At 38.7% G+C, this 144,179-nt stretch overlaps 1 protein-coding gene across 1 annotated transcript; it reads right to left on the reverse strand.

The window, feature by feature from the left end:
* Positions 1-33,915: 33,915 nt before the first annotated feature.
* On the reverse strand, positions 33,916-110,469 carry LOC140847351 (uncharacterized). The gene is made up of 3 exons (XM_073227509.1): positions 110,315-110,469; positions 108,921-110,239; positions 33,916-34,254 (listed from the first exon to the last, which is right to left on the reverse strand). Exons 2-3 carry the CDS (start codon positions 109,986-109,988, stop codon positions 33,916-33,918), a joined length of 1,407 nt encoding a protein of 468 aa, XP_073083610.1. The 5' UTR covers positions 109,989-110,239; positions 110,315-110,469.
* Positions 110,470-144,179: the final 33,710 nt, after the last annotated feature.

A 144,179-nucleotide genomic window follows, 5' to 3' on the forward strand; every position in this document is an offset into this window, starting at 1 on the left:
TATGGCCTTTATTATGTTGAAGTACTTGCACTCTATACCCATTTTGTTGAGAATTTTTATCATGAATGGATGTTGAATTTTGTCAAATTCTTTTTCAGCATCTATGGAGATGATCATGTAATTTTTGTCCTTCGTTTTATTGAAGTGATGTACGATGTTGATGGATTTTCAGATGTTGTACCATACTTGCATCCCTAGAATAAATTCCACTTGATCATGATGGATGATCTTTTTGAAGTATTTTTGAATTTGGTTTGCTAATATTTTGTTCTATATTTTTGCTTCCATGTTCATCAGAGATATTGGCCTGTAATTTTCTTTTTTTATGGTGTCTTTGCCTGGATTTGGTATGAATGATGCTGGATCCATAGAATGAGTTCATCTTCACTTAGTTTTATTAACTCATTACCATGGCTGTTTCCTGAAATTTATTGTACAGAATTATGTTTGTTTTGAATCTTAAATTCCTAAATCTCATTCTTTGACTATGGTGATCTCTTAAAATTCTGGACCTGGAAATCTGAAGGACCACTATATCAGCTCCTGATCTCCAATTATTCATGGTATAATTTTATGATGAATTTCATTAAAGCATTCAATAAATGTTTATTAATTACCTAATATGTTCTATGCACTGTGTGTGGCACTATGGATATATCAATAAGGTATGTACACATTGTCTCTGATACCATGGAATTACAATCTACTTGGAAAAACAAAGATTATTTAACAGAATAATCACACAAGTGTAAAATTGCAAACTTAAATAAGTGTTATGATGTAAAAAATATAAGTCCTATAAAACCGTATAACTAGAGATATCTGACCTCTTCTGGGAGGGAGTATCAGCAAAGATCCCCTGAGGAAGTGACCTTTAAGCTGAGATCTGAAAAGTAAGTAAGGGTTGGCTAAGGGAGATGGTTGGAAGGAAGAACACCTAAAGCAGAGAGAACAGCATGGAGAAAGGCTGTGAACAAAAGAATCCATGGCATGGTTGAATAACTTAAAGACAGCATAGCTTGAGTGCAGAAAGAAGGTGGCAAGAGGAACAGAAGACTCTGGAAAAGAGGCAGGATCAAAGCAATGCAGGGTCTTTGACACTGTGGTGTGGGTGACACTAAGGGGTAGAAGCAAGTGGGTGGATATAATGTTTGTGTTTCAGAAAACTCTTTGGCTGTAGTTTGAAGGGGACAAGAGTAGATGCAGAGGGATGACAGCAATTTCAAGTTGCCTATGACATCACTTATTCTCCTATTCTTTTTTAGTAACAAAATCCTAACATCTTAGATAAGCATCCCACCTCTCTGAAGAAAAGATATCTTTCAGTTTCTTGATTGCTCTGAACAGTTCTGTGACTAAATTCTGCCCAATAAGACTATGGAAAATGCATAGGTTTTCCAAGAAGCCTCCTTAAATGGGAGGAAGTCCATGATTCTTGTCTTTTTTTGCCTGCTTATTGCCTAGAATGCAGACATAGAATGCATACCATCTGGAAATATGCAATGAAAGTACCCTGTTGGGAAGAAAGGAGCTGGTGCAGTTATTTGGAACCATTTATGTAGCATTTTGTAGCATGCAGAAATGTGCTACATATGGAGAGCAATTGGTAGATAAAGCCTGGGCATTTCATGACCATGGAAAAAGCATACCAGTACCAGAGGGCCTACCTCTGTACTTCTTTTATGAAATAAAGAAATAAACTTCATAAGGAGCCATATCATATTTCATTGTTCCCAGGTATAACAGGCACAAGCTACTCTCTGATAGTCCATTAACTCAATTAGGAAATATAATGTGAGAAAAGATTCAATTTATAAAGCAACCAAAGAGATAAAATATCCAGGAAATAACTAAAAAAGTAATGTGAAGGAATCATATGAGAAAACCTTAAAGCCCTATTTATATAAAAAGAAAATTTAAAGAAATGAAAAGTGGCACATTGTTCTTGGGCAACACTATGGTAGTAATCAATGCGATATGTAAGTGTATGAAATCAATACTTTGCTTACCTTAAATTTACACAATGCTGGGAAAGAAGTAAGAAAAGATGGTGGAGTAGGAAGGCAAGGCAGAAACCTCCTCCCACACAAACACACCAAAGAAGCAACTATAGCAAATACAAGTAACCCTGAAAATGACCTGAAGACAGCAGAACAGACCACCTACACCTGGTGAAGAAGAAAAGACCACACAGAGAGGAGTAAAGTGGCAGAGCCATGATCAGTAGGGACCTCAGCCCTTCTCTATCCCACCCACAAACAGAAGGAAGAGGAAAGGAGAGGGGAGGGGAAAAGTGCTTAGGCACTCTCACAACTCACCCTGCAGATCTGCTCTGGGAACACAAGTCCAAATTGCACTGGGCTTTTGTGATTAGCATGGCTGGACATCAGGGAGAGTTGGAACACTCTGGAAGGCTGAGACTCCTGTCACACATGGAGAGCAGGTATGCTCCGTTCATCCCACTGAGACCCAAAACAGAGGAAGAAGTTTGAAAGATTTACATGCAACAGGAAGGGTGCCAGAGAGGCGAGGTTTGGACGGAACTCACTGAAGGAGAAAGGAAGGTGGACAATATTTCTCCAGTCCTTCCTCAGCATAATAGGTTGGACACTTGCCAGAGCCCCAAATATTCCATACCCCTCGCTGGCAGCTCAGCCCTGAGTCATTTCCCTGCACACCCACACACCTGCCCAGCCCTTACAGCACAGCAGCATCAGACTTTGCTGCCTGGCAGTCAGAGGGAGACTTTGCTGCCTGGAAGGCAGAGACAGGTGTTCCCTCTTTCTTGGCCCTATCTCAGCCCAACCTGGGAAAAACCTACTGGAGACAGCTCTGAGCATTCCTTCTTCCTCGTAGATGGCCCAGCCAGGTGCTGCACAGCTGCATGCCCTGATGCTGCATGCCTGTCACAGAACCTTGCCACTGCCCCACCCACCCAGTCTGCTCAGCAGCGCTGCCATCACTGCAGGGCAGACAGAAAGCAGCCCTGCCTAACATGAGAAGTGTTGATGCTCAGATAACAAAGGGCCTGCACAGGTGAACTGCCACCCATGGACTGAGAGAGATGACTGCAAGCAGAAAGACAGCCCTACCCATAGTGCACCAACAGCAACTGGGGCTCCAACACAATGGAGAACCAGCTTCTGGAGCGTAAAGAGCCTTGAGCTTCTGCACACCACAAATACCTTCTTCATAAAGCCACTACTCTTTAGACCAGGAAGCATAGTGATCCACTTAATACAAAGGAAGAAACACAGAAACCCTGACAAAGTGAAGAGGCAGAGGATGATGTTCCAAACAAAACTACAGGATAAGACACCAGAAAAAGGGCTAAATGAAACATAGATCACCAATCTTCTTGACAAAGGTTTCAAAGAAGTCATAAATATGCTCACTGATATGCAGAAAAGTATTGAAGATTTCATGGAGAACTTCAACAAAGAGATATAAGAGCTGAAAAACCACCACTCAGAGCTGAAAAATACAGTAGCTGAAATGAAATATACAATGGAAGGAATGAAGAGATTAAAAACTTCCTAGATAGATGAAGGTTAAATGAATTTACTACCACTGAACTGTCATTACAGCATATGCTAAAGGAATTTCTACAGATGGAAATGTTCTTAAGCCTAAATAGTTTTCATCATTGCAAATAAACCCACGGTAAAGGTAGTAGACCAATTACTTATCAAGCAAGTACAAAATTAAAGCAAGTAGTAAAACTAACTATACACAAAATCAGTAAAGGGATACACAATCTATGTATCTATACAGAATATGACATCTAATACATAAAGTGTCAAAGAAGAAAAATAATTAAAAAGAAGTACTTTTAGATTGCACTTGAAATAGAGAAATCATCAACTTAATATTGACTGTTATATAGCTAGGAAACTATCCATAAACATTATGGTAACCACAAACCTAAAGCCTGTTATAGATACACAAAAAATTCTAAAAAAGAAATTCAATCACAACACTAAAGAAAACCATCAAATACTATGAGCATGAGAGAGAAGAAAGAAGAGAGAGGAAATAAAAAGCAACCAGAAAATAATTAAATGGCAATAAGTACCTACCTATCAATAATTACCTTAAATGTAAATGGACCGAATGCACCAATCAAAAGGCATAGAGTGGCAGAAGAGATAAAGAAACAAGACTCATCTGTATGCTACTGATAACAGATTCAATTCAGATCCAAAGACATACATAGACTGAAAGTGAAGGAATGGAAAAAAGACATTTCATGCAAATAATATAGAAAAAAAGCAGGAGTAGCAGTACTTATATCAGACAAAATAGATTTCAAAACAAAGGAAATAACAAAAGACAAGAAAGACATTACATAAAAGGAATCAGTCCAACATGAGGATATAACAATTGTACATAATCTATACACCCAACATAGGAGCACCTAAGACTGTAAAACAAATACTAACAGCATTAAAGGGGGAAATAGACTGCAACTCATTCATATTAGGGGACTTTAACACACCATTTACATCAATGGACACATCAACCAGGCAGAAAATAAATAAGGACACTGAGGAACTGAACAACACATTAGATCTGATGGACTTAACAGATATATACAGAACATTCCACCCAAAAGCAGCAGAATTTGTATTTTTCTCAAGTGTACATGGAACGTTTTCCAGAATAGATCACATATTAGACTTCATAAAGAGTCTCAATAAATTCAAAAGGAAGGAAATGTGTCAAGCAAGTTTTCAGATAACAACAGTATGAAACTAGAAATAAATTACATGAAGGCTAAAAAACATGCTTCCAAATAATCAGTGGAACAATAAAGAAATCAAAGAAGAAATCAAGCAATATATGGAGACAAATCAAACAAAAATCGAACAGTTAAAATATGTCGAAAGTTGCAAAAGGTTCTAAGAAGAAAGTACATAGCAATACAGGCCTACCTCAAAAAACAAAAACAATCCCAAATAAACAGTCTAAACTCACAACTAACGAAACTAGAAAAAGAAGAACAAATGAAACACAACGATAGTAGAGGGAGGGACATAACAAAAATCAGAGCAGAAATAAACAAAATAGAGAAGAATAAAACAACAGAAAAAAATTAGTAAAACCATGAGCTGATTGTATGGTAAAATAAACAAAATAGATAAACCCTTAACCAGACTAATCAAGAAAAAAAAGAGAGTACACAAATAAAACCAGGAAAAAAAAGGAATAGTCACAACAGATACCACAGAAATACAATGAATTATTAGAAAATACTATAAAAATTATATGCCAATAAATTGGACAACTACGAAAATGCCTAGAAAAATACAACCTCCCTAAATTGACCTAGGAAGAAACAGAAAATCTGAACAGACCAATTACTAGTAATGAAATTGAATTGGTAATCAAAGAACTCCCAAGAAACAAAAATCCTATACCAGATGGCTTCACAGGTAAATTCTACCAAACATTTAAAGAAGAGCTAATACCCATCTTTGTCAAAGTATTCCAAAAAGTAGAAGACAGAATACTTGCAAACTCATTCTATGAGGCCAGTATCACTCTAATAACAATACCAGTCAAAGACAGTACAAAAAAAGAAAATTATAGATCAATACCCCTGATGAACATAGATACAAAATCCTCAACAAAATATTAGCAAACCAAATTATAAGTACATGAAAAGGATCATCTATCATCACCAAGTGGGATTTACTCCAGGTATGCAAGGATGGTATAATATTCATAAATCAGTCAATGTGATGTTCCATATTACAAAAATGTTAAAAACCACATGATCACCTCAACAGATGCTGAGGAAGCATTTGACAAAATTCAACATCCATTCATGATAAAAACTTTCAAAAAATGGGCATAGAGGTTACATAACTCACATAATAAAGGCCATATATAACTAACCCACAATGAACATCATACTTAATAGCAAAAAGCTAAAAGCTTTTCCTCTAAGATCAGAAACAAGGCAAGGATGTCCACTCTCACCACTTTTATTCAACATAGTACTATATGTCCTACCCACAGCAATCAGACAACAGAAAGAAATAAAAGGCATCCAAATTGGTAAGGAAAAAGTTAAACTGTCATTATTGGCAGATGACATGATATTAAACATAGAAAATCCTAAAGACTCCACCAAAAAACTGTAAGAACTAATAACTGGATTCAGTAAACTTGTGGGATAAAAAAATTAATGCACAGATACTTTTTCATTCTTATATACTAACAATGAAGTAACAGAAAGTGAAATCAGGATAACAACTCCATTTACAATGGCATCAAAAAGAATAAAATACCTAGGAATAATACAAACCAAGGAGGTAAAATACCTGTACTCTGAAAAGTATAAGACACTCATGGGAGAAATTAAAGAAGACACAAATAAATGAAAATCTATCCTGTGCTCACAGGTAGGAAGAATTAATATTGTCAAAATGGCCATCCTCCCCAAAGCTGTTTACAGATTCAATGCAATCCCTATCAAAATACTCTCTAAATATTAACAGCATTTTTAAATGAACTGGAACAAATAGCTCTATGATTCATACGGAATCTCAAAAGACACTGAATAGCCAAAGCAAACCTGAGAAAGAAGAACAAAGCTGGGGCATATTATGCTCCCTGACTTCAAGCTCTACTACAAAGCTACAGTAATCAAAACAGTGTTGTCTGGCAGGAGAACAGACCCATAGATCAATGGAGCAGAATAGAGAATCCAGACATAAACCTCTGCATATATGGTAAATTAAAATATGATAAAGGGTCCACAAATACACAATGAGGAAAAGACAGTCTCTTCAGCAACTGGTGTTTGGAAAACTGGACAGCTACGTGTAAGATAATGAAGCTGGATTATTATCTAACTCCATATACAAAAGTAAACTCAAAATGGATCAAAGACCTGAATGTAAGTCATGAAACCATAAAACTCTTAAAATACAACATAGGCAAAAATCTGTTGAATATAAACATGAGCAACTTTTTCCTGAACGCATCTCCTCAGGCAAAGGAAACAAATTAAAAAATGAACAATGGGACTACATCAAACTAAAAAGCTCTGTACAACAAAAGACACCATCCACAGAACAAAAAGGCAACCTAAAGTATAGGAGAATATATTCATAAATAATTTACCTGATAATTGACATATATTTGACATGTAGAGCATGATGGTTTTGTTTATATATATTGTGAAATGGTTACCACAAGTGTTTCAGTTAGCATCCATTATCTTATATTGATACAACAACAAGAAAAAATAAAAGAATTTTTCTTCTTGTGATGTGAACTCTTAGTATTTACTCTTAATAACATTCCTATGTATCATAGAACAGTGTTAGCTATAACCACCATGTGGTACATTACATCCCTAGTACTTATTTATCTTATACCTGAAAGTTTTTACACTTTGATGACTTTCCTCTAATTCTGCCTCCTTACAACTCCACCTCTCATAACCATGAATCTGATCTCTTTTTCTATGAAGTTGTTTTTCAAGATCCCACATATAAATGACATCATACAGTATTTATTTGTCCTTCTCTTTCAGACTACTTCATATAACATAATGTATTCAAAGACATCCGTGTTGTCACAAGTGGTAGTATTTCCTAATTTTCATGACTTAATAATATTCCATTGTATATATAGGCATAACTCATTTGATTGCACTTAGTGGCACTTTGTAGATATGTGTTTTTTACAAATTGGAGGTTTATGGCTACCTTGCATCAAGCAAGACTGTCAGTGCCATTTTTCTAAAAGGATTTGCTCACTTCATTTTTCTGTGTCACATTTTGGTAATTCTCACAATATTTTGAACTTTTTCATTATTATTGTATTTGTTATGGTGATCTGTGTAATCAGTGATCTTTGATACTGTTATTGAAATTGTTTTAATGCACCATGAACCATGCTCATATAAGACAGCAAACTTAATTGATAAGTTGAGTATGTTCTAACTGCTCCATGGACTAACTGTTTGACTATCTCTCTCTCTTCAGGTCTCTCTACTACCTGAGACACAATTCTGAAATTAGACCAATTAGTAACCTACAATGGCCTCTAAGAGTTCAAGTGAAAGGAAGAGTCACATGTCTCTTACATTAAATCAAAAGCTACAAATAATTAAGCTTAGTGAGGGAGACATGATGGAAGCCAAAGTAAGACAAAAGCTAAGCCTCTTGCATGGCACTGTTAGCCAAGTTATGAAAGCAAAGGAAAAGTTCTTGAAGGAAATGACAAGTGCTACTCCAGTGAACACATGACTGAGAAGACAGCAAAACAGACTTATTGATGATATGGAGAAAATATTACTGATCTGAATGAAAAATCTAACCAGCCACAACATTACCTTAAGCCAAAGCCTATTCTGGAGCAATTCTCTTCAATTCTACAAAGGCTGAGTGTAACTCCAGGGGGAAAATCTTGGGCAAATAACTTTAAAACCAAAATCTGTCAAGGGGAGAAATCAAATTTATTTCTTACAAGCAGTTGTCCATTTCTGCTCCCCCATGTCTCTCCTAACCAAGCTGCAGAAGAGCCCCCCATCCAACCTCTCTGGTCCAGATAAGCCCTCACTTACCCTTGTAAATTACCCATTCATATGGAGATGGACTACTTCTCTCCACCCCCTGGAAACACCTGTTGTACAGAGATGCACTAAAGCCAGGCAAGAGATTCTGGAAATATTACATCTTTACCCAAAGGCCACCCCTCCAGAAATCTCTTCTCACAGTCTACTCATTCCCCATCTTCCACAATGGTCCCTGTGTGAGAAAACTGGAGCATTGCAACCAGAGTAATAACATGAAATCATGATAATCCTCAAGCTGGAGGATTCAGCTACTTAAAAGTCCTATGCAGATTAAGTCCATAGCTCACCCATTCCACAGGCAGTCAATAGCTGAACAGGTAGGGAGTTCAGAGCAATTATAACATGGTAGCTGCAGAAATGGGACACATCCAAGCCACACAAGGACTATACAAGAAAATAAACTTAACTCAGCTCATGGCGATAAGATACATGTTTTAATGACACCAGCATAGGAAAATTTTTCCATCAGGTAGGACGCATGTGAGAGAGAGGTCCTGTGATAGGACAATGGCAGGAATGGGATCTCATCCTGGTCTAATATACCATGCTTTCACCCCGCTTCCTGTGGGAGTTAAAGATGAGTCCACATATAGGGCTATGGGAGGTACGTTCACTGGCCATAAAGATAAAACAAAATTCCCCATAAGATGCTCTTATCTCCTGGACATTTTGGGTACACTACTGGTACACTACTATGATTTTTGGGGACCACTCTGCTGTTACTCCAAAAACATACAGGAGACCAGCTTCCAGGCCTTGTCCCCAAGGTGCCAGAAGGGCCAGCCATCACTGGTCCATGTATTGAAATGTCCAGAGCCACATCCACTCAACAGTGTCTCCAGGGTTTAATGCAGTAGGGGCCGGCAGCAGGATGTTGCTCTGCTAGTCATTTCCTGGCTTCAATAACTCCTCTTTGGTTTGCATATACTGTTATATAGGAGAGGCAACAATGTGTGTTAGCATATCCACAGGGCTCAAGGCTTCTTTTCAAGGCTTCTCATTCAAACGCCATAGCACTGTCCATAAGTGAACTAATCAGCCCTGTAAACTGTTGATGTCCTACTTCAGGCCAGATTTCAACAAACCATTGGATCTTTCTATTATTCCTGCCCCAGTAAGGTTTTGTGGAACATGAAACTTTCACTTTATTCCTAATTGCTGCACCTATTCTTGTAATGAATGTCCAGTAAAGTGGGTGCCTTGATTGCTCTCGATCACGTGCGGCCAGTCACAGGCTGCAAAGAGACACTCCAGGCCCCTTTTGATGGTTTGCTGATCTGCACAACATGCAGAAAAAGCAAACAATAGTCCAGTATCTGTGTCCACACGAATCATGGCATACTGATATACTTCTGATCTGGGCATAGGCCCAATATAGTCCATCTGCCACATGACAAGGGGTATTGGCTCCCTTATTATTGTCCCATGTTGCTGCAGAACTCAGTGTAAGTCCCTTTTAGAGCACACAAGTCACTCCTTCTGGCTCTGCTGACTTCTTCAAAGGTCAACAGCAAGCCCTACCGATAAGCTACAGCCCACATTGTCTTTTGCCCTGCGTGCAACAAACACTGATGTAACCACTGGGCTACATCAGAGGCAGGCTTTCCTTCTAGCCAGCACACCTGGGCCAATGTGTCTGCTTTTATCATTCCCTGGTGATGCCAAAGGCAAATGGCCAATCACATGATATATGGTAACTCTCTTAGTCTGACCAGAAGCCCATAGGTATTGCCACAACTCTTGCCCCAAAGGGGCTGATGACCAACCATCCAGTTGGCATGGTACCATGACAGTAGCCACAGGGTCAAGTCCTGATAGACGGCCCAGCTGTCAATGCAGACAACTATAGGGGAGGGCTCCTGGCTGATCACAAGCTATACTGCCCACAACTCAGTTCATTGGCTGCTCTTCCCCTCTCTATCCTCCGTCCATATTGTCTCAATCTTAGAATGGAAAGCCACAGCCCTCCACTTCTGGGGCTGCTCATGACTGGAGCAGTCTATATACCAAGCATATTCAGGTATAGGGGCTTTTTCTTCCTGATAAGGACTCTCGGCTACCACTCGCTCAAAAGCAAATTCTTCCTGCTTTCCACTGGTATACATCACTGGCCCCAATAAGCATTGGAGTTTTCCACTTAAGGGGCTAGTAGACAGGGTGCTATGCTACAGTAAGTATGCATCCTATTTGGCCAGTGTAGGCATCTGTGCCATGCCACCCTGTGACCTTTGGGTCCAGGCTTGCACTCACCCCATGATGGGATGGGTGGTTATTACCTCGGTTGGAGCTATTCTGGTGATGGGCTCTGTAGCCAGTAAGGTGTGGTACAGAGCATCCAGTTGCTTCTCTATCAAGGTGTACCAGACTTCTGCTCCTCTATCATAGTTGTGATGAGAATCCAATAGGTTGGCATGTCCATTCAAGCCACTGCCAAAGACCCCATCCATAACCCTCTTTGGTTATATGAACATCTAGCTTACAGGGTCTTGATGAGTCCATTACACTAAAGGCCTGTATGGCCTTGACTTCTCATTTTGCAGCAGTAAAAGCACATGCACATGTCTCACCCCAGTCCCACCCGATGCCCTTTCATAACAACCAGTATAAGGGCTTCAGAATTTGTGCCAAGTGCAGGGTAAACACTCTCCAGTAGCCCAAAAGATCCCAAAACTCTTGTAATACTGCCACAGTAGTAGGGGTAGGGAAAGCCTGGTCCTTATCTATGACTGCTTCTGGGATACCTGACCAGACAACTGCAAAGAACGTTACTGACAAACCAGGTACCTGAACCTTGGTGCTGTTCAAAACCCACCCTTTCTCCTGTAGATGATACAACAGTCTAGGAACTGCCCTTCCAAATCTTCAAGAGAATCAGACATGAGCATAATATCATCAATGTAGCGATACAGCCACACCATTTGCAGTTTCTTCCATGTGGCAAGTCCTGGGCTACAAGTCCATGACACATGGTGGGACTGTGGAGGTATCCCTGTGGAAGGTCATTGAATGTCCACTGCTGGCCTTCCCACATGAAGACAAACTGTTCCTAACTTTCCTGTGCTATGTCACTAGGGAAGAAAGCATTAGCAAGGTCCACAACATAATGATACATCCCTAATTCATGACTGAGTGTGTCCATAAGGACTGCTATAGAGGGGACAGCAGCATGTAAAGGGGGTGTAACTTTATTTAATTCCCAGTAGTCCATGGTTATATGCCAAGAGCCCTCTGGCTTTTACACTGGCCACACTGGAGAATTAAAAGGACTATGAGTGCGCTTTATGATGCCCACATTCTCCAACTCTATATAGAGTTTCTCCAATTTCCTGTGTCCCCCAGGCAATTTATAGTCCTTGATATTTGTCACTTGCATAGGTACAGGCAGAGCTACAGATGGGTACTTAGCATGTCCCCTCAGTACTGCCTTTACCACATGTACCTTCAGTCTAAGCTCATCTGCAGTGGTCTGTAACACCCGGCCATACAGGATATCTACCCCCAAAATATATTCAGGGATGGGAAAAATGTACACAGTATACCCCTTTGGGGGTAAGTGACCTATTCTCAATGGGACTTGGGCTTTCTGCACTCTAATTACCTTACTGTCATAGCCATCTATCACAGAAGGGGTCCCCGAAAAATGCTGTGTTGCCATAAATCATAGAACATTCAGCTCCTGTGCCCCACCAGTGCCAGGACACATTGTACATTCACAGGAGAACATTGAATTGCTAATTCTACATGTGGCCTCTGGTTCCCACCACATCCCCCAAGGTGGGGACCTTGAACCCCCCTCAACCAACCACGATTCCCAATTGCCCTGTAGGGATGAGGGCCCAGGCAGGACCTGAGTACTGTCCCCAAGAAAGTCTTCCAGGGACACAGGCCATATTGTCTTAGTCTTAGGATGGAAAGCCACAGCCCTCCACTTCAGGGGCTGCCCACAACTGGAGCTATCTGTATACCAAACATATGGCTTGAACTGCTGCTCTGGCTTTAATTGGTGTCACAGTTCTAACAAGTTCCTACTGGGATGTACATCAAGTTTTTCTTTCACTACCCCAGCCTTTATCAAATCAACCCACATTTGAGTCCTTGAGACCCTCACGGGGCCCTTTGCACCTCTCCTTTCAGTCATAGCCCATACTTCCTTTGGTGCTCTTATTGTTTCAACCTCCTCCAGATCTGCTAAAGTGCGAGTAGCCTCACTTATGGGTTGCCCTATGTAGGCGGCAAGAATAGTGACTAAGGACCCAAAGAGAGATGGGGGAGCTGTATGGAGCATCAGGTTTCTTATTCCTATGGTAAATAACTCATCATCAGGGCCCTGGGGGTCCATAATATAGATGGTATTTTTCATACCCAATTCCCATAATACCTGCTGGAGCTCTGCATATGTTTTCCAACTACTGGGTAAATGTGGTAAATCACCCTGACTAGGCCAAACTACCCTGATGGCAGCTGTCAGCCATTCTAGAAGTGTCTGATTCCCTGAGGCATGTAGGAATTTTGTAACCTCTGCCAGAGGGAATGGTGAGTCATCAGGGAAGCCATTCTACTCATCTCAGTACCTGACATAACAATGTTTTCTACTCCCACATCCCAGAGATGTAAAAGCCATGTAGGCAGAGATTCCAGTGGCTTCTACCTATACCAGATGCTCATGTCCACCAGCTCATAGTAGGTATAGGGACGGAGCATGAAGTGCTACACAACCTGGAGAGGGGGTGGCTCCTCCCCCTGAGGAGCCCTCGGTTGTTGCATTTTTATTCTTTTAATTACAACCAGGGGGCCTTTAATATAAGAGAAGCTGGTGCCTCGGGTGGTGGCCTCCACAACAGTTCGGCCCTCAGCCACACTCCCTCATCCTGTCCTGACGTCTCCTCTACCATCTCTGGAACTGAAAGCACCACACTTTCCTCCCCCTCCCCCACAGCCTCCTGCAACGTGGATTCTCTGGCTGCGTCCCCCCTCACTGCTGCTAAGGAATCTTCCAGGAGCATGACCCGTCTTCTCAATAACTGTCTCCCTTCCTTAAGGGCATCCCATAGGTCATCCCCCAGCTCCTCCAAGCGATGTCGAAGTGTGTCTCTCTCCTGCCAAAGTCTCTCTCTCTCCCTTCTTGATAACACTTTCCACTATCTAGAAGAAAATAGATCCTACAATCCTGGCTGCTACATGGCCACTCAGGGCCTCTAAGCAGTCTTCTGTCTCATGGAGGGTTAATTCCACAACTTCCAATGTCTCCACCCTTCCCCAATACTGGAGAAGGCTCTAACCCTCTAGGAGATGCTTTACCCTTGACCAATTCCCCACTAGGGGCTCCCCAATTGAAAGGCCCACAGATAGGGAGCTCCCAGGCAAAGCTGTACCCTCTACTGCTGCAGTCACTGCCCCTCCCACCATCCACAGGGGGGTTCTGGGCATCTCCCCACCATCTCTAGGGGCAACCTGCCCAAGGGTCACACCCATGTAGACATATTTCAGGTTCAGAGGTTCTGCCAACTACCTCTAGGTGTAGATCTGGAGGGAATATCCTGGGCAAATACCTCTGAAACTGAAATCAGTCAAATGGAGAAATAAAGTTTATTTCTTACAAGCAGTCATCCACTTCTGCTCCCCCGTGTCTCTCGTAACCAGGCTACAGAAGAAGAGCCCCCAATCCAACCTCTCTGGTTGGATAAGCCCTTGCTTGCCCTTGTGAATTACCTGTTCATAAAGAGATGGACTACTTTTTTCAATCCCCTAGAAACACTTATTTTATGGAGATGGACTTAAGCCAGGCAAGAGGTCCTGGAAATATTGCAATATTACCCACACTGAAAAAGGCGAGGAAGCTGCAGAAGAAAAGATGAAAGTTAGCAAGAAATTTGGCTCACAAAGTTTAAGAAAAGAGGCTGTCTCTGTAACATCAAACTGCATGGTGAAGCAGCAAGTGTTGATGTAGAAGCTGAAGCACATTATCCAGAAGATCCAACTAAGATAATTAATGAAGGTGGCTACATTAAATAACAGATTTTCAGTGTAGACAGAACAGCCTTATATTGGAATATGTCACGTAGGACTTTCACAGCTAGATAAAGTCAATGCCTGGCTTCAAAGCTTCAAAGGACAGCTGACATACTTGTTAAGGACTAATGCCAGTGTTCACTTACCATTCCAAAAGCCCTAGGGCCCTTAAGAATTATGCTAATTCTATTCTACCAGTGCTCTAGAACTGGAACAACAAAACCTGGATGACAACACACCTGTTTATGATACAGCTGATTGAATAATTTAATTGCACCATTGAGACCTACTGCTCAGAATAAAAGATTCCTTTCAAAATATGACAGTTAATTGACAATTCTACTGGTCATCCAATGGCTCTGACAGGGATGGACAATGAGATTAATGTTTTTTCTGCCTGCTAACACAACCATTCTGTAGCCCATGATCAAACAGTCATTTCAATGTTCAAGTCTTATTATTGAAGAAATACATTTCATAAGACCATAGCTGCCTTAGACAGTGATTCTTCTGATGGATCTGTGCAAAGTCAGTTGAAAACCTGGAAAAGATTTGCCATTCTAGATGCCATTGAGAGCATTTGTGATTCATGGGAAAAGGTCAAAAGATCAACATTAACAGGAGTTTTGAAGAAGTTGATTTCAGCTCTCATGGATAACTTTGAGGAGTTCAAGACTTCAGTGGAGGAAGTAACTGCAGATGTGGACAAAGCAGGAGAACTAGTAGTGGAGCTGAAGATGTAACTGATTTGCTGCAGTCTCATGTTCATCTCAAATGGGTGTGGGAGCCATAGTGAATGAGGCTATGTCTCTGCTACCTTGACTGATTAGGCAAGGGAGGGGCTGTTCCAGGCAAGTATCAATTTCTGAAACAGGCTTCCAGTTGGGAGCAGACAGGTGCTACCCTCAGCCTTGGCTGTGAATTAATCCTCCTGCCTGTTCACTGCAAAAGAACTCTCCGTGACTGTTAGTGGCTTTGCTCTGGGTACAATCAGCTCTGCCCACGTGCCTCTTGGCTTGAGCCTGTTGCACAGCTTCACATCTTGTAGGTGTTCCTGCCAGCCCCACCCATTCCCCCTCAGATGTAGCTGAAAGACACTGTCCCCAGTGGGTGGGGCTGTGACTCAGTTCCTTGACTGCACATGAGCAAACCAGCCCTAGCACTGGAAAAATTCATTTGAGGATTGAAATCAGGCAGATCTGCACCCCACCAAGTGTCCTGTTCAGAGTGTGCCACCAAATTGTTTCTGCTGATGAACAAAGTTGCTGGTTGGGATTACTACTGGGATGCTGCAGGTATAAACTCAATTAACCAAGATCTGAATGCTGGTTGTTGCATGCCCCTTCCTCCTTCTCCATCACAGTCTGATTCCTAGTGTAGAGTCCCACAGATTCCCCTGCATCCCTGTGGGGCCAAATCAGGACAGGGGCTCCCACAAAGCGACCCACAATGCTGGAAGGTACTGGTTGTTCCCTCTGGGTTCTCTTTTTCTACTGGATGAGCCCAAGACTCACGGAAAACCTCTCTGCAGGATACTGTGCTGGCATGGGGGAAAGGCAACATGGTCAATGCATAGTTGCTTCCCATACCCTAATGCAGTCTGTCTTCATCTCTGTGGAGCATGGAAGTGTTTCAGCCTCACCCCTGTGTTCTAGAATTTTCTCGATGATGTCTTATTCTTGAATAATTGTTAGCTGTTTTTCTTGTGAGAGGGAATGAAGTCAGGAACAACCTATGTCACTATCTTGGTGACATTATTCACCTTAAATTTGCATGTCTTGCTCTATGAAATGATGTTCTGACCTCAAATGGGTACAAATTATTTCTATTTTAATGGCCCATCATCTTTAGTATGCTCTCTTCATCCACATAGTCCAAAATGACCCATCCTAATTTGCATTCCATCTAGTACCTGTTTGAAGGGGGTAAAAAAAAAAAAGGAAAAGCATACCGTTTCTCTTTAGAGACACCACCATGAATTTGCATGCATCACTTCTGCTCACATCCCATTAATCAGAACAGAGTCAATGGCCTTACCTAATTGCAAAGAAAATTAGGAAATGTAGCTTTATTCTCAGTATCCATGTGACTAGCTAAAGTCATGGGTTCTATTATTATAAAAATTATTATGCCAGAGACCGCTAGAGGTCACCAGAGAGCCACTAATTTACAACTGTGGATGATGTGTGCCATTCACTCTTAGGAACAGGGATTCAGTGAAAAAGTTGCAAAACCATGCTTATTATGTGCATTGGTCTCAGCTAGGCTTTTGCGGCTGATTACCAATCCCTCTAAGTATCTTTAATAACTCTCTATGGTCTTTTCCATTGTGATTAGTCCAAGCTGTCTTGATTTTCTTTAAAGTACACAACCCCACCTTCTTACTCTCTTCTTGCCTCTATTTTTGAAAAAAAAAAGAATAGATTTCCAGTATGAAATCTCTCTCAATTTTCTATCCATCTTAAAAATTACTTTGTACCCATTTTCTTTTTTTTCTGTCTTTAATGTATCTCCCTTTGCCAAAGCTATTGTCAAAGCTTTATATATTCATGTCCTGATTCTATCCCTACCTCCATCCTCTATACTTTGTTCCAACAATGAGTTATTGATTCTCAAAGTTGATCTTCAATCTCTGTTTCTCTTCTGCTTGAAAACATTCTTAGATTTCTCCCTATCCCAAAACATACTTCCTGGACTCAGTAATTCTTTCAAGTTACCATCATCCTCTTTTCTCTAATGTCAATTTTTAAAAAAACATTTCTTCTGATCATTTTCTCTAAACACATCTTGTGTTTGTCATCTCCTTGCAAATTATCCCACATTTATTGGTAGAAATCTTGCCCATTCTTTAAATCCCATCTCAAATGCTACCTTCCTTATCTTGTAACTAAATACAAATTATCTACCTTCTGAACTATTGTCCAACTATATGTCCAAAGCAGCAATCATCACTGAGTCTGTTATCTGGCAGGGATGTCATGTTCATTATTCTTTCAATCTTTACAAAAGGAATATATGACCTTTGTAATATGTATAAAAAGGGAAACATAAACAATACACAATGGTTTTCCCAGACTCCTCTCCAGGTACACTCTACTGAGATAACCAATGTACTCAGTCTGGTATGTGCTTTTCCATACCCTTCTCTTATAAATGTGGGATCATACTACACACATTACTTGTTAAATTGTACTTGCACTCAATAAAATATCTTGAGCATCCTCCAGGTCAAGTTATACAGATATAATGTACACTTTTTACTAGAATAACAAAAATCCATAGTTTGGATGCATCACAATACATTCCTTATTGATGGTCATTCATATGTCACTTCCAATTTTTGAACTACTAAGTCAAGCTGCATACAACATCTTAATATATGTGTCCTTATGTAATGGTACATTTCCTGATTGTAGCAATAACAAGTCTGTAATATTTAAGTTTATTGAGTTCTACTCATAATATGAAAGTGACTTTCCTTAGGATTGAACTAAATGAGTTTTAAAATTTATATGGAAGAGTAAGTGTCTGGGAACAACCAGTTTCCTTATCTGTAAATGGAGGGTAATAAGGAAAAATGATATTCTTACCTCATAAGGCTATCAGAAAAATTAGATATTATAATAATGCAGTCACATTTATTGATCACTTGCTTTCTGCCTCTAATAACATATACAAAATAGCCCCTTTCTTCTAGGAGCTTTCAACAAAATAATTTTTTTTGTACCTCATCTTGGTTCTTTGCCTGCTTCATCTTCATAGCCTGGTCCATGTGGGTCTAAAGTATAGCGATTTTAGAAGACTGATACTAGTAAGAAAATGGAACTTTATAGAAGATTTTCACCTAAAAAGATAATAGGGTCCTAGAAGCAAGAAGAAATAGGATCAATTTATTTGAAATTGAAAGAGAGAAGACATTCTATATATCTTAATACAAAATTATTGAATTACATTAATTTGGAATAACAAATTTAGCTAAATGTCAAATTCAGATGCCTATATAATAATCTAAATATTTTTATTTTAGATTTGTTGATTTGTGATCACTATAGGATCTTTTTTGTTCTAACAATGTCCTGAAAAATTTCTCCATATTTCTGAGTGTATTCAAGCCCTGAAGAATCTCACATCACAATAATCTTGAAATGGTATGTTCAGGCCAGGCTGCATTGAAATCATTTATTTTTTCATTTAAAAAATGTGTTCAAATTAAAGGTACAATTGAGACATTTTTACCGAAGTCATACATGGCATAAAGTGAAGCGCTCTTGAATAATCTTTGCTTCCAAAATAATCAAATACATATATTTTCTCACACATGTCATGACATGATTACAATTCCTACTTTGAAATCAATAAAAGAGGAGTTCACTAGAAATACCTATAAGTTCATATATTTACACTGGAGGTTAATTTAGACAGTTTTATTTAACACTTATCCTGTAAAGTATAAGAGAGTTATCTTCTGATTTGTTCAAAGTGGTACCCACATCTGAATATCAATACAGTAATGGTTCCTAAGGAGACAGCCTTTCCAAAGGTAACTGTCAAATAAAGAATGAGTCCTTTTATGCATTTTGGTATAGATTTAAATAGACATATAGAGTGTAGCTTCATGCCTGTGTGAGCTGTAGAATGAACATATGTCCCTGCCATTCTCTGGATACTTAAAATAGTACCCTGTCTTTTAAAAAGACACAGCACAGCAGTTAGACAAAATTGAAAAAAAGTGAAATCTTAAACCTACATTTTTTAACCTGGCTCCTAGTGTGCTATCCTGGGAGGTTCAGAGATATGGATTCTTAATGGTGAAAATTCAGGTGATTCATTCTGAGAAATGAAACTCACTGGTATATTATTTGCATGCTGCCAAGTGATTCATTGAGACCAAAAATTTGCTCTTTTCAATATTATTCCCATTTCCAGAACACGGGATGCAGGGACCTAATTTTTCTTGGTTAGCATAAGATCTTATTATCCCCTGCTACAATGACATAGTGAAGAAAAAAATGGGTTACTTCTGATCTTTCTGGGATGTGCCAACTTTGGAGCTTATAAACTCTGGCTGCCAACAGTGTGAGGCTAATGGGCTTCCTCTAAAACTTGGTGGGACATATGCCAGTGTGTCTCCAGTCCATACTACTAGAGACGAGAAAAATTCATAGGCCTCCAAAGCTACCAAAGACCATTAGAGCCCTGAATGATTTGGGACCTTGGAGACCCACACTAAGAAACCCTCCAGGAGCCATTCAGAGACTCTGAAGAAGTGCTGAAAATGTCTGTTGCATTTTTTTCCAAAGACTTAGAACCTTAGTATTCTCATCTTACAATGAACTACATGATCTCTATTATCCCTTCCAGTGCTAATAACATCATAACTATATGTGTATGTGACTGCCTTAAAAGTTTTGGTCAGCATCGTCCTTATTAAAAGCATTTGTGTAATATACTGTTTGGGAGCTAATTCTAAACATATAAGAAAAGAGAAGATCAATTAATGTACAGAAGAAAATACACACATAAATATATAGATATTTATTCTAGGAGTTTTGATTCTTTGTAACCATGTTAGTTTTCTATTGCTCCTGCAACAAGTTCTACTTAGCGGTAGAAAACAACCAAATTAATTATCTTATAGTTTTATAGATCAGAAGTCTAACATGGGTCTCACAGCTAAGGTCAAGGAGTTGTCAGGACTGCATTCCCATCTGGAAGCTCTATGAAAGTCTCCAAGTCCTTGCCTTTACATCTTCTACAGGCACTGCGCACTCCTTTGCTGGTGGCCCCTTCCTCCATATTTAAAATCAAGAATAATGGCTGAGTCCTTCTCACATCACATTACTCTGACTTCTCTCCTGCCTTCCCCTTGACTTTTAAGGGCCCTTCTGATTACATTGGACCTGTTCAGACAGTCCAAAATAATCTCCCTACATTAGGTCAACAGATTAGTAAACTTAATTCCATCTACAATTTAATTCCCCCTTTACCATATAACATAATATATTCACAGGTTCAGGAGATTAGGACATCATCTTTGGGGGCATTATTCTACCTACAACAGTCAGCTTTCTTTTAAAGGTAATGTGCATTTCCAACCTAATATATGCATAATTATTAATAAGAGACATAAAAAAGGCCCATATTTTTGTGGGTTTTTTATGGGTTCTAACTTCTATTTCTAAATAATATACTATTTTTAAAGCTTCCATTTCAACAACTGTTGATTTCCTATTATGATAGATGAACTTTAGCTTTCTTTCAACACACACACACACACATACACTTGCCTTACCAACACCATTCCAATACTGCTATATTACATTTTCAAGAAACCAATAGCCAGTGTTCACATTATTATGACTATATAAGCAGTATCTATGGAGCCAAGTAATGTACTATGATTAAGTTCCCAGTCTTTTATCCCATTCTAGATACATTAATTGCTCAGTATTTTACTTGTTAGGTGATCAGTGTATATACTGTTAATTATTTATCATTCTATGTCAGGTCTGTTACACATTCATATAGTTTTCTGAGTGGTCAAATACATTATGAAATACACTGGTCACCTCCATAAAAAAAGACAACCATTATTGTGATTTCTTTTTTTTATTGAGTATCACTGATATACAATCTTATATTGATATCAATATGCAATACAGTGGTTCAACAGATACCCATATTATTAAATCCTCACCCCTCTAGTGCAGTTACTATCGACCCACCCCAGTCCCTCCTCATGGTAACTACTAGTTGCTACTCAATGTCTGTAAGTTTACTATGGTTTTCTTTATTGAAGTATTGTTGATATACAATCTTATGTTGGTTTCAAATGTATAAAACAGTGGTTCAACAGTTACACATATTATTAACTACTCACCCCCTCAGTGTAGTTATTATCTATCAATTCAGAAAGGTGTTACAGAATCATTGACTACTTTCTCCATTCTGTACTACTGCCTCTGTGACCAGCTTATATTGTGATTGTGAATTATTATGCCCCTTTATCCCCCTCACCATCCCCTACCACCTACTCCAACCTCTCCCCCTTGGTAAGCACTAGCCACTTCTCAGTGTCTATGAGTCTAATGCTGCTTTGTTCCATCGGTTTTGCTTTGTTTTTATACTCCACAAATATGTGGAATCATATGGTATTTGTCTTTCTCTTCTTGGCTTATTTCACTAAGCATAATGCCCTCTAGATCCATCCATATGTTGTGAATGGCAGGATGTTTTCTCTCTTTATGGCTGAATAATATTCCATTGTATATATGTACCACATCTTCTTTATCTATTCATCTACTGATGGACACAGGTTGCTTCCATATCTTGGCTATTGCAAATAGTGCAGCAATGAACATAGGGGTGCATATATCTTTTTGAATCAGGGGTTTTGTTTTCTTCAGGTAAATTCCTAGTAGAGGAATTACTGATTGGATGGTATTTCTACTTTTAGTTTTCTGGGGAACCTCCATAATGCTTTCCACAGCAGTTGCACCAATTTACATTCCAACCAATGGTGTAGGAGGGTTCCCATTTCTCTGCATCCTCGCCACATTTTTAATTTCTTGTCTTTTGGGTAATGGGCATTTTACCTGGTCTGAGGTGATATCTCATTGTGGTTTTAATTTGCATTTCCCTGATTAGTGATGTGGAGCATCTTTTCGTGTGTCTGTTAGCCATTTGTATTTCTTCTTAGGAGCAACGTCTGTTCAGGACCTCTGCCCATTTTTTATCAGGTTATTTGTTTTTTGGATGTTGAGTCATATGAGTTCTTTATGTATTTTAGATGATAACCCCTTATCAGATTAGTCATTTATGAATATATTCTCCCATACTGTAGGATGCCTTTTTGTTCTACTGATGTCCTTGGCTGTACAGAAGCTTTTTAGTTTGATATAGTCCCACTTACTCATTTTTGCTTTTATTTCCTTTGCCTGAGGACATATGTTCATGAAAAGTTACTCATGTTTATATTCAAGAGATTTTTGCCTATGTTTTCTTTTAAGAATTTTATGGTTTCATGACTTACATTCAGGTCTTTGATCCATTTTGAGTTTATGGAGTTTTGTGTATGGAGTTAGACAATAATTCAGTTTCATTATTTTACATATAGCTGTCCAGTTTTCCCACCAACAGTTGTTGAAGGGGCTCTCTTTTCCCCATTGTATAGTCATGGTTCCTTTATCATATATTAATCGACCATATATGTGTGGACTTATATCTGGACTCTCTATTCTGTTCCATTGATCTATGGGTCTGTTCTCCTTACAGACCATACTGTTTTGATTACTGCAGCTTTGTAGTAGAGCTTGAAGTCAGGGAACATAATTCCCCCAGTATTGTTCCTCCTCAGGATTGTTTTGGCTATTAAGGGTCTTTTAAGGTTCCATATGTATTTCAGAACTATTTGGTCCAGTTTATTTAAAAATGCTGTTGGCATTTTGATAGGGATTGTATTGAATCTGTAAACTGCCTTGGGCAGGATGTCCATTTTGACAATATTAATTCTAGCTACTCATGAGCACAGGATAGGTCTCCATTTATTTGTGTCTTCTTTAATTTCTCTCATGATGTTTTATACTTTTCAGAGTACAGGTATTTTACCTCCTTGGTTTGTATTATTCCTAGGTATTTTATTCTTTTTGATGCCATTGTAAATGGAGTTATTATCCTGATTTCAGTTTCTGCTACTTCATTGTTAGTGTATAAAAATGAAGAAGTATGTGCATTAATATTTTATCCCACAAGTTTACTGAATCCAGTTATTAGTTCTTATAGTTTTTTGGTGGAGTCTTTAGGATTTTCTATGTTTAATATCATGTCATCTGCCAATAGTGACAGTTTAACTTCTTCCTTACCAATTTGGATGCCTTTTATTTCTTTCTGTTGTCTGATTGCTGTGGGTAGGACATATAGTACTATGTTGAATAAAAGTGGTGAGAGTGGACATCTTTGTCTTGTTCCTGATCTTAGAGGAAAAGCTTTCAGCTTCTTGCTATTAAGTATGATATTAGCTATGGGTTTGTTGTATATGGCCTTCATTATATTGAGATATGTACCCTTTATACCCATTTTGTTGAGAATTTTTATCATGAATGGATGCTGAATTAGGTGAAATGCTTCTTCAGCAGCTATGGAGTTGATCATGTGATTTTTATACTTTTTTCTTAATGTGGCATATCACATTGATCGACTTATGAATATTATACCATCCTTGCATCCCTGGAGTAGCTCCCACTTGGTCATGATAGATTTTCCTTTCAATGTATTTTTTAATTTGGTTTGCTAATATTTTGTTGAGGATTTTTGCATCTGTTTGCTAATATTTTGTTGAGGATTTTTGCATCTATGTTCATCAGGGATATTGGTCTGTAATTTTTTTGTGGTGTCTTTGGCTTTTGTATTAGAGTGGTGTTGGCCTCATAGAATGAGTTTGCAAGTATTCCGTCCTTTTCTATATTTTGAAATACTTTAACAAGGATGCATATTAGCTCTTCTTTAAGTGTTTGGTAGAATTTACCTGTGAAGCCATCTGGTACAGAACATTTGTTTGGCAGAAGTTTTTTACCAATTAAATTTCATTTCTAGTAATTGTTCTGTTCAGATCTTCTGCTTCTTCCTGGGTCAGTCTTAGAAGGTTGTGTTTTTCTATGCATTTTTCTATTTCTTCTAGGTTGTCCAACTTATTGGTATAATAGTGTTTTTTCTGTGGTATCAGTTGTGATTATTCCTTCTTCATTTCTGATTTTGTTTATATGTGTACACTTTTTTTCTTGATAAATATGGCTAGGGGTTTATCTATTTTGTTTATTTTCTCAAAGAACCAGCTTCTGGTTTCATTGCTTTTTTTCTATTTTTTTCTTCTTCATTTTATTTCTGCTCTGACCTTTATTATGTCCCTCCTTCTACTAACTTTGGGATTCATTTGTTCTTTTTCTAGTTCCATTAATTGTGAGTTTAGACTGTTTATTTGGGATTTATCTGGTTTCTTGAGGTAGGCCTTGCTATGTGCTACCTTCTTAAAGCCGCTTTCACAATGTCTCACAGGTGTTGGGCTGTTGAGTTGTTGTTTTCATTTGTCTCCATGTATTTCTTGATTTCTGTTTTAATGTGTACATTGATCCATTAATTATTTGGAAGCATGTTGTATAGCCTCCATGTGTTTGTAGGCTTTTTGTTTTCATTGTGTAATTTATTTCTAGTTTCATATGACTGTGGCATGAGAAGCTATTTGATACAATTTCAATCTTTTTTTATTTATTGAGGATCTTATTGTGTCCTAATAAGTGATTTATTCTGGAAAGCGTTCTATTTGAACTTTAGAAAAATGTGTATCCTGTTGTTTTGGGGTGGAATTTTCTGTAGATATCAATTTAAGTTCATCTGAACTAATGTATTATTCTTTGTCTCTGTTTCCTTATTTATTTCCTGGTTGGTTGATCTATCTATTGAAGTTAGTGGTGTGTTAAGGGCTACTAAAATGAAGGTGTTGGCATCTTTTTCCACCTTCAATTCTGTTAGTTATTTGTTTTATGTACTTAAGTGGTCCTATGTTGGGTACATGGATATTTATAATGGTTATATCCTCCTGTTGGACTGACCCCTTTATCATTATGTAATGTTCTTCTTTGTCACTTGTTACTTTCTTTGTCTTGAAGTCTATTTTCTCTGATATACGTACTGCTACTCTTACTTTTTTCTCCCTATTATTTGCATGAAATATCTTTTTCTATCCCTTTACTTTCAGTCTTTGTATGTCTTTGTATCTGAAATGAGTCTTCTGTAGACAGCATATAGATGGGTCTTATTTCTTTATTGATTCTGCCACTCTATGTCTTTTGATTGGTGCATTCACTTTATTTACATTTAAGGTAATTTTTGATAGTCATGTACTTATTGCCATTTTATTAATTATTTTCTGGTTGTTTTTAAAGTTAGTCTCTTTTGTTTTCTTCCTCTCTTATACTCTTTCCTTGTTATTTGATGGTGTTATTTACTGTTATGATTAGATTCCATTTTTTAATTTTTTGTGTACTTACTTTGGGTTTTAGTTTTGTGGTTGCCAGAAGGTTCAAGGATAGCTTCCTGACTGTATAATAGTCTATAATAAGTTGATGATCACTCTATTTCTAACACAATCTAAAAGTACTTCTTTTTAATTCTTCCTCCTCCATACTTTATTAGATTTCATAATTTGCATTTTTGTGTATCCCTTGATTGATTTTGCACATAATTGGTTTAACTACTTTTGTTTTGTTTTAATTTCATACTTGCTTGGTAATTAATTTTTCTACTACATTTATTGTGAGCTTATTTTCACTAATTAAACTATTTAGCTTTAGGAACATTTCCATCTACAGCAGTCTCTTAACATATCCTGTAAGGCTGGATTAGTGGTGGTGAATTCCATCAACCTATGTTTATCTGGAAATTGCTTAATCCCTGCTTCAAATGTGAGTGATAATGATAATCTTGCTGGGTAGAGAATTCTTGGTTGAAGTTCTTCCTCTTTCAATACATTAAATATTTCATGCCACTTCTTTCTGCCACTCCACAAGTGGCTGGAGTCTCAGCCTCCCAGGATGTTCCAACTGTCTTTGGTGTCCAGCCCTACTAATCAGAAACCAGTGCAATACAAACATGTGCTCCCTGAACAGATATCCAGGGCCAGGAATACAGAGTTCCTGGGTGATTATCCCTTCCCTGCCTTGTTCCTCTTCCTCCTGCCTGTGGGCTAAGTTAGGGGAAGAGCTTGGGTCACACTTGATTGCAGCTCTTTCTTACATGTAAAATTTCTGCTGAGAAGTCTGCTGATAGCCTGATGGGGTTTCCTTTATAAGTAATCTTTTTTCTCTTGCTGGTTGCTTTCAGTGCTCTCTCCTTATCCTTATTCTTTGTCATTTTAATTATATGTCTTCATGTTGTCTTCTTGGGGTTCCTTTTGTTAGGGGTTCTCTGAGCTTTTATGACCTGAGTGTCTATTTCCCTTCCCAGATTGGGGAAGTTGTCAACAATTATTTATTTAGAGACATTCTATCCATTTGTCTCTCTCTTCTTTTTCTGCCACAATTATTATTATTAATATTGTTCATTTGGATTGGTCACACAGCTATCATCATTCTTTCTTCCTAGAAATTCCTTTTTTGTCTGTTCCTCCTTCATTGTGTGCATATTCTCTTATCCCCATCTCATTGATTGTCTCCTCTACTTGCTGCAATCTATTATTCATTCCCTCCACTGTATGTTTCATTTCACATACTGTATTCATTAGTTCTGAGTGGGTCTTTTTCAGCTCTTCTGTGTCTTTGTTGAAGTCCTTCCTGAGATCTTGAATTTTTTCTGTAAAGCCATGAGCATGTATATGACTTTTACTTTGAAATCTTTATCAAGAAGATTGGTAATCTCCATTTCATTTAGCCATCTTTCTGGTGTCTTATTCCATAGCTTTCTTTGAAACAATTTTCTCTGCCTCTTCATTTGGTCAGGATTTCTGTGTTCTTTTGTACTAGGTGGATCTGCTATGCTTCTTGTTCTAGAGAGTAATGATTTTATGAAGAAGGAGTCCTGTGGTGCCCAGAAGCTCAAGAATCTTTATTGTGCAGTGCCTGGTTTTCTTTTGTAGTGGAACCCCATTTGCTGTTATTGGTGGGCAGTAAGCAGGGCTGTCTTTCTTTCTGCTGGTAATGGTCTCAGTCCACTGTGGCCAGCAGTTTGCCTCGGCCAACCTTTTGTGTTCAGAGCAGCAGTTTTTCTGGGAACATTGTTGTGGGGCTACCCAGTGCCTGTCCTGTAGTGATGGCAGGGTTGCCCTGCAGAAAGGGTGGGGTGCTTGCATGGCTCTGGGGCATGATTGGCAGGGGCATGATTGGCAAGTCACAAGCTGGCAGGGCATGCTGCTGCAACAAGTTGCAAGGGGAACCCACTGGAAGCAGCAAGGTTTGAAGTACATGGCTTGGCCACCTTCAGGGAGGAAGGAGCTCTCAGAGCTGGCTCCTGCAAGAGCCTCCCAAGTTGGGCTGAGACAGGGACAAGAAAGGTGGGAGAGATTCTCTCTGCCTGCCAAGGAGCAAAGTCTGATGCTGCTGGGTTGACTGGGCTGGCACAGTGGCTGAGCACAGGGAAGCAATTCAGGGATAAGACACCAGTGAGGAGGATGGAGCTTCTGGTGCTCCTGAGAGTGCCTAACCAGTTGGGCAAAGCGAGGGTTGGGGAGGATGCCCACCTGAACTTTATCCTGAAGAGAGAACTCTGTCCAACATTTGCCTCTCTGTCACCCCTCTCACTGCTGGCAAGTTTTTCAAACTGCTGCCTTTGCTTTGCATCTCAGTGGGACTGGTGGAGCATGCCTGATCTCCACAAGTGGCTGGAGTCTCAGCCTCTCAGAATGTTCCAACTGTCTCTGGTGTCCAGCCCTACTAATCAGCAGAAACCAGTGCAATACAGACATGAGCTCCCTGGACATCCAGGGCCAGGAATACAGAGTTCCTGGGTGATTATCCCTTCCCTGCCCTGTTCCTCTTCCTCCTGCCTGTGGGCTGAATTAGGGGTAGGGCTTGGGTCCTGCTTGATTGTAGCTCTGCCACTTTACCCTATTTGTGAGGTCTTCCTCCTCAGGTAAAGGTGTAGTCTTCAGGTCATTTTCAGGCTTAGCTGTATTTGCTGTAGTTGCCTTCTTGATGTGTGTGTGGGAGGTTTCCCCTTTGCCCTTCTACTCTGCCATCTTTATTCCATCTTTCCTCCAAAGTCCCATTATTGTGATTTCTATCATGATAGATTTGTGTTGCCTGTTCTAGTGTTTATATAAATGTCATCATAGAGCATATGTTCTTTTATTTCTGGATTTTTTGCTCAAGGTATTTTTGAAATTTATCCATGCCATTAGTCATCCTTTTTATTGTTAAGTAATATTTGATTTTATGAACATAGCAATTTGTTTATCGACCTCTTATTGGTGCACATTTGAGTTGCTTTTATTCTGGGACACTAAATAAATCTGCTATAAACAGTCTTGTGCAAGCATTTTATGAAAAATTGACATTTGTACAATACTGTTAACTAGAATCCTTAGTCAGATTTCATTTGTTTTTATATGCACTCATTTGCAGTTCTATATAAACTTTGGTATTAGCTTACCCATTTCTGATTAAAAATCCAACTTATAAATATAAATTGTTATATGTAAGCCTCATGGTAACCACAAAGCAAAAACCTATAGTAAATACAGAAATGATAATGAAAAAAGAATCTAATAATATCCCTAAAGAAAGTCATAAAACTACAAAGGAAAAGAGTAAGAAAAGAAAACCACAGAGGAACTACAAAACATCCAGAAAATAATGAACAAAATGGCAATAAGTACATACATATAAAAATTAATTAAACTGTGAATGGACTTAATTCTACATTGAAAGACAAAAGTGGATGAAAGGATAAGGAAAAAAAGACCTGTATATAAGCTGCCTATGAGAGACTCACTTCAAATGTAAGGACACATGCAGACTGAAAGTGAAAGGATGGAAAAATGCATTCTATGCTAATGGTAAAGAAAAGAAAGCTTGGGTAGCTATATTTATATCAGGCATAAGAGATTATTGTTTTAATTATTTATTGTTTGAAGTATAGTTAATATACAATGTTATACTGGTTTCAGGTGTACAACATAGTAATTCAGCAATTGCATCAATTGTGAAATGCTCACCATGATAACTGTAGTTATCAACTGTCACCATATGGAGATATTACAATATTATTGACTGTATTCTCTATGCTGTATTTTTCATCCCAATGACATTTACTTTATAGTTGGAAGTTTGTCCCTTTTTATCCCTTTCACCTATTTTCTATATTCCTCCACCCCTGTAATAAAAGACAAAGAATAACATTATGTAATGATGAAGGGTCAATTCAACAAGAGGATATAACATTTGTGAATATTTATATACCCTACTAGGAGCACCTAACTATATAAAGCAAATATTAACAGACAAAAGGAGATATAGACATCAATACAACAATAGCAGAAGATTTTAATATCCAACTTTCATTAATGGACAGATCGAGACAGAAAATCAATAACGTATTGGCCTTAAAAGACACATTAGACCAAATGGATTTAACTGATATACACAGAATATTCTATGCATAACAACGGAATACATTCTTCTCAAGTACATAAGTAACTTTAACCAGTGTAAGTCATGTGTTAGACCATAAAATATGTCTTAACAAACTTAGGAAGGTTGAAATCATATCAAATATCTTTTTTTTTCTTTTTTCTTTTTTTTTTTTTTGATAGGGCATCTCTCATAGTTATTGATCAAATGGTTGTTAACAACAATAAAATTCTGTATAGGGGAGTCAATGCTCAATGCACAATCATTAATCCATCTCAAGCCTAATTGTCATCAGTCTCCAATCTTCTGAAGCATAATGAACAAGTTGTTACAAGGAGAAGAAATTCTTACATAGTGAATAAGTTCTTACATGGTGAACAGTACAAGGGCATTCATCACAGAAACTTTCGGTTTTGATCACACATTATGAACTATAAACAATCAGGTCAAATATGAATATTCATTTGATTTTTATACTTTATTTATATGTGGATCCCACATTTCTTCCTTTATTATTATTATTTTTTTATTTTTAATAAAATGCTGAAGTGGTAGGTAGATGCAAGATAAAGGTAGAAAACATAGTTTAGTGTTGTAAGACAGCAATTGTAGATGATCAGGTGTGTGCCTGTAGACTATGTGTTAATCCAAGCTAGACAAGGGCAATAAAACATCCACGGATGCAGAAGATTTCTCTCAAAACAGGGGGGGTGAGGTTCTAAGCTTCAACACTGTTGATCCCCAATTTCTGACCTGATGGCCCCCCTGCGACTGTGCCTGTCTTAGGTTGTTCCTCCCTTGAGGAATCTTACCCGTCTCTGGCTAACCAGTCATCTTCCAGGGCCACACAGGGAGATGTAAAGTTGGTAAGTGAGAGAGAAGCCTTATTGTTTGAAAAGGTTAGCTTTTTACTTTGCAGATTTATGCCCTGTGGTTTCTATGCCCAGCATTTGTCTTGAGGTATCTTTACCACTTGGAGGAATTATGATACTCAGTAAATTCGATATGAGGCACGAATTCTATTTAAGGGTTGTAATTAGGAAGGAAGAAGAAAAGCTATAGAGGTAGCAGATGGAAGAAAACATGGAAGGATTGATTATTTCTTTGACATATCTTCTTGTAGAGTAACTTAAGCATGTATAGATTTTAAACTACCAACTAAATTGTGCACACACATTAACATAATAGGAATACATTTACATAAACAAAGCAGATCTATAATTACCAGCCATCTCTAGTGAAGCCAAGAAAACCAGTTAGGCACCCTAGGCGTTTGTGAAAATTTGTCTATGATATGATGGATATTGTCCAACTGTACTTGAACAGTCTGAGAGAAATCAGACAAATTAAAGCAACCCATTTCTGGGAACTGTTCACATCCCATATGTTCTTTTAACCGTAGATTGTCTGTAGTCATAAGATTTTGGAGTGCTACAAGTTGCACTTCTCCTAATTCTTGGTTGAGTTCCAACAGTATAGATCCAGTCAAATTTGTTGTTTTACTGTATGCACAGGCAGGCTTAGATATCTCCTTCTTCATTCCAATGGCAAGTCCAGGAAATGGTGGGATGGATGCAGCTACAACTGCAGCATCGCCTGGATCTTTGTGGAGGTTTTTTGATGATCATCTTCTGGTATGAGTCTTCCAGAGAGTGCTGATATTGGAAGTTCTTCTTCATATCGTATCTTAGTTCATTTCCTGGGTAGCCAAATTAGGCTTTGATCTTCTGTAAAAACAAACAGACCCTTTGCCCACACTTTGATATGCCCTTTATACCATTGTGTAGAACTCAATGGAGGTCACCACACAAGAACTGCTTTTTTTTCTTTTTTATTAAGAGAAACAAATATTATCAGAAAAGTGTACCTCCATAGCCAATCATCTGACACCCTTTAAGTGATCAAAAGTAAGGATATTTAAAGCATGCGTTAATCTTTGATTTACCATTAGTTTTATCCTATCAAGGAGTAATCCCCCTTTCCCCCCCTTTTATTTCTTTATTATTTTTTTTAATCTTTAATCTACACTTACATGAAGAATATTATGTTTACTAGGCTCTCCCCTATACCAGGTAACCCTTATAAACCACATTACAGTCACTGTCCATCAGCATAGCAAAATGTTGTAGAATCGCTACTTGTCTTCTCTGTGTTGTACAGCCCTCCCCTTTCTCCCTCCCCCCTATGCATGCTAATCTTAATACCCCCTTTCTTCATCCCCCCCCTTATCCCTTCCTACCCACCCATCCTCCCCAGTCCCTTTCCCTTTGGTATGTAACTCCATTTTTGGGTACTGTAATTCCGCTGCTGTTTTGTTCCTTCAGTTTTTCCTTTGTTCTTATACTCCACAGATGAGTGAAATCATTTGGTATTTCTCTTTCTCCACTTAGCTTATTTTGCTGAGCATAATACCCTCCAGCTCCATCAATGTTGCTGCAAATGGTAGGATTTGTCCTTTTCTTATGGCTGAGTAGTATTCCATTGTGTATATGTATCACATCTTCTTTATCCATTCATCTACCAATGGATATATAGGCTGCTTCCAAATCTTGGTTATTGCAAATAGTGCCGCGATAAACATAGGGGTGCATCTGTCTTTTTAAAACTGGAGTGCGGCATCCTTAGTGGAATTCCTGGTTCAGATGGTACGTCTGTTTTGAGCATTTTGATGAACCTCCATACTGCTTTCCACAATGGTTGAACTAATTTACATTCCCACCAGCAGTGTAGGAGGGTTCCCCTTTCTCCACAACCTCGACAACATTTGTTGTTGTTTGTCTTTTGGATGGCAGCCATACTTACTGGTGTGAGGTGATATCTCATTGTAGTTTTAATTTGCATTTCTCTGATAATTAGTGATGTGGAGCATCTTTTCATGTGTCTGTTGACCATCTGTATTTCTTTCTTGGAGAACTGTCTGTTCATATCCTCTGCCCATTTTTTATTGGATTATTTGTTTTTTGTTTGTTGAGGCATGTGAGCTCTTTATATATTTTGGACGTCAAGCCTTTATCGGATCTGTCATTTACAAATATATTCTCCCATACTGTAGGGTTCCTTTTGTTCTATTGATGGTGTCTTTTGCTGTACAGAAGCTTTTCGGCTTAATATAGTCCCACTTGTCCATTTTTTCTGTTGTTTTCCTTGCCTGGGGAGAGATGTTCAAGAAGAGGTCACTCATGTTTATGTCTAAGAGGTTTTTGCCTACTGTTTTATTCTAAGAGTTTTATGGTTTCATGACTTACATTCAGGTCTTTGATCCATTTTGAATTTACTTTTGTGTATGGGGTTAGACAATGGTCCAGTTTCATTCTCCTACATGTAGCTGTCCAGTTTGCCAGCACCATCTGTTGAAGAGACTGTCATTTTGCCATTGTATGTCCATGGCTCCTTTATCAAATATTAATTGACCATATATGTTTGGGTTAATTTCTGGAGTCTCTAATCTGTTCCACTGGTCTGTGGCTCTGTTCTTGTGCCAGTACCAAATTGTCTTGATTACTATGGCTTTGTAGTAGAGCTTGAAGTTGGGGAGTGAGATCCCCCCTCCTTTATTCTTCTTTTTCAGGATTGCTTTGGCTATTCGGGGTCTTTGGTGTTTCCATATGAATTCTTGAATTATTTGCTCCAGTTCATTGAAGAATGTTGCTGGTAATTTGAGAGGGATTGCATCAAATCTGTATATTGCTTTGGGCAGGATGGCCATTTTGATGATATTAATCCTCTTAGCCATGAGTGAGGAGATGAGTTTCCATTTGTTAGTCTCCCCTTTAATTTCTCTTAAGAGTGACTTGCAGTTTTCAGGGTATAGGTATTTCACTTTGTTGGTTAGGTTTATTCCTAGGTATTTTATTTTTTTTGATGCAATTGTGAATGGAATTGTTTTCCTGATTTCTCTTTCTATTGGTTCATTGTTGGTGTATAGGAAAGCTACAGATTTCTGTGTGTTAATTTCGTATCCTGCAACTAGGCTATATTCCAATATCAGTTCTAGTAGTTTTGGAGTGGAGTCCTTAGGGTTTTTTATGTACTATATCATATCATCTGCAAATAGTGACAGTTTAACTTCTTCTTTACCAATCTGGATTCCTTGTATTTCTTTGTTTTGTCTGATTGCTGTGGCTAGGACCTCCAGTACTATGTTAAATAACAGTGGGGAGAGTGGGCATCCCTGTCTAGTTCCCAATTGCCACACTAACTCCAGTGGAGTCTGTGCAGCATGGAATTCAAAGAGCTTGAATGGCTGCCAGTCCCGAGGTTCACGCCAAGAGCGGCTAGATCTCCTGGAGGTCCCTGGCAGATGCTCATAAAAAGATATCTCAGAAGCATGCTTTCCAGTTCAGGTATATTGTGCATGGGGGCTGGAATGTGCCTTGTATTATTGATATTTGGCATAACAGTCTGCAGCACTTCCCCTGCTTCAGTGAATCGAGATGTGCCATTAGATAATCCAGGAACTGAGGAACCACAAGTTCCGGTCCAGCAGACAGTGAACTCACTGTTCTTGAGCATGGCAACCTCAGACCCATCCTCCTTCCCCCAGATAGAAAAACACATAGAGAATAAATTGCATAAGCTTGCTTTGCTTGTTACCTTGCCAGATGATTGTTCCCCTATAGCATATCTTTTACTGCAAATGCTGAAAATCCCAAAGAACACATTTGGGGATATTTTGATGAGTTACAAAAGTTAGAGTTGAAGATTCAAAGAACTTCTAGGAAAAGAAAGGACCTTCCAGAAGATAAATTGGAGGCAGAAAAGCAGAAGCTGCTTACCATGGGGTTTGTAGTCAAGATTAGAAATAATAACATAGAATATCTTATAAACAACAGATGGTGGCAACCCCCTAGATATAGAGGTCCATATAGACCTAGGCCTACCGATGCCCCAACCCCATGGACAGGAGTATATGACAGTAATTTAGACAGATGGGTAAATAATACGGGAAGAGAATAAAGTATCAAGATCTTTCCCGGTGGGAAAGCATAAAAAGAGCACGTGCTCCATGATGCACATTGACAGTAGAACAACAATGGCAATTGAGATGGCAAGTGTTTATATTTCTGGCTAATTATGGAAAAACTACTCATCCTATAAAATATAATGTTTATGGTCATCCTAGAACTATGAGAGAAATTTTACAAGTTTTAGAAAACAATCTAAACTGGCTTTGAGAATGCACATCATAATGTATTAACCACAATGTCTAGCATGGTAACCGCAAATAGTAAAAATATCCCTTTCCTGTACAATTTGAAACTGAGAAGGTCCTGTTAAAATGCTTATCGCTAAGATTGCAATCCTCTGAACTTTTGCCAAAAAAAAAAAACTTATGTTCCCTGTTCCGCAAAAAGGAACGATATATATCTTAGTGTTTGAATAATAAATTTTGCAGCTTGAAACCTCCCTTGCGTTTGGGCTCTGTCTGTCATCCCCCGAATCCGTGCCTGATCTGTTCGTCTAAGTCTGGGTCGTCTCCATTCTCCCCCTGCAGCAGCCTGCTGCACCCGATCTCAGAGGAAATGCTTTCAGCTTCTCGCTGTTCAGTATAATGTTGGCTGTGGGTTTATCATATATGGCCTTTATTATGTTGAGGTACTTGCCCTCTATTCTCATTTTGCTGAGAGTTTTTATCATGAATGGATGTTGAATTTTGTCAAATGTTTTTCAGCATCTATGGAGATGATCATGTGGTTTTTGTCTTTCTTTTTGTTGATGTGGTGGATGATGTTGATGGATTTTCGAATGTTGTACCATCCTTGCATCCCTGGGATGAATCCCACTTGCTCATGGTGTATGATCCTTTTGATATACTGTTGAATTCAGTTTGCTAATATTTTGTTGAGTATTTTTGCACCTATGTTCATCAGGGATATTGGTCTGTAATTTTCTTTTTTGGTGGGGTCTTTGCCTGGTTTTGGTATTAGGGTGATGTTGGCTTCATAGAATGAGTTTGGGAGTATTCCCTCCATTTCTATTTTTTGGAAAACTTTAAGGAGAATGGGTATTATATCTTCTCTGTATATCTGATAAAATTCTGAGGTAAATCCATCCAGCCCCGGGGTTTTGTTCTTGGGTAGTTTTTGATTACTGTTTCAATTTCTTTGCTCGTAATTGGTTTGTTTAACTTTTGTGTTTCTTCCTTGGTCAGTCTTGGAAGGTTGTATTTTTCTAGGAAGTTGTCCAATTCTTCTAGGTTTTCCAGCTTGTTGGCATATAGGTTTTCATAGTAGTCCTTAATAATTCTTTGTATTTCTGTGGAGTCTGTTGTGATTATTCCGTTCTCATTTCTGATTCTGTTGACGTGTGTTGATTCTCTTTTTCTCTTAATAAGTTTGGCTAGAGGCTTATCTATTTTGTTTATTTTCTCAAAGAATGAGCTCTTGGTTTCGTTGATTTTTGCTATTGTTTTATTCTTCTCAATTTTGTTTATTTCTTCTCTGATCTTTATTATGTCTCTCCTTCTGCTGACTTGAGGCCTCATTTGTTCTTCTTTTTCCAGTTTCGATAATTGTGATGTTGGACTATTCATTTGGGATTGTTCTTCCTTCTTCAAGTGTGCCTGGATCGTTATATACTTTCCTCTTAAGAATGCTTTTGCTGCATCCCACAGAAGTTGGGGCTTTGTGTTGTTGTTGTCATTTGTTTCTATATATTCCTTGTTCTCTATTTTGATTTGTTCATTGAACCATTGATTATTTAGAAGCATGTTGTTAAGCCTCCATGTGTTTGTAAGCCTTTTTGTTTTCTTTGTAGAATTTATTTCTACTTTTATACCTTTGTGGTCTGAAAATTTGGTTGGTAGAATTACAATATTTTGGAATTTGCTGAGGCTCTTTTTTTGAGCTAGTATGTGGTCTATTCTGGAGAATGTTCCATGTGCACTTGAGAAGAATGTATATCCTGTTTCTTTTGGATGTAGAGTTCTATAGAAGTCTATTAGGTCCACCTGTTCTAGTGTGTTGTTCAGTACCTGCGTGTCCTTACTTATTTTCTGCCCGGTGGATCTGTCCTTTGGGGTGAGTGGTGTGTTGAAGTCTCCTAAGATGAATGCATTGCAGTCTATTTTCCTCTTTAGTTCTGTTAGTATTTGTTTCACATATGCTGGTGCTCCTGTGTTGGGTGCATATATATTTAGAATGGTAATATCCTCTTGTTGGACTGAGCCCTTTATCATTATGTAGTGTCCTTCTTTATCTCTTGTTATTTTCTTTGTTTTGAAGTCTATTTTGTCTGATATTAGTACTGCAACCTCTGCTTTCTTCTCACTGTGGTTTGCCTGAAATATGTTTTTCCATCCCTTGACTTTTAGTCTGTATATGTCTTTGGGTTTGAGGTGAATTTCTTGTAAGCAGCATATAGACGAGTCTTGCTTTTTTATCCATTCTATTACTCTGTGTCTTTTGATTGGTGCATTAAGTCCATTTACATTTAGGGTGACTATTGAGAGATATGTACTTATTGCCATTGCAGGCTTTAGATTCGTGGTTACCAAATGTTCAATGATAGCGTCTTTAGTATCTTACTGCCTAACTTAGCTCGCTTATTGAGCTGTTATAGACACTGTCTGGAGATTCTTTTCTTCTCTCCCTTCTTATTCCTCCTCCTCCATTGTTCATATGTTGTGTGTTTTGTTCTGTGCTCTTTTTAGGAGTGCTCCCATCTAGAGCAGTCCCTGTAAGATGCCCTGTAGAGGTGGTTTGTGGGAAGCAAATTCCCTTAGCTTTTGCTTGTCTGGGAATTGTTTAATCCCTCCTTCATATTTAAATGATAGTCATGCTGGATACAGTATCGTTGGTTCAAGGCCCTTCTGTTTCATTGCATTAAATATATCATGCCATTCTCTTCTGGCCTGTAGGTTTTCTGTCGAGAAGTCTGATGTTAGCCTGATGGGTTTTCCTTTATAGGTGACCTTTTTCTCTCTAGCTGCCTTTAAAACTCTTTCCTTGTCCTTGATCCTTGCCATTTTAATTATTATGTGTCTTGGTGTTGTCCTCCTTGGATCCTCTCTGTTGGGGATTCTGTGTATTTCTGTGGTCTGTTCGATTATTTCCTCCCCCAGTTTGGGGAAGTTTTCAGCAATTATTTCTTCAAAGACACTTTCTATCCCTTTTTCTCTTTCTTCTTCTTCTGGTACCCCTATAATATGAATATTGTTCCTTTTGGATTGGTCACATAGTTCTCTTAGTATTGTTTCATTCCTGGAGATCCTTTTATCTCTCTCTATGTCAGCTTCTATACGTTCCTGTTCTCTGGTTTCTATTCCTTCAATGGCCTCTTGCATGTTATCCATTCTGCTTATAAATCCTTCCAGGGTTTGTTTCACTTCTGTGATCTCCTTCCTGACATCTGTGATCTCCCTCCGGACTTCATCCTATTGCTCTTGCATTTTTCTCTGCATCTCATCCCATTGCTCTCGCATTTTTCTCTGCATCTCTGTCAGCATGTTCATGATTTTTATTTTGAATTCTTTTTCAGGAAGACTGGTTAGGTCTGTCTCCTCAGGTGTTGACTCTGTGATCTTTGTCTGTAGTTTTGCCTTTTCATGGTGATAGAGATAGTTTGCAGAGCTGGTAAGAGTGACAGCTGGAAGAGCTTTCCTTCTTGTTGGTTTGTGGCCTTCCTCTGCTGGGAGAATAGCGACCTCTAATGGCTTGTGCTTGGCAGCTGTGAGCGGACAGGGCGTCTGCTTCCTGCCCGGTTGCTATGGAGTTTATCTCCGCTGTTGCAGTGGGCGTGGCCTGGCTTGGGCTGCTGCTCCAAAATGGTGGAGCCCCGTTGGAGGGAGAGCGCCCAGGAGGCTATTTATCTCTGTAAGGGGCCTCTGTGCTCCCTGCTGCCCAGGTGGTTAGAGTGCCCAGAGATCCCCAGATTCCCTGCCTCTGGGCTAAGTGTCCTGCCCTGCCCCTTTAAGACTTCCAAAAACCACTCTCCAAACCAAAACAACAACAGCAACAACAAAAGAAAAATAAATAAATTAAATAAACAATTTTTTTAAAAAAAAGGAAAAATGCATGATTTTCTTTGTCCTCAGGTGCCAGTCTCAGGCACCCACTCACTGGTCTTGCTTCCTTGTTTCCCTAGTATTAGGGTCCCTGTCCCTTTAAGGCTTCCAAAAAGCACTCACCAAAAAAAAAAAGAAAAAAAGCCGCTTCCATTTCTTTGTTGTCTGTTTTCGGCCTCAGGCACCTGCTCACCAGTCCTGCCACCCTGTTTCCCTAGTATCCAGGACCCCACGCATGCACTGTGTCTGTGCTCTGGTCCGGATGGCTGGGGCTGTGTGTTCAGCAGTCCTGGGTTCCTTCTCCCTCCCTGCTGACTCCTCTCCACCTGCTGGGAGCTGGTGGGGAGGGGCACTCGGGTCCCACCGGGCCAGGGCTTGTATCTTACCCCCTTCACGAGGCACAGGTGTGGATGTGGTCTGGATGTTGTCCTGTGTCCTCTGGTCTCTATTTTAGGAAGAGTTGTCTTTCTTATATTTTCATAGATAAATGTGGTTTTGGGAGGAGATTTCTGCTGCTCTACTCACACTGCCATCTTGGCTCCCTATCACATCAAATATCTTTTACAACTACAATGGTATTAAACTAGAAATCAGTTACATGAAGAAAAAACTAGAAAATTTACAAAAATGTGGAGATTAAACAACAGTCTATTGAAAAACTAATGGGTCATCTAAAAAAGCAATGGAGAAAGCAAAAAACACATTGAGACAAATGAAAATGGGAATGTAACATACCAAAACTTATGGGATGCAACAAAGGCAGTTCAAATAGGGAAGTTCATAGCAATAAATGCCTGCCTCAAGAAATAAGAAAAATCTAAGATACATAACTTAACTTTATACCTCAAGGAACTAGAAAAAGAAGAATAAGCAAAGCCCAAAGTTCATAGAAGGAAGGAAAGAACAAAAATCACAGCAGAAATATATCAAATAGAGATTAAAAACAGTAGAGATTAGTGAAACCAAGAGCTAAGTCTTTGAAAATGTAAACAAAATTGACAACCCTTTAGATAAACATACCAAGAGAAAAAGAGAGGACTCAATGAAAATCTTAAGTGAAAGAAGAGGCATTACAACTGATACCACAGAAATACAAAGTATCATAAGAGACTACTACAATCAATTATACAACAACAAATTGGACAACCTAGAAGACATGGATAAATTCCTAGAAACATATATCACTTGAAGACTGAGTGATGAAGAGATAGAAAATCTGAAAGATAACTAATAAGGAGATTGAATCAGTAATCAAATAACTCTCCCCCCAGATCCAGAACCAGATGGCTTCACTGGTGACTTCTACCAAATATTTAAAAAATTAATATGAGTCCTCCTCAAACTCTTCCAAAAAACAGGAAGAGGAAACACTTTCAAATTCCTTTCACAAAACCAGAATTACCCTGATAATAATTTCAAAACCAGACAAGGACACCAGAAGAAAGGAAAATTGCAGGCTAATTTTCTTACCCTAGATGAGCATACATGCAAAATTCTTCAACAAAATATTAGCAAACCAAACTGAATAATCACTAAAAGGATCATACACCATGATCAAATGGGATTTATTCTAGGATGCCTGGATGCTTCAATATCTGAAAGTCAATCAATGTGATACACCAAAATTACAATATGAAGGACAAAAAAAATCAAATGATCGCCTCAATAGAGGCTGAAAAAGCAATTGACAAAATCTGATATCCACTTATGATAAAAACTCTCAAGAAAGTGGGTATAGAGGGAATGGACCTCACCATAATAAAGGTCACACTGTTCCAAAGAAGACATCCAAATTGTCAACAGCTATGTATGTATGTGTATATACCACATTTTCTTTATCCATTCATCCATCTATGGATACTTAAGTTGCTTCCATATCTTGACTATTGTGAAGAATACTGCAGTGAACATGAGGATGTATCTTTTCAAGTGAGTGTTTTCATTTTCTTTGAATAAATACCAGCTACTGAGTCATTTTCTTTAGAAAAAGGAAGTAGAATTGCTGGATCTCATGGTAGTTATATTTTCAATTTTTTGAGGAACCTCTGTACTGATTTCCATAGCTGCACCAATTTACATTCCCAGCAGCACTGCACCACGGTTCTCTTTCTCTACATCCTCACCATCATTTATCTTTTCCTTTTTTGATAATGGTCTTTCTAACAGGTGTGAGGTGATACCTCATTGTGGTTTTCAATTGCATTTCTCTGATAATTAGTGATGTTGAGCACCTTTTCATGTAACTGTTGACCATTTGTATGTTTTCTCTGGAATAATGTGATGTTTTTATAGATTCTAATTATCTGATGGACTTTCCTGTATTTTCATCCATTTTGTCCATCTTTTTACCTATATTCTTTAATCTGTTAATTATGAATATTTTACATTACTTGTCAGCTAACTCTAGTATTTGGATGATCTATACTTATGCTATTGTTTATTTCTTCTCATGATTTATGCTGTATTTTCTTGTCTCTGTCTAGTAAAGTTTTATTATAAGCCAGACATTGTGTATAGAAGAACTGTAGAAGATTCAGATGATATTACTCATCAGAGGAGTTTTTTCATTGGCAGATAAGGTAGGAGGCTAATCACATAAATGCAGTAAGAGATTGATGTGAGTGGTATGTATGCTACAGTTTTAGTAAGATTCAGTTAATGTCTGGATAATCCCTATTCCTTAGGAGTTGCTCTTGTCTTCTGAATGAAAATCTTGCAAGGCTGTCCCTCCTTAGCTCTAAAAGACTGACAGAGATCAGTTTTGCATATTGGAGGCTTTGACTTTGGCCATTTTCTCATCTGTACCACACAGTTTCAAAAACTGTCAAATGTCTTGAAAGGGAGAGTGGCTATGTTTGTAGCAGGCAGCTGACAAAGAGGAAGTTATCTTTTAAGCAACATGAGACATCAGGAAATTTTTCTCTTTTAGAAGATTCCAGCCCATCCCCCAAGACATCCACACTGTCCGAACCTTAGGAAATTCCTCTTGGTAAAACAAGCCATACCTTTAGAGCTTCTCCAGTTTCCAATTTTCATACAGCATTGCACAAACCACTATAGACTTTTCTAGTTTCTCTTTATCCAGTAAAGTCCCTCTGCCTAGGCCAAGGTCAGTCCTCATATCACACCCAGAATTAGCTGGTGATCATCAGCTCTCTTAGGAAGAGCTCTTCCTTCTGTGGAATTTCAGTTTATCTATTCTTTGCTGCTCAAATTGCTCTTCCATGTCTGCTAACTATGCAAACAATATTGTATTAAAAGACATGATTTACCCAGAATCCTATTACTTAACAAAATCACAGCAGAAATACCATGTTCATTCTTCCATGGTACTTTTCAGTTTTTGTTCATATGCTCACATTAAATTCTATGATTGTAATTCTGACTTTTGAAGTTTTATTTAAATAGCTATAGTTCATATCACAAGGTCTCACTTCTTACACTCATATCCTATGCTCGTTTCTTCATCAACACCTGTGGTATGGTTACATCACAGAATTCAAAAGGGACAGGGCATAAAGGAAGTGCTGTAGTCTGGCACTTCAGTAGGTGAGGATCTAGAAAAAAATGACAGCAGCTGGTATTCAGGAATATGGGAATAATATTCTAAATTATAAGCTCTATAATGATGAAAACAAGTGACTGGCCTTTTCACTAGTGTATACTCTCCCATATTTTAAAATGTGGTTTAAAATTTTATCTTTTTTTCTCTACTTCCTTGTGTTTGCTCTTGGCACTTGTGTATTATGACTCACTACATCTTACATAGAACCAATAATCTCTTGGTTTGTTCTACATTTTTGGTGGAATAGATCCTCAAGTAGGTCTCTAGAGAAGGCATAATAGGAGATAGTTTTTATGAGTCCTTCATATCTGAAAATATATTTTCTTTTTCTAAATTTCTTAAAGTATCACTGATAAACAATCCCATGTTGGTTTCACATACACAAAACAATGGTTCATCATTCACCCATATTATCACATCCTCACCCACTCCCTTGTGGTCAGTCTATCAACATAGTAAGATGTTATAGAGTCATTAATTGTATTCTTTCTGCTGTACTACCATCCCAGTGACCTACCTATGTTGTGATTGAGGAGTAGAAAATATATTTTTCACACGCTCACATTTGATTGAGTCGTTATAAAATTCTAGGTTGAAAAACCTTTTGCCTCAGATTATAAGTATTATAGTCATTGCACTATTGTATTTTAGCTTTCAGTGTTGGTACTCAAAATTTTGATACTATTTTTATTATAAATCTTCTGTATGCGGCCTATTTTGGGGGTGAGGTTAACGAGCATGGAGGAGAGCTTTTAGACTCACTGCTTGGCTTTTCATTGGCATCTGGGCCGACTTGGTGTTGGACACCTCATTTCCAGCAACCAAGGCCAGGTAGGAATGTGTGGCAGTTGATGTAAGAAGCTTTGGTAAAACACAGTTCTTCTGTCCTCCAGGTCATCTCCACACACTATCTGCATACTCTGGCTGTTAAGGCCCAGGAGTAATATTCCAAACAGGTGAAACACATCTATATAGGGCAGGTCTTCCCACTGAAAACTATCTTTTGTCTGCAGAAATGTGGATTAGGGCAGTATTTCTCAAAGTATGGTATAGGAACTCCTGCAATAGAGTTATGATACGTGTTTGTAAAAATTCAGATTCCTGGGCCCTGCCCCAAAAGTATTTATTCAGAATACCTTAGTATTGTTATAGAAATCTGTACTTGACAAACTCCCCAAGAGATTCTTAACCACATTACAATCTGAGACACACAGGCTTAGGGGAAATTTCCCTATTTACTATCTGAGTAACCCTGAGAAGTCTCTCATTCCCTTTGAGGCAATTTCCTTATCTGAAAATTGAAAATAGTATTTATCTTGCATAGTTTTACAAAGGATTAAATGATAAAAAGTGTTTAGGAAATGACTGGCACAGAGCAGGTACTCAACCAACATTAATTTTTTCTCTGTCCTGATTCTATTCAGTACTTTATTACATTGAAAATCTCTTTTTAAACCCAATTTGCCCCAATTCAAAAATCAAGATATGTTGTGAAGACTTCAAGGCAACTAAAAATATCTGTGATAAAAAATACCATTCTCTTTCTTCATTCCCTGAAAACCAAGGACATTGCAATTTCACAAAGGAAAAAAAAGGTAGAAGAAATATTTTCCATAAATCCAGATATATTTTCCTATGTCTTCATATTAAATCAAACATGATAACTTTCATGGACACAGTAAATTATGAATACAATATTTCTAGGTTTCTGTACTAAGAATGATTTCATTCATAAAGAATGTTACAAAATATATAATTTTGTGTATATGTTCCTCTGATACTCCCACTCTCCTGAAAAGCACTTGTGTTTTTTCATTATTTTAATATTTTCAGAAAATTTTTATCAACACTGAGGCATCACCTCAAAAATATTAAGCACTCTATTTAGCAACTTAATTGTGTGACAGCAAACAATGGTTTATTTATTTAGCACTTTTGAATTGTTGATGTTTCCAGCAGTTAATTAGAATTGGGAGATCTGAGCCAAGGGAATTGGATGAGTTAATGAAGTATTCTTAGTCTCCTCTGGTACTGACAATGTCCTCAAAGTCTCCAATAAAGTTACTCCCTAGCGCTGGTTAGGTAGTAATATTGCCTATTACTTATAGAGCTTTAAATGCTCACCATCAAATGGTTTGTATGTTAGGTTGGGTGAAACTTAACATTCATTGTATAAGCAAAAGCATTATACCTCATTGGCAATCCCTTGAGAGCCTTAATGCCACTCTCAAGTTAATGATAATGTTTTTGGAGAGCTGTATTTTTTTTAAAAAAATAGAAACTGGCTACAAAACTTATTTTTAGATGAGAAGTAAGAAACTGAAGATAAATGAACATCAAATCATCCTATCAAACATAAGAAAATAACAAAGATTCAGTTATATTGGAAGGCATTCATACCTGAAGCCAAGAAAACATTATTCCAAATTCTGCCTAAATATGTATGTATGTATACATATGTGTATATGTATATATATATACATATATATATACACACACACACTCACACACATACATGCATAGACTTCAGTAAGTAGAAATTAATGACAATGTCAAAATGTTAGCAGTGGCCATTTGGGTAATATAATTACAGAGAACTGTTTCATACGAGCAAACAGCCAAGGTATAAGAGCAGAAATTTTCCCTTTAGAAGAATAGTCCCTTTAGTTTGCTTGCTGGAACTCTACATCATTTCTAAGTGTTGAAAGACCTAAACTTCTCCATACATAGGGTTATGAAGCACTACTTAAATCCTCCCAAGATGGAGTAAGGAATGACTGTTCCCATGACCATGAGACTAGAGTTAGAACTATGGGAGAAGGAAGAGGATTAAAAAATAAGGAGGGAGAAAGACCAAAGGGAAAGAGAATTCCCAGATGCCCGAATGAGGTGACTCTGAATCAGTTGAAAGGCAACTCAAAAAATTAATGTTTTGTACCTTTCTTTGAACTTCAGGTATATTCATGACCTGCTGAGCAGGGTCATCTTCCAGATGTGTCAAGACATAAAGGAAGGGTTATACTTATGCCATGTATGGATAGCACCCACATACTTTGTCTTAACTGTGAGAGTATGACCTGAAACCTGGTAAATGAGTATCATGAACAGATTTTTTTTTCCCTTAAAAAGAAACTTCCTTAATGTATATCTAATTAAAATATTATTGATATACAACCTTATGTTGTTTTCACATAAACAAAACAGTGGTTCAACATTCACCCATATTATCAAGACCTCACCCCCTTCACTGAGATCACTGTCTATCAGCATAGTAAGATGTTATTGAGTCATTAATTGTATTCTCTGTGCTATACTACCATCCTGGTGACCTACCTATGTTGTGTTTGTGAATTATAGTGCCCCTTAGTTCACTTCTCTATCCCCACTCACTCTCCCCAACCCTTCTTCCCTTTGGTAACCACTAGTCCCTTCTTGGTGTCTATGAGTCTACCGTTTTTGCTTGTTCCTCTGTTTTGCTTTGTTGCTATACTCCACAAATGAGTGAAATCATTTGGTACTTGTCTTTCTCTACCTGACTTATTTTACTGAGCATAATACCCTCTAGCTCCATCCATGTTGCTGCAAATGGTAGGATTTGTTTTCTTCTTATTGCGGAATAGTATTCCACTGTGTATATGTACCACCTCTTCTTTATCCATTCATCTACAGATGGACACTTAGGTTACTTCCATATATTGGCTATTGTAAATAGTGCTGCAATAAACATAGGGTGCCTATGCCTTTTGAATGTGAGATCTTGCTTTCTTTGGGTAAATTCCTAGGAGTGGAATTTCTGGGTCAAATGGTATTTCTATTTTGAGTTTTTTTAGGAACCTCTATATTGCTTTCCACAAGGGTTGAACTAATTTACATTCCCACCTGCAGTCTGGGAGGGTTCCCCTTTCTCCTCATCCTCACCAGCATTTGTTGCTCCTTGTCTTTTCAATGTTGGCCATCCTAACTGCTGTGAGGTGATATCTCATTGTGGTTTTAATTTGCATTTCCCTGATAATTAGCAAAGTGTAGTATCTTTTCATGTGCCTGTTGGCCATCTGAATTTCTTCTTTGTAGAAGGGTCTGTTCATATCCTACACCCACTTTTTAATTGGATTATTGGCTTTTTGGGTAATTAGGCATGTGAGTTCTCTATGTATTTTGGATGTTAAACCCTTGCCAGATATGTCACTTACAAACATATTCTCCCAATCTGTAGGATGTCTTTTTGTTCTGTTGATGGTGTCCTTTGATGTACAGAAGCTTTTAGTTTGATGTAGTCCCATTTGTTCATTATTGCTTTTGTTTCCCTTGCCCAAGGAAATGCATTCAGGAAAAAGTTGCTCATGTTTATATTCAAGAGATTTTTGCCTGTTTTCTCCTAAGAGTTTTATGGTTTACATTCAGGTCGTTAATCCATTTCGAATTTACTTTTCTGTATAGAGTTAGGCAATAATACAGTTTCATTCTCTTGCATGTAGCTTTACAGTTTTACCAACACCAGTTGTTCAGGAGGCTGCCATTTCCCCACTGTATGTCCAAGGTCCTTTATTGTATATTAATTGACCATATATCTTTGAGTTTATATCTGGGCTCTCTAGTCTGTTCCATTGGTCTATGGGTCTGTTCTTGTGCCAGTACTAAATTGTCTTGATTACTGTGGCTTTGTAGTAGAGCTTGAAGTCAGGGAGCATAATCCCCCCAGCTTTATTCTTCAGTCTCAGGTTGCCTTGGCTATTTGCAGTCTTTTGTATTTCCATATTAATTTTACAACTATTTGGTCTAGCTCATTGAAGAGTGCTGTTGCTATTTTGATAAGGATTGTATTAAATCTGTATATTGCCTTAGGAAGGATAACCATTTTGACAATATTAATTCTTCCTATCCATGAGCACGGGATGTATTTCCATTTATTAGTATGTTCTTTAATTTCTCTCATGAGTGTGTTGAAGTTTTAAGGGTAGAGGTATTTTACTTCCTTGGTTAGGTTTATTCCTAGGTATTTTATTCTTTTTGATGCAATTGTGTATGGAATAGTTTTCCAGATTTCTCTTTCTGCTGGTTCACCATTAGTGTATAGGAATGCAACAGATTTCTGTGTACTAACTTTGTATCTTGTAATTTTGCTGAATTCAGATATTAGATCTAGTAGGTTTTGAGTTAATGCTTCAGGCTTTTTATGTACAATATCATTTCATCTGCAAACAGTGACAGTTTAAATTCTTCCTTACCAATCTGGATGGCTTTTATTTCTTTGTGTTTTCTGATTGCTGTGGTGAGGATCTTCCAAACTGTGTTGAATAAAAGTGGAGAGAGTGTGCATCTTTGTCTTGTTCCCTTTCTTAAAGGAAAAGCTTTCAGCATCTCACTGTTAAGCATGATGTTAGCTGTGTGTTTCTCATATATGACCTTTATTATGCTGAGGTACTTGCCCTCTGTACCCATTTCATTGAGAGTTTTTATCATGAATGGATGTTGAATTTTGTTGAATGCTTTTTCAGCATCTATGGAGATGATCATATGGTTTTTGTCCTTTTTGTTGATGTGGTGGATGATGTTGATGGATTTTCAAATGTTGTACCATCCTTGCATCCCTGAGGTGAATCCCACTTGGTCATAGTGTATGATCCTTTTGATGTATTTTTGAATTCGGTTTGTGAATATTTTGTTGAGTATTTTTGCATCTATGTTCATGAGGGAGATTTCAAATCTATTTTTTCTGATACAAGGACTGCAACTCCTGCTTTTTTTCTCCCTGTTGTTTGCATGAAATACCTCTTTCCATCCCTTCACTTTTAGTCTGTGTATGTCTTTGTGTTTGAAGTGAGTCTCTTGTAGACAGCATATCGATGGATTTTCTCGAAGAATCAGCTCCTGCTTTCATGGATTCTTTCTATTGTTTTATTTTTTTGATGGTGCCTTTGCCTGATTTTGGTATTAGAGTGACGCTGACCTCATAGAATGAGTTTGGAAGAATTCCCTCCTCCTCTACTTCTTGGAAAACTTTAAGGAGGATGGATATTAGGTCTTCACTAAATGTTTGTTAAAGTTCTGCAGTGAAGCCCTCTGATCCAGAGGTTTTGTTCTTAGGTAGCTTTTTGATTACCAATTCAATTTCATTGCTGGTAATTGGTCTGCTCAGATTTTCTGTTTCTTCCTGGGTCAGCCTTGGAAGATTGTATTTTTCTAGAAAGTTGTTCATTTCTTCTATGTTATCCAGTTTGTTAGCATATAATTTTTCATAGTATTCTCCAATAATTCTTTGTATTTCTGTGGTGTCTGTAATGATTTTTCCATTCTCATTTCCTTCTGTTTATATGTGTAGACTCTCTTTTTTTCTTGATAAGTCTGGCTAGGGGTTTATCTATTGTTTATTTTCTTGAAGAACCAGCTCCTGCTTTCATGGATTCTTTCTATTGTTTTGTTCTTCTCGATTTTATTTATTTCTGCTCTTATCTTCATTATGTCCCTACTTCTACTGACTCTGGCCTCATTTGTTCTTCATTGTCTAATTTCATTAATTGCAATTTTAGACTGTTCATATGAGATTGGTCTTCTTTCCTGATGTAGGCCTGTATTGCAATATCCTTCCCTCTTAGCACAGACTTTGTCATATCCCACAGATTTTGTGGTGTAGAATTATTGTTGTCATTTGTCTCCATATATTGCTTGATCTCTTTTTTATTTGATCATTTATCCAATGATTATTTAGGAGCATGTTGTTAAGCCTCCATGTGTTTGTGGCCATTTTCATTTTCTTTGCATAATTTATTTCAAGTTTCATACCTTTGTGGTCTGAGAGACTGGTTGGCACAATTTCAATCATTCTGAATTTACTGAAGCTCTTTGTGTGGCCTAATATATTATCTGTTATTGAAAATATTCCATGTGCACTTGAGAAGAATGTGTATTCTGCTGCTTTTGGGTGTAGTGTTCTGTAAATGTATGTTAGGACCATCTGGTCTAATGTGTTGTTCAGCGCTTCTGTCTCCTTATTTTCTGTCTGGTTGATCTGTCTTTTGCTGTGAGTGGTGTGTTGAAGTCTCCGAAAATGAATACATTGCATTCTATTTCCCCCTTTAATTTTGTTGGTATTTGTTTCACATGTGTAGGGTGCATATTTATAATGGTTATATGCTCTTGTTGCACTGACTCCTTTATCATTATGTAGTGTCCTTCTTTGTCTCTTGTTACTTTCTTTGTTTTCAAATTTATTTTGTCTGATACAAGGACTGCAACTCCTGCTTTTTTCTCCCTGTTGTTTGTATGAAATACCTCTTTCTATCCCTTCACTTTTAATCTGTGTATGTCTTTGTGTTTGAAGTGAGTCTCCTGTAGACAGAATATCAATGGATCTTGTTTTTTTAATCCATTCACTGACTCTATGTCTTTTGATTGATGCATTCAGACCATTTACATTTAGGATGCTTATTAATAGGTATGTACATATTGCCATTGCAGGCTTTAGATTCACGGTTACCAAAGGTTCAAGGGCAACTTCCTTATGATATAACAGTCTAATTTAGCTTACTTAGCATGCTATTACAAACACAATCTCAAGGTTTTTTTCCCTCCTTTTCTTCCTCCTCCATTCTTATATATCAGGTATTATATTCTGTACTCTGTCTATCCCTTGACTGACTTTGTGGGTAGTTGATTTTATTTTGTATCTGCTTAGTAAGTAATTGTTCTACTTTCTTTACTGAAGTTTTATTTGCTCTGGCGACAGTTATTTAACCTTAAGAACACTTCCATCTACAGCATTCCCTCAAAAATACACTGTACAGATAGTTTGTGGGGTATAAATTCTTTCAGATTTTGCTTATCTGGAAATTGTTTAATCCCTCCTTCAAATTTAAATTATTATCTTGCTGGCTAGAGTATTTTGGTTCAACACCCTTCTGTTTCATTGCATTAAATACATCATGTCAATCCCTTCTGGCCTGTAAGGTTTCTCCTGAGAAGTCTGATGATAACCTAATGGGTTTTCCTTTTTATGTGGTCTTTTTTCTCTCTCTGTCTGCTTTTAATATTCTGTCCTTATCCTTGATCTTTGTCATTGTAATTATTATATGTCTTGGTATTGTCTTCCTTGGGTCCCTTGTGTTGGGAGATCTGTGCACTTCCATTGCCTGAGAGTATCTCTTTCCCCAGATTGTAGAAGTTTTCAACAATTACCTCCTCAAAGACACTTTCTATCCTTTTTTCTTCCTTTCCTGCTTCTGGTACCCCTGTAAGCAAATATTGTTCTATTTGGATTGGTCACACAGTTCTCTCAATATATTCATTCCTAGAGATCCTTTTTTCTCTCTTTGCCTCAGCTTCTTTGTATTCCTGTTCTCTAATTTCTAGTCCATTTACCATCTCCTCTACAACATCTAATCTGCTTCTAAATCCCTCCATTGTATGTTTCATTTCATATGTTGCATTCCTTAATGATTAAATCCCAGTCCTGAATTCTACCCTGACTTCTTGAATATTTTCCTGTACCTGCAGGAGCGTGTTTATGATTTTTATTTTGAAATCTCTTTCAGGAAGATTGATGAGCTCAGTTTCACTTTTCTCTTTTTCTGGTGTTTGTGGGATTTTGGTTTGAACCAGGTTCCTTTGTTTCATATTTGTATGTGGCACACTCTAATGCCCAGAAGCTCTACTCTCTGGAGGTGTTCAGCCCCTGGAGTGATTTTGGGGACTGCAGGGGAGTAGCACTGGTGCCTGGGGGGATGAAAGTGCTTTTTCCTGTTTCCTGGCTGCTATGTGTGTCTCCAGTGTCAGAACCAGTGGGCTGAGCACACAGATGTAAACCTCTATGATTTTAGCTTGTAGCTGCCATAGGCAGGGCCTCCCTCTCTCTGGCCTGATGCCAGGGCAGGGGTTGCCAGTTTGTGAGCTGGTGCCAGCCAGGAGGAAGGTGCAGCAGGCTGCATGTAATGGTGGGGGACCTCGTAGCTGCATAGCCTAGCCAGGGGCATAGAGCACCTGAAGCTCCTGAAAGTTCCCAACCTGCTGGGCAGAGTGCATGTGGATAATTCTGTCCACCTGTCCTTTCTCCTGAGAAGCAAGCTTTGTGCAATCCTTGCCCATTTAGCAGCCCTCTTGCTGTTAGGAAGTCTCTCAGGCTGCCTGACTTTCTTTTGTCCCAGAGTAGCAGGATGTGGATCCCTGTTTTCCACAAGCAGCTGGAATCTTACTCTCTCCATGTATTCCACCTGTCTTAGCTTTCCAACCCCACTAATATCCATGCAGTGTAGGTTTGTATTCCCATATCAGATCTCCAGGACTGGGTATTTAGTAGTCCTAGGCTTCCACCCCCTCCCCACTCCATCTCTCTTCCTCCCACCAGTGAGCTGGGGTGGGGGATGGGTTCGGGTCCTGCCAGATCATGGCTTTGGTACATTACCCTATTCCATGAGGTCTGTTCTTTTCTCCAGGTGCATGCAGTCTGGTGCAGCCTTCTTTCTTGTTGCTCTTTTAGAATTAGTTGTATTAAGTATACTTTCCTATTATATGTGGTTTTGGGAGGAGGCCTCTGTCTCACCTCTTATGCCATCATCTTTAATTCACCATCTTAGCATTTTTAAGTGTACAGTTCAGTAGTGTTAAGTTTACTCTCATCGTTGTGATACAGGTTTCCAGAACTTTTTCATGTTGCAAAATTAAAACTCTATACTTATTCTAAAACAACTCTGTGTTTCTCCCACCTCCCAAGCCCTGGAAACCTCCAGGATTGTTTGCTTTCTGTCCCTTCCCTCTTCAATATCAATATGAATTTGACTACTTTAGATATCTTGTATAAATGGTATCATATGGTATTTTTAGTTTGGTAACTGGATTATTTTACTTAGTATAATGCCCTTAAGGCTCATCCATGTTGTACATGTGATCAGATTTCCTTCTTTTTTTAAGGCTGAATAATACTCCATTGCATATATATCATGTATATTCTTTATACATTCACCTGTCAATGAACATCTCGGTTGCTTCTGCCTGTTGGCTATTGTGATAATAAACGTGAGTGTGTAAATATCTCCTTGAGACACTGCTGTCAATTCTTTTGGTTAACTACCCATACATGGAACAGCTGGATCATATGGTAGTTTAACTTTTTAATTTTTTGAGGAATCTCCAATTTTCATAGAAGCTGCACATTTTACATTCCCATTAGTAATGCACAAGGGTTCCAATTTCTCCACATCCTTGCCAACAGTCATTATTTTCTGTTTGTTTGTTTTTGATAATGGCCATTCTAATGAGGGGATATCTCAATGTGGTTTTGATTTATATTTCTTTAATTATGAGTGATGTCAGACACCTTTTTATATGCTTGTTGCCATTTGTATATCTTCTTTGGAGAAATGTGTATTCAGATCTTTTGCCCATATTTTAGTGGGCTTATTTGTTATTGAAGTTCTTCATATATTCTAGATATTAATCTCTTATCTGATATATGATTTGAAAATATTTTCTCCCACTCCAGTAGTTGCTTTTTTACTATGTTGTTTCCTTTGATAAACAGTTTTAAGTTCAAAGTAGTCCCATTTGTCTATTTTTTCTTTTCTTGCCCATGATTTTGGTGTCATATCCAAGAAATCCAATGTCATGAAGTTTCCCCCTATGTTTTCTTGTAGGAGTTTTATACTTTAAGGTTTTAGGTTTAGTTCTTTAAATTATTTTCAGTTAATTTCTATATGATGCAAGGTAATTGTTCAACTTCATTCTTTTGCATGCAAATATACAGTTTTCCCAATACCATTTGTTGAAGAGAATGATCTTTCCCCATTATGTCTTGACACCTTTGTCAAAAACCATTTGATCATATACATGAGGGTTTATTTCTGTGCTCTCTACTCTGTTTCATTTGTGTTTGTCTGTCTTTATACCCATACAACACTATTTTGATTACTGTAGCTTTGCAGTAAATTTTTAAGTAAGGAATTATGAGTGGCCCAACTTCCTTCTTCTCTTTCAAGATTCCTTTGGCTATCTTGGGTGCCTTAAGATTCTAGATGAACTCTACATTTCTTTTTCTACTTCTGAATAAAATGCCATTGAGATTTTGAAAGGTGTTGCAATGAATATATAGATTGCTTTGGGTAGTGTGATGGTTAATTTTATGTGCCATATTAAGTTGGCCATTGGGTTGCCAGATATTTGGTCAGACATTATTCTGGTGTATCTATAAAGGGGTTTGTGGGTGGGACTAACATTTGAACCACTATACTGGGTAAAACAGATTGCTCCCTATGGGTGGACCTCATCCAATCAGTTGATGACATAAATAGAACAAAAAGTCTGAGTAAGGGGGAACATCTGCCTGACTTTCTTTGAGCTGAGACATCGTTTTTTTCCTGCCTTTAGATTTGAATGAAAACATTGGCTCTTCTTGGGTTCAGGGCCTGACAGATTTGGGTTTTCAGTTTGATGACTGTATATCTTGGGACTTGTCAGCCCCCATAATCAAGTGAGCCAATTCCTTATAATAAATCTCTTTATCTATCATCTATCTATCACTATACATATATATCTATATATTATAATTATAGATATACATCCTATTGGTTCTGTTTCTCTGGAGAACCCTGGCTAATACAAGCAGAACATACATTTCAACAATATTATGTCTTCCAATGTATAAACACAGAATGTTTCTCCATTTATTTATGTCTTCATTAGTTTATCTCAACAATGTTTTGTACACGTTTTCAACATATAAGTCTTTTGCCTTCTTGGATAACTTTATTCCTAAATATTTTTTATGTTATTATAAATGGGATTGTTTCCTTAATTTTCTTTTTGGGTGGTTCTTTTAGTGTAAATAAATACAACTGATTTTTGTGTGTTGACTTTGTATCCTGAAACTTTGCTGATTTCATTTATTCTAATAGGTTTTCTGTGGACTCTTTACGGTTATCTACATTACAAGTTTCTTTTGAGTAATTACTATTTCCAGGATAAGTGGAGCTTTTCTTGGTGCTCATAAAATCCTACAGCAAACTAAAATAAGAAATGTCCAATTCCTCTATTAAAATCATTCCAGAGGTGAGAGAAAAATTAAAGTAGTAAACAATATTACTAGCATATATAAACAAATGTTATGGACTCTCACTGACTTATTTTCTTGGTTGTCTCCTTCAGACTGAGGTGATTTGATTAGAAATTGTCTTTGAGTTTATTGATTTCAAGGTTTGTTCGTATTATTTAGAATATACTATTTAGTTATTAGGTTCTAAAATTCTTATTGAGCAAATTTAAATTTGATTATGTAAAGTTAGAGCATCAGTTAATAATCAGGGGTATATTGTGATTCCATATCCCCTTTTCCTTTGTCCCATGTCTGAGTAATCTGATAAAAATGCCCGCACTCCCTCTGGTGCTTGGCACTCAGAAATTTCAAACCTGGTCCCTCTACTGCAGCCCCACCACTTATCCACAAAAAAACCCCAAAGCCACCTATTCTTCCCTTCACTCTAGTTTTGCTTTGCATTGAACCTGAGCCCATCTCTTTGGGGAATATTTTTGCTGTTTCCCGTGTGAGTAATAACTTTATTTCATATTTGTAGGTGTCTATGTGTCTTTCATCCTGATATGGACCATTCCTGAGTGGGGAGCTGCCCAAAATCCATCAGTGGATGCTTGGCACCTAAATATAACTGACAGAATCAGACTTTTTGTGTGATAATAAGGGCTCCATATAGTCCTCTGAGGGAGTAGATGTAAACCTTTCAGAGTCTTCAGAGTGGACCATCTTTAAGGCAAAACAACCTTTCTTTAATATTATGTTTTAAACCTAACTTTTTTATATAATTTTAAGATTCATTTTTTTCTTATGGTTGAGGATGGGAAATAGTTAAATGAATGGAAGAAACAGAAAATCCTTCTCTGACACACCAGGAAGACCATCTTGTGAACCTCTTTCCCTTCCTTCCCAAAGGCAATACCCAAATATCACCATGTAGTGTAGAAACCATGGTCTATATTTCTGTGGGGAGTTTCATAATATTTTAGCCTCCCGTGAGTTTGTTGGGGAATAAAAGATGAGGGTAGCAGTTCAAGAATTTTCCTCCTGGGACATAGGAGTGAGTGGATATGAAATCTTCATTTGGGAGTGGCACTTATTCACAGATGAAGTAGTAAATGCCTGAGCCAGGCTGATGGTGATGGAGACTGAATGTATGATTTGAGTGTTAGAGACAGTGTAAGGAAGAATCCCCAGAATGTGTATTATGACTGAGTTTGGGGTTTAAAGAAGAGTCAAAGATGACACTGAGATGTTGAAGCTTCCAAGTCCAGAAGTAAGTCAGAAGGATAAGTACGCTTCAGTAGGAAAATGAGTTCATTTTTGGACTTACTAAGTGTGAGGTATGAGGAACATCCAAATGGAGACATTCAATAGGTAGTAGGAAATGTTGTAGGGCCTAAAAGCATAGTATATATTTATAAAATGTCAGTCACATGACAGGGGTCTATAAGTTGTCTATAAGTCACCATGAAGGACCTGTTTTCTATTATGCCAGTTCCTTCAGCAGTTCCTAGGTAGGACACAGTTGCTTAATTAATGCTCAAAGGATGAAAATGATGAAGGTGAAAATTTGCTGTCTTGAACAAGAAAAGATTTATTCTGGAAATTAACATAGAACATATCTCTCATGCAGAGCTGCAGAGAGCCAGCTACTAGATGACCATGATTATTCAGGGCCTCTGTAGTAAGTGCAGTGTCACAGTCTGGTATCCTGGCTAATGTTGAAGTTATTTCTTAGATTTGGTTTGCACAAGGTATAACTTCTTAGGTTTGAAATTGCTTTGAGAGATATTGCTGTCTCTCACAGGTCAAAGGGAGATGCTGATACCTGGAGAAATAACATTATCAAATGTCACAGGGTTTTCCCTTACAAATTTCACCTTGCATTGTTTTACACAAGCAATCCTGAATCAAAAAAATTGGGGGGGATTAATAATGAAGATATTCTCAATCACATGGCTGTAGTCTATTTGATTGAAGAAGCACATTCTCTACTACATAGTTAAATTCATTCTTTGAAATTTTAATTTCCTGTGAATGACACTGTACTCCTCCCCAAGATTACAGAGGACTGACTGCAGCCAGAGCACACATTAGTGTGCATGTAACTTTCAAACCTCCCCTTTTTCATTGCTTTTTGAATAGCCTGGCTATTCTCTTCCAAGACAGAGAAAAATGGTTCCCTAGAAATGGAACTCTCTCATTTCTATGCGGCAAAGAGCCCATATTCATTTTTTCAGCCTCTCATGGCTTCAGAAAAGATAGTTATTGTTAGCATGGACTATTCTTAGAGCCAGAAATGCTATGGTTAGTGCACTTCATCAACCAGATCACAGTTTTTCTGCCTTCCCATAAGTGATGCACTGCCATCCTCACCTCTTATTAGATTGCTCCAGGAAAAAGCATTTGCTATAACTAAATGGTTTCATACAAAATCTTTACTTGTCTATGGCTTTGGCTTATAACAAGTCTTTCTTTTCCAGTATGATGATGCACAATATACCTGGAGCCCCATGCAGTACCACGAAAAATCCAGGTTATTAATTTATTTCTTTATGGAAGAGTTGTACTGAAAAATATTTTTAAACATTGGAAATTACACTTTCTTATGTGCTTTTGTCTTGTCCTTTCTTCCAAAGAGTTAAAACTCATCCCATGTAATTTGGAAGAAATAGGACATAGTGTAATTTAGTTTCTGTATTCTTGCATTATATACATTGGTGAATACATGTACTTGAATATATTTAATAGGCATGCATATACAAAACTATACAGGTGCTCAAACTGAAAATGAAATTTTCAATTGCTAATTTAGGTCTACGTAATATAGTGAGGAGAAAGTTTTTAGTGAGGAATTTCCAAGTTAATGCCTCTTTCAACCCAGTCAAAGTGAGTCATTCTTATTGGAATGTCAGTGAAATGTAAAAAGAAGAAAGAAAATAGATTGACAACATAATAACTAAAGCCTGAGACCTTAATTCTCTCGAAACATTTAACTCAACAACTACAGTAATAAAAAACTCTTTCTCAGAGATATTTGGAGAAATGGCTGACTCCAGAACTAGATAGTGTAGACACAGATAAGTTTAGACCATCTGGTTAAACCAAAAATGTAAAAATAATATTTTTATTTTATTGGGAGTACATCACCAGTATACTTGAAAGGCTCCCACTAGCCAAATCTGAAACAATATGAACACTAAAATAATTAAGTGAGCCTTTGATAAAAAAATTCATGAGTACACACTGAAAATAACAGATAAATACACAGGTGACCCTGAACAATACAGGCATTAGGGGGACTGGCCCCCATGCAGTCAAAAATCTCCATGCAGTCAAAAATCCACATATGACTTTTGACTTGCCCAAAATTTAACTACTTAATACCCTACTGTTGGCCTTACTGATTACATAAAGTCAATTAACACATATTGTGTATGTTGTATGTATTATATACTGTGTTCTTATAATAAAGTAGGGTAGAGAAAAGAAAATGTTTTTTCAAATTACCACATATCTCCAAAAATTGTTCCAATATATTTATTGAAAAAATCTGCACATAAGTGGACCTACACAGTTCAAATGTATGTTGTTTGAGGGTTAACCCTATAAATAAAAATGGAATAAGGGCTCTTCCTTGAAGTAGCATGTTGAGGGTTAACTGGCAAATGCAGAGGGAGTACTGGAGCTGAAAAAATCATTTTACAACAATCATAGTAAAGTTTGGATCAGGCAAGAATTATAAACGGCGGCTGGATCTTGAAAGAAATTATAATGAGGAGTAGGACATTTTCATGGTCTTAAAGTGACTCCCCACAGACTGCTTACTAGTTAGAAAGGAGGGAAAAAAACAGTAATTTTACCAGGGAAAAATCAGGCAACACCTGGAATCAACGATTGAAAGTCAAAGAAAGGCTGTGGAACTGTTCCAGATTGAAGGAGCCTAACAAGATACAACAACTGTGTGTGATACCTCATGCTAGGCTGGATCCTCAATTGGAAAGGAGCAATGCTATAAAGGATACTTTTAGGCCAATTGACAAAATTGGGATATGAAAGATGTTAGGTAAAGAATTGTATCATATTTTTAGGAACATGATGCATATAACTTAGCCTTGAATGGTTCCGAAGAGAAGTTATGAAATTATCTATATGTATTTCTCTCTCTCCCATATGTACGTATGTATGTAATCTCTCAAGAGAGTACATAAATAGAACTATTATTAACATTCTATTTATTAACAATATATATATCTGAGTAAAGGGTATCCAGGTATTCTTTGTATTTTTTATTTTTGTTTTTGCTTATCTTTGAATCAATTCAGGTGTGCAAAAAGTATAACCTCTTTCATTTGCTAGGACTTGTTTCTATGATTCTGAGCTCTTCTGCCTATTAACAAAAAATTAATCCACTGTTCATCAAGCTTTTCTGATTTATGATTTAAGCATAGTTAGGTACAAATTATTTCTCCTTCTTCTACACTTTCCTTTAAGAGATGCTATAAAGTTTAAGGGTGGTAAAACTTACATATCATGCTGGGATAGGGTATCTGGTTCTCTGTAGATGCCTCTACAATGCTGGCTCCCATTGAGAAGTTTGAGCAGTTAGTCCTCAGATACTACACACACACACACACACACATACACACACACACACACACATACACACACATACACAAGCACATCCCCTTTCACTACTATGATCTGCATATTTTTCTTCTCAACTGTGAGGCCCCTTCTGGTTTACTGTCCTCCTCTTGGGCATTATGTGTCCCTTGTGTGTATGTGTTGGGTGGGTAGAACATATGAACTTCCAGTCTTTCTTTCTGCTTGTTGGAGCAAAAAGGACTTTGTCCCAGTAAAATTAATATGTATATCAGGACCCACAAAATGAAAGCCAACCTAGTGGTCTGGTTCCCACCACAAATCTAAATATAAGTCAACCTGAATTTATGGGATATACCCATCAAGGAATCTTAACATACACCAATTACAATCTTCCAATTTAGCTTTAACTAGCTTAATTTACCCTAAAAGTAGGACCTGCTAGTCTTAAAAGGAAATCCTAATCTTGCTAGTAAATTATGCCCTGATTCCATGTTGCTTCTTTTAATGTTTTATAAAACTCAATCTTGCCCCCAAATCTCTCAGGAACAGTGTTCAACTACTTGTGAGGCACTGTGCTCCCCCAATCCACTGATTTTTTTCCCTTAAATAAAGGACATCAAATTCGTTACTAAATTGTTTTAGTTTTGTCATTTGATAATCAGGCCAATCTACTAGGATACTTTCCAATCATAACTACATTAATGATCAGATGCCACAATGCACCTGAGGCTACTCTGAAAGCGTTGCAGTCCACCTAGGCAACATCTTGAAAAGCAAAACACGGCTGCCCTCTTCTCTGAGTCCTCTGCTCCCCCAAATGTATTTTAGTCTTCTCTGTTTTACACCACTACCTCCACCAGCACCCCCAGCCAGGTTTCAATATGGAAAGGGGAGAAAGGACAGAGAACTTCTTGTCCCACACCAATGATTAACTTGTTAATCTCCTGTTATACACTGAATGTTTTTGTCTTCCCCCTCCCAAATTCATATATTGAAGCCCCAAACCCCAATGTGATCTTACCTGGAAATAGGGCTTTTATGGAGATAATTACATTACATGAGGTCATAAACCTAGGCCCTGACCCAATAGAATTAGTATTCTTATAAAAAGAGATACCAAAGCACTCACTCTCTCCATTCCCCTGACAATTAAGAGGAAAAGCTATGTAAGAAAAAAGCAGCTGTGTACAAACCAGAAAGAGAGTCCTCACCAGATAGAACGATCTTATATTGGTTTCAAGTATAAAACACAGTGGTTCAGCAACTACCCATATTATTAAATACCCACTAGTGCAGTTATTATAAGTCAACATAGGAAGATGTTACAGAATCATTGGCTATGTTCTCCGTGCTACCATCCCCATGACAAACTTATATTATGATTGACAGTTTTTGTGTTGCTTCATCCTCTATCCCCTTCTGAACCACCCACTCACCCCATCCCCTCTCTCGTGGTAACTATCAGTCACTTTTAGTGTCTATGCATCTACTGCTATTTTGTTCATTCTGTTTTAAGATAACACAAATAAGTGATATGATATTGTATTTGTCTTTATTAGCCTGGCTTAATTCAGTTAGCATAATTCCCTCTAGGTCCATCCATGTTGTCATAAATGCCAGAATTCTTTCTTTTTTGTGGCCCATTAATATCCCATTGTGTATAGGTACCACTTCTTCTTTATCCATTCATCTATTGATGGATGCTTTGGTTGCTTCTGCATCTTGGCTATTGCAAATAACGTGTCAATAAACATAAGAGTGCATGTCTTTTCAAATCATGAATTTTATTTTCTTCAGTACATTCCTAGAAGTGGAATTACTGTGTCATACAGTATTTCAATTTTAAGTTTTTGAGGACCTTCAATATTACTTTCCTCAGTGGCTGTACCACTGTACATTTACACCAACAGTGTAGGAAGGTTCCCTTTTCTCCACATCCTCACCTACATTTGTTATTTCTTGTCTTTTGGATAGTGGACGTTCAGACTGGTGTGAGGTGATATCTCATCGTGGTTTTAATTTGCAGTTCCCTGATGATTAACAATGTGGAATATCTTTTCATGTACCTCTTGGCTATCTGTATTTCTTCTTTGGAAAAATGTCTGTTCATTTTTTAAATTGTGTTACTTGTTTTTATTGTGTGTTGAGGTGTATGAGTTCTTTATATATTTTGGATGTCAACCCCATATTGGATAAATCACTTATGAATATATTCTGCCATTGCAGGTTGCCTTTTTGTTCTACTGATGATGTCCTTTGCTGTGCAGAAACTTTTTAGTTTAATGTAGTTCTGCTTGTTCATTTTTTATTTTCCCTTGCCTGAAGAGATATGTCCAGGAAAAAATTGTTCATTCTTATGTTCAAGAGATTTTTGCCTATGTTTTCTTCTAAAAGTTTTCAGGTTTCATGTCTTTTATTTTACCATTTAATCCACTTCAAGTTTACTTTTGTGTATGGAGTTAGAAAGCAATCCAGTTTTGTTCTCTTGCAAGTAGCTGTCCAGTTTCCCCAACAGCATTTATTGAAGAGACTGTGTTTTTGCCATTGAACATTCATAGCTCTTTTATCCTATATGAATTGACCATATATGCATGGGTTATATCTGGGCTCTCTTTTCTGTTCCATTGATCTATGGGTCTGTTCTTGTGCCAGTACCATACTGTTTTGATTACTTTAGCTCTGTGGTATACCTTGAAGTCAGGGAGCATAATAGCCCCCAGCTTGTTCTTCTTTCTCAGAATTGCTTTTGATATTCAGTGTCTTCTGTGGTTCTGTATGTGTTTTAAGATTATTTGCCCTAGTTCATTGAAAAATGCCATTGGTATTTTGATAGGGATTGCACTGAATCTGTAAATTACTTTGGACAGTATGACCATTTTGACAATATTAATTCATCCTATCTATGAGCATGGGATAGATTTCCATTTATATGTGTACTCTCTAATTTCTCTCATGAGTGTCTTACAGTTTTCAGAGTACAGGTCTTTCACTTCCTTGATTAGGATTATTCCTAGGTATTATATTCCTTTTGCAATCATCTATTGTAGTCTTCATTTCCAGAATTTCAGCTTGGTTCATTTTTTTTAATACTTCTTTTTATTATTATTATGATGATGATGATGATATACACTCTTATGAAGGTTTCACATGAAAAACAATGTGGTTACTACATTCACCCATATTTTCAAGTCCCCCCCATACCCCACTGCAGCCAGTATAGTAAGAAGCCACAGAGTCACTACTTGTCTTCTCTGTGCTACACTGTCTTCCCTATGATTCCTCCACACCATGCGTACCTATCATACCCCTCAATCCCCTTCTCCCTCCCTCCCCACCTGCCATTCCCCACCCCTCCCCTTTGCTAACCGCTAGTCCCTTCATGGAGTTGGTGAGTCTGCTGCTGTTTTGTTCCTTCAGTTTTGCTTTGTTTTTATACTCCACAAATGAGGGAAATCATTTGGTTCTTGTTTTTCTCTGCCTGGCTTATTTCACTGAGCATGTTACCCTCTAGCTCCATCCATGTTGTTGCAAATGGTAGAATTTGTTTATTTTTTATGGCTAAATAGTATTCCATTGTGTATATGTACCACATCTTCTTTATCCATTTATCTACTGATGGACACTTATGTTGCTTCCATTTCTTGGCTATTGTAAATAGTGCTGTGATAAACATAGGGGTGTGTATGTCTTTTTGAATGTGAGATCTTGTTTTCTTTAGGTAAGTTCCTAGGAGTGGAATTCCTGGGCCAAACGGTATTTCTATCTTTAGTTTTTGAGGAACCTCCATATTGCTTTCCACAATGGTTGAACTAGCATTGTAGAAGGGTTCCCTTTTCTTCACATCCTCGCCATCAGCTTGGTTCTTTTATGTGATTTCTATGTCTGTGTTAAACTTCTTACTTTGTTCATGCATAGTTTTTCTGATTTTTTTGAGCTGTCTTTCCCTGCTTCTTATAGTCCATTGAGCTTCCCTTGATCATCCATTTTAATTTTTCAGTGGGTACAAAACATATCTCCTTATCTTTGGGTTCAGGTAGCAGAAAATTATTGTGTTCTTTGGTGGTGTCATATTTATGTGATTTTTCATACTCCTTGAAGTCTTGCCTCTCTGTCTTTGAATTTGAAGTAGTAGTCATATCCTCCAGTCTTTACTGGCTCTCTTTAAGAGAGGACTATCATCTATCATCCCTGTTAGAAATTCTGAGGCTTTCTGAAACCCTTCTTAGATGCCTGTTCCATACTTTTTGTCCCCTTTACCTCATAATTCTTTTTTTTTTAATTAAAGTATCATTGACATACAATCTTAAGAAGGTTTCACATGAACAGCATTGTGGTTTCAACATTCACCCATATTATCAAGTCCTCACCCCCGGCCCCATTGCAGTCACTGTCTATCAGCATAGTAAGATGCTGTAGAGTCATTACTTATCTTCTCCATGCTGTATTGCCTTCCTCATGACCTACCTATATTATGATTGATTGCCCCAGAATTATATGATTATATGCCTTGTATCAATCTTGCAGAGCCAGACCAAAATGCTGACAGTCTCCCTTTTACTTTCCTGAAAGTTGTGCTGAATGCTCAAGTTTGTGGTCTCTCCAAGGCTTATAGATTTAGGCTGGATTCTTATATGCGCTCACAGCCCATATGCAGAAACTCACTCTTACTGCTGTCAGGATGACACAGAGGGAGCTGGCCATGGGGTGGGGACTGTGTGGGTCAGGCACATGTAGCACTGGAGGTGCCTCTGCGCTCATTTGCAGGATCCACAGTGAGGCATGCCCAGTGGCTTGATGGAGGCCTTACAGTGGAATCTGTGATGTGGTTAGTAGGAATCAGTATCACTTTGGTATGTTCCATTCTGAGCATTGGGTGTTTTTAAACTCTTCAATGCACCCTAGTCATAAAGTTCATGATTTAGTATTCTGAATGAAGCACAGGAGAAATGGTCTGCTTTGACAGGATTCCACACAGTGCTGGGGAAGCTGGGCACTCATACAATCACATTTCCTTATAGGGGAAATCAGAGGCTGAGAATGGCTCTCTTGGCAGTGAGCTATGCAGCCTTGGAGGAGGGTGATACAGGTAAAGTCATATTTTTAACTTACCCTCTCTAATGCACCCTATCTCAGAATTTTTTGTGCCTATGGTGGGTTCTAACCTCTCTGTTAGATTCCTGAGCTTCCACAAATGTCTCTCATCCATGGGTGATCATCTAAATCAGTGTTCTCTGAAAGAGTTATCTGTTGTATGTTAAGTGCAATGCTACTCATAATAACCAAGATATGAAAACAATTTAATTTTCTGTCAATGAATCAATGAATAAACATTTTACACACACACGTGTGTGTGCACACACACACACACACACATGAAATGTTATTCAGTCTTAAAAAGAGAAAGAAATCCTGCCACTTGTGACAACATGGATGAACCTGGGTGCCAGTATACTTTGTTAAATAAGCAGATGCAGAAAGACATTTCATTTACACTTGGAATTGAAAATAGTAAAACTCATAGAAGCAGAGAATATAATGGGGTTTTCCAGGGGCTGGGAGGCAGAGGAAATATGGGGATGTGTTGATCAAGGGATATAAAGTTTCAGTTATGCAAGATAAATGAATTCTAGAGATCTAATGTACAACATTGTGACTATCGTTAGCCATTTGAAATTCTGCACATTTGAAATTTTCTAAGAAGGTAGATCTTAGGTGTTCTCATCATACATGCAGACAATTGTTAAATGGTAAATATGTAAGGTGATGGATATGGTAATTACCTTGATAGTGGTGTTTATTTCACAATGTATACATAGATCAAATCATCAAGTTGTACACATTAAATATTTACAACTAAAATTTTTCATTTATATCTCAGTAAAGCTGGAGGAAAATATGATACTAAAAAGACATAGCTGTGAAATAAAAATGCGTGCTTGAATTCTACTTTCACCATGTACTGGCTGTGTGACCTTAAACAAGTCACTCAACTTCTCTAAGTTTGTGTATTCATATGTAAAAATGGAGACAATACTTGTATCTACTTCATAGGGTGTTTATATGAAGTAAACCAGAAAATACTCAGGCTAGTGTTTGGTATGTGGGAAACAACTCAATAAATATTAGTTATTAGCTATTATACATATTAATGAAAAATAGTAATGAGATTCAAGCATTTTCTTCTCCTATCCTTACACTCAAGTTAGAGGTCAAAATTGGTGCAAAAGGAGAGATATCAAGAAGGGAATGGAATGAATTTCACATTACCCACATTGCCCTAATTACATGACCATTCGGTTATTTTCCAGACTACTTCACTCCAGTTTGCTTATAAACTACATATTATTCCATAAATAAGCCAATATCATTGTATCCTTCAGTTTCTTTGGAAGGCAGGTTGCTTTCTCAGCAGCAAAACAGAAACTGCTTCTTGTGCTTCAGTACCGTGTCAGCAGCAAAATTGAAAGTACTTTTTGTCACCTGCACTGTCAGCAGAAAAAAAATAGAAAGTAAGGAACATAATTTCAGCACTAACACAAGTATCAAAATGATTTACCTGTTTGCTTGGCTTCACTTTTATCTCAGCTCTCAGAGTTTCATTCATCAATATTTTATTCACACATGCATATCTCATTTTTACACTGTTTCTATCCCCACTGCCAGATGGCTGTGTTGTGTGCATAGTGTTCATCAAGGAGAAAGAGAAAGATACACAACTACATAATATTGGTGTCTGGGTGGGGCTCAGAAAACCACATTTTCTAGCATATATTTCCCATGAATAATGAAATAGACTCAAGTAAACATTTGTTTCCTTTTGAAGAAATACTGGGCCATGACCAAACAAATGAGCAACTTAATTCAAAAACTTGAGGACCAGAAGTGAAGGTGTACTATTAAACTTTTTTAAACTTAAATAACTGGTAAGTTCAATTCCATGCTCATATGGGGATTTTTCAAATGACACATGTTCCAGTGCTCCATAATGTCCATTTTAAATGACCACAGGCATGAAGTTGCTACCACTTCTAACAAGAGTTTAATAGACTTCCTGATTGAGGCATTCTTCCTAATATCCAGTCTAAATATGTCTTACAAAATAAAAAGACATAGTATGAATAAGTGTAGCTACTTTCTGAGGTTAGTCATAATGAATTTGCTTTTAAAATTTATATAATAGAAAGACTATAGCAGTGGGTAAGAGCTATAGTCAGGGAGGCTTAGGTTAGATTTTCAGCTCTGCCACTGAACAGTTGTGAAAACTTGGGAAAGTTTTTGAACTTCTCTAAGCCTCATTTCGCTCAACTGTAAGTAGTAACAACAATAACAGAAGTATCACATGTTCTGAAGAAGTTCATTGCAATAATTAAATGAGAAAATAGAAGTAATTACCAGTACAGTTCCTGTTATAAACACTAAGTAAATGCTAGTTATTTTGGGGGCAACATCAAATTCAAGACAACCAAGGGTCTTCTTTCCCACATTTTTCTGCTTCCATAAGAACTTCTACCTCCTGAATTGTTGGTGTTCATAGTATCTGGAGAAACTTTTCACCCAAAAGAATGAGGACAGAACCCCAAATAGGAGTCATCTAGGTTTGTAAACAAATTTTTTAACTCTTAGAAGAGATAATAACTGAAATTTAAGGCACTTCTGAAATGCAAAATATAAGCTTTCTGAGAAGAGTTGTTTTGTTTGTTTTAGTCTCAAAAGCTTCATTTTGAATCAAGAGCCTAAGACTTTTGCAGCTTAAAGGACTGCTGTAAATGTTTATTGTAAAATGTGTTTATGCAACAATAAGTATACAATAATGAGGATCTTAGTGTGGTTCTGGAGCCAACAGTATCAACATCATCTGGGACCAATCCCAGACCTACTGATTGAGAAACTCTTGGGGGTGGCCCAGCACTGTGTTTTAAGAAACCCTCCAAGTGAATCTGATGCAAGCTTAAGTTGGAGATACACTAACATAAAGTATACTTGACCCTTGAATAACCAGAGAGTTAGGGGCACCCTACCTTATGGCTCCCCAAAACTTAACTACTAGAAACTACTTAAAACTTAAGAAATAAACTTAAAAACTACTTAAAATTTAACTGCCCAAAAACATAAAATTTAGCCTACTGTTGACCAGAAGCCTTACTGATAGCATAGACTGTCAATTAATGTATATTCTGTATATATAATATATACTATATTCTTATGACACAGTAAACTAGAGAAAAGACATTTTTCAGATTTTTGCAAATCTTACAAATAGTTCCATATATTTATTGAAACAAAATTGAAGTATAAATGAACCCACGTATTTCAAACCCATGTATAACTCCAGAGGGAATATCCTGAGGCAAAATACCTCTGAAACTGAAATCATCCAAAGGGTGAAATAAAGTTAAAAACCCCATTTATTTCTTACAAGCAGTCATCCTGTCTCTCTCTTGACCAGGCTACAGTAGAAGAGAGCTCCCCCCAACTTCTCCAGTCCAGATAAACCCTTGCACGCCCTTGTAATAACCTATTGATATGCAGATGGACTAAAGCCAGGTGAGTGTAATATTCTATTCTAGAAATATTACAATTTTGCCCACACCATGTTTTTCAGAGGTAGGTTGTATTAATACAGATTGAGGAAGCCTACATGGTTTAATTAAAACTAACTTTCCCACACAAAATGAGCCAAGGCCAATTGGCAAGGAGCAAAGAGAAAATTGGGCTGCCATAACAAAATACCTCAGACTGTGTGGGAAATTTATTTATTAGAAATTTATTTTCTCATACTTCTAGAGGCTGGAAAGTCTAAGATTACAGTTTTATCAGATACAAAGGAACCCTGATAAGGCATTACCAGAAATGGATTAGATTTAATGGCAGAAACATTGTGGGCCTGGAGAAAGTGGGATGATATGTTAAATGTGCTGTAAGAAAAAAGGATCATCTTAAAGTACTGTAATGGGCAAAGTTGTCCATCGGAAATGAAGGTGAGATTATTTCACTTATATGTGGAATCTAAAACTAAAATAAAACAAAACAAAATGAACAAAACAGGAGTAGGCTCTGAGAAATGATTCATGATTACCACAATGGAAAGTTTGGGATGGGTGGGTGAAATAGATGAAGGGGATAAACAGACACAAAATCTCAATGCTAACATAAATTAGTCTCAGGGATGAAAGTAGAGCATAGAAAATACAGTCAATAGTTCTGTAAAACCTTTCTATGTTGACAGATAGTAACTACACAAGTTGGGGAGAGGATTTAATAATATGGGTAAATATCGAACCACTGTTTGTATACTTGAAACCAACAAAGTATTGTATATCAACTATACTTCAATTAAAAAAATCAACAACAAAAGTCCTTCTCAGACAAAGAAAAGCTGAGGGAGTCCACCACAACTAGACCTACTTTGCAAGAAATGTTGAAACTTGAAACAAAAGTTTTCTAATTAATAACATGAAGACATAGTAAAATATATAACAATTGTAAAAGTGAGTATATAGTCAAATTCAGAATACTTTAATACTGGAAAATAGTGGTGTCTTAACCACTTAACACTAGTAAAAAGTTTAAAAAATAAAAACAGTAAAAATAACTATAGCTATAATAATTTGTTAGTGAATACACAACCTAGAAAGAGGTATATTGTAATATCAAAAACAAAAGGGTGAGGGAGTAAATGGTAAAGAGTTGTATGCAATAGAAGTGAAATTGTAATCAGTGTAAAATAGACTGTAATAGATATAAGATGTTTAATGCAAGCCTCATGGCAAACATGGGGAAAGAATCTATGGTAAATACACAAAGGACAAAGAGAAGAGAATTAAAGCATACTGTTTTGGAAAATCATTCACAGAGAAAGATGGCAAGAGAGGAGAAAAGGACCAGGGAACAACAAAACAGTTAGAAAACAATAAAATGGCATTAGCAACTCTTTTCAAATCAATAACTACTCTAAATGTAAATGGATTAAATTCTCCAATCAAAAGGCATAAAGGGGCTGAAGGGATTTTAAAAAGCAGGTCCCAACTATATGCTGCCTACAAGAGACTCACTTCAGCATTAAGGGCACAGAAAGGCTCAAAGGTAAGGGATAGAAAAAGATATTCCAGGCAAGTAGAAACCAAAAGATAGCAGGAGTAACTATAATTATATCAGATAAAATACTTTAAGCTGAAAATTGTAACAAAATAAAAATAGGGTCATTATATGATAATAAAGGGGTCAGTTAGTCAAGAAGATATAACAATTATAAATATATATGCTCAACATTACAGCAGCTGAATATAGTAAGCAAATATTAATAGATCTTAAGGGAGAATTTGACAAAAATTCAAGAATAGGAGACTTTAATATTGACTTTCAATAATGGCTGTATCATCAAAACAGAAAGTCATTTAGGAAACACTGGACTTGATCTATACTTCAGCCAAGTGTCCATGGATAAAGAAGAGGTGACACATATACAAAATGGAACATTATTCAGCTATAAAAAATGAAACCCTGCCATTTGTGACACCATGGATGGGCCTAGAGTGTATATGCTAAGTGAAATAAGCCATATGGTGAAAGGCATATACCATATCATTTCACCTATTTGTGGAATGTAAAAATAAAATTAACAGAACAGTGGCAGACTCAGAGACACTGAGAAGTGACTACTGGTTATCATGGGGGAGGGGTTGAGGTGGGCTTATCTTTATTTTTAGTGGGTGGGTGGGTGGAGAGTTAGAGGGAGATACAGGGGCATAAAAATCTCAATCATAATATAAGTTGGTCATGGGATGAAAGTGTAACATGGAGATTATGGCCAGTGATTTTGTAACATCTGTATCATCTATGCTGACATAATAACTGCACTAGTTGGGGTGAGGATTTAATAATGTGTCTAACTGTTTTACTACTGTGTTGTGTGCTTAATACTAACATAATATTGTATATCAACTATATTTCAATAAAAAATAAATTCACCCACCATACTATAGCCAGATTAAAAATAATAATAAAAAGCTATGGGTATGTGAATGAGATAGCTTAGTATGTAGAGGAAGGGAGAAGGTCCAGGGCAGAACGTGCACACTAATAAAGAGTGGTTGAAGAATGTGTCTCAAATACCACTGAACTGTGTAAATGTTTATACTCTTCAATTATAAAATTGTCTTAATACCACACAGAGCAGATGGATACATTGTCTTTAAACATTCCAAAGATCACTTCAAATCTGATGCAGTTATCATTTTCCCCCAAAATCAAGCCATAGATGTGTATCTGTTTATGTATTTACAGTTTCTCTATTTAGCTATATGAGTTTACCTTTATTTTTAGTCATCCTATTAATTCCTTGAAAACTTTCTCATTTCCAAAAATCAATTCACCTGATAGTTGCTTCAAGTTGTGATCCAGTATGCCAGTACCATTATTTGCCTCATGTGTTAGTTCACATATGCTGAAAAGCTGATATAAAGATGGGATTAGACATACCAGAAATTACTGGGGACAGAAAAAGGAGGGGAGAGACTTTAGGCCACAGTCCAGGTCTGGTACTTGTGGAAGTAGAGAAAGTAGGAAGGAAGATTGGATAAGAAAGTTCTTTAACTGCAGCACACAGCTAAGAATGGTTCAACCAGGCCAATGGGGGGTCCTCAAGCCAAAATCTCCATTGAAAGAATCCTGCAACTCTCAAGAATTGTCTTTCTTTCATATGCACATAAGGCTTTGGCTGGGAGCTCATGGGCCAGGAGCAGCTCTCAGGAAGCATTGCTTTATCATGAATACAATGGTGAACCTAGAAGGGTGACAGTTGGAGCCATTAGGCAATTGTGCTTCTTGTATAATTAAGACACCTTAATAATACTTAGTACTGCCTCATTTACAGATGCTATAAACATTCCAGTTTTACCCCGAATGCTTTAAACATTCACACTCTAGTTTTACCTAGCACTTACTGACTATAACACCTTGAAAAATCATTAACACTTTCAGATTCTCAGATTCACTATTGGTGAAATGTGAATGATAATATTTGCCCTACCTACTTCAGCAGATTTGTAAGGATCAAATGAGATCATGAATAGAATATTACTATAATTTTCTATGCATAATCCCGTATGGTTACTATTTGTGGTTACTGTGCTCTTGAAAAATGCCTAATCTACATTAAGACGTACTTTAAGTGTAAAATACACAACAGATTTTTAAAATGTAGTGCAATTAATAGAAATAAATATCCCATTTGAAGGGCCCCCACCAGTAAGATGGCAAACTTCTGGCTTCTCTTCGGGTCCTCGGTTCCCGCTGGTGCCACCTGAAGCCCAATCACCACTCGCCCCCCCTCCCAATCCCAGCACCTAGCCAACAGCCACCAGCCCCATAGAAGTAACACCTCAATCAATTCATGCCCCTTCCTATATAACCCAGCACCTTTCCCTAATAAAGCAGAATTCTCCGGTGAATTGCTGCTGTGTGTCACTCCTTTCCTTTCATTGCTGCTGAAACCAGGGAGACGGGACACCCCAACTGGGCCCCGTCTTTCCCCTGACACCAGCAGCAGCTTGCCTTCGTCCTCTTTTTCTGGCGCTGGCTCATCACACTCACCACTCCTCTCTGGCCTTTAGGTAAGTTTTCCCCCCGGAGTGGGCCACTCTTCCCCGAGCTATCGCAATGCCATTGACCGTGATCGTCCGGCCAGGCCCTGACGCTCGGGGACGAGGAGGGAACTCCCCCCACCTCAGGCCTTCACGGCTGCGGCAGACCCTCAGGCCCCTCCTCCAACAGCCATAAATCCCCACCTCAAGCCTTTACGGCTGCGGCGGACCCTCAGGCCCCTCCTCCAACAGTCATAAACATATTCACTGTCCCTTCCATCAGTGCCGAAACTTTTTAAGCAAAATTTCCCCGGGGTGAGCCACTCTTCCCCGAGCTATTGCAGCGCCATTGACCATGATCGTCCAGCAAGGCCCTGACGCTCGGGGACGAGGAGGAAACTCTCCCCGCCTCAGGCCTTCACGGCTGCGGCGGACCCTCAGGCCCCTCCAACAGCCATAAACGAGGTGACTCCTTTGCAGATGAGACTGCTCCCTTCCCCCCCCCCCCTCCTTCTGTTCCGTCCACCAAAATCTGCTCTGTCTGCCGAAAATTCCTAGCACTAAGTACCTTGTGACTCTGGCAAACTGCCTTCTTAGGGAAGTCTGGGTGACGACCCACACTTCCTAAGAAATTCTGACTCATATACGAGTTTCCACAGACCACCAAGGATCATCGGGGACGCCCTTTGTCTCCTTGCGGTCTGCTTCCAGTCCGAGGATCTCTGTTCATCTTCCCCTGTTTGTCTCCTTCTCTGTCCTTTAGCCATGGGAGCCTCCTCATCCCTACCTGAAAGTTCACCTCTTGAATGCCTGCTTAAGCATCTGGCTACCCTCTCCCTGACGCCTGATATAAAACCAAAACTTCTCTGTAAATATTGCTCCCAAGATTGGCCAACATACCCCCTAGACAATAACAACCAATGGCCTGCAGGGGGAACTCTTGAATCCTAACATCACTCGCAATCTTTTTAACTACTGCCAGCGCCTGAAAAAATGGAAGGAGATTCCCTATATCGAAGCTTTCCGCCTCCTCCTCCCCCCACCCCCTCCCAAGTTCTCCTAACCTGCAAGCCGCCGCCCCCGCAGAAGCCTCCCATTCACTCCCTTCCCCTTCTTCTCCTACAACAGCCCTTCTCCCTTCCTCCCCCACCATCTCCTCCCCCATCTCACCTACTCCGCCTTCATACCCCGCAGATTAAGCCTGAGCCTTTCAGCCCCCACCCCCCTTTAACTAGGTCCCGGGGGCCTCCTCCATCTTTGCCCTCATCACCTGTTTCTCCCCTGTTAGGGACCGCCTTTGTCTTCTCACATGTTTGTAGGGAGAATGGGAAAGCACCTTCCCCCATGTCTGAATGCAGCATGGGAAAGCACAAGCTAGAGAACAACTGGTGGAGTCCTTGAAAGTTATCTGTCCACAAAAACATATCTTGTCCTCGAAGATGAGCCAAGACTCCTCACTCTGAAAATAGGGAGACCTTGAAGATGTGTAGAAACACCGCCCCTGCTTCTAGCTATGCCCTTCCCCCACTTGCCGATGTGGCAGGAATGGAGAACAAAAAACATTCTGTTTATGCATTCCATAAGCAATTAACTGGAGCCCTGCTGTAGCTCATTTAGTAGAGCATGGGACACTTAACCTCAGAGTCATGAGTTCAAGCCCAACTAGAGCGGCAGAGGCAAACAACTGGGCTGCTGGCTGGCAACACGTGGGTCCGATTCTATCTTTCTTTATTTTCTTTGCCCCCCTTCCGCACTTCAGGACCTGCTCGACTAGGCACGGCTAGACCACGTCACTCCCCCACAGACTGAGCCAGAACCCTTCAGTCCCCCTCAGACTCGGTCCTGAGGGCCTCCCAAAATTATTGCCCCCCTCCGGGAGGTAGCAAAATCCAAAGGCATCGTGCGCATTCACGTCCCTTTCTCCTTAGGAGATTTAGCCCAACTAGAGACTTCGCCCAAACGCACACTACCGAAACCCACAGGACTGACCCCACCTATCACCCTGGCCCCACTGCTGTCCCTGAACAAGACCCACACTGGGATTATAACACCGCCATAGGTCTCCACTCTCGAGATATTTTTGCTTCCTGCTTAATAGCAGGTCTGAAAAAGGCAGCTCGAAAAGTAGTCAATTTTCAAAAGCTCCAAGACATAATTCAAAAGAGAGACGAAACCCCCTCCCAAGTTCTTAGACAGACTCACTCAAGCCCTATTACAGTATACCAGCCTAGACCCAGAAACACCTGAAAGAAAACATGTCCTTATGACATACTTTCTAGCTCAAAGCTACCCCGACATTAAAGCTAAACTCAAAAAATTAGAGCAGGGCCCCGCTACCCCACAGACTGAGATCCTAACAGTGGCCTTTAAAGTCTTCCATAACCAGGAGGAGGATAAAGAACGCCGTAAACAAAAGGTTGATCAGGCCAATTTCCAAATGTTGGCCCAGCTGATAAAACCACAACCTGGGTGCCCCTCTACAAACAAGACCCCCCCCAGGAGCTTGTTTCAAGTGCGGAAAAGAGGGACATTGGTCAAGGGTGTGCCCCTCCCCCAGATCTCCTACCACCCCATGCCCCAGATGCCACAAAAAGGGCCACTGGGGATCTGATTGCCCAACCACCCGAAGGGGAGGCTGGACGAACAACCCCCATCCTAAGCCCGCCTTAGTGGGGCTGGCAGAAGAAGATTGACGGGGCCCGGGAGCTTCTCGCCCGACCATTTCCATCACCAAACAGGAGCCCAGGGTTACTTTAACAGTAGACGGTCGCCCCATCTCCTTCCTCCTAGATACAGGAGCCACCTTCTCAGTCTTGTGAGAATACCAGGGCCCTACCACACCAGCCATTACTCCCCTTTACTAGGACGAGACATCTTTTCCCTCCTCCACATTTCCATAACTATATCCACTCCCATAGCCCCCAGTACTCCCTTTCTGATGGCCCTCATAGCCGACGAATCCCCTCTACCCAATGAAAGCTCCGGTTCTGCCCTCATTCACCCTGTAAATCCCAAAGTTTGGGACATTACAAGCCCCACCGTGGCCCTATGTCCCCCTGCCTCTATCAAATTACGTGACCCCTCTCAGTATTTCTGTCAGGCCCAATACCCCCTAAACACTTCAGCTCTCATAGGCCTCCAACCCATCATTCAAGATCTCTTGAACAAAAATTACCTCAGACCCACTCACTCCCCATTTAATACCCCCATATTAGCTGTTAAAAAAAACCAACGGATCTTTCCACCTTGTCCAAGACCTTTGCCGTATCAACATGGCCGTTGTCCCTATCCATCCCTTAGTTCCAAATCCGTACACCCTTTTATCACAGATCCCTGCCTCGGCACCCCACTTCTCAGTCCTAGATCTCAAGGATGCATTTTTTTCTATCCCTCTGGACCCCTACTCCCAAGATTTTTTTGCCTTCACCTGGACGGACCCATGCACAAGACATTCTGAACAACTTTCTTGGGCAGTTTTGCCACAAGGCTTCCGAGATAGTCCCCATATTTTTGGACAAGTCCTAGCTCAGGACCTCAAACAGTTTCATCATGATCACTCTGAGTCCGCTTTATTACAATATGTAGATGATCTTCTACTCTGCAGTCCCTCGTGAGAACAGTCTCAACTTGACACTGCCTCCCTACTTAACCTTCTAGCTTCCAGAAGTTACCGGGTATCCCCCGTCAAAGCTCAAATCTCTTCCCCTTCTGTCACTTACCTTAGATTCCTTCTGTCTCAACAAAGAAAGTCCATTACCTTAGACAGAAAATAACTCCTCTCTGACCTGCCCGTTCCCAAAACCAAGACAGAAATCCTTTCCTTTCTAGGCCTGGCTGGGTATTTTAGAGCGTGGATCCCTAACTTCTCCCTGTTGGCAAGACCCCTATACGACCTCAGCAAGGGCCCCCCTGAAGAACCATTATCATCCTCACCCCGACACTCCTTCATTAAGCTCTGTCAAGCCCTTGTGAAAGCTCCAGCTCTCCATCTCCCTGATTTGTCAAAACCCTTCTCATTATACATGCATGAGAGGTCCAGTCAAGTTCTAGGAGTCCTAGGCCAATATTATGGCCCATCCTTTGCCCCAGTAGCTTATCTTTCCAAGCAATTAGACCCCACAGTTCGGGGATGGGCCCCCTGCCTACGAGCATTAGCTGCTAGACAGCTCTTGCAGAAAGAAGCTCATAAACTGACATTCAGGGCACCCCTTACCATTCTGTCCCCACATCACCTAAAAGATCTCTTAACCTACAAAAGTTTATAGACTCTCCCTCCCTCCAGACTCCTGACCTTACTGTCCTCTTTCCTCCAAAATCCCGTTCACCCCCTTTGCCATCCATACCCGAATCATGACTTTTTTCCTCCTTTACTGCTCTTTCGCTTTTTTTCCTCATTCCTATTGTCTTCCCCACCACCCCAGCCTCCTTTGTATGGCAATTCAAAGTCAGACAGACTTACACACAGCATCAAACAAAAGTTACTGCCCTCATTGCCACACCAGACAGCCCTTGAAAAGCTGCTCTGAGCCTTTATACCTCCACTTTCCTCCCTCCACTGAAGTGTTCACTAGCAGCTACCCTTATTCTCCCTACCTCTGCTTCCTCTATGACCAAAAATAAGCCTATTGCAGGCGATAGCCAGACACCTACAGGAGATGTCCCTACTTGTCTTGCACCATTCACTACATGGGCAACTTCCAGTACCCACAGTATTACTCCTCCAAACCGTTTCATCAAATATCCCAAAGGCTCATTCTCCTTATCAATCCCAGATCCCTGGGACTCTCGATGGGCCACTGGAGTCACAGCCTCAGTTTACTACAGGGGGTCCTCGACCCCCCACGGTACCCTTCATATCTCTCGAGAGTATGTTCCCTCTCATTCCCAGATCTCTCAAGTTGCATCAGATATCAGACATTCCGAAAGAGTCATTATCCAAACTCTTGACGGCGCCTCTTCATCTTCTTATCCCCGCCCCTCTTCCCATTTCTCCTACTCTTCCTCCTACTCTTCATTACAGCTCATTCAGGGCACCACCATCTTTCTCAACCACACCCTTAACACTGCCAATTGTTTCTTGTGTGCATCACTACAGTGCCAACTGCTGGCCACCGTGACCCTTAATATTTCCAACTACTCCTTCCATGCAGAAAGACAACCCCTCTTCCCCCTGGCAGACATACCCCTATGGGAACCAGAATATGCAGATAATCTCACCATCCACCACTGTGTAGGCCCAACTCCACCCCCCTCCAGCGCACTTCACTGCCTCTCTATCTACACCCCTACCTCCGGCTCTAAGACTTTTATGTAACCGGGACACTTCTTTTGGTGTAATGGCAGTCTTTTCAACTCACTGCCTCTCAACTCCGATACACCCTGCATTCTCGTCACCCTAATCCCACAGCTTACACTTTACAGCATGGCAGAATTTCTTGAGCTCCAACCTCCCTTGCCCTTGTGCAAAAAAAGAGCTGCTTTCCTTCCCATCATGGTCGGTATCTCTTTGATCACCTCAGCCATTGGGGCAGGGTTTTCAGGAGAAGCCTTGGGTCACTATCTATGGGCAGTTAGAGATCTCAACGCCAAACTTGAGGGAGCCCTGACATCCACTGCCGATTTCCTAGCCTCTCTCCAAAGACAGGTCACTTCGCTAGCTAAAGTCACCCTTCAAAACCGGCGGGCCCTAGATCTGCTTACAGCCAAGAAGGGCGGCACCTGCGTCTTCCTCCGGGAAGAGTGCTGCTATTACATCAACGAATCCGGCATTGTAGAAACTGACATCACCAAACTCACTGACCTTGCCTCCAGCCTCCACTCTGCTTCCAATTCCAACCCATTCTCTTCAATACTAACAAACACCCTCCTCACCTAGCTCTGGCCCATTGCAGGCCCCATAATAATCATTCTTCTCGCCTGTCTCTTCTTACCCTGTATAATAAAGTTCATCAAATCTCAAGTCGGAAAAATCTCTAATCAAGCTTTCAACCAGCTTTTACTCAGGAACTACCAGCTTCTGGCCACAGAAGATCCCTCACCCTCACATGACCTCCTCACCACACGCTGAGATGGACCCCTCTCTCCACTGGAAACTGGTCCTGGAAACAATGGCCGCAGATGCCTGGCTCCTGACACCCATATCCTCTTGGCACCATTGGAATCAACAGGTCCTCGACCTATGGTTACCGGGAACCTTCATTGATTTCCAAACCTGAAGAAGTCCACATCTACTCATCCTTACTGTGGGGAGTCCTATCAACCCTTTCCTCCCAATCCTCAAGCCCTCACTCCCTTCTCCGCCCCTGTTCAGCAGGAAGCAGCCAGAGAGAAAGCAACATCCACAACCCCATAGAGGAGAAAGGGGGGAATGAAGGGCCCCCACCAGTAAGATGGCAAACTTCCGGCTTCTCTTCGGGGTCCTCGGTTCCTGCCGGCGCCACCTGAAGCCCAATCACCACTCACCCCCCCTCCGAATCCCAGCACCTAGCCAACAGCCACCAGCCCCGTAGAAGTAACACCTCAATCAATTTATGCCCCTTCCTATATAACCCAGCACCTTTCCCTAATAAAGCAGAATTCTCCGGTGAATTGCTGCTGTGTGTCACTCCTTTCCTTTCACCATTAATATTGTTTGTATGATTATATATTGAAATGATAACATTTTGGATATATTGGGCCAAATGGAATATCCTATTAAAAATAATTTTACCTGATTTTTGATAGTTTTTAAATATGGCTACTGGAAAATTTTTAATTTTGTGTAGCTCCATTACATTTCTATTGGACTGTGCTGTTGACTGTGCCTTAACCATGTGACCATAACTAATTTCAGTTTTGAGGCCATGCTGAAAATCAGTCTGAATCATAAAGGAACATTATGATAAGAAGCTATAAAAAATATCAAGATTTGAGGCGGAGCCAGGATGGCGGCATGAGTAGAGCAGTGGAAATCTCCTCCTAAAACCACATATATCTATGAAAATATACCAAAGACAACTCTTCCTAATATAGAGACCAGAGGACACAGGACAACATCCAGACCACATCCACACCTGCGAGAACCCAGTGCTTCGCAAAAGGGGTAAGATACAAGCCCCGGTCCAGTCTGAGCGGGAGGGAGAAGGAGCCCAGGACTGCTGAACACCTAGCCCGAGCCATCCGGACCAGAGCGCAGACACAGTGCATGCACGGGGCCCTGGATACTAGGGAAACAGGGCAGCAAGAACGGTGAGCGGGTACTGGAGGCCGGCGCCGGAGGACAAAAGAAAAGCGAGCGGCCATCTTTTTTTTTTTCTTTTCTTGTTTTGTTGCGGTGAGTGCTTTTTGGAGGACTTAAAGGGACAGGGACCCCAATACTAAGGAAACAGGGGAGCAAGACCAGCGAGTGGGTATTGGAGACCGGTGCCAGAGAACAAAAGAAACGCAAGCAGCCACCTTTTTCTCTCTTTTTTTGGTTGTTTAGTTTTGGTGAGCACTTTTTGGAAGTCTGAAAGGGATAGGGACCCCAATACTAGGGAAACAGGGCTGCAAGTGTGGCGAGTGGGTGCCCGAGGCTGGCGCCAGAGAAAAAACAAAAACGAGCGGCCAATTTTTTTTTTTTTTTGTGGTCATTGTTTTGTTTTGGCAGGTGCTATTTGGAAGTTTTAAAGGGGCAGGGAAGGACACTTAGTCCAGAGGTAGGGAATCCGGGGATCGCTGGGCACTTTAATCCCCTGGGCTGCAAGGAGCACAGAGGCCCCTTACGGAGATAAAAGGCCTCCTGGTCGCTCCCTCTCCAATGCAATTCCACCACTTTGGAGCAGCAGCCCAAGCCAGGCCACGCCCACAGCAACAGCGGGGATAAACTCCATAGTCACAGGGCAGGAAGTAGAAGCCCTGTCTGCATGCAGCTATGCAGCACAAGCCACCAGAGGTTGCTATTCTCCCAGGAGAGGAAGGCCACAAACCAACAAGAAGGGAAGTTCTTCCAGCCGTCACTAGTCCCAGGTCTGCAAACTATTCCTATCACCATGAAAAGACAAAATTACAGGCAATCCAAGATCACAGAGACACCAGAGAAGGAGACAGACCTAACCAGTCTTCCTGACAAAGAATTCAAAATAAAAATCATAAACATGCTGACAGAGATGCAGAGAAATACACAAGAGAAATGGGATGAAGTCCGGAGGGAGATCACAGATGCCAGAAAGGAGATCACAGAAATGAAACAAACTCTAGAAGGATTTATAAGCAGAATGGATAAGATGCAAGAGGCCATTGATGGAATTGAAACCAGAGAACAGGAAAACATAGAAGCTGACATAGAGAGAGATGAAAGGATCTCCAGGAATGAAACAATATTAAGAGAACTGTGTGACCAATCCAAAAGGAACAATATCCATATTATAGGGGTACCAGAAGAAGAAGAGAGAGGAAAAGGGATAGAAAGTGTCTTTGAAGAAATAATTGCTGAAAACTTCCCCAAACTGGGGGAGGAAATAATCGAACAGGCCACGGAAATACACAGAACCCCCAACAGAAAGGATGCAAGGAGGACAACACTAAGACACATAATAAATAAAATGGCAAAGATCAAGGAGAAGGAAAGAGTTTTAAAGGCAGCTAGAGAGAAAAATGTCACCTATAAAGGAAAAACCCATCAGGCTAACATCAGACTTCACAACAAAAACCCTACAGGCCAGCAGAGAATGGCATGATATATTTAATGCAATGAAACAGAAGGCCCTTGAACCAAGGATACTGTATCCAGCACGATTATCATTTAAATATGATGGTGGGATTAAACAATTCCCAGACAAGCAAAAGTTGAGGGAATTTGCTTCCTACAAACCACCTCTACAGGGCATCCTACAGGGACTGCTCTAGATGGGAGCACTCCTAGATAGAGCACAGAACAAAACACCCAACATATGAAGAAGGGAGGAGGAGGAATAAGAAGGGAGAGAAGAAAAGCAGCTCCAGACAGTGTATATACAAGCTCAATAAGCGAGCTAAGTTAGGTGGTAAGATACTAAAGAGGCTAACCTTGAACCTTTGGTAACCACAAATTTAAAGCCTGCAATGGCAATAAGTACATATCTTTAAATAGTCAACCTAAATGTAAATGGACTGAATGCACCTATCAAAAGACACAGAGTAATAGAATGGATTAAAAAGCAAGACCCATCTATATGCTGCTTACAAGAAGCTCCCTCAATCTCAAAGACATGTACAGACTAAAAGTCAGGGGATAGAAGAACATATTTCAGACAAACAACAGCGAGAAGAAAGCAGGGGTTGTAGTACTAATATCAGACAAAATAGACTTCAAAACAAAGAAAGTAACAAGAGATAAAGGACACTACATAATGATAAAGGGCTCAGTCCAACAAGAGGATATAACCATTCAAAATATATATGCACCCAAAACAGGAGCACCAGCATATGTGAAACAAATACTAACAGAAATAAAGGGGGAAATAGATTGCAATGCATTCATTTTAGGATGCACATCAACACACTAGTCACCCCAAAAGATAGATCCACTGGGCAGAAAATCAGTAAGGACATGGAAACACTGACCAACACAGTAGAGCAGATGGACCTAATAGACATCTATAGAACTCTACATCCAAAAGCAACAGTATATACATTCTTCTCAAGTGCACATGGAACATTCTCCAGAATAGACCACATACAAGCCCACAAAAAGAGCCTCAGGAAAATCCAAAATATTGAAACTCTACCAACCAATTTTTCAGACCACAAAGGTATGAAAGTAGAAATAAATTCTACAAAGAAAGCAAAAAGGCTCAAAAACATATGGAGGCTTAACCACATGCTCCTAACTAATCAATGGATCAATGAACAAATTAAAATAGAGAACAAGGAATATATAGAAACAAATGACAACAACAAAACAAACCCCAACTTCTGTGGGATGCAGCGAAAGCAGTCTTAAGAGGAAAGTATATAGCAATCCAGGCACACTTGAAGAAGGAAGAACAATCCCAAATGAATAGTCCAACATCACAATTATCGAAACTGGAAAAAGAAGAACAAAGGAGGCCTAAAGTCAGCAGAAGGAGGGACATAATAAAGATCAGAGAAGAAATAAACAAAATTGAGAAGAATAAAACAATAGCAAAAATCAACGAAACCAAGAGCTGGTTCTTTGAGAAAATAAACAAAATAGATAAGCCTCTAGCCCAACTTATTAAGAGAAAAAGAGAGTCAACACAAATCAACATAATCAGAAATGAGAATGGAAAAATCACGACAGACTCCACAGATATACAAAGAATTATTAAAGACTACTATGAAAACCTATATGCCAACAAGCTGGAAAACATAGAAGAAATGGACAACTTCCTAGAAAAATACAAACTTCCAAGAATGACCAAGGAAAAAACACAAAAGTTAAACAAACCAATTACGAGCAAAGAAATTGAAATGGTAATCAAAAAACTACCCAAGAACAAAGCAACCTGGCCAGATGGATTTACCTCGAAATTTTATCAGACACACAGAGAAGACATAATACACATTCTCCTTAAAGTTTTCCAAAAATGGAAGAGGAGGGAATACTCCCAAACTCATTCTATGAAGCCAACATCACCCTAATACCAAAACCAGGCAAAGACCCCACCAAAAAAGAAAATTACAGACCAATATCCCTGATGAACATAGGTGCAAAAATACTCAACAAAATATTAGCAAACTGAATTCAACAGTATATCAGAAGGATCATACATCATGAGCAAGTGGGATTTATCCCAGGGATGCAAGGATGGTACAACATTCGAAAATCCATCAACATCATACACCACATCAACAAAAAGAAAGACAAAAACCACATGATCATCTCCATAGAAGCTGAAAAAGCATTTGAAAAAATTCAACATCCATTCATTATAAAAACTCTCAGCAAAATGAGAATAGAGGGCAAGTACCTCAACATAATAAAGGCCATATATCATAAACGCACAGCCAACATTATACTGAACAGCAAGAATCTGAAAGCTTTTCCTCTGAGATCGGGAACTAGACAGGGATGCCCACTCTCCCCACTGTTATTTAACATAGTACTGGAGGTCCTAGCCAAGGAAATCAGGCAAAACAAATAAATACAAGGAATCCAGATTGGTAAAGAAGAAGTTAAACAGTCACTATTTGCAGATGATATGATTTTGTACATAAAAAACCCTAAGGACTCCACTCCAAAACTACTAGAACTGATATCGGAATACAGCAAAGTTGCAGGATACAAAATTAACACACAAAAATCTGTAGCTTTCCTATACACTAACAATGAACCAATAGAAAGAGAAATCAGGAAAACAATTCCATTCACAATTGCATCAAAAAGAATAAAATACCTAGGAATAAATCTAACCAAAGAAGTGAATGAACTATACTCTGAAAACTACAAGTCATTCTTAAGAGAAATTAAAGGGGACACTAACAAACGGAAACTCATCTCATGCTTGTGGATAGGAAGAATCAATATTGTCAAAATGGCCATCCTGCCCAAAGCAATATACAGATTTGATGCAATCCCTCTCAAATTACCAGCAACATTCTTCAATGAACTGGAGCAAATAATTCAAAAAATTATGGAAACACCAAAGACCCCGAATAGCCAAAGGAATCCTGAGAAAGAAGAATAAAGTAGGGGGGATCTCACTCCTCAACTTCAAGCTCTACTATAAAGCCATAGTAATCAAGACAATTTGGTACTGGCACAAGAACAGAGCCACAGACCAGTGGAACAGACTAGAGACTCCTGACATTAACCCAAACATATATGGCCAATTAATATTTGATAAAGGAGCCATGGACATACAATGGCAAAATGACAGTCTCTTCAACATATGGTGGTGGCAAAACTGGACAGCTACATTAGGAGAATGAAACTGGACCATTGTCTAACCCCATATACAACAGTAAATTCAAAATGGATCAAAGACCTGAATGTAAGTCATGAAACCGTTAAACTTGTGGAAAAAAACATTGGCAAAAACTTCTTAGACATAAACATGAGTGACCTCTTCTTGAACATATCTCCCTGGTCAAGGAAAACAACAGCAAAAATGAACAAGTGGGACTATATTAAGCTAAAAAGCTTCTGTACAGCAAAAGACACCATCAATAGAACAAAAAGGAACCCTACAGTATGGAAGAATATATTTGTAAATGACAGATCTGATAAAAGCTTGACATCCAAAATATATAAAGAGCTCACATGCCTCAACAAACAAAAAGCAAATAATCCAATTAAAAAATGGGCAGAGGAACTGAACAGACAGTTCTCCAAAAAAGAAATACAGATGGCCAACAGACACATGAAAAGATGCTCCACATCACTAATTATCAGAGAAATGCAAATTAAAACTACAATGAGGTATCACCTCACACCAGTAAGGATGGCTGCCATCCAAAAGACAAACAACAACAAATGTTGGCGAGGCTGTGGAGAAAGGGGAACCCTCCTACACTGCTGGTGGGAATGTAAATTAGTTCAACCATTGTGGAAAGCAGTATGGAGGTTCATCAAAATGCTCAAAACAGTCTTACGTTTTGAGCCAGGAATTCCACTCCTAGGAATTTACCCTAAGAATGCAGCAATCAAGTTTGAGAAAGACAGATGCACCCCTATGTTTATCGCAGCACTATTTACAATAGTCAAGAATTGGATGCAACCTAAATGTCCATCGGTAGATGAATGGATAAAGAAGATGTGATAACATATACACAATGGAATACTACTCAGCCATAAGAAAAGGGTAAATCCTACCATTTGCAGCAACATGGATAGAGCTGGAGGGTACTATGCACAGTGAAATAAGCCAAGCAGAGAAAGAGAAATACCAAATGATTTCACTCATCTGTGGAGTATAAGAACAAAGGAAAAACTGAAGGTACAAAACAGCAGCAGAATCACAGAACCCACGAATGGACTAACAGGTACCAAAATGGAAAGGGACTTGGGAGGATGGGTGGGTATGGAGAAATAAGGGGAGGGGGAGAAGAAGAAGGGTATTAAGATTAGTATGCATGGGGGTGGTGGGAGAAAGGGGAGGGCTATAGAAGACAGAGAAGACAAGTAGTGATTGTACAACATTTTGCTATGCTGATGGACAGTGACTGTAAAGGGGTTTATAGGGGAGACCTGGTGTAGGGGAGAGCCTGGTAAGCATAATATTCTTCATGTAAGTGTAGATTAAAGATAACAAAAAAAAGAACTAAAGAAAGAGAAGGGGGATTACTCCCTGATAGGATAAAACTAACTGTAAATCAATGAATAATGCATGCTTTAAATATCCTTAATTTTGATCACTTAAAGGGTGTCAGATGATTGGCTATGGATGTACACTTTTCTGATAATATTCCTTTCTCTACACAATGGTATAAAGGGAATATCAAAGTGTGGACAAAGGGTCTGTTTGTGTTTATACAGAGGAACAAAGCCTAATTTGGCTACCCAGAAAATGAACTAAGATACGATATGAAGAAGAACTTCCAATTTCAGCACTCTTTGGAAGAGACATACTAGAAGATGATCATCAAAAAATCTCAACAAAGATCCAGGCAATGCTGCAGTTGTACCTGCATTCATCCCACTGATTCCTGGACTTGCCATTGGAATGAAGGAGATATCTAAGCTGGCCTGTGCATACAGTAAAACAACATATTTGACTGGATCTATACTGTTGGAACTCAACCAAAAATTAGGAGAAGTGCAAGTTGTAGCACTCCAAAATCTTACAACTACAGACTATCTACTGTTAAAAGAACATATGGGATGTGAACAGTTCCCAGGAATGTGTTGTTTTAAATTGTCTGATTTCTTTCAGACTGTTCAAGTACAGTTGGACAATATCCATTATATCATAGACAAATTTTAACAAATGCCTAGGGTGCCTAACTGGTTTTCTTGGCTTCACTGGGGATAGCTGGTAATTATTGTTCTGCTTTGGTTATATAACTGTATTCCTATTATGTTAATGTGTGTGTGCAATTTAATTAGGAGTTTAAAACCTATACATGCTTAAGTTACTCTACAAGAAGATATGTCAAAGAAATAATCAATCTTCCCATGTTTTCTTCTGTCTGCTACCTCTATAGCTTTTCTTCTTCCTTCCTAATTACAGCCCTTAAATAGAATTCATGCCTCATATCGAATTCACTGAGTATCATAACTCGTCCAAGTTTTAAAGATACCTCAAGACAAATGCTGGGCATAGAAGCCACAGGGCATAAATCTGCAAAGAAGTAAAAAGCTAACCTTTTCAAACAATATGGCTTCTCTCTCACTTACCAACTTTACATTTCCCTGTATGGCCCCAGAAGATGACTGGTTAGCCAGAGACGGGTAAGATTCCTCAAGGGAGGAACAACCTAAGACAGGCACATCGCAGGGGGGTCATCAGGTGAGAAATTGAGGATCAACAGAGGTGAGGCTTAGAACCTCACCCCCCCCCCCCTGTTTTGAGAGAAATCTGCATCTGTGGAAGTATTATTGCCCTTGTCTAGCTTGGATTAACACATAGTCTACAGGCACACACCTGATCATCTACATTTGCTCTCTTACAACATTAAACTATGTTTTCTACCTTTATCTTGCATCTACCTACCACTTCAGCATTTTATTTTAAAAAAAAATAATAATAATAATAAAGGGAGAAATGTGGGATTTACATATAAATCAAGTATAAAAATCAAACAAATATTCGTATTTGATCTGATTGTTTATAGTTCATAATGTGTGATCAAAACTGAAAGTTTTTGTGATGACTGCCCTTGTACTGTTCACCATGTAAGAACTTATTCACTATGTAAGAATTTGTTAACCATGTAAGAACTTGTTCATTATGCTTCGGAAGATTGGAGACTGATGAGAATTAGGCTGGGGGTGGATTAATGATTGTGCATTGAGCATTGACTCCCCTATACAGAATTCTATTGTTGTTAACAACCATTTGATCAATAAATATGAGAGATGCCCTCTCAACAAAAAATATCAAGATTTGATTCAACTATGTTTGATGGGAGATGTAAGACATTAGACTTTGGACATGTTTTAAAATTTGCACTGAAATGTCTGGGGTTTTTTGAAAATTTACTATTATCATGGTTGTCTAAATAAAGATATATTTTTATGAAAAAATGACAATGACTAACAAATGTCTCTCAGTCCAAAAGTTTGTTGCTACTGTTGAAAAGTTTTACATCTATATTCATCAATGATATTGGTCTGTAGTTTTCTTTTATTGTAATGTTCTTATGTGGCTTTCATATCAGGTATTACTAGCCTTATAAAAGGAGTTTGGGGGTATTTCTTTAAATTTTTTAAGAGTTTGAGAAGTATTGACATTAATTCTTTTATAATTGTTTTGTAGAAATTACCAGTGAAACCATCTTGTCCTAGGTTTTTCTGTGTTAGGAGTTTTGATAATTGATTCAATCTCCTTACTCATTATTGGTTGTTCAGATCCTTATGGTTCAACCTTGGTAGATTGTATGTATCTAGGTATTTTTCCATTTCTTCCTAGTTATCTAGTTTGTTGTGAATAATTGTTCTCAGTAGTCTTTTATGATCCTTTGTATTTCTTTTTTTAAGTATGTTTTATTTAGAAAGAAAAATTGCATTGGGACTGGTATAGTAGAAAGTGTCAGTATAAATATTTAAATTTCTACACTGTGTACCCTCTGTTGATTGAATTGTTTCCTTTCTTTCTTAATTGAAGTATAGTTGACATACAATATTATATTGGTTGTTGTGCCATATTATGTTGTGCCATCCTTACATCCCTGGAATAAATCCTATTTGGTCATAATGGATGATGCTTTTGATATATTTTTAAATTTGGTTTGCTAATATTTTGTTGAAGATTTTTGTATCTTTGCTCATTAGAAATATTGATTGTAATTTTCTTTTTTGTAGTGTCTTCATCTAGCTTTGGTATTAGAGTGATTCTGGCCTTATAAAATAAGTTTTCAAGTATTCCCTCCTCTTCAACTTTTTGGAATACTTTGAGAAGGATGAGTATTATCTGTTTTTAAAATGTTGGGTAGAATTCAGCTGTGAAGCCAACTGGTCCTGCAGTTTTGTTTTGGGGGAGTTTTTCTAATTACCAATTCAATTTCATTACTGATAATTGGGCTTTTCAGATTTTCTACTTCTTCCTGGGTCAGTCTTGGAGGCTTTAACTTTTCTATGCATTTATCCATTTCTCCTAGATTGTCCATTTTATTGGCATATAATTTTTGGTAGAATTTTCTAGTAATTTGTATTCCTGTGGTGTCTGTTGTAACTGTTCCTTTTTCATTTACAGTTCTGTTTATTTGTGTCCTCTTTTTCTCTTGATAAATCTGGCTAGGGATTTGTTTATTTTGTTCATCCTCTCAAGGAACCACATCTTGGCTTTGTTGATTGTTTTTCTATTGTTATATTCTTCTCTATTTCATTTATTTCTGCTCTGATCTGTATTTTGTCCTTCCTTCTACTAACTTTGTGTTTCATTTGTTCTTTTTCTAATTTCTTAGTTGTGAATTTAGACTGTTTACTTGGGATTGTTCTTTTTTCTTGAGGTAGGCCTGTATTGATATGTACTTTCCTCTTAGAACCACATTTGTGGCATTCCACATATTTTTAACTGTTGTATTTTTGTCTCCATGTATTGTCTGATTTCTTCTTTGACTTGTCCAGTGATCCATTGATTATTTTGAAGCATGTTGTTTAGCCTCCAAGTATTTATGTATTTTTTAAATTTTCTTTGTGTAATTTATTTCTAGTTTCATACCATTGTGATCTGAAAAGATGCTTGATAATTTTCAATCTTTTTTAATTTATTGAGGCTCGTTTTGTGGCCTGATATGTGATCTATTTTGGAGAAAGTTCTATGTGCACTTAAGAAAAATGTGTATCTCACTGCTTTTGGGTGGAACATTCTGTATATATCTGTTAAGTGCATCTGATCTAATGTGTTGTTCAGTGCCTCTGTCTCTGTATTTATTTTCTGTCTGGATTATCTGTCTATTGATGTAAATTTGGTGCTAAAGTTCCATGATATGTTTGAGTTCCAGTCTATTTCTCCCTTTAGTTCTGTTCATATTTGTTTCATATATTTAGGTACTCTTATGTTGGGTACATAGATACATATAATTGTTATATCCTCTTGTTGGACTGATCCCTTTATTTACTATTTTTTAATTTTATTTTTTAGAGGGCATCTCTCATATTTATTGATCAAATGGTTGTTAACAACAATAAAATTCTGTATAGGGGACTCAATGCACAGTCATTAATCAACCCCAAGCCTATATCTCAATAGTCTCCAATCTTCTGAAGCATAACAAACAAGTTCTTACATGGTGAACAAGTTCTTACATAATGAATAAGTTCTTACATGGTGAACAGTGCAAGGGCAGTCATAGCACAGAAACTTTCGGTTTTGATCACGCATCATGAACTATAAACAATCAAGTCAGATATGATTATTCATTTGATTTTTATACTTGATTTATATGTGAATCCCACATTTCTCCATTATTATTATTATTATTATTATTATTATTATTTTTAATAAAATGCTGAAGTGGTAGGTAGATGCAAGATAAAGGTAGAAAACATAATTTAGTGCTGTAAGAGGGCAAATGTAGATGATCAGGTCTGTGCCTATAGACTAAGTATTAATCCAAGCTAGACAAGGGCAACAAAACATCCACAGATGCAGAAGATTTCTCTCAAAACAGGGGGGGTGAGGTTCTAAGCCTTCCCTCTGTTGGTCCCCAATTTCTCTCCTGATGGTCCCCCAGTGACTGTGCCTGTCTTAGGTTGTTCCTCCCTTGAGGAATCTTACCCGTCTCTGGCTAACCTGGACTGATCCCTTTACCCTTTATTATTATGTAATGTCCTTCTTTGTCTCTTACTTTTTGTTTTGAAGTCTATTTTGTCTGATAAAAGTACTACTACTCCTGCTTTTTCTCCCTTTTATTTGCATGAAATATCTCTTTTTCATCCATTCACTTTTAATCTATGCATGTCTAAGTCTGAAATGAGTCTCTTGTAGGCAGCATATAGATGGGACTTGTTTGCATTCTGCCACCCTAGTCTTTTGATTGGTGTATTCAGTCCATTTACATTTAAGGTAATTATTGATAGGTAGGTACTGGTTGCTATATTATTAATTGTTTCTGGTTGTTTTATAGTTCTCTGTTCCTTTTTTCCTCTCTTATACTCTTCTCTTGTTATTTGATTGTTTTCTTTAGTCTTGTGATTGGATTTATTCTTTTAAATTTTTTGTGTGTCTGTTATAGGCTTTATATTTACGGTTACCATAAGATTTGTCAATAGTTTCCTAAATATATAGTGGTGTATGTTAATTTGATGATCATTCTATTTGAAACACAATCTAAAATTACTTCTATATTATTCTTCCTCCTCCATACTTTACATATAAGATGTCATAATCTGTACTTTTTTTGTATCTCTTGACTGATTTTGTGTATATTGACTTCACTTTTTTTTAACTTTGTACTTGCTTAGTTAAGTAACTGGTCTACTACCTTTACTGTGGGTTAATTTTGACTGATGAAAAATATTTAGGCTTAAGAACATTTCCATTCACTGAAGTCACTTTAACATACCCTTAAAGCCAGTTTAGTGTTGGTGATTTCTTTTAACTTTCATTTATCTAGAAAACACTTCATCTCCCTTTCTCCTCATAGTGTGCCCTTTTGCCTCCCAAAATGAACACAAGCATCATCAGCATGATGATAACTTGAGAATTTGTTAGAAATGTTAATTCTCAGACCTTACCCCAAAATTCTCAATCAGAAACTCTGGGGCTTAGTTTCAGCAATCTGTTTCAATCAACCCTTCAGTGATCTGATATACACACAAGTTGAGAATCACTGGCCTAGAATTTAAGAGAAAGGAAAGCCTTCCTTTTATCTCTTACAGTTAAGCTTTTTAATGTAAAAACCAGGGCCAGTGCTAGACTGAGGTGTATAGGACACGTAATTTAAAGAAGCCGATATTCTTTTTTGTTATTAAAGTATCATTGATATACAATCTTATGATGGTTTCACATAAACAACACTGTGGTTTCAACATTCACCCATATTATCAAGTCCTCAACCCCATTGACTGTCACCATAGTAAGATGCTATAGAGTCATTACTTGCCTTCTCCAGCTATACTGCCTTCCCCATGACCTACCTATATTGTGAATGCTAATTATGATGCCCCATAATCCCCTTCTACCTCCCTACCCACACTCTCCAGCTCCTCCCCTATGGTAACCAGTAGTCCCTTCTCAGAGTCTGTGAGTCTGCTTCTATTTTGTTCCTTCCATTTTGCTTTTTTTGAGTGAAATAATTTGGCACTTGTCTTTCTCCACGTGGTTTATTTCACTGAGCATAATACCCTCCAGCTCCATCCATGTTGTTGCAAATGGTAGGATTTGTTTTCTTCTTATGGCTGAATAATATTCCATTGTGTGTGTGTACCACATCTTCGTTATCCATTCATCTACTGATGGACACTTAGGTTGCTTCTATATCTTAGATATTGTAAACAGTGCTGCAGTACACAAGAAGCAGTTATCTTATAGTGTTCAAGTACTTCAGCACTTCTGCTTCTTGAATGAGTAGACTCCATTGTCACATTTAGCAAAGTGATTGTTAGTTTCAATTTGATTAATTATGAATATACTGGTAATAGAGAACTTTGGTATATTTTAAGGGTGGCTTTATTGAAATATGTTTAAATTGGCACAAAGTTGGGAAAAATCAAACAACTAGGATTTTTGTTGGCTTAATGGTAAAACCTTATTTACAAATGTGGTTTGTACATAATACAATTAGGAATCAGAGAAGTTAGAACTGGGTGGTACCTTACAGATCATCTTTGATCGAGATCAGTAGCCAGCCTTTGAAGGAAAAGACCACTAAACATATAAAAGCTTGTCTGATGACGTTGAAGATATGCGAAGAAAGTGACCCTTAGGGTACTTGTATCTATCCCACAGTGCTAGATTTATACATTAATCTGTCATTTAAATCCTTGGAAAATTATCACTGATTTTTTTAAGTCTTCTTTTAAAATGCAATCCATCTAGGATTACAAGATGTGTTATTGATCATTTCCATGTTAGTGCAATTTTTTCATTGGGAACATAGCAACTAATATAACCAATCTAAGGAAATAAATCCAATATTATGGATCACACTATGACAAACAATATGCTATGAATGGTAATTGTAAAATCAGGAGACAAAAGATGTTCCCATTGATGATGGGAAGTTTGTGGAAGGAAATGCAAAATTTAGAGCATCCAGGGACCAGCAAGAAGGCATTGAATACCTTTGGGGCTAGGAAGAGGGAATTAGAAAAAGATCTCTAGGTGAGGATCCAAGATGGCGGCGTGAGTAGGGCAGCAGAAATCTCCTCCCAAAACCATATATATTTTTGAAAATACAACAAATACAACTATCCCTAAAAGAAAGACCAGAAGATACAGTACAACAGCCAGGCTACATCTACACCTGCGAGAACCCAATGCCTCATGAAGGGGGTAAGATACAAGCCACGGACCAGCGGGACCGGAGTGCACCCCTGACCCCAGCTCCCTGGCGGGAGGAAAGGAGTTGGAGCTGGGAGGGACTGGGAGGCCAGGACTGATAAATACCCAGCCCTAGTCATCTGCCCCAGGAGTACAGACACACAGCATGTGGTGTGCTGGATATTACAGAAACAGAACAATAAAATCTGCAAGTGGATCCATGCAGCTAGTGCCCCTGGGACAAAAGAAAAGCGAGTGCCTTTTCAAAGTCTTAAAGGGACAGGAGCCTCACAGCTAGACAGAGGTGTCCTGGCATACTCAGCCCAGCAGCTGGGAATCCCAGGAACTCCTGGGGCCCTAACTCCCTGGGCAGCAGGGCAGTGCTGAAGCACCTCACAGTGATAAACAGCCTCCAGCCCATTCATGCTCCGGCATGGACCCTGGGCCTGGCCATGCCCACAGCAGCCACGGGGAGCCTCCTCCGCAGTTGGCCAGGCCAGACTAAGAGATGCTGTCTGTGCGTAGCTGCCCAGCACAAGCCACTAGGGGTCGCTGTTCTAGCAGGAGAGGAAGGCAAAGAGCAAGCACGAAGGGACATTGTTCTCCCAGCTGACACATGCACCAACTGCCCATGACTACCTCTATCACCATGAAAAGGGAGAAGAATTTGATACAGACCAGAATAACCCAGACATCCCCTGAGAGGGAACCTGGGGTGATAGGTTAAACCAATTTTTGTGAAAAAGAATTCAAAATAAAGGTTATAACCATGCTGATGGAGCTGCAGAAAAAAATGCAAGAGCTAATGGATAAAGTTGGGAGGGAGAATACAGAAATGAAACAATCTCTGGAAGGACTTAAAAGCAGAATGGACGAGATGCAAGAGGACGTTAATGGAATAGAAATCAGAGAACAAGAACACAGAGAAGCTGACGCGGAGAGAGATAAAAGGATCTCCAGGAATGAAAGAATATTAAGAGAACTGTGTGACCAATCCAAACAGAATAATATCTGAATTATAGGGGTATCAGAAGAAGAAGACAGAGAAAAAGGGATAGAAAGTGTATTTGAAGAAATAATTGCTGAAACTTCCCCAAACTGGGGGAGGAAATATTTGCTCAGACCATGGAAGCACACAGAACTCCCAACAGAAGGGACCCAAGGAGGACAACACCAGGACACATAATAATTAAAATGGCAAAGATCAAGGACAAGGACAGACAATTAAAGGCAGCCAAAGGGAGAAAAAAGGTTACCAACAAAGGAAAACCCATCAGGCTATTATAAGACTTCTTAACAGAAACCTTACAGGCCAAAAGAGAATGGCATGATATATTTAATGCAATGAAACAGAAGGGCCTTGAACCACCAATACTGTATCCAGCACGATTATCATTTAAATATGAACAAGGGATTAAACAATTCCCAGACAAGCAAAAGGTGAGGTAATTTGCCTCCCAAAACCACCTCTACAGGGTATTCTAGAGGGACTGCCTCAGATGGAAGCACTCCTAAGGCTAAATATATGTCACCAGAGAAAATAAAATCACATCAAAGAAAGCAGACCAACCAAATAACAACTAAAAGCAAAAAATAAAATCAACTACCTACAAAAGTAGTCAAAGGAAACACAAAGAGAACAAAATAAAACACCTAATATATAAAGAATGGAGGAGGAGGAAAAAGAAGGGAGAGCAATAAAGAATCATCAGACTGTGTTTATAATAGCTCAATAAGCAAATAAGTTAGACAGTAAAATAGTAAAGAAGCTAACCTTGAACCTTCGGTAAACACGAATCTAAAGCCTGCAATGGCAATAAGTACATATCTTTCAATAATCACCCTAAATGTGAATGGACTGAATGCACCAATCAAAAGACACAGAGTAATAGAATGGATAAAAAAGCAAGACCCATCTATATGCTGCTTACAAAAGACTCACCTCAAACCCAAAAACATGCACAGAATAAAAGTCAAGGGATGGAAAAAAATATTTCATTCAAACAACAAAGAGAAAAAAAGCAAGTGTTGCAATACTAGTATCAGACAAAATAGACTTCAAAACCAAGAAAGTAACAAGAGATAAAGAAGGACACTACATAATCATAAAGTGGTCAGTCCAACAAGAGAATATAACCATTATAAATATATTTGCACCCAATACAGGAGCACCAACATATCTGAAACAAATACTAACAGAATTAAAGGAGGAAATAGAATGCAATGCATTCATTTTAGGAGACTTCAACACATGACTCACTCCAAAGGATAGAACCACTGGACAGAAAATAAGGACATGGAGGCACTGAACAACATACTAGAACAGATGGACCTAATAGATATCTATACAACTCTACACCCAAAAGCAGCAGGATACACATTCTTCTCAAGTGCACATGGAACATTCTCCAGAATAGACCACATTAGGCCACAAAAATAGCCTCAGTAAATTCCAAAAGATTGAAATTCTACCAACCAACTTCTCAGACCACAAAGGTATAAAATTAGTAATAAATTGTACAAAGAAAGCAAAAAGGCTCACAAACACATGGAGGCTTAACAACATGCTCCTGAATAATCAATGGATCAATGACCAAATTAAAATAGAGATCAAGCAATATACAGAAACAAATGACAACAACAACACAAAGCCCCAGCTCCTGTGGGACGCTTTGAAAGCATTTCTAAGAGGAAAGTATATACAAATCCAGGCATATTTAAAGAAGGAAGAACAATCTAAAATGAATAGTCTAAAGTCACAATTATAAAAATTGGAAAAAGAAGAAAGAATGAGACCCAAAGTCAGCAGAACAAGGGACATAATACAGATCAGAGAAGAAATAAATAAAATTGAGAAGAATAAAACAATAGAAAAAATCAATGAGACCAATAGCTGGTTCTTTGAGAAAATAAACAAAAGTGATAAGCCCCTAGCCAGACTTATTAAGAGAAAAAGAGAATCAACACTCATCAACAGAATCAGAAATGAGAAAGGAAAAATCACAACAGAACCCACAGAAATACAAATAATTATTAGAGATTACTAAAAAAAACCTATATGCTAACAAGGTGAGAAACCTAGAAGAAATGGATAACTTCCTAGAAAAATACAACCTTCCAAGACTGACCAAGGAAGAAACACAAAATCTAAACAGACAAATTACCAGCAATGAAATTGAAGCGGTAATCAAAAAACCACCCAAGAGCAAAACCCCCAGGCTAGATGGATTTACTGCAGAATTTTATCAGACATACAGAGAAGACATAAGACCCATTCTCCTTAAAGTTTTCCAAAAAACAGAAGAGGAGGGAATACTCCCAAACTCATTCTATGAAGCCAGCATCACCCTAATACCAAAAGCACGCAAAGACCCCAACAAAAAAGAAAATAACAGACCAATATCCCTGATGAACATAGAAGCAAAAATACTCAACAAATTATGAGCAAACAGAATTCAAAAATACATCAAAAGGATCATACACCATGACCAAGTGGGATTCATCCCGAGGATGCAAGGATGGTACACCATTCGAAAATCCATCAACATCATACACCACATCAACAAAAAGAAGGACAAAAACCACAGAATCATCTCCATAGATGCTGAAAAAGCATTCAACAAAATTCAACATCTATTCATGATTAAAAGTCTCAGCAAAATGGGTATAGAGGGCAAGTACCTCAACATAATAAAGGCCATATATGATAAGCCCACGGCCAACATCATACTGAACAACGAGAAGTTGAAAGCTTTTCCTCTGAGATCAGGAACAAGAGTGGGATGCCCACTCTCCCCACTGTTATTCAACATAGTACTAGAGGTCCTAGCTATGGCAATTAGACAAAACAAAGAAATACAAGGAATCCAGATTGGTAAAGAAGAAGTCAAACTGTCACTATTTGTAGGTGACATGATATTGTACATAAAAAACCCTAAAGACTACATTCCAAAAGTACTAGAACAAATATCGGAATTCAGCAAAGTTGCAGGATACAAAATTAATACACAGAAATCTGTGCTTTCCTATACACTAAGAATGAACTAATAGAAAGTGAACTCAGGAAAACAATTCCATTCACAATTGCATCAAAAAGAATAAAATACCTAGGAATAAACCTAACCAAGGAAATGAAAGACCTATACCCTGAAAACTACAAGAAATGCTTATGAGAAATTAAAGAGGACACCAGTAAATGAAAACTCATGCCATGCTCTTGACTAGGAAGAATTAATATCATCAAAATAACCATCCTGCCCAAAGCAATATACAGATTTGATGCAATCCCTATCAAATTACCAACAAACATTCCTCAACGAACTAGAATGAATAGTTCAAAAATTCATATGGAACCACCAAAGACCCTGAATAGACAAAGCAATCCTGAGAAGGAAAAATAAAGTGGGAGGGATCTCGCTCCCCAACTTCAAGCTCTACTACAAAGCCACAGTCATCAAGACAATTTGGTACTGGCACAAAAACAGACCCACAGACCAGTGGAAAGAATAGAGACTCCAGACATTAACCCAAACATATATGGCCAATTAATATATGGTAAAGGAGTCATGGACATACAATAGGTAAATGACAGCCTCTTCAACAGTTCGTGTAGGCAAAACTGGACAGCTGCATGTAAGAGAATGAAACTGGATCACTGTCTAACCCCATACACAAAAGTAAACTCCAAATGGATCAAAGACCTGAATGTAAGTCATGAAACCATAAAGCTCTTAGAAAAAAACATAGGCAAAAATCTCTTGGACATAAACATGAGTGACTTCTTCATGAACATATCTCCCCAGGCAAGGGAAACAAAAGTACAAATGAACAAGTGTGACTATATTAAGCTGAAAAGCTTCTGTATAGCAAAGGACACCATCAATAGAACAAAAAGGTATCCTACTGTATGGGAGAACATATTCATAAATGACAGATCTGATAAAGGATTGACATCCAAAATATATAAAGAGCTCACATGCCTCAACAAACAAAAAGCAAATAATTCAATTAAAAAATGGGCAGAGGAGCTGAATAAACAGTTCTCTAAAGAAGAAATCCAGATGGCCAACAGGCACATGAAAAGATGCTCCACATCATTAGTCATCAGAGAAATGCAAATTAAAACCACAATGAGATACCACCTCACACCAGTAAGGATCACCACCATCCAAAAGACAAACAACAACACATGTTGGCAAGGTTGTGGAGAAAGGGGAACCCTTCTACACTGCTGGTAGGGATGTAAATTAGTTCAACCATTGTGGAAAGCAGTATGGAGGTTCCTCAAAAAGCTCAAAACAGAAATACCATTTGACCCAGGAATTCCACTTCTAGGAATTTACCCTAAGAGTACAGCAGCCCAGTTTGAAAAAGACAGATGCACCCCTATGTTTATCGCAGCACTGTTTACAATAGCCAAGAAATAGAAGCAACCTAAATGTCCATCAGTAGATGAATGGATAAAGATGTGCTACATATACACAATGGAATATTATTCAGCCATAAGAAGAAAACAAATCCTACCATTTGCAACAACATGGATGGAGCTAGAGGGCATTATGCTCAGTGAAATAAGCCAGGCAGAGAAAGACATGTACCAAATGATTTCACTCATATGTGGAGTATAAGAACAAAGAAAAGCTGAAGGAACAAAACAGCAGCAGAATCACAGAACCCAAGAATGGACTAACAGTTACCAAAGGGCAAGGGACTGGGGAGGATGGGTGGGAAGGGAGGGATAAGGGGGGGACGAAGAAAGGGGGCATTACAATTAGTATGTATAATGTGGTGGGGGGCATGTGGAGTGATGTGCAACACAGAGAAGACAAGTAGTGATTCTACAGTATCTTCCTATGCTGATGGACAGTGACTGTAATGGGGTGTGGTGGGGGGGGACTTGGTGAAGGGGGGAGCCTAGTAAACATAATGTTCCTCATGTAATTGTAGATTAATGATACCAAAAATAAAAAGTTCTCTGTGGTACAGTATAATTGTTTTGAATGAAGCTGAGATATCCACCATCTGAGATACTGGTTAAAAGATAGGTGACATATCCATACAGTAGAATATCATTCAGCCATTAAAAAAATTGATGAATCTTTCTACTAATATTCAACAATCCCCATGGTCATTTTAAGTAAAGCAGTAAGGTATATATTATTTTGCAGTTTGTATTAAAAATTTAAATATGTATAGAACATGTCAGAAAATAGATCAAGAAATTGTTAACAACAGTTGCCTCTGATGAGGGAAACTGGATGTCTGGGTAAAGGAGAGACTTAGTTTTCATTGTACAATCATTTGTCTATTTAGGATTTTCTACCAGATATATCTTCTTCCCATTTCAAAAAAATTAATGACATTTCATATTTAAAAATTTATTACAGTTAATAAACAGTATTGTATTATATATCTGAAATTTCTAAGAGATTAGATCTTAAGCACTGTGACCAAAAAAAGAAAACCCACCTAAATATGTGAGGTGATGGAAAACAAAAAGCCTAAATATATGAGGTGATAGATGTGTTAGTTGACTTGATTGTGGGAATCCTTTCACAATGTATACATATGTACAATCATTAAATTGTGCACTTTAAATATATTATGAATTTATTTGTCATTTAGACCTCAGTAAAACCAAACAAATGTATCCCAGGATGGGCCCTGTCATTTTGAGTAGGAAGAAAGTATTATTGACTCTTTCTGAGTGAGTCTGTACCTCAGCTATCTTTTTAAAATAGTGAAGTTACACTTGCATAGAAGGATAATATTGTTGTCACATTGGTCATCCCATTGATTAGTAGGATCAATATAGCAAACCCATCTCCCTTGACGTTCTCTGTTCCCACAGTTCCTTTCAAAGAGGGTAATTTTTCCACAGAGAACTATCAGATACCAAAATAGCTGCGCTCTAGTGCTAGAACTTTAAAACAAGTCCACATGGTCCACACAAAGAAGGAGGTATTTATCCATCTTTATCTCAATAGAAAGGCAGTTAAGAGAATGTACAAAAAATGAAAGGTCAAAATAAAATGCAAAGGAAGACAGAAAGTATGGTGCAAGGTGAGTGAATTATCCAGATGTCATACAAAGGTCACCAAAGCCATCGTGTACTGTATGAAAAACAGGAATGCTTTCAGTGATCTGGGCAATACTGGAGCTCAATGGAGAGTATTTCTCTCTATTCCTGGCTGTGCTACACTGAACCTCTCAGATGCTATGCAATACCATTTTCTAGGATGCTAGGGCCTTTGGAGAGGTTCTGCAATTACAGCCTAATAAGAGTGTTGTTACAACAGAACTAGAGGGGAAGAAAAGGTAATCATTGACTTTTATGTTTTAATATAGACTTTTCAAACTAAGGGCAGACAGAAATACTTTGAGATACAAAGGCTTTTGTGTTTTGGAAGCCTAGGACTCAGAGCATAGCTTTATGTTATACACAAAAATTGCAGAAGACTGCCTAGTAAGTTACAGCTATTTTGTCCTATTTTAGTCCTTCCCCCCACTCAATGTACAGGGGAAGAAAATATTCAGAGATAAAAAGAAGGGAGTTATAAACTAGTAGGTCTTTGAGAAGCAGCCCTGTGTCCTGAACCCTGGTCAAAGTCTCAAAGAGTAAGGACAATAGGTTGTACATGTAGGTTTCTGTAATTTAATCCCCGTGACATTTTTCCAAGAGAGAATGCCCTCATACTCTGGTATGGCACAAGAGGCATAGAACAGAATTGACTACGTAGCCCATCTTGGCAGAGATGAGAAAACAGAGCAGAGTTATCCTGCACCTAGCATGGTGCAGAAGTAGTAGAGTGGAAATGGCTTGTGATGTATTTTGTCAGGCTGGAGAGACTCTCACAGTAACGCCTATACTTTAGTCATGACACAGAAGCAGAAAAAAATTTCCAATGCTTCCCAGAGGGCTGCAAAATTTACCTGAGGGAAAGCCAGACCTAAAAAAACTTTGTTGGAAGAAGCAAGGGAAAAAGCAGCATGACCCGTGAGGACTGACAACGAGGATGACAGAAAACAATATACATCTCAGTAGATAGTGCATACACAGGTGATAATGACTGAAGCCACATCTCCTCTCACTCTGTGCCTTGGCCTGCCAAGATTTAGAAATCACTTTGGGTAAAGGGGTGGGAAAAGGATACCTGTATTAATATATAACTAGATGGATTTACTCTGGTACAGAGTCCAGCTTTGCAAGGCCAGAAACTCACTACTGACACTGCCTCAAAGATAACTAGGATCTTGGGGAAGAGTTCACATTCCCAAAATTCACACACAAGGCCCCAAATATGAGATACAAAACAGAATACCAATTTTCTAATTTACTCTTAAAATATAACTGTTACAGGGCTGGATTACTTAAATTCAGTCAGTGCATTTTCTTCTCTATAGGAAAATTTTCACATAATTATAATCAGAAAGTGTTATTAAATAAGCCTGGGAATAGACCTAAGGGAGTGATCTCGGTGGATTTCATGGCTATTGTTATCTGGCTGGGATAACAATGCACCACCTTTACTGGAGGGGTAGTTCTACTGAGCAAACATTATGTGAGTTAACTAGTATTTTTCTCTTGGATTCTGCCTCTATAATATCCATTCCCAAAATGAGTGTTTCAAGACTGACCACTCTCCTTCTGCTATCAGAATCTTTAGCTGTCAATACCACTGATTAGGCTACAGTTTAACACTGTCTTCCACTCTTTGTCCTAGAAAACACCCCTTCTTTTGTGAAATTTGCATGTATCTGAGCTCATCTGTTATGTGTTGCCTTTATTAATGTAACTCAGAATTGTGAAGGGGGCTTCACAATTACTTTTAAGACCACTTACATTGTAGTATCTACATCGGTTGACACCTAGGGATAAATATATTTTAGATATATTAATATGTATTTCAACAAGGACTTGCTGTATGCCTGGCACTGTGCTGACCACTTTGTCTGTATTTTCTCACACCAGTCTATGTGGCAGGCAATTATTTATTCTATTATTGATAAGGAAACAGAAGCACAGTCAGTTAAGAAACTTCCTCCAGGTTGGACAGCTGGTAAATTTAGGTGCTACAATTCACCTCATGCCTTTCTGAGCTAAAATACCACAAATGTCACTACTTTTTCATTCTTATATATGATACACACCTTTACACATTACATATCTTTTGATTCAGAAATCTTCCTCTAACAATCTGTCTAAAGGAAATAATACGGATAGAAAGATTTACTTAGGAGCATGTTCAGCACACAGTTGCTTTTGATAATGAAAAATGAAAAAAACTCAATGTACAATGAGAAATTTAAATAAATAATAATGTTATGGAATACTATATACCTTTAAAATAGAATGTAATTATTGTAATTTTGTATTTGAAAAATTTAAGCTTAAATCAGAATACATAGTGCCTTGCAGGCCAAGGCACAGGATCTTATTTTTATTAAAAGGATTATATGTGTGTCAAAAACACTGGAAGGCTATGAATCAAAAAGTAAACAGTAGCTGTCTCTGGGTTTTAGGATCACATGTTATTCTTACTTTCTGTCTTTTTGTTTACTTAAAATTTATAACTTTTTTTTGCTCCTTAATTTATTTTATTTTATTTTTATTAATTGTTTTCTTAAAGTATCATTGATATACAATCATATATTGACTAACTGTATTCTCCATGCTGTACTACTGTCCCCATGACCAACTTACATTGTGATTGTGAATTATTGTGCTCCTTTATCCTCTTCATGCTCCCAGCAACCCCAGCCCCTCTCCCTTTGTAACCACTAGTCCCTTCTCGGTTTCTATGAGTCTACTGCTATTTTGTTCTTTTCTGTTTTGCTTTGTTTTCATACTCCACAAATAACTGAAATTATATGGTATTTGTCTTTCTCCACCTGGCTTATCTCACTGAGCATAATACACTCTAGATCCACCCATGTTGTTGCAAATAGGAGGATTTCTTTTCTTTTTCTGGTTGTATAATATTCCATTGTGTGTATGTACCACCTCTGTTTTATCCATTCATCTATTGATGGACACTTAGGTTGCTTCCATATCTTGGCTATTGTAAATAGTGCAGTGATAAACATAGGGGGGGTGCTTATGTCTTTCTGAATCATGGAACTTGTTTTCTTCGGGTAAATTCATAGGAATGGCATTACTGGGTCAAATGGTATTTCTGTTTTTAGTTTTTTGAGGAACCTCCAGATGGCTTTCCACAGCAGTTGCACCAATTTGCATTCACACCAACAGTTTAGGAGGGCTCCCATTTCTCCACATCCTCATCAGCATTTTTTATTTCTTGTGTTTTGGATAGTGGCCATCCTAACTGGTATGAGGTGATATCTCATTGTGGTTTTTATTTGCATTACCCTGATGATTAGTCATGTGGAGCATCTTTTATGTGCCTGTCGGATGTTTGTATTTATTCTTTGGAGAAGTGTCGCGTGCCCTGTCCTCGCCGGCAAGAACAGCATGCAACAACAGCAGGATTCTTCTGCAGAAAGCTTTATTCTTCAGCTCTTTGTGAAACAAATGAGTTGGGCAGGACCCAGAGGGGAAGGAGAGGCTTGCTTATATAGTTCTCATGCTCTGACCTGGTTGGTGCGGCTCCATATGCCTTATTAGCATAACCATTTGGTGGGTCTCATTGGTCCTTATGCCAAGGCGCAATTAGCATGTAGTTTAGTGGTGTGGGATGATTTGTCATTAGGAAGTTCTGGGCCTTCCGGCTGCCCTGCATTGGGCACTATTTTCTGAGCGCGGCTGCCAACATCTCCCCCTTTTTTGTCTAACAGAAGCTCAAGGTGGAACTTGCCAGCAGAGGCGGAGACAGAGGCCTGACCTCCATCATACTTCCTGATGCCCCCTTTTTGGAGAGGGGTTCTGGGCATCTACCCCTATGCAGTCAGGCATGCCTCTCAGAGGGGTCCAAGACCTCTTGCAGTGCTTTGCCTCGCATCCTCTGGCTGGCGTTGGGACCGCTTGGTACAAAGGGTTTGGACCCTTTTTCTCAACCCTCTTGCACCATGAGCTTCTTAAAGAAAGCTGTGATTAAGCATTGAGGTACTCGGGCCTGGTGCAGTGCCACATGGGCTCAGGGTGCAAGAGCTACCTCAAGCTAAAGCCGAGCTTCCTTCTTAAGCATGTTGAGCCACACTTGGGGAGAGGCGCCAACGTCTATCGCCATTAGGGCTTGAGCAAGGATCACCTTGTCCTGCTTATGTTGGTTGCGGAGTCTGCATAACAACCAGAGTAAGAGCATGAGACCTCCAAGCAGGAACACGCCCATCCCAGCCATGCCCGCCCACTCCTTGACGTGGGAGAGAGCTCTGAGGAACCAGGAAGAGAGTCCTTCCGCTACGGAGATATCTAGACGGGTGGAGTTGATGTGGATAATTTCTCGCCGCAGCTCTTCTAGTGTCCCATAGAAGTCTTGGGACCAGTTTCCTGAAAGATACTGGGACAGGTCTCGTGACAGATTAGCTGCCCGTGTAAAATTTTTATATTGAATGCTAGTGATGCAGAGGGCACGATATTTCCGCTCACATCCCAATTGGGCCATTTGCCAGAGCACCTCTATTTGTTCCTCCACGAGATCTATGCGTTGATTGAGGATCATTATTCCTCCTTTCAGTTTGCCATCAAGTGTGGACTGTTGGTCCAGGGCAGAAGCTACTGAGGCTGCAAGGTTATTGAGCTCTGTAGCCGATTTGATGGAGGTGTCTAAAGCTATACCAGCGGCGGTGGCTGCGACCGCGGTCGCGGAGATCAGGAGCACTATGGCGGCTGTAACACCGAAATTGCGCCTTTCTCGAAACAGAGTCATGGTGTTAGGGGCGTCTACGGGAACAGGGACCCAACGGGGGATGCGGACTACCAAAGCATTGGGAAAGTTACGCGCATCCCAACACTGAGACAGAAAGCAGGTTTCATTGGAGCAGGAGTCAAAGCTACTATTGGATAAGATAAACAGAAATGGGGGGTATACGCATACTGGAGAAGGTGGAAAAAGGGAATTAGGTGACTCTGGACCTGATTTTGCTGAACACGTGTAGTTCTCGTTGTTATGGGTCATGATCATGTTCCAGTGTGCGCGCATGTGGTTATTCTCGCATCAAAAGGTGATATTTTTTACACCGATTCCCCCACCCTGGAGGGCGGAAAAGGGGGAGAGGTCGGTACACGAGCCATTGACTCCACACAGCATCCATTTATGGAAGGGGTTCATGCTCAGCTGCTGACGAAACTCGCCTTCGAGCACCTTTACTGGCCACCAAGCCTCATTGGCTGGCCGTCCCTCCATATCTGGGGAGATGGTAAACTCCTGCCTCTCAGTTGCCCACGTTACTACAGTTGACTGACAGTCAGTCCAGGGCCACAGCTCTCCCTCATAGTCGCCCACACAATGGGAGGCATATTTGGGTTGACGAGGCCTGTCAGTGGAATTGTTCCTGGGAGAGTGTACAAATGTGCCATTGATCTAGAGAACCATCTGGTGGATAGTCATGTTCTTATAGGGCGGGCTCCCTTCCTTATTAGGCCCTTCAAATTTAGCTGACATAACGGGGAGGCTACTGGCCTCTAGAATTATGTCACTGAACCATCCGTATTTCCTCCGTTTCAGGGAGATACAGCCAGCTAGATTCTGAGTGGTGAAGCATAATGACCCATTAGTTACGAAGGATCGGTTTTCTCCCAGGGGAGCTACTAGGGTGTCTTTAACTAAGTAGGGCAAGTTCATACTAGCATTGGTAGTGAAAAAGCGCGGAAAAACAGCTGCATTGAAACGGACAGGCATAGGCTTAGGAAAGGCAGACAGGATTTCCCATCTCAATACTCCCTGAGTCGGGGTCTCCAGTGTCAGGAGCAGGGTCAGGAGGTATAGCGAAGTCATCTCCTTTGTTTAGGACTTTCCTCGTTAGGCGCTCCGGGATCCAGAAGGGATTTTCTTCACCCTGGGGGAAAACACACACAGCTCCCCTGGATCTGATTATGATTGGATCCGGGCCCTTCCATTGGTTAGATAACACGTCCTTCCATTTTACTAGTTCTTGTGGGTCTTTTGGCCACTGATTATGGCGATCCGCTGCTGTATGGCCTTGAGCATCCAGATTCAAAAAATTTATAGTGAAAAGTGCTAGGGCTATGGCAGTTTTTGGTGTGGGGGGTATATCTTCAATTCCCCCTTTTTGTTTAAGTAAATAGGATTTGAGCGTGCGGTTCGCGCGTTCCACAATCCCTTGACCCTGTGGGTTGTAGGGAAGACCAGTGATATGTTTTATCCCATATGATGACAAAATTGAGCAAATTTTGTAGAGGTATAGGCTGGGCCATTGTCTGTTTTCAGAATCTGTGGTAACCCCCATGCGCTCCAAGCCTCAAGGTAGTGCTGGATGACATGGGAAGCTTTCTCTCCTGACAATGGGGAGGCAAAGATGACTCCTGAACAAGTATCCACGGATACATGTACATATTTCAGTTTCCCAAAAGACGAAATATGCGTCACATCCATTTGCCAAACTTGTAAAGGCCTAATACCTCTGGGGTTGATCCCAACATGAGGTGTGGGAAGGAAGCTGCAGCAATGTTGGCAGCTAAGGACAATGTTCCTAGCTTCGGCCCTGGTTATGCTAAACCGCTTGCGCAGTGTTTCGGCAGTGACATGAAATTGTGTGTGGAATTTTGAAGCTGTGGTGATAGGGTCTAGCAGGGGAAAAGCTATATTTCTGGTTGCGAGGTCTGCCTTGAGTCATAGGCCCGGGAAGGCTTGAATGTGCTCTGATATGAGTTATATACAAAGGAGATTGTCTATGAAGTAGTGCTGATTGTATCTGTTTGAACAAAGTGGCTACTGGGCTGGACGCTTTGATTAGCCCGGCCACTTCTAGAGATTTGACTGCATTAACTACATAACAGGAGTCAGACACAATATTTAAAGGTTCAGGAAAGATTTGTAGGACCTCTAAGACTATGCGACATTCCACTATTTGTGGAGTGTCAGGCGTGTAGCTTTTTGTCACAACTTTGTCATCATGGACATAGGCACCTGTGCCTGTCTTAGACCCGTCCGTGTAAACTGTTTTTCCATGAGGCAGCGGGGTTAGGCTAGTGACCCGAGGAAATACTAGGAGATGATTTTTGGCGAAGTTGATGAGGGGATGTTTAGGGAAATGATTATCAAAGGTTCCTGAGAAACTGTAAGCAAGTATGGCCCAATCATCGTTCATAGCACATAATACTTGTATCTGTTCTACGCTGTAAGGGGTTATAATTTTAGCTGGAGCCTCTCTGAAATGTGTCATGGAGGTTTTTACTCCTCTCAAAGCAAGTTTGGCCACGGCTGCCGGATAGTACTCTATTGTCCTAGCCTGAGAGGCTTGGGGATGGATCCAGATCAGTGGGCCGTGCTGCCATAAAACTGCTGTTGGCAGCTCCGGGGTGGGAAGCACACACAACTCAAAGGGTTCATTCGATTGCACTCTATTTAATTGTGCTGTCATCAAAGCCTGTTCTACTTTGCGAATGGCTTGTAATGCCTCAGGTGTGAGGGAGCGCGGTGACGTTAGTTGTGGGTCTCCTTCTAGGGTTTTAAATAGTGGAGTCAATTCAGTGGTGGGTATCTTTAAGTATGGGCGCAACCAATTAATATCCCCTAGGAGTTTTTGGAAGTCATTCAAATTTCGCAATTGATTATGTCTTATCTCAAGCTTTTGGGGGCAAATTACATCTGTGTAAATGGTTGCTCCTAGGAATTTGCTAACACTAGATTTTTGGACCTTCTCGCTTGCTATATTCAGTCTCCAATTTTCTAGGTATCTAGTGAGATCTATATATGCTTCTTCTATTTCCGCTGGTTGTGGGGAGCAAAGAAGGATGTCATCCATGTAATGGATGATCTTTAGCATGGGATAGGTCTTACAAATTGGGTCTAGCGCTCACTGAACGTACAGTTGACATATGGTGGGGCTATTTGCCATTCCTTGAGGGAGGACCTTCCACTGAAATCTGGCATCGGGTTGTTCATGGTTAATAGCTGGCAAAGTAAAAGCAAATCTTTCCCTGTCCTTGGAGCTTAGAGGTATAGAAAAGAAACAATCTTTAATATCTATTATGAGCACTTTCCATTCTTTGGGTAAGGCAGAGAGGAGTGGCAGTCCCCGTTGTACGGGTTCAAGCATTCTCATTTGAGCATTTACTGCTCTCAGATCATGAAGCAACCTCCATGATCCTGACTTTTTCCTGATTACAAATATGGGTGTATTCCATGGGGACACAGAGGGTTCTAGGTGTCCCACTTGGAGCTGCTCTTGCACTAAGCAATGAGCTGCTTCTAATTTTTCAGAGGATAGGGGCCACTGAGGAACCCATACGGCCTCCTCTGTGAGCCAAGGTATGGGCATGGCATCTTCAATGGCCCCTATGAAAAACTCAGGCCGTGACGGTCATTCTTTACTTTGGGCAGGATGGGCTCTATGTGTCCCTGTTGGTGTTTCCCCAGCCCCTTGCCAGGGATGTATCCCATGTCCATCATCATGCCTTGGGCGGGGGTGGAGTATTCATTAATGAGTTTGAGGCCTAAGTCTCTCATGACATCCCTCCCCCATAAATTGACCGGTAGAGGGAGTACATAAGGGGTGACTGTACCCTCTTGTCCTTCAGGGGCTCGCCATTTCAATGGTTTGGCACTAATTGAAGGGCTTGACTCATATCCTAAACCTTGTAATGAATGTGAGGATTGGGTCACAGGCCACTTGGAGGGCCACCAGGTTGCAGAGATAATACTTTTATCTGCTCCAGTGTCTAGGATTCCCTCAAAGCTCTTTCCCTCTATTTGAAGAGTTAATTTTGGTCTGTCTGCTTAATCTAATACTATGAAGGCTGAATCCCAGTCAGAGGAGCCGAAGCCCCTTTCTCCCCTCTCCGTGTTGGTAGCAGGATAATTGGCGTGGAGACTAGGTAAAACTAAGAGCTGGGCTATGCGGTCTCCCGGAGATATAGGGTAGATTCCTCTAGGGGCCGAACACATGATTTTTACCTGTCCGTCATAATCTTGATCTATGACTCCGGGATGAACTACCAGGCCTTTCAATGCAGCAGAAGAGCACCCTAGGAGTAACCCAATGGTATTTGGTGGTAGGGGGCCTTTAAAGTCTGAAGGGATAGGCTGAACTCCCATCTGTGGAGTCAACACTATTCTGGTGGTGGCACGGATGTCCAATCCCGCAGAACCTGAAGTGGCTCTCCTTGGGGGGCCTGGTTGTTCCCGAATGACACTTGCGTGCTGGTTGCCCCATATATTTGCGGGCCCTGGTGACGGGGGCCCCTCTGGGCGTTTTTTGGCAGTTCTAAGGGTTTCCCTTCTATATCTTTAATAGACCGGCACTCATTGGCCCAATGCCTGCCTTTCTTACACTTAGGGCACAACCCAGGGGTCTTTTGGGTTGTTTGTTCTGAAGCTGGGCTCCTACACTCTCTCTTTATATGTCCTAATTTCCCGCATTGAAAGCATTTGATACTTCTGTTAGTGATCCTGGCTTGTTTGTGGCTCTGTAATATGGCCGCGGCTAGGCCCGCATTGGTGAGTGGCCCTCCTATTTCTCTACAGGCTTTCAACCAGGCATGTATCCCTTTTTGTTTCCAGGGTGTTATCGCCTGTCTGCATTCCTTGGTACATTGTTCAAATACTAATTGCTCCACTAGGGGCATTGCTTGTTCCTGATCTCCAAATATTCTGCCTGCAGCCTCCATCATACGAGCGACAAAGTCAGAAAATGGCTCGCTCAGCCCCTGAATAATTTTTGTCAAATTGCCTGATACTTCTCCTTTGTTGGTGAGGGCTTTCCATGCCTTGGCAGTGCATGTGTTTATTTGTGCGTATACCTGTAAGGGGAAGGCGGTCTGGTTGGCTACCCACTGTCCTTGGCCCGTCAGCATATCATATGACCACGCAGGCTGTCCTTCGGCCGCGTTTGCGCGTTCCTGGGTCATGCTGATATCATGCCACAATGCCTTCCATTCTATGTATTGCCCCATACTAGAAAGGCATGCCTTAGTTACATATTGCCAGTCTGCGGGTGTCATGGCTGTCTCTGTTAATCTCTCAACTTGTGCTATGGTATAGTTAGCACTGACTCCATAAGCCCGAACGGATTCTGCTAACTCCTTAACTTGTTTATGGCTCAGGGGCTGGTGAGAGCGTACGCCATTATCCTCAAATACAGGAAACATTTGTCTAATTGCCTGAAGAGTATCTGGGTGGCAAAAGGAGAGTGCGCCACTCACGTAAGGTGGCGGGGCAACGGGCGTCGGGGGACACCCTGCTTTCATTTTTTCCTTGGTCCGCTTTTCAACTTTGCTGGTTCCCTTACTTCTGCACTCTGCGGTTTTATTCTCTTCCCCTTCCTCTGCGGACGTTAATTCCTCCTCAGATTCCCTATTGGAGAGTTGGAGGTCCCTCAACTCTTTCCAGGGGTATTTACTATTTTCTCCGAGGCGATCGTCACTCGCTTCTCGGGGCTCTTTCGCTTTTGCCCTAGGCGGGCTTTCTCCCTCAATCTGAGGTTTCTTTACCTTCGTTTTTGTGGCCTTTTTTCGGCCGCGCGCGCTCTCTGTTTCCCGTTCCGTTTCTGACATGCTCTCTTGGATATCTGTCAATGCTCTCTGACCTTCTTTTATTACCTTTTCACATCTCTCATCTTGCAGACAAGCTCTAATCAGTTTCCAGAGGGGCCTGGTGCCTCCCCTCAGGCTACCCTCCTCCTCCTCTCTATCAAGATCTTTCCCCAGTTTGTCCCAGCTCAGGATTGAGAGGGACCCTGAACAAATGAACCAGGGGGCCACACGGTCTATCTCCTTCACAAAAGATCCTAAGACTTTGCTGGAGACTTTCAAGTTTTGCTCTTTGAGAGCTGTCTGCAGCGCCGTGACTAATGACGGTGCATTCCCCATGGTGCCTCCTTATTTACAGAGAACCATCAACCATCATCCTAAAAAGCAGGGGCCTCTCGGAACTTACCCCTCCGGGCTTTCTTCTGACCTGCAGTTCTGAATCCTCTCCAGATGTCTGAAGGGTCCTCCCTGTGCCGGTGATGTTCTGGTTCCCGGGTTTCGGCACCACTTGTCGCGTGCCCTGTCCTCGCCGGCAAGAACAGCATGCAACAACAGCAGGATTCTTCTGCAGAAAGCTTTATTCTTCAGCTCTTTGTGAAACAAATGAGTTGAGCAGGACCCAGAGGGGAAGGAGAGGCTTGCTTATATAGTTCTCATGCTCTGACCTGGTTGGTGCGGCTCCATATGCCTTATTAGCATAACCATTTGGTGGGTCTCATTGGTCCTTATGCCAAGGCGCAATTAGCATGTAGTTTAGTGGTGTGGGATGATTTGTCATTAGGAAGTTCGGGGCCTTCCGGCTGCCCTGCATTGGGCGCTATTTTCTGAGCGCGGCTGCCAACAGAGAAGGGTCTGTTCAGGTCCTCCACCCATTTTTTAATCGGGTTATTTGTTTTTAGGCTCTTGAGGAGTATGAGTTCTTTATATATTGTGGATGTTAACCCTTCATCAGATGAGTCACTTACAAATATATTCTCCCATACTGTGGGATGCCTTTTTCTTAATAAACAAAAACAGGTTTTATTGTTTTGACACAATACAATCACCCACTGTGTAAAGCCACAGTATTCGACTTTCATGTTTCTTCCATTAATATTTCAAAACTTTTTCTTTCTCCATCAATTACATGAACAAATCCAGCCTAAATCACATTGGGGAAACAGGTTCAGTTTAAACTCCAGCAACTTCTTTACTATGTCTTCCTCTTTTCCTTCAATATTCCCAGACCTTTGACAGTACTCTGTTAAGTTTCTTTTGTAAAAGAGAAAGATGATGATGTTGCTGAATATAAGTACAATAACAATCAAAGCAAAATTGGCATTTTATATATTACTAACAATTTATTAAGCACTTTAGCTATATAATTACTTTGGACCCATACAGTTCATTCAGGTAGTTCTTACCATTGCTATTTTACAGTTGAGAAAACCGAGTTTCAAAAGTTTACCCAAGGTACTACATAGATGGTAAGTAGCAGAAGCATGATTCTAGTTTTGTTAGAAGACAAAATTCCATGATGGTAGCAATTTTTTGATATTACCTTTATTGAACTACCATGCTTTAATAAAAGGTAGACATTCCAAGGCCCTTGCAGGGAGATAACCCCTCCCCCAGATAATCTTGGGATTTAGAGTTTCCTACATCTTTTCTAACTTCAATCACCATAGGAAGTTTACATTTCCAGGTCACCTCTCAGCCACTTTTTTCTTGCCCCCATCCTCTTCTTTACACTTCCTAGTCTGTACCAATCTCACACCTTTCCTCCACACTGAATCCGTTCACCATATTCTCTGAAAACTCATAACCTATCACTTTAATTTTTTAATTAAAATTTTTTTATGTTAACATTTTTCTTTGTTTTTTATTGTGACAAAATATACATAACATAAAAGTTACCATTTTAACAATTTTTAAGAGTAAAATTCAGTGGCATTAAGTACATTCATACTGTTGTACAACCATCACCATTATCCATCTACAGAACTTTTTCATCTTCCCAAACTGAAATTCTGTACCCATTAAACAGTAACTCCCCTTCCCCATTCCTTAGCCCCTGGCAATCTGTACTCTACATTCAGTATCTACAAATCTGACCATTCTAGATACCCCATACAACTGGAATCATATAATATTTGACCTTTTGGTTTTGGCTTATTTCACCTATAATGTTTTCAAGATGTAACCTGGTTATAATGTCTATCAGAATTTCCTTCCATTTTAAGACTGAATATTTTATACTACACTTTGTTTATCCATTCGTCTGTGACATACATTTAGGTCGTTTCCATATTTTGGCTATTGTGTCTAAAGAACATTGTACAAATATCTGCACATGTGTCTGCTTTCAAATCTTTTGAGCATATACCTAGAAGTGCTGGATCATATGCTAATACTAAGTTAAATTTTTTTTTAGGAAGACCCATACAGTTTTCCACAGTGGCTGCACCATTTTACATAGCCCCAACAATGTAACAATATTCTGATTTCTCCACATCCTTGAAAACACTTGTTATTTTCTGCATTTTCTTTTTGTCATAGCCATCCTAATGGGTGGGTGTGAGGTGGTACCTCATTGTAGTGTTGATTTGCATGTCTCTAACAATTAATGTTGTCAAACATCTTTTCATATGTTTACTGGCTATTTGTATATTTTCTTTAGAAAAATACCTATTCAAGTTTTTTTGTGCATTTTAAATGGGTCGCTTTTCTTATTGTTAAGTTGTAGGCATTATTGATATTGTCTGGGTATTAATCCTTTATCAGATATATGATTTGCAGATATTTTTTCCCATTCTGTGAGTTGCCTTTTTATTCTCTTGATAGTGTTCTTTGATGTAGAAAAGTTTTGAATATTGATGAAGTCCAATTTATTTTTTCTTTTGTTACCTGTGCTTTTGATGTCATATCCAAAAAAATCATTGCCAAATCCAATGTCACAAAGATTTACCCCTATGCTTTCTTCTGAGCTTTGTAATTTTAGCAATTCTGTTTAGATATTCCACCAATTTAATATGTGTTATAACATGTGTCCAGTTTCATTCATAATAAATATATAAGGAATTGGCTCATGAAGTTATGGAGGCTGGGGAGTCCAAAATCTGCAATATGAGCTGGCAAGCTGAAGTTTCGGGAGGACTGATAGTGCAGTTCCAGTCCCAAAGCTGGTAGCTGGAGCCCTAGGAGAGCCAATGGTGCAGATTAAATTTGAAACCAGTCTAATGGAGAATTCCCTTATGCTTGGGGGAACTGATTTTCTTTTCATATTCAGACTTTCAACTGATTGGATAAGGCCAACCCAATTATGGAGGGCAATCTGCTTACTCAAAGTTTACCAATTTAAATGATAAAATCATCCAAAAACAACCTCCAAGTTAACACATGAAATCAGTCATCATATACCTGCTTGGTAAAGTTTGTTCCTAAATACTAATTTATTTTTATTTCTATTGTAAATGGAATATTTTCTAATTTCATTTTTTGATTGTCCATTGTTAGTGTACGGAAGAGCAACTGATTTTTGTTTGTTAATTTTCTTTTCTGAAATGTAGCAAAATTCATTTATTAGCACTAACAGTTGTGTGTGTGTATGTATAATCTTAAAAGTTTGCTACATATAAAATCATGTCATCTGGGAATGGGTAATCTAACTTCTACATTTCTAATTAGTATGCCCTTTATTCCTTTATCTTGTCTATTTGCTCTGGCTAGAACGTCCAACACTATGTTGAATAGAAGTGAAAGCATGCATCTTTGTCTTGTTTATGCTCATGGAGGAAAAGCTTTCAGTCTTTTGACATTGAGGATAATGTTACCTGTGAGTTTGTTATATAGAGAGGTTATTGCACAGTTGACCCTTGAACAAGTTGTGTTTGAACTGCATGGGTCCACTTATACACAGACTTTTCTCAATAAATTTATTGAAAAATTTTTTGGAGATTTGTGACAATTTGAGAAAACATTTGTTTTCTTTTCTCTGGTTTATTGTAAGAATATAGTATATAATACTTATATCATAAAAATGTGTTAATTTACTGTTTATGTTACTGGTAAGGCTTCTGGTCAACAGTAGGCTATGAGTGGTTATATTCTGGGGGAGGGAAAAGTTATGCATGGATTTTCAGTGGTGGGGGGGATTGGTGCCCCTAAATCCTGCATTAGTCAAGGGCCAACTGTATTGAGGAAGTTTCCTTCCACTCCTAATTTGTTGGGTGTTTTCTATTATAAAAGGTGTTGAATTTTCTCAAGTACTTTTTTGCATCAATTGAGATGATCATGTGTTTTTCTCCCTTATTCTGCTAATGCTCTGTATTACATTGATTTTCATATGATGAACCATCGTTTCATTATAGGAATAAATCCCACATGTTAATTGTGTATAATCTCTTATATATGTTCCTTAATTTGATTTGCTAATATTTTTCTGGGGATATTTACATTAATATGCATAAGAGTTCTTGTGCTGTGGTTTCCTTGTGGTGTCTTGGTCTGGCTTTGGTATCAGAGTAATACTGGCCTCATAGAATGAGATGTGAACTGTTCCCTCTGCTTCAATTTTTTGGAAGAGTTTCAGAAGGATTGGTGTTAATTCTTTGAATTTTTTATAGAATTCACCTCCAAAGTCATCTGGTCCGGTGATTTCCATAGTTGGGGGATTGTTATTACTGATTTTAATCTCCCTTCTATTTATAAGTCTGTTCACATTTTTTACTTTTCATGATTCAGTTTGGGTAAGTTATGTGTTTCTAGGATTTTGTCCATTTCATCTAGGGTTATCTAATTTAGTGGTATACAATTGTTTTTAGTATTCTCTAATCCTTTTTCATTTCTGTAAAATTGGTAGTAATGTCCAACTTTCATTTCCTATTTTAGTAATTTGTCTTCTCTAATTTTTTTAAATCACTGTAACAAAAGGTTTATCAATTGTGTTGATCTTTTTGAACAAAAATGTCCTCAACATATCTGTTATGTCCAATTGGTTTAGTGTTGTTCACATCTCCTACTTCCTTACTGATTTTTTGTTGTTGAATTTCTTAGAATTTTATATTCACATATTTCATTAAATTTTGGAAATTTTCAGCCAAATCTCTTCAAGTAACCTCTCTCTGCCCCCTTCTCTCTCTTCTCCTTCTGAAACTTCCATAATGCATATGTTTGTTTGCTTAATGAAATCCCACTAGTCCCTAGGCTCAGTTCACTTTTCTAGATTATTTTTGCTTTGTGTTCCTCAGACTCTATTTTCACATGCCTTATCTTCAAGTTCAGTGATTCTTTCTCCTGCCTTCTCAAGTTTTTTGTTGAACACCTTTAGTAAATTTGTCATTAAGTTATTGTATTTTTTGTTCCAAAATCTGTTTGGTTCCTTCACGTAATTTCTATCTTTTTGATATTTTCATTTTCTTCCTATATTGTCTTCTAGATTTCCTTTATTTGTCTGCTTTATCTCTTTGAACATATTTAAATTTTGTTTTTTAAATATCTGCCTATTGCTTCCTCAGGGATGGTTTCTGATATTTTATTTTCTTCTTTTGAATGGGCCATTTTTTCCTGTTTCGTTGTATGCTTTGTGATTTTTTTGGTGTTGCTGTTGAAAATTGGGCATGTGAAAAAATAATCACATCTCCCAGTCTTTGCAGACTGGCTCAGTGCCCAAGGCAGTCCTTCACTAATTGGCTGGGTGTATTCTAAACCTTGGGATTATACTGAAGTTAAAGTTTAAGTTCTTCTCAGTTCTTTTCTGAGTGTGCATCTAGCCTGGGCTTGTGGGTGGATTTTTCAATTCCCACATTTACATGGCTGATTTTCAATCTCATAATCTCCCACTCTAACCCCAGCTTCTCCTTAGGGCCTTAGAAGTCTATTGTATGTCTCCACCCATAATTTCTTTCCTCACTTGTTTGTGTATCTATAATCCCCCTGTATCTATCCCAACATGCCTGCTACTTCTCCCACCTGAAAGATGAGTAAGTTGAAATGGAGACCAATTTTTCATGATGTTGCCACTGGACTGTTTAGAAGTTTGTGTTTACCATCATATATGCTCCCTTCAGTCAAGGGATTGGGAACTGTAGTTCCTCCTCCTCCAGACCAAGGTTGTACCATGCTGGGAAAGGGGTGGGGGCAAGAGTATGTGAAAATGCCACAAAATTTCCTACATTTTGAGTGTGTCTTTTTCTTCATTAGGCATTGACTTGGTTGCTTTATCCCTTTGACTGTTTTCCAAGGTTCCTATGTTATTTTAGCCAGGTTCTCATTTTTAAAATGTTTCTACAAAGAACAAGCGTCCTATCTGCCATTTTGTTGATGTTGCTCATCCAAACATGTTTTAATTTTTTTTATTTCTTTCCCTTTCTTTCTAAAATTGAAACTTAGATATCCAATGAGGACACAACTTTCCCTGCAGTCCTTTAAAGTGGTGAATATTTTCAGCTTCACAGCCCATATAATCTAGATCCTGGATGTACAATAGACATCTCCCTTGCTCCATGTTGCTACTTCAAAACAGTTTATCCTTCCTATTCCTTCAAATCCCACAATTCTATGAAGTTTGCACTAACAGCTATGCCACCTGCTACACTTCTTTGTTTTTAGCTACTAAAATGCCGTTCACTTCTCATTCATTTCAATCTTTAGCACCTGACTCATTGTTTTATCCTCTATCAAGCATGAATACTATCAACATTACTGGTGACTACAACATCCAGTTAGGTAATCTATACAAAACCCTTTCTTTACAATTGTGTATTCTCACCTTTAAAGATTTTTTCCCTCTATTCCACTTCCTTCACTCATTTCTATGGTTATACTCTACTAATGAACAATTGTTTCATTGCCTCCAAAATCTTGAATTCAAGTATTCTACTCTAACCCACGTTCCTCTCTTTCCAACTCAATTACTCACCCCTACCCCATTAATTCTTCAAAATCATCAACTCCTCTAATCTATGGGCCTCACCATTTTTTTCACTCTCCATCACTCCCCATGTTTATTCATTCCTACTCACCCAGCCTATATTCATTGACATCTCTCCCCTTTAAATATTCTTAACCTCTACATGGTATCTGGATAAAATAGGAAAGATCTCATTCATACTATCCATAAAGCATATACTGAGATTGCTCATGCCATCAGTATCAAAGCAGTTGGTTTTACCTAAGACAAATAGCACTGGAAGTTTTATTAATTAGGGCTTTTATGTTTTCTTCTGTTGCCTTATAAATATCACATGTAAATTCATCTTTGATACAGGATAGGAAGAACATATGAAGAAAATAAGAGAGGAACTCTTAAATTTTCTTTTTTTTAGGAAGAATTAAAAAGAGGAGCAAGAATGTCAAAGCAACAGTAAATGGCTGAGAAGAGTTTCTCCCCTAACAAAATCTACTGGTACAATGAGAGAGCAGAGGGACTTTTTTGTTTTACCTTGCTCAGTTTCATCTGTGCATTTCTATAATCCACAAAACATGGGTAAGTTTGGTTTCTGTTTCCTTTCCCTTGACTCCTTTAGTTATTATTGCCTCATTATACAGTCATTTGTATGATGTTTTGGCAGACATTTACAGTTGCATAAATTAAAGTCATGGAATCTCGTTTTGCCTACAGGTCTTTATGAAAATAACAACAACATTTTTATTTGGATGTCAAAGTTTGTCAACCATTAAGCTGATTGATTTTTCATTATACAATTCAATAGAAGAGGCAATCTTCAGCTTGTATGCAACATTACTTGAGAAAAAGACTCATCATTGAAAATCCTTGCTATGTTTTAAAGCTAAATATTTGTATGTGAATTTTCCCATTAGTAAGTCCAGTACAGGTATAACATGGTAGTTCACCTTACTACAAAGAAAGAGCTTTTCTATTTTGTAACAGCAACACTAAACTTTTGATTTAATTTTATACTCTTTCAGAAATAACTTATGGTTCAGGCAATATAGATTGTAAGCTTCAAGAAAATGATGAAATTAACTGTCTTGGAAAAAGAAGAATTTTTGCACAGGACTAACGGGTCTCAGCAGCTGTGCTGTGTTTCCTACACAAATCCTTTAAAATGATCATGAACTTCTTTTGTAGGCACACCTGTCATGGAAATAGTATAGGCTAAATTGTAGATTCATTTACCCTTTGTCAAAGCCTCTAAAAATGTCAGCAGGGATACCAATCTGTGCCAACTACCACTGGAGCAGCTGTTGGTTGGTTAGGAACAGGAGAGCAACCTTTATATTGGCTTACTTATTTGGAGCAAAGATGTAAATTTCCACAGTCACATCCTTGCTTCATTGAGGCAGATGTGTATCTGTTGTTTGTATGTCATATAATCCCAAAACAGTAAGTACTAGGAATGAAAGTTTTCCTTTGTTTAAAAGCCCTATCATAAATGTCAGAATGCCCCTATGTTTATCACAGCACTATTTACAATAGCCAAGAATTGGAAGCAACCTAAGTGTCCATTAGTAGATGAATGGATAAAGAAGATGTGATACATATACACAATGGAATACTACTCAGCCATAAGAAGAAAACAAATCCTACCATTTGCAACAACATTGATGGAGCTAGAGGGTATTATGCTCAGTGAAATAAGCCAAGCAGAGAAAGAGAAATGCCAAATGATTTCACTCATCTGTGGAGTATAAGAACAAAGGAAAAACTGAAGGAACAAAACAGCAGCAGAATCACAGAACCCAAGAATGGACTAACAGGTACCAAAGGGAAAGGGACTGGGGAGGATGGGTGGGTAGGGAGGGATAAGGGGGGGAAGAAGAAAGGCATTATTATGATTAGATGCATAATGGGGGGGAGAAAGGGGAGGGCTGTACAACAAAGAGAAGACAAGTAGTGATTATACAACATTTTGCTATGCTGATGGACAGTGAGTGTAAGGGGGTTTGTCTGGGTGACATGGTATGGGGAGAGCCTAGTAAACATAATGTTCTTCATGTAATTGTACATTAATGATAACAAAAAAAAAAGCAGTTCCTGTGTGGTGATCTCCAGTAAGTTCTTCACAATGGTATAAAGGGCATATCAAAGTGTGGGCAAAGGGTTTGTTTGTGTTTATATAGAGGATCAAAGCCTAATTTGGCTACCCAGAAAACGAATTAAGATACGATATAAAGAAGAACTTCCAACATCAACATTCTCTGGAAGAGTCATTCCAGAAGATGATCATCAAAAAACTTCAACAAAGATCCTGGTGCTGTTGCAGTTGTAGCTGCATTCATCCCACTGGTTCCTGGACTTGCCATTGGAATGAAGAAGGAGATATCTAAGCTGGCCTGTGCATACAGTAAAACAAAAAATTTGACTGGATCTATACTGTCAGAACTCAACCAAGAATTAGGAGAAGTGCAAGTTGCAGCACTCCAAACTCTTCGACTATAGACTATCTACTGTTAAAAGAACATATGGGATGTGAACAGTTTGCAGGAATGTGTTATTTTAATTTGTCTGATTTTTCTCAAAATATTCAAATTCAGTTAGACAATATCCATCATATCATTGATAAGTTTTCACAAATGCTTAGGGTGCCTAACTGGTTTTCTTGGTTTCACTGGATATGGCTGGTAATTGTAGGTCTGCTTAGGTTATACAGCTGTATTCCTATTATGTTAATGTTTGCATGCAATTTAATTAGTAATTTAAAACCTATACATGCTTATGTTACACTACAAGAAGATATGTCAAAGAAATAATCATTCTTACCATGTTTTCTTCCGTCTGCTACTTCTATAGCTTCTCTTCTTCCTTCATAATTACAAGCCCTAAGTAGAATTCGTGCCTCATATCGAAATTACCGAGTATCATAATTCTTCCAAGTGGTAAAGATACCTCAAGACAAATGCTGGGCATAGAAGCCACAGGGCATAAATCTGCAAAGAAGTAAAAAGCTAACCTTTTCAAACAATATTGCTTCTCTCTCACTTACCAACTTTACATTTCCCTGTATGGCCCCAGAAGATGACTGGTTAGCCAGAGACGGGTAAGATTCCTCAAGGGAGGAACAACCTAAGACAGGCACAGTCGCAGGGGGGCCATCAGGTGAGAAATTGGGGATCAACAGAGGTGAGGCTTAGAACCTCACCCCCCCCTGTTTTGAGAGAAATCTTCTGCATCCGTGGATGTTTTGTTGCCCTTGTCTAGCTTGGATTAATACTTAGTCTATAGGCACACACCTGATCATCTACATTTGCCCTCTTACAGCACTAAACTATGTTTTCTACCTTTATCTTGCATCTACCTACCACTTCAGCATTTTATTAAAAATAATGATAATAATAATAATAATAATAATAATGGAAAAATGTGGGATTCACATATAAATCAAGTATAAAAATAAAACGAATAATCATAATTGACCTGATTGTTTATAGTTCATGATGCGTGATCAAACCCAAAAGTTTCTGTGATGACTGCCCTTGCACTGTTCACCATGTAAGAACTTATTCACTATGTAAGAACTTGTTCACCATGTAAAAACTTGCTCGCTGTGCTTCAGAAGATTGGAGACTGTTGAGAATTAGGCTTGGGGTTGATTAATGATTGTGGATTGAGTTCCCTATACAGAATTTTATTGTTGTTAACAACCATATGATCAATAAATATGAGATGCTCTCTCAAAAAAAAATGTCAAAATGAAAGGAGAATTGTCCAACAGTAAGTAACTTCATGAGGTGGTAAAAAAAACTCTTTTTCCTATTTGTTCAAGATATACAACTTCTAAGAAGACAAAGAAGCAGTGATCAAAAAAAAAAGGAGCCCTGAAGGAAAAAAAGGGGAACCCTGAAAGAAAAGAGAGTTCAGCTTGTAGAAGCCATGTCATAAAGTGAGAAATCATAGAGGGAAGAAAGTAAAAAACAGAGGACCATACCTTTTTAGGTTAGTAGTTCTGAACATCTAAAAATGGTGGTGAAGAGAGCTCAAAGAAACATTGAATTACTTGTAGATTTTGAAAAATCTATCAAGCTAATTAACAAACATGGTATACTTTCACATATTGTGAGTTAAAGGTCAATGGCAAACTTCAGAGTTAAGATTATGGCACATGCAAGAAAATGAACTTTTTGAAATGACCATCCTAAAAAGTGGAAAATCTAGGCTAAAGATGGCCTTGCATATTTTTAAGGGACACTAGGCTTACTTACAAATGAGAGAGAGTTTGGAACATTAAAATATGATCAACAGTCACCTCCCTAAAAATATATAAAGAAGTGTTGTGATAAAAATTACTATCATTTGTCATGTAGAATAAGATCGCAAAACTCTAGGTGGTCTTTATTTTGAATTACGGCCACCTCCCTCCTTCTCTAAGTTTGCTCTGTGACAAGTTGCTTACAAGATCTATAATTATATACTAATAAGTAGTAATAATTATTTATAAAAAATAAAATGTAATTTTAAAATGTCTTAAATGTATTTTAAGACAAGGAACAGCACATCTATATAATATAGTAATTTCCAATTCAGTGGAAAAGCCAAGTACTGTAACTGTGAAGAATCACTGTGCCCAATTAGGGAAAACAGTATGAGAGCAACATAATAAATTCTACAAAAGAGGTTATAACTTCCAGTCAGTGATGTTTCAAACATGGACATAAATTGCTAAAAGTGTTGATTGAATTTCCAGGATCCTTGTTTGGATAATATTCATATTTCTGACATTTTGAGTTATTCTTACCAAGAAGAGAAGAAATTTCAATTTTTCAGAAACACAAATTATTAAATACTTATCCAAAAATATAGAAGATGTTCAAAGCAATGTTTCTAAGAATTCAGCATAAATTCCTCAAAAATTGAAAAACAGAAATATCATATAACCCAAGAACTCCATTTCTAGGAATTTGTATGAAAAAATAAAAATATCTGCTTTGAAAAGATATGTGCACACTGATGTTTATTGACATATTATTTACAATAGCTAAGATATAGAAGTAACCAAAGTGTCCATCAATAGATGATGGACAAAGAAGTGGTATATATATAGAATGGAATATTATTCAGCCATAAAAAATAAACAAACCTTGCCATTTGTGACAACATGAATGGACCTAAAGGGAATTATGCTAAGGGAAACAAGCCAGAAAGAGAAATTCAAATACCATATGATTTCACTTGTAAGTGGAATCTAAAAACAAACAAAACAAACAAAATGAACAAGCTGCAATAGATTAATAGACACTAAGAAGTGACTGATGGTTACCACAGTAGAGGGGTTAAGGTGGATTGGTAGAATAGGTAAAGGAGATAAAGAGATACAAAGTCTCAATCATAATATAAATTAGCCATGGGGTTGAAAGTAAAGCATAGAGTATATAGTCAACAATTCTGTAACATCTTTCGATGTTGACAGATTAAAAAGTTAAAAATAAAGTAAAATAAAATAAATCATCCTTTTATCAGAGGAAAAATTATATCTGATAAAATCCATTCAAACTGCTTTGAGAAAAAAGAGCTATATACAGTATGCTTCACTCAGATAAGAAGCAGTTTTGACATAAGATGGAAAACAAAATGTATTGCATTTTAGCTGAAATGGGATACTCATTTTGGTACCTAGTTAACTGACTTAAGATGTATGCTTTCATAAACTCTGTAAATTAAATATAATTGCATTCTAATATATAAGGAGTTGTTATATAGAGATGGCAACATGGGGGCCCATAAGCTACCTCTAGCCCATAGATATGCTTTGTTTGGCCCAAACAGCTTTTGAAAAAATTGAATTAGTTGCCAAAAGTCAATCAGGAGATTTCACATTAAAATTTGGATGTATAGCTACTCTTGCAAAGTCAGAGGATCTAGCCCCTATGGACCTGCATCCCTGCATGGAGAAACTACATTGCTACAAGTGGAAATTTTTCAGTAGACAATGCTTAGGTTTAATAGGGCCTATGTTTTCTAGGTGGCCATAGTCCACACCAAACAGTTGTTAATTACCTGCCTGGCTTCTATAGGTTTTGTGACCTCTGTTTAAGAGAACCAATTCTCATTTGTTTTTAACTATACTCTCTCTCATTGCAGTGAAGATTACAGTTGGCTTTGAGTCAAATACGTTTGATGTTTAAGTAACTCATTTTATTTTGCCAATGTAAGTAGAAGCATGTTATAGCGCTGTTATAGAGTAGCAAGGGTAAACTGGACATAAAGTATGCACTCTCACCATTTCCACATGTTATCAGGCAATGATAATAAATGAATTGACTATGCGACACCACAATGCTATGAACTAAGCATTCTTATTACCATTATCTAGTTGAAGAAACTGAGTCAACAGGTCAATTATATAACTTGCTAGTAGATATTCTATCTAGGATTCTAAGCCAGATCTGTCTGATTCTATGGTCCACTTTGTTTAATCAATACATTACTACACAATGGGTTGTATAGCACTTTACATAAAAAAGTCAATTTCACTTGTATTATGACCTATTATTTGGTAACATGAAACTCTTAAAGTGGAAGGGGACTGTTACTTGGAATATAGAGATGTGAATATTGTATCCTGCAAAGTTCAAATCCACCAAGAAAGGTTCTGGAATCTTAAAGGAATATTATTAGCAAAACTTGTCTAGTATCGAAACAAACAGGAAGCTGCCAACAATTAAACTTTCCTTGGAAGTGTTCAATGTCTTTCTTGATAATTTTTAGCCATAGCAAAAATATTTTATTTATGATCTCAATATTCCTAAAAGGTATAAATATTTATAAGATTTTTTTTGTCAAACCAGGAAAAGATCGTTCCCACTTCCCTTTTCTCACACATGCAAAACTAAAGACTCCATAACTCTTTTAAAGCCTTGATTGGAACAAAGAAGCTTTTTATCTCTCTTAAAATTAACAAAATTAATAAAATTGTATTGGGAATTATATAGAAGTTAGATTTTGAAAAGGTACAAGTGAACTATGGCCTCACCTAGAATAACAGAAAATCTATAAATAAAACAGAATATAGAGGTATAAGTATATAAGTTAGAGATATGGAGGTAAATGCCGAAGAACTAAAATAAAAAATGTTTAAAAGTGTTGGCATCTGGGGAGCAAGACAAGGAGTAGGAGGCATCTTCCAAAAGGAACTTGATTTTCATTATACCTTTCCTAAACTAGTTGGTTATTTGACTATGTACTTGTATTATTTATTAAAAACATCAAAATGTCCTGAGAGCCAGAGGCAGAAATATTTCATCTTTAGCTACTTTATAAGGGATAAATAACATTAAAAAGTTGGTATAAAAAATTTTAACTTTCATGTGCTATTTACCAACAAGTTTTGTTACATGTATTTTTTATATAATTTTGCATATATCTGATAAACTTCTAAATGTACTAGCAAAAGGACACTGCAGGCAAGGCCCAACTTATAATTTGAGCAGTCACAGAAATGATGAGAGGTAGAAGTAGAATATCTCAGGAAAAGCAATATTCTATGAAAATAATTCAACAGCTATTACCAATAAGTATGATGTTGGCAATGGGTTTATTGCATAGAACTTCATTGTGTCGAGGTACACACCCTCTATACCCACTTTATTGAGTTTTTATCATAAATGGATGTTGAATTTCGTCAAATGCTTTTTCAGTATCTATTGAGGTGATCATGTGGTTTTTTTTTTTTTTTTTTTTTGAGAGGTCATCTCTCATATTTATTGATCAAATGGTTGTTAACAACAATAAAATTCAGTATAGGGGGGTCAATGCTCAATGTACAATCATTAATCCATCTCAAGCCTAATTCTCGTCAGTCTCCAATCTTCTGAAGCATAACGAACAAGTTCTTACATGGTGAACGAATTCTTGCACAGTGAATAAATTCTTACATGGTGAACAGTACAAGGGCATTCATCACAGAAACTTTCGGTTTTGATCATGCATTATGACCTATAAACAATCAGGTCAAATATGAATATTTGTTTGATTTTTGTACTTGATTTATATGTTGATTACACATTTCTCCTATTATTATTATTATTTTTATTTTTAATAAAATGCTGAAGTGGTAGGTAGATGCAAGATAAAGGTAGAAAACATACTTTAGTGCTGTAAGAGGGCAAATGTAGATGATCAGATGATCAAGTGTGTGCCTATGGACCAAGTATTAATCCAGGCTAGACAAGGGCAGCAAGACATCCACGGATGCAGAAGATTTCTCTCAAAACAGGGGGGGTGAGGTTCTGAGCCTCACCTCTGTTGATCCCCAAATTCTCACCTGATGGCCCCCCTGCGACTGTGCCTGTCTTAGGTTGTTCCTCCCTTGAGGAATCTTACCCGTCTCTGGCTAACCAGTCATCTTCCGGGGCCATACAGGGAAATGTAAAGTTGGTAAGTGAGAGAGAAGCCATATTGTTTGCAAAGGTTAGCTTTTTACTTCTTTGCACATTTATGCCCTGTGGCTTCTATGCCCAGCACTTGTCTCGAGTTATCTTTACCACCTGGAGGAATTATGATACTCGGTAAATTCGATATGAGGCACGAATTCTATTTAAGGGTTGTAATTAGGAAGGAAGAAGAAAAGCTATAGATGTAGCATATGAAGGAAACATGGGAGGATTGATTATTTCTTTGACATATCTTCTTGTAGAGTACCTTAAGTATGTATAGGTTTTAAACTACTAACTAATATGCACACACATATTAACATAATAGGAATACGGTGACATAAACAAAGCAAATCTATAATTACCATCCATCTCCAGTGAAGCCAAGAAAACCATTTAGGCACCCTAGGCATTTGTGAAAATTTATCTATGATATGATGGATATTGTCCAACTGTACTTGAACCATCAGACAAATTAAAGCAGCCCATTTCTGGGATCTGTTCACATCCCATATGTTCTTTTAACCATAGATAGTCTATAGTCATGAGATTTTGGAGTGCTACAACTTGCACTCCTCCCAACTCCTGGTTGAGTTCCAACAGTACAGATCCAGTCAAATTCGTTGTCTCACTGTATGCACATGCCAGCCTAGACATCTCCCTCCTCATTCCTATGGCAAGTCCAGGAGACGGTGGGCTGGATGCAGCCACAACCACAGCATCGTCCGGATCCCTGTGGAGGCTTTTTGATGATCATCCCCCGGCACAAGTCCTCCAGAGAGTGCTGATGCCGGAAGCTCCTCCTCATATTGTATCTTAGTTCATTTTCTGGCTATCCAAGCTAGGCCTTGATCTTCTGCATAGAAACAAACAGACCCTTTGCCCACACTTTGACATGCCCTCTATACCACTGTGCAGAACTCATTGGAGGTCAGCACACAATAACTGATTCTTTTTTTTTTTTTAATTAAGAGAAAGGAATATTATCAGAAAAAAGTACCTCCATAGCTGATCATCTGACACCCTTTAAGTGATCAACATTAAGGATATTTAAAGCATGCGTTGATCTTTGATTTACCAATAGTTTTATCCTGTTAAGGAGTAATCCCCCTTTTCTTTCTTTCTTTCTTTCTTTTTTTTTTTAATTTTTAATCTACACTTACATGAAGAATACTATGTTTACTATGCTCTCCCCTATATCAGGTCCCCCCTAACAACCACATTACGGTTACTGTCCATCAGCTTAGCAATATGTTGTAGAGTCACTACATGTCCTCTCTGTGTTGTGTAGCCCACACTCCCCTTTCTCCCTCCCCCCCAATGCATGCTAATCTTAATACCCCTCTTCTTCTTCCCCCTTCTTATCCCTCCCTGCCCACCCATCCTCCCCAGTTCCTTTCCCTTTGGTACCTGTTAGTCCATTTTTGGGTTCTGTAATTCCACTGCTGTTTTGTTCCTTCAGTTTTTCCTTTGTTCCTATACTCCTCAGATGAGTGAAATCATTTGGTATTTCTCTTTCTCCGCTTGGCTTATTTCACTGTGCATAATACTCTCCAGCTCCATCCATGTTGCTGCAAATGGTTAGATTTTTCCACTTCTTATGGCTGAGTAGTATTCCATTGTGTATATGTACCACATCTTCTTTATCCATTCATCTACCGATGGACATTTAGGTTGCTTCCAATTCTTGACTATTGTAAATAGTGCTGCGATAAACATAGGAGTGCATCTGTCTTTCTCAAACTTGAATGCTGCGTTCTTAGGGTAAATTCCTAGGAGTGGAATTCCTGGGTCAAATGGTAGGTCTGTTTTGAGCATTTTGACGCACCTCCCTACTGCTTTCCACAATGGTTGAACTAATTTACATTCCCACCAGCAGTGTAGGAGGGTTCCCCTTTCTCCACAGCCTCGCCAACATTTGTTGTTGTTTGTCTTTTGGATGGCAGCTATCCTTACTGGTGTGAGGTGATACCTCATTGTAGTTTTAATTTGCATTTCTCTGATAATTAGTGATGTGGAGCATCTTTTCATGTGTCTGTTGGCCATCTGTATTTCTTTTTTGGAGAACTGTCTGTTCAGTTCCTCTGCCCATTTTTTAATTGGGTTATTTGTGTTTTGTTTGTTGAGGCGTGTGAGCTCTTTATATATTCTGGACATCAAGCCTTTATCAGATCTGTCATTTTCAAATATATTCTCCCATACTGTAGGGTTCCTTTTTGTTCTATTGATGGTGTCTTTTGCTGTACAGAAGCTTTTCAGCTTAATGTAGTCCCACTTGCTCATTTTTGCTGTTGTTTTCCTTGCCCAGGGAGATATGTTCAAGAAGAGATCACTCATGTTTATGTCTAAGAGGTTTTTGCCTATGTTTTTTTCCAAGAGTTTAATGGTTTCATGACTTACATTCAGGTCTTTGATCCATTTTGAGTTTACCTTTGTATATGGGGTTAGATACTGGTCCAGTTTCATTCTCCTACATGTAGCTGTCCAGTTTTGCCAGCACCATCTGTTGAAGAGACTGTCATTTTGCCATTGTATGTCCATGGCTCCTTTATCAAATATTAATTGACCATATATGTTTGGGTTAATTTCTGGGGACTCTAATCTGTTCCACTGGTCTGTGGCTCTGTTCTTGTGCCAGTACCAAATTGTCTTGATTACTATGGCTTTGTAGTAGAGCTTGAAGTTGGGGAGTGAGATCCCCCCTACTTTATTCTTCTTTTTCAGGATTGCTTTGGCTATTCGGGGTCTTTGGTGTTTCCATATGAATATTTGAATTATTTGTTCCAATTCATTGAAGAATGTTGCTGGTAATTTGAGAGGGATTGCATCAAATCTGTATATTGCTTTGGGCAGGATGGCCATTTTGACAATATTAATTCTTCCTAGCGATGAGCATGGGATGAGTTTCCATTTATTCGTGTCCCCTTTAATTTCTCTTAAGAGTGACTTGTAGTTTTCAGAGTATAAGTCTTTCACTTCTTTGGTTAGGTTTATTCCTAGGTATTTTATTCTTTTTGATGCAATGGTGAATGGAATTGTTTTCCTGATTTCTCTTTCTATTGATTCGTTGTTAGTGTATAGGAAAGCTACAGATTTCTGTGTGTTAATTTTGTATCCTGCAACTTTGCTGTATTCCGATATCAGTTCTAGTAGTTTTGGAGTGGAGTCTTTAGGGTTTTTTATGTACAGTATCATATCATCTGCAAATAGTGACAGTTTAACTTCTTCTTTACCAATCTGGATTCCTTGTATTTCTTTGTTTTGTCTGATTGCTGTGGCTAGGACCTCCAGTACTATGTTAAATAACAGTGGGGAGAGTGGGCATCCCTGTCCGGTTCCCGATCTCAGTGGAAATGCTTTCAGCTTCTCGCTGTTCAGTATAATGCTGGCTGTGGGTTTATCATATATGGCCTTTATTATGTTGAGGTACTTGCCCTCTATTCCCATTTTGCTGAGAGTTTTTATCACGAATGGATGTTGAATTTTGTCAAGTGCTTTTTCAGCATCTATGGAGATGATCATGTGGATTTTGTCTTTCTTTTTGTTGATGTGGTGGATGATGTTGATGGATTTTCGAATGTTGTACCATCCTTGCATCCCTGGGATGAACCCCACTTGGTCATGGTGTATGATCCTTTTGATATACTGTTGAATCCTGTTTGATAATATTTTATTGAGTATTTTTGCATCTACATTCATCAGGGATATTGGTCTGTAATTTTCTTTTTTGGTGGGGTCTTTGCCTGGTTTTGGTATTAGGGTGATGTTGGCCTCATAGAATGAGTTTGGGAGTATTCCCTCTTCTTCTATTTTGTGGAACACTTTAAGGAGAATGGGTATTATGTCTTCTCTGTGTGTCTGATAAAATTCCGAGGTAAATCCGTCCAGCCCCAGGGTTTTGTTCTTGGGTAGTTTTTTGATTACTGTTTCAATTTCTTTGCTTGTAATTGGTTTGTTTAACTTTTGTGTTTCTTGGTCAGTCTTGGGAGGTTGTATTTTTCTAGGAAGTTGTTCATTTCTTCTAGGTTTTCCAGCTTGTTGGCATATAGGTTTTCATAGTAGTCTTTAATAATTCTTTGTATTTCTGTGGAGTCTGTCGTGATTTTTCCATTCTCATTTCTGATTATGTTGATTTGTGTTGACTCTCTTTTTCTCTTAATAAGTTGGGCTAGAGGCTTATCTATTTTGTTTATTTTCTCAAAGAACCAGCTCTTGGTTTCGTTGATTTTTGCTATTGTTTTATTCTTCTCAATTTTGTTTATTTCTTCTCTGATCTTTATTATGTCCCTCCTTCTGCTGACTTTAGGCCTCCTTTGTTCTTCTTTTTCCAGTTTTAATAATTGTGATGTTAGACTATTCATTTGGGATTGTTCTTCCTTCTTCAAGTGTGCCTGGATTGCTATATACTTTCCTCTTAAGACTGCTTTCGCTGCATCCCACAGAAGTTGGGGCTTAGTGTTGTTCTTGTCATTTGTTTCTATATATTCCTTGATCTCTATTTTGATTTGTTCATTGATCCATTGATTATTTAGTAGCATGTTGTTAAGCCTCCATGTGTTTGTGAGTCTTTTTGTTTTCTTTGTAGAATTTATTTCTGCTTTCATACCTTTGTGGTCTGCAAAATTGGTTGGTAGAATTTCAATATTTTGGAATTTACTGAGGCTCTTTTTGTGAGCTAGTATGTGGTCTATTCTGGAGAATGTTCCATGTGCACTTGAGAAGAATGTATATCCTGTTGCTTTTGGATGTAGAGTTCTATAGATGTCTATTAGGTCCATCTGTTCTAGTGTGTTGTTCAGTGCCTGTGTGTCTTTACTTATTTTCTGCCCGGTGGATCTATCCTTTGGGGTGAGTGGTGTGTTGAAATCTCCTACAATGAATGCATTGCAGTCTATTTCCCTCTTTAGTTCTGTTAGTATTTGCTTCACATATGCTGGTGCTCCTGTATTGGGTGCATATATATTTAGATTGGTTATATCCTCTTGTTGGACTGAGCCCTTATCATTATGTAGTGGCCTTCTTTATCTCTTTTTACTTTCTTTGTTTTGAAGTCTATTTTGTCTGATATTAGTACTGCAACCCCTGCTTTCTTCTCACTGTTGTTTGCCTGAAATATGTTTTTCCATCCCTTGACTTTTAGTCTATGCTTATCTTTGGGTTTAAGGTGAGTTTCTTGTAAGCAGCATATAGATGGGTCTTACTTTTTTATCCATTCTATTACTCTATGTCTTTTGATTGGTGCATTAAGTCCATTTACATTTAGGGTGACTATTGAGAGATATGTACTTATTGCCATTGCAGGCTTTAGATTCGTGGTTACCAAAGGTTCAAGGTTAGCTTCTTTAGTATCTTACTGCCTAACTTAGCTCGCTTATTGAGCTGTTATATACACTGTCTGGAGATTCTTTTCTTCTCTCCCTTCTTATTCCTCCTCCTCCATTCTTCATATGTTGTGTGTTTTGTTCTGTGCTCTTTTTAGGGGTGCTCCCATCTAGAGCAGTCCCTGTAGGATGCCCTGTAGAGGTGGTTTGTGGGAAGCAAATTCCCTCAGCTTTTGCTTGTCTGGGAATTGTTTAATCCCGCCATCATATTTAAATGATAGTCGTGCTGGATACAGTATCCTTGGTTCAAGGCCCTTCTGTTTCATTGCATTAAGTATATCATGCCATTCTCTTCTGGCCTGTAGGTTTTCTGTCGAGAAGTTTGATGTTAGCCTGATGGGTTTTCCTTTATAGGTGACCTTTTTCTCTCTAGCTGCCTTTAAAACTCTTTCCTTGTCCTTGATCCTTGCCATTTTACTTACTATGTGTCTTGGTGTTGTCCTCCTTGGATCCTTTCTGTTGGGGGTTCTGTGTAATTCCATGGTCTGTTCGATTATTTCCTCCCCCAGTTTGGGGAAGTTTTCAGCAATTATTTCTTCAAAGAGACTTTCTATCCCTTTTCCTCTTTCTTCTTCTTCTGGTACCCCTATAATACGAATATTATTCCTTTTGTATTGGTCACATATTTCTCTTAGTGTTGTTTCATTCCTGGAGATCCTTTTATCTCTCTCTATGTCAGCTTCTATACGTTCCTGTTCTCTGGCTTCTATTCCTTCAATGGCCTCTTGCATCTTATCCATTCTGCTTATAAATCCTTCCAGGGATTGTTTCACTTCTGTGATCTCCTTCCTGACATCTGTGATCTCCTTCCGGACTTCTTCCCACTGCTCTTGCATTTTTCTCTGCATCTCAGCCGACTGCTCTTGCATTTTTCTCTGCATCTCTGTCAGCATGTTCATGATTTTTATTTTGAATTCTTTTTCAGGAGGACTAGTTAGGTCTGTCTCCTTCTCAGGTGTTGTCTCTGTGATCTTTGTCTGCCTGTAGTTTTGCCTTTTCATGGTGATAGAGATAGTTTGCAGATCTGGTACAAGTGACCACTGGAAGAGCTTCCCTTCTTGTTTGTTTGTAGCCTTTTCCTGGGAGAATAGCGACCTCTAGTGTCTTGTGCGGGGCAGCTGTGCGCAGACAGGGCTTCTGCTTCCTGCCCAGTTGCTTTGGGGTTTATCTCCGCTGTTGCTGTGGGCTTGGCCTGGCTGGGGCTGTTCCTCCAAAATGGTGGAGCCCCGTTGGAGGGGGAGCGGCCGGGAGGCTATTTATCTCCGTAAGGGGCCTCTGTGCTCCCTGCTGCCCAGGGGGTTAGAGTGCCCAGAGATCCCCAGATTCCCTGCCTCTGGTCTAAGTGACCTGTCCTGCCCCTTTAAGACTTCCAAAAAGCACTCTCCAAACCAAAACAACAACAGCAACAATGAGAGAGGGAACAGAAAGAAAAAAAAAAGGAAAAAACACGCGATTTTTTTTTTTTTTTTTTTGTCCTCAGGTGCCTGTCCTAGGCACCCGCTCACTGGTCCTGCTGCCCTGTCTCCCTAGCACCAGGGTCCCTGTCCTTTCAAGGCTTCCAAAAAGCACCTACCCACCGGTCCCGCAGGGAAGGAACGCTCGATATTCTTTGTCCTCAGGCGCTGGTCCCAGGCACCTGCTCACCAGTCCCGCCGCCCTGCCTCCCTAGCACCGGGGTCCCTGTCCCTTTAAGGCTTCCAAAAAGCACTCGCCAAAAAGAGAGAAAAAAAGGGGAAAAACGCGCGATTTCCTCCATCCTCAGGTGCCGGTCTCAGGCACCCACCCACCGGTCCCACAGGGAAAAACGCGGGATATTCTTTGTCCTCAGGTGCCGGTCTCAGGCACCCGCTCACCAGTCCCGCCGCCCTGCCTCCCTAGCACCGGGGTCCCTGTCCCTTTTTAGCTTCCAAAAAGCACTCGCAGAAAAGAGGAAAAAAAAGGGGAAAAACGCGCGATTTCCTCTGTCCTCAAGTGCCGGTCTCAGGCACCTGCCCACCGGTCCCGCAGGGAAAAACGTGGGATATTCTTTGTCCTCAGGCGCCGGTCCCAGGCACCCGCTCACCAGTCCCGCCACCCTGCCTCCCTAGCACCGAGGTCCCTGTCCCTTTAAGGCTTCCAAGAAGCGCTCGCCAAAAAGAGAAAAAAAAAGGGGAAAAACGCGCGATTTCCTCCGTCCTCAGGCGCTGGTCTCAGGCACCCGCCCGCCGGTTCCGCAGGGAGAAACGCGGGATATTCTTTGTCCTCAGGCGCTGGTCCCAGGCACCTGCTCACCGGTCCCGCCACCCTGCCTCCCTAGCAACGGGGGCCCGTCCCTTTAAGGCTTCCAAAAAGCACTCGCCAAAAAAAAAAAAAACCCGCTCCGGTTTCTTTCCACCCACCGGGAGCCGGGGGGAGGGGCGCTCGGGTCCCGCCTGGCCGGGGCTTGTATCTTACCCCCTTCGCAAGGCGCTGGGTTCTTGCAGGTGTGGATGTGTCCTGGATGTTGTCCTGTGTCCTGTGGTCTCTATTTTAGGAAGATTTTTCTTTGTTATATTTTCATAGCTCTATGTGTTTTTGGGAGGAGATTTCCACTGCTCTAGTCACGCCGCCATCCTCCCATTTCGCTCAACAGTATTTTTTAAAAAGAAAAAACAATCACCATTTCAGGGCTCTGGCACTTGAACAGAAGCAAGAAAAAAATCAAAAACATTTATTCTTGAAAAAATGAATTTCAGGTGAGAAGAGTGAGAGTCCATGATATTTTTGTTTGGAGCTGCTCCCATCCCACCTCCACATTAGTAAATGAGATAGTTCTACCACAGCAGAGCTCGAAGTGAAAACTATTAACTTCACTATTAGAAGGGACTAACTTGATCTGGAGTAGAAAATGAAAAATATCTATGTACAAGAATATTGTCAGTTAAAGCAACAAGTTTGGTAGAAAATGAGCAGAGAAAGCCAGCAGCATTGTTAGCTTCAGGGTGAATCCCTTGCTGGAAACAGACCATCAACTAGTTGAAATCCAGCAGGTAAATTCTGGATATGAGAGAAACATGGTAGAGCTATCCTTGGCTGCCCAGGAGGCTGCATGAATGACAGGAAGACCTGAAAGGACCTGATAGAAGTGAATAGTTAGGGAATGCTTGGCAATGGCCTGAATTTGTGTACACACATAAAACCACACACAAAGCTATCGGCAGTGGGTAGATGCCTTACTGAGTCCAGTAAGTACAACCTCTGATCAATTGTTAGCTGACCACTAAATTATGAAAACACAGAGGTAAACCCTAGGAAGTCAGGATCAAATGAAAAGATAAGAATTAAAAAAGAATTTAAAAAATAAGCAGAGCCATTAGAGACCATAAAACTTGGGGGAGGCAGATTCCACAGGTTAAGTCCAGAAAAGCTACAAATAAATGAGACAGACAAAACCAGCAACAACAACCACCTTCAGGGAAACAAAATAAATGACACAGCAACTACAGTATGGTTACCCTATTATTAACATCATACTTAACAGTGAAAGACTAACACTGACTGCTAACCTCTTAAGATCAGTAACAAGGTAAGGATACAAGTTCTCACCATTTCTGTTCAGTATTTCCTGGATGTTCTACCCACTGCAATAAGGATAGAAAAAGAAGTAACAGGCATCCAAATTTGAAAAGAAGTAAAACTATCTTTATTTGTAGATGACATGATCTTGTATGTAGTCTACAAAAAATATTAGAATAAGCAAATACAAAGATGTCATAGGATACAAGATACAAAATTCAATTATATTTCTATATATGAACAATGAAAAATCTGAAAATGAAATTGAGTATAATTCTATTAATTATAACATTAAAAATAATAAAATACTTAGGAATAATTTTAACAAAAGAAGCATATGAGATACACTGAAAACTACAAAATATCTCAAAGAAAACTTAAAGATTTAAATTCCCCACATCCAATACAATTCCCATCAAAATCCTAGCAGCCCTTTTTTTTTTTTTTAAAGGAAATTGATGACCTGGTCCAAAATTTTATGTACAGATACAAAGGACACAGATCCAGCATAGCTGAAAAACTTTGGAAAAAACAGAGTTGGAGGACTTAAGCTACAAACTTCAAAATTTATAAGAAACCTACAGTAATGAAGACTGTGGCGCTGGCTTAAGCATAGACATATAGATCAATGGAATGAAACAGAGTCCCTAAATAAACCCTTAACCTTATGGTCAATTGATTTTTTTCAAACATTTCAAAACAATTAAATGGGGAAAATAATATTTTTAGCAAATGATTCTGGATATCCACATGCAAAAAAAAAAGAAAAAGAAAAAGAATTTCTATCTTTACCTCACAGCATACACAAAAATTAACTTTAAATGGATCACAGTCCTAAATGCAACAGCTGAAATTAAAAAGTTTGAAGAAAACACAGAAAAACTTCATGCTATATAAATTATGTATCAGTAAGGCTGTTAAAAGAAAAGAAATGCCATTTTATAATTGTTTCTGTCTCTATGGTTGCAAACAAATTATCCCAAAACAGGTTGTGCAGATTTTTATGCTCATGAATTCTGTGTCAGGACATACAGTGTACAGAGGAGATGGTTTGTTTCTGCTCTACAATACCTAGAACCTCAGCTGATATACCAAAAATTTGGAGGGTGGAATCATCTCAAGTCTTTTTTTGTATAATAAAATATAACTTTCATTATTCTTTTGAAGTACATACAATAAGGTGCACAAACCTTAGTGTACATGTTGATAAATTTTGTCAAGTCTTGTTTACCCTCACGTTTGATAGTTAATACTGTCAACTTGAATTGAGACTGTCAATTTGAATATGCATATGTAATTGCTCCTTGCACTCTGGTACTCCTTACAACATGATATGATTGTGTAATGTTTTTCTCATGGTTAGAGTGGATTTATGGTTTTGCGGAGAGGATGACCACAGAGGTGAAGTGCCATTCTGATCCCATCACATCAAAGGTATATGCCATCAACATGGCTTATCACTTATCATTGGTGATATTAAATTAAAAAATCTGGCCAAGTTAGTGTTTGCCAGATTTATCCACTGTAAAGTTACTTTCCCTCTCTCCTTTTCCATACTCTGTTTTTGGAAGGACCTCACAAAGCACCTACTTAAGGAGTCAACAGTTACGCTTCATCTTCTTGAAGCAGAATATAAGGTATTTGGAATTCTTGTGCAAGAGAGATTTGTCTATTCTCCATTTATTTACTTATTCAATCATTCATTTGTATCAGTATAGAGTCACACTTTTTTTAAGCCAGTAATAATTTATTCATATTTTTTTAGCTTTAGGTATTGAGAGCTCTTTCAGTTGGCTCTGGTGTCCCTTTGACATAACTCCCATCATTGTGAATGTGTGTGTATTTGTGTGTGTGTGTACTCAATACTTCCTAACTTTATGGCATTACAAAATTCTTCAAGCTCGTCTTCTATATTCTCCATTCCAGCCTAAGAATCAGCCATTTCTTCAAGAACTCTCATTCTTTTTATTGAATAATGATATTAGATATCAATTTCTGGATACTAGCTGCAGTCATTGGGGTGTGATTGATTGTTTCTAGGTCCTCTTAGCTATCAGAGCAAGAAAGTATATGTGTATACATAGCCCATTTATATATACATATCTATAAATATTTTATGTGCACCTATATGTATCTATTAAGCTAAATATGAGTTCATACTGAAACCTCTAACTCTAATCCAATAATACATGGATCATTCTAGCTTTCTCCCCTTGCTTGTTTTAAAACTCCTTTTTCAACAATGAGAAACCTGGCTCCCACCATTCATCATCCATTTACTTATTTGTTCAATCCCAGTAAATCTACAGCAGTTTCAGAATTCTGCTTGCTTTTCTAGAATTTACTGCCATTTCCATTTTCAGTTTAGCAATAGAACTAAATCCACAAATTCTAAGGTACAATGAAGTAGATTTGCTTAGGAATAAGCATTTTTAAGATTTTAACCTTGGCACTATATAACAGCAAGACCAAAGATCAAAGATTGCTTAAGAGAAAAGAGGATATGTAACTTAAAAATAATTCCTTTTCCAATTAAAAAATGTTTCTTTTATGTTTGTGGCAAAATATATACAATATAACATAGCACATTTTAATCATTTTTAGTATGCAATTCAGTGGCATTGAGTATATTCATAATGATATATAACCACTACCACTGTACATTTCCAGAATTTTTTCATTTTCCCTTATTGAAACTTTGCGCCCATTAAAAAATAAGGCCCCATCCCATTACTCCCAACCTCTGGCAACCTCGATTCTACTTTCTGTCACTATAAATTCACCCACTGTATGTAACTCTTACAAGTAGAACCATATCTTTTTGTATCTGGCTTTTTTCACTTAGCATAATGCTTTCAAGACTCACCAATGTTATACCATGTGTCAGAACTTCCTTTATTTTAAAGCTGAATAATAGTTAATTGTATGCATATAGAACATTTTGTTTATCCATTCATCTATGGATGGACATTTTGTTGTTTCAACCTTTTGTCTATTGTGAATAATGCTGCTAGGAATATGGGTCCACAAGCTTTTATTTGAGTCTCTGTTTCAATTCTTTGGATATATACCTAGAAGTGGAATTAATGGATCATACAGTAGTTCTATATTTAACTTTTTGAGGAGCCATCAAATTGGTTTTTACATGGGCTGTACAACTTACATTCTCACCAGCAATGTACAGGTTCTCTAATTTCCACACATCTTGATCAACACGTGTTATTTTCTAGCTTAAAAAAAATAATAGCTATCCTAATGGGTATTGTCTTCATCTTTTCAGGCTGCTATAACAAAATACTATACGAGTTATATCAACAAGATGACTGTATTATATATCCCTTGCAAGTATTCCTCCAACAACAACAATAATACAACATCATCCGCAGACAAAAGTGCCTTTGAGGAAGCCATGTAATCCAGTACCATATGCCAAGGAATGTGGGAACCTTCTTGCCCATGCATGTGTTGGATAATAGGCATGCAGAACTTGGTCCTGGCTGTGGACTCTAAAGTGGTCCATGAACCAGCTCCAGCCTCTTTCAGGCATGGCCTGGGAACCTACAGAGGACACTGATTTAAATAATAACCCACAGATGAAAGAGATTTTGTGGAAGTCTAGGAGTGCAGTGGAGAAGTTCCAGAACACCATGGGAGTAAGAATAAAGTCCAAAATTTAACACATGGGGAAGGATAAAATGAACAGTTTTCCTTTACTGGTATCACCCCCACTGCAAGGTGACACAGCTCAATGCCAAGAGAGTCCTCAGTGGCCCGTAATTTCTCCATAGGGTAAAGTGAGAGAGCATGGAAGTGTATGACTGGCTTCCCAAGTTGTGTGGGATACTGCCAAAGAGGCCCATTTCTCCCTTGCTCCATCTAGAGCACTGAATCATGAGCTACATTACCTGGCAGTTTGAGAGGCTACAAGAACAGAAGCCAGGGGTCAGTATGAAACATATTAAAGGGACACAGATACCATTAACTACATCACAGACTCCATCAGGACCCTCCCAATAAATAGTGCTGGGGATGCCTTGTCTGAAGATCTCCCCAACAGGCCCCAGCACCCTGGGGGCCTCACTCATCCCACCCCTCATGTCATGGCCAGATCCCTGTGTACACTCATGGAAAGGAGAGTGAACTTTTGCAGATGATGAGTGAGCACTTGTAGATGGAAGGCTTTTTTCTGAGGGACAGGGAGAGACCATAAACTTGAACATTTAGCATCAGCATTGGGAAAGTAAACAGGAAGCTGTTGGCACTGGGTTTGCCTTTGCTGGATTGAGAGAAGGCATACAAGCTTAGGAATTCTGCCACAAGAGCAAGCAAGAAGTGTGGAGCAGGCCTGTCCATAGAAGGTCTGAGAAAGCCTCAGAATCCCTAACAGGATTGGTGGAAGGAATTCTCTCCCCAAATCAGTAATGACTGGAGGTTGCAACTTCTATATGAAATGAGAAGACATGAAAAATCAAGAAAATATGACACCATCAAAGGAATACCATAATTTTTCAACAACCAACCCCAAAGAATGGAGTATTAAAAATAGCTACAGATTCAATAATTAGTTAATGAATAGAATATACAAAAAGAGTAAATTGTAACATCAAAAGTATAAAAGATGGGGAGTAAAAGGGTAGAGTACTTGTATGCATTTTAAATAAACTTGTTAACGAAAATAAATTGTACCTATTTATAGTATGTTTTATGTGATCTCATGGTAACCACAAAACAAAAATCTACAGTAGATACATAAAAGATAAAAAGAAGGGAATTAAAACCTAACACTATGAAAAATAAACTCACAAAGGAATACAAGAGAGGAAGGAAAGAAGAAAACAGCAAAAGAGTAAGAAAATAACTAATAAGATTTCATTAGTTAGTCCTATCTATGATCCAGCTATGAGAGCTCCTTCCTCCCTCAGGTGTACAAACCCAGTGCTGCACATCCTACCCTGCTCCAGAGCCACACAATAGCTTAATCTACCCATTAACCCTGAAGCTCTGCCATTGCTGCAGGACAATAATTACTGTAAATGTAAATGGATTAAATTATCTAATCAAAAGGCATAGAGGAGCCGAAGGGATAAAAACAGCACCAAACTGTATGCTATCCATGAGACTCACTTCAGCTTTAAGGATACACATAGGTTCTAGGTGAAGTGATAGAAAAAATATATCCCATGCAAATTAAAACCAAAAGAGAGCAAGAGTAGCCATACTTATATAAGATAAAAGAGACTTCATCTCAAAGGCTACACAATAGACAAAGAAGGTCATTACATAAGGATAAAGGAATCAATTCATAAATAGGATATAACAATCACAAATATATATACAATCAATATCATAGCACCTAAATATATTAAGCAAATGCTAAGAGGTATGAAGGGAGAGCTTGGAAACATTACAATAATATTAAAGCACTTTAATACCTCACTCTCAATGATGGATAGATCATCCAGGCATAAAATCAGTAAGTAAACCTTGGAGCTGAACTATACTTAGACCGAGTGGACTTCTCAGATCTACATAGAATATGCAATCCAACAGCAGCAAATACACATTCATCTCAAGTACACATGTACATTCTCCAGCATAGATCATATATTAGGTCACAAAACAAGTCTTAACAAATATAGGAAGATGAAAAACATACCAAGTATCTTTCTGGCCACAATGATATGAAACTAGAAACCAATAATAGGAGAAAAACTGGAAAGTTCACAAATATGTGAAAATTACACAGCACACTCCTGAAAAACTAATGGACCAATGTAGTAATCAAAAACAAAATAAAAAAATATCTTGACATGGGGGGAGAAATGGCAGAATAGGAAGGAAAGGTAGAAACCTCCTCCCACAAATACATAAAGGGAAACTATAGAAAATACAACTAAACCTGAAAATGGCCTGAAGACTGCAAAACAGACCACTTACATCTAGGGAAGAGAGAAGGCCACACAGAAAAGGGTAAAGTGGCAGAACCATGTTGAAACAGGACCCAAGCCCTTTCCCTATTCCAGCCTACAGGCAGGAGGAAGAGGAACAGAGTGGGGAGGGGATAGGAACCCAGGAACTCTACACACCTGGCTCTGGAGATCTTCTCTGGGAGTGCAAGTCCACATTATACTGGGTTCAGGTAATTAGTGGGGTTAGACACCAGGGACAGTTGGAACTCTCTGGCAGGCTTAGACTCCAGGCACTTGTGGAGGACAGGAATGCTCTGCCAGTCTTGTTCAGACCCAAAGCAGAGGCAACAGCTTGAAAGACATGCCAGCAGTGGAAGGGGAGCCAGAAGGGATAGGGTTGGGCAGTCCTCTCTACTCTGGAAATGATACCTCCCCAGCCCTCCCTTGGCCTAACATGTCAGGAACTCTTGAGAGCTCCAGACACTCCATCCCCCTCAATAGCAACTCAGCTCCAAGGCACATCCCTGCATGCTCTGCCAGCTAACCAACCCACTCATCCCAGCAGCAGTTTCAGACTTTGCTGCCTGACAGGCAATGGGAGACTCTGCCAGCTTGCTCAGCATTGTTTAAACCCAACTGGAGGGGTGACTACAAGATCCAGCTATGAGAGCTCCTCCCTCCCTCAGGTGTACAAACCTAGTTCTGCACATCCCACCCTGCTCCAGAGCCACACAATAGCTTAATCTACCCCATTAACCCTGAAGCTCTGCCATTGCTGCAGGACAAACAGAGGGCTTCCCAGTCCACAATGATCCCAGCAGAGGCCTCTGCTCTATTCAGAAAGGTGGCTGAGGCAAACTTCTGGCACTGTAGACTCAGACCACTACCAGTAGACAGACAGAAAGTCATGCCATGCCCACTGTACATCAGTAACAGCTAGGGCTCCTGCAAAATAGAAACAGTAACTGGGGAGAAAAGACTCTTGAGCTTCTGGGCACCACAGGATGCCTTCTTCTTAAAGTTATTACTCCATAGGCCAGGAAGCACAACAGATCTATCTAATAAAAAGGAAGAAACACAGTGACCCTGACTTAATGAGGAGGCAGAGGAATATGTTAAAAACAAAACTAAAGGACAAGACACTAGAAAGATGGCTAAATGAAACTGAGATAATCAATATTCTTGATAAAGATTTCAAAGTACAAGTCATAAACACACTGATTTGCAGAAAAGCATTGAATATCTCAGGGAAGACTTCAACAAAGAGATAGAAAAACTAAAAAAGAGCCACTCAAAGCTGAAAAATACAGTAACTGAAATGAAACATGCAATGGAGGAAATGAATAGCATATTGCTGCAAGTAGAAGAGACAAGATGAAAATCAGATAACAAGAACACAACGAAGCTGAGGAATAGAGATAAAAAAGGATCTCTAGGAATGAAAGAATGATATGAGAGCTGTGTGAGCAATCTAAATGAAACAATATTTACATAATAGGGGTACCATAAAGAGAATAAAAAGACAAAGGGGTAGAAAGTCTCTTTGAGGAAATAATTGTTGAAAACTTCCCCAAACTAGGAAAGGAAATAGACATTCAGAGCACGGAAGCGCAGAGATCTCCTAACAAAAGGAACCCCAGCAAGACAACCAACCAAGACATATAATAATTAAAATGGCAAAGACCAAGAATAAGGGGAGAGTACTGAAAACAGGCACAGAGAGAAAAAATATTACTTATAAATGAAACCCCATCAGACTATCAGCAGACTTCTCAGCAGAAACTTTAAATGCCAGAAGGGAGTGACATGAAATATTTAATGTACTGAAACAGAAGTATCTTCAATCTAGAATCCTCTAGCCAGCAAATTCTCATTTAAATTTGAAGCAGGTATTAAACAATGTCCAGATAAACAAAAGTTGAAGGAATTCACCACCACTAAGCCAGCCTTACAGGATATGTTAAGGGACTGCTGTAAATGGAAATGTTCCTAAAGCTAAATAGATTTCACCAGTGAAAAAAACCCACAGTAAAGATAGTAGACCAATTAATTACCAAAAAAGTACAAAATTAAAACAAAACAAAAGAAGCAAAATCAACTATATAAAAAATAAGTCAAAGGATACACAAAAAGTGCTGATTATGACATGTACACATAAAGTGTGGAGAAAGAAGAACAAAAAGAATACTTTTAGATTGTGTTTTATATAGAGCAGTCAGCAACTTAATATAGACAATTATATAGTAAGGAAGCTATCCTTGAACCTTTAGCAACCACAAAACTAAAGCCTACAATATATATATATACAAAAAAATTAAAAAAGATAAATTTAAACACAGCGCTAAAGAAAATTACCAAATAACAAGAGAATAGTATAAGAGAGAAAGAAAGAGAGGAAGGAGCTATAAAAACAGCCAGAAAACAATTAAGAAAATATCAATAAGTACATACCTATCAATAATTACCTTCAGTGTAAATGGATTGAATGCACCAATCAAAAAACATAGAGTCACTGAATGGATAAAGAAATAAGACCCATCTATATGCTGCCTACAGGAGACTCATTTCAGATGCAAAGACATACACAGACTAAAAGTGAAGGGATGGAAAAAGATTTTTCATGTGAATAATAGGAAGAAAAAAGAAGGAGTAGTAGTACTTCTATCAGACAAATAGATATCAAAACAAAGAAAGTAACAAGACACAAAGAAAGATATTACATAATGATAAAGGGATCAGTCCAATAGGATGATATAACCATTATAAATATCTACACACCTTAATATGTAAAACAAATACTAACAGAACTAAAGGGGGAAATAAACTGTAACACATATATTTTAGGAGACTTTAACTTACCACTCTCATCATTAGACAGAGCATCAAGAAACAAAATAAATAAGAAAACAGAGGCATTTAAATAATACATTAGATCAAATCGATTTAACAGATATCTACAGAACACTCCACTCAAAAGCAGCAGGATACACATTTTTCTCTAGTGTACATGGAATGTTCTCCAGAATAGATCACATACTAGGCCACAAAAAGTGCCTCAATAAATTTAAAAAGTTTGAAAGTGTATCAAGCAGGTTCTCAGACCACAATGGTATCAAACTAGAAATAAATTACAAAAAGAAAAAAAAAGCCTACAAACACATGGAGGCTAAACAACATGCTTCTAAATAATCAGTGGATCAATGACCAAATAAAAGCATAAATCAAGAAATACTTGGAGACAAATGAAAACAACTCAACAGCCCAAAATATGTGAGACTGTCTGAAGGCAATTCTAAGAGGAAAGTACATAGCAAGATAGGCCTACTTCAAAAAACAAAAACAATCACAAGTAGTTTAAACTCAAATTTAAATAAACTAGAAAAAGAAGACCAAATGAAACCCAAATTTAGTAGAAGGGGAGACATAATAAAGATCAGAGCAGAAATAAATAAAATAGAGAAGAACAAAGCACTAGAAAAAAATCAATGAAAGCAGAAGCTGGTTCTTTGAGAAAATAAACAAAATATATAACCCACTAGCCAGACTATTAATGAAAAAAAGAGAGTGTACACACATAAACAAAATCAGAAATGAGGAAGGAATAGTCACAACAGATACTACAGAAATACAAAGAATTATTAGAGAATACTATGAAAAGTGATATGCCAATAAGTTGGACAACCTAGAAGAAATGGAAAAATGCCTAGAAAAATGCAACCTTCCAAGTTAGGCCCTGGAAGAAGCAGAAAATCTGACCAGACCAATCATCAGCAATAAAATCAAATTGTTAATAAAAAAACTCCCCAAAAGCAAAATCTAGGACCAGATGTCTTCACAGCTGAATTCTACCAAACATTTAAAGAACAGCTAATATCCATTTTTCTTAAAGTATTCCAAAAAGTAGAAGAGGAGGGAATACTTTCAAACTCATTATTTGAGGACAATATCACTTTAATACAAAAACTAGACAAAGACACCACAAAAAGGGAAATTATAGACCAATACAACTGATGAACATGGATGCAATAATCCTCAACAAAATATTAGTAAACTAAGTTCAAATATACATCAAAAGGATCATCCATTATGACCAAGTGAGACTTATTCCAGGGATGCAAAGATGGTACAATATTCATAAATCAATCAATGTGATATACCAAATTAACAAAAAGAAGGATAAAAACCACATGATCAGGGGGGCAGAGCCAGGATGGCGGCGTGAGTAGAGCAGTGGAAATCTCCTCCCAAAAACACATAGAGCTATGAAAATATAACAAAGAAAAATCTTCCTAAAATAGAGACCACAGGACACAGGACAACATCCAGACCACATCCACACCTACAAGAACCCAGCGCCTTGCGAAGGGGGTAAGATAAAGCCCCGGCACAGCGGGACC

This window comes from Manis javanica, chromosome X (assembly GCF_040802235.1).
Source record: "Manis javanica isolate MJ-LG chromosome X, MJ_LKY, whole genome shotgun sequence".
Lineage (NCBI taxonomy): Eukaryota > Metazoa > Chordata > Mammalia > Pholidota > Manidae > Manis > Manis javanica.

Bases quoted from the DNA above. Each gene is read 5' to 3' on its own strand.
- LOC140847351 (XM_073227509.1), bottom strand. From the start codon at position 109,988: ATGGGGAATGCACCGTCATTAGTCACGGCGCTGCAGACAGCTCTCAAA. The intron at 34,255-108,920 runs GTATACGCACAA...ATCTGGGGGAAG, and splicing joins AGACCGCCTTCCCCTTACAG to GAGGATGGGTCTGAGGTTGC.